We start from the raw sequence: 127,999 nt of genomic DNA, 5'->3' as shown, positions 1-127,999 counted from the left end.
AAAGTATTTTATGCCAAGACATCGGCAGGAAGACCAAGGTGACATTGTTCAAGACTTTGGTACTATCTACACTAATGTTTGGGTGTGAAACTTGGAAGCTGACCAAAGGGCATGAGAAAAACTGGATACTCTGCTGTACAAATGCCTCAGGAGAATCCTTAGGATTCGCTGGCAGCAACATGTCACCAACAAGAGTGTACGGGAACTGGCAGAGACTGGGAGAGTCCGAGATGGTGTGAAGAGGAGAAGATGGACCTGGATTAGTCACGTGCTGAGGAAACATCCAACTAGTGACTGTGCTGTTGCCTTGGGTTGGAGGCCAGAAGGGAGGAGAATAAGAGGGCAGCCAAAAACAACATGGCGTAGAACTGTTGAAAAGGAAAGAGATAGAGGGGGTGGACTTCATGGGAGAGAGCAAGACAAGCAGCAAATAATAGGAAGCAATGGAAATGTCCAGGCCTTATGCACCTTCTGGTGTGAAGAGGATTAAAGTTAAGGTAAGGAAGTAAGAATGGGAAAAGAGTTCCTGAATTTTGAAAGGTGTGGTCACTGAATTCATTTTTGTCTGAAAGCAATAAACTGTACTGACTTCTATTCCGCTGACTGTGTGAAGTGTTTTGAAAATGTGGTTTAAGTATTGAACAATGCTTGTTAGCAACTGATAAAAACTGTAACTTCATATTATAAGTTATAACAAATCTGAGTTGATTTGAGGCAGCATTTGTTTTTACAATGTATGAGAAATCATTATGAGTTTCAAATATTTATATGGTGCTGGTCATTTAATTAGAATATCATCAAAAAGTTAATATATTTCACTAATTCCATTAAAAAAGTGAAACGTGTATATTATTTATTCATTACACACAGACTGATATATTTCAAATGTTTATTTCTTTTAATTTTGATGATTATAACCAGTGGCGTGCCGTGGGGTTTCAGTCAGGGCCTTCAGTAAGCATGTAAACCACATCCATACTCATCTGTTACAGCTAACGCACCCATATGCAAATAATGCGCATATTCGGCCGCACATACAGGCACTCAGCAACATGACAGCTGATCAACAATTAGCCTGAAACAATATGCTAGGTAAGGTTGGGTTGAACTCAGACTAAATTTCACTGCATGTATCATGTAATCCCCCTATGCACACTGTGTGCATAGTGTCACATCCACATGCTACAGGCTACTATCAGTGCAACACGAACCACTCAATAACAGTGTGCATAAGCCCTTAATAATGCTTATTATCAGATACAAAACACAATCTGCATGATACAATACTCGACAAGTAGTAAAGCACTCACCCGTCACTTTTCAGTTATATACCCGAGGACATGAGAGCTGCGCTGTGTTACTGAAGTCAGTCGTCTCATCCACCATAACTGCCACAAAATTTGTTTGTTTAATTTCTTCTTTGATGCGAATCTTCAGCGAATCTTCATCGTGTCCCCTGATAATTCTTGCCGTCCCAAAAAGAGAACACAGTCAAGACGCTTCAGAATGTCCCGGTTCTTTCTGACCCTCTCGTTGTGGACGCTGATCTCCCGTTTTCTATACTTGTTAAGTTGCAAATCCACACGACATTCACCAAAAGTTTTCAAATGAACGACTGACATTATTATGGCGCTCGGAGCGTTGGTGTTTAAGAGCTGCCTTCGTGAAGCTGTTCAGACTGTCAAAGCCAAAATCATTCCATGTCCCTTTACTCGTATTAAAAAGTAAACACGGCCAACAAAATAACTTCTTGTGCTGGGGGCAACAAGATCGGGTGTATCTGCAACAGCGGGTGTCATTTTCTTTAAAAACTGAAATTCGCGCTCACGTTGGAAATTGATGACAGACGTTAGGGGTAGCGCTGGGCACGTCGCTAGACCCGGAGGACGTGCTGTCAATAAACGTCAAAATTTGATTGGTTGATGTTTCTGTCACTAATGATTGTAACAAATCAGATGTGTTGTCCTTCAACACAAGCCTAGCAGTATCTGTAGAGCTGGCCCCAGCTGAATAAGCTGATTTTATGTGAATTTTTGAGGGTACTCCGGTTCAACCTTAACAAAATTAACGAATTTTGCGGACATTACACCAATGAAAAAAAAATAAATAGCATACTAAAGAAAAACATTTAACACTTTTAAAAAAAATAATTTTTTATTTTTTATAGGGCCAGCAGAGAAGGCCCTGCTGGTCCTGACAGCCCACCACTGCTTATAACTGACAACTGAGAAATCCCAATCTCCAAAAATTAGAATATTGTGAAAAGGTTCAATAATGAAGACCCCTGGTGCCACACTCTAATCAGCTAATTAACTAAAATACCCTGCAAAAGCCTTTAAATGGTCTCTCAGTCTAGTTTTGTAGGCTACACAATCATGGGGAAGACTGCTGACTTGACAGTTGTCCAAAAGACGACACCTTGTACAAGGAGGGCAAGACACAAAAGGTCATTGCAAAAGAGGCTGGCTGTTCACAGAGCTCTGTGTCCAAGCACATTATTAGAGAGGTGAAGGAAAAGATGTGGTAGAATAAAGTGTACAAGCAATAGGGATAACCGCAACCTGAAGAGGATTGTCAAACAAAACCCAATTAAAAATGTTGGGGAGATTCACAAAGAATGGACTGCAGCTGGAGTCAGTGCTTCAAGAACCACTACGCACAAGACATGGATTTCAGCTGTCGTATTCCTTGTGTCAAGCCACTCTTAAACAACAGACAGTGTCAGAAGCATCTTATCTGGGCTAAAGACAAAAAAGGACTGGACTGCTGTTGAGTGGTCCAAAGTAATGTTGGTAACAGTTTAAATAATGGTCCACACTTAATAGGTAGTTACACAGGAAGTAATGCAGAAGAAATGGTTAGTGCTGCATTAACACTGTTATCACTACTGGTAACTAATAAAGAAGAGCGATTAACTAATCAGTAGTTAATAGCATACTAATGTTTGGGTTAAGTAACAATTAGTTACTTATTACTTATTTAATAGTCATTATTAACGATTACATGTTAAATAAATACTGGTGAACAATACATTAACTAAGACTTATTTAATAAGACTATAAATTAACTACATATTAACAGTTGCTGTAAATTAATTATGATGTGTGTGCGTGCGTGCGTGCACGCGTTCGCGTGTATGAGCTATATCATCACATTTTGATCCTTTATGTTATCTTTATTGATTCATGATTCAATCAAATCCAGATGATAGAATTAACATAAGAATAGAATATAGTTAATTAATCCATGTTCGATTTGATTATGAACTGAACCCATACGCTGTCACTTTAAGGAGGGGGGAGGTGCGCATGATGTCAAAACTATGAGGAAAGCTGTGTCCCAATTCAGGGGCTGCGACCTTCTAAGCATGCGACCTTAAATATGAGCACTCGTTCTTTCAAGGTGGCAGCCTCAGAAATCCGCGAAGAGAACTGAAATGAGACGGTCTAACCTTCGGACGACCCATAATTGGCGTCACCTGCTGCGCCTGTCAGCAGGACATAGCGGAAACGTTTCTGACTTATTAAAATAAATATGAAATCAGAAAAATATTAATTTAGTTTAGAAAATATGACACGTTGATGTAGATTAAACTATTCAACAGTATATTAAATTAAATTAATCAACCTTAGAAATATATGCATCATAAAAATAATAATATTAACACAAAACATAACTTATAATACTAAAACAGTGACAAACTTTTTTTGATAAATACACACTTTTATTTAATGAAGGTTTTAATTGTTTATTTTAGAATATCCAGCTGCCGTTGCAGACGCGCAATGAATCTTGGGATATCCTCGGCTGTTAAGGATCCATTCGTTCTATCCTTAACAGCGCGGAGAAATGAGGACGCATTTTGAGGCTTCATTCTAAGCATCCTTCGAATTGGGACGGCCTTACCAGCCTGAAGTCGCGCTGCTGTGACGCAATCGGTCTTAAAATACGTCCTTAGAAGGTCGCAGCCCCTGAATTGGGACACAGCTGAAGTCACTCAGACAGCAAGTGCGCTGCGCTGCAAATATTAAAAACAGCTGTTGTGCGATTAACTGAACACATTGATTCAACAAGAAATTGGAGTTATCTTTTCACAAACTGCTAAAGCTACAGAGAAGAGAAGCGAATCTTTTTCCTGCGATGCAAATAAACAACCAAAGCCAGGCACATGGATTTACAGTTGCCATTTTGTGTTAAATAAGTAACGTTAGCCTTTTTGAGTAAAATCATATGTAAAATATGGCACCGATTACTCATAAATTAAATATTTAACATTTAGTAATATGTGTAACTATTAAGTATTTTTAAAGAATTGATAAAAAATATATACATTATGATGAGTCGTATGTTTCTACATGGATGCAGACAAAGGTCCGCTCTACTGTTTGTGTTGTCACTCGCTTCAGGTTGCATAACGTTACTTTATGCCTTTTACAGTACCATTACTTTTATTGGTAATAGTGTTGTTATTTTAACAGTACAGGATTCTGTCTTTACTAGGGGGTTACCATGATTTGTACCTTAGAATACAGTTTCTTATAATTTGTTGTGCTAATTACTAGTACATTACCATGTTTTTCACTTTAAAATAATGGTCAAAATTTTAAGTAATTTCTTAAGATTTATGTCTTAAGTCCTGAGTAATTACTAATAAGTAACCGTGTTTTTGACTTTAAAATAATGGTCAAGATTTTAAGTAATTTCTCAAGACTTATGTCTTAAAGGAATCGTCCATTTTCTTTAAAAATAAATCCAGATAATTTACTCACCACCATGTCATCCAAAATGTTGATGTCTTTCTTTGTTCAGTCGAGAAGAAATTATGTTTTTTGAGGAAAACATTGCAGGATTTTTCTCATTTTAATGGACTTTAATAGAGCCCAACATTTAATACTTAACACTTAACAGTTTTTTTCAACGGAGTTTCAAAGGACTCTAAACGATCCCAAACGAGGCATAAGGGTCTTATCTAGCGAAATGATTGTCATTTTTGACAATAAAAATAAAAATATGCACTTTTAAACCACAACTTCTCGTCTATCTCCGGTCCTGCGTGACCTAACGTAAATGCGTAGTGACGTTGAAAGGTCACGTGTTACATATATGAAACGCACATTTGCGGACCATTGTAAACAATAAACTGACACAAAGACATTAATTAATATCATTTCACATACAACAACGTCGGAACGGTCCTCTTTTTCAACACTTGTAAACACTGGGGCGTAGTTCACGCGTTCGTCCTATGTGACTACTTTACGTCATGACGTATTGCGTGGGGTCACGCTGGCGCATCACGACCGGATCTAGACTAGAAGTTGTGGTTTAAAAGTGAACATTTGAACATGCACGAGGCACTCTAGGAAGAGCAAAAGTATGGCAGAGAGAGAGCATTCAGAACTCACAGTACCTGCATATGCAGTCAGCGAAGGCAAACAAAGCAAACAAAGGAATAAACGAAGCAATCAAACAAGAGTAAATATCGCGTGGCTTTTCCTTGAGTCGACGATGCGGTAGTGGTATTGTCTCCGGAGTGTAGTCCTCATCAGAGTCAACAATGCTTTCATCACGGAAACTCTTCCATGTAAAACACTGGCTTAATAGTGAGTACTAAAAGCCATCCTATTTGTTTATATTCATAGTGATAAAGTTAGGTGTATTATTACATGTGATTGTGACATAATGTTACTACATGCACCGCGCTCCCAGCAGAGCCGGTGTCATGAGCAATTCGGTCCCCCCGAGCAATTCGGTCTCCCCTAGGACCCCCGCGTGATTACATTGGCTGGAAAACTCCTCATGGGTAGTTTTCTTAGCACCTTATTACAATTCCTACAAAATTGGTTATGATTTATCTAGTTAGAACGTTGTTTAAATTACAATTGATGTTTTTTAAATGATGTTTCATGTAGTATATAAATGAGGCTATAGGTGGGAGATCTACACATTGCTTGTGTCATATTATTTACATATTATATTCTGTACCATTTGTACCTGTCTACTTATACAATTGCTTACTCATTAATTACTTATACAAAACATGATTACTACATAGTTGAATCACACATTTAAATTATTATTTATAAGCAGTGATTACTTCACTTTTACTATTAAAAAAATATATAAGGTATGTACATTTTTTATTTGTAAAAATAAAAGCATGGTTCCCTTTCAATACGGTTCACTTCGCATTGCGTCAGTTAGCTGACGCTATGGGGGGAAACTCCTGTTTACTCCGTGACTGAAGCCTATTGGTTAACGTCTGTACAAAGTACAGACCAATGACGTTTGAACCCGCGCGCGGGAGGAACGCGTCCCTATATAAGCGCGGTTCAATCGTCAGCAGCTCATTATTTTCTCCTTCAGCGCGAACCTCTCGCTGCTCCGAAGAAAAGAAGAAGCCTTACCTCGCCGTTGACAAAAGCCCTGCAGCGGAGTCCAGGCCTAGCGTCTTCCCCTGCCGTTTTCCGGCTGAGAACCGAAGAAAGCAGAGTCCAGGCCTAGCGTCTTCCCCTGCCGCTTTCCGGCCGAGAACCGAAGATAGCCTTCGCTTGCCGTGGTACGAGCCCTGTGCAGCGGACACGCCTGACGAGGTCTCCCCTGCGGCCGCCCGGTAAGATCAATATTTTTAATATAAAGCTATAAGCTAAAAGAGCAGGCGCTGTTGTAATAGCGTCCAGCACAGCGGCTCGGTGAGCCTCTCTGCTATGAATTTCCTCCGAGCGCGTTACCGGTCTGGCACCTCCCACGCCGGGACCGCGCTTATGCTTTGGTTGTCTTATCCATGTTTCGTGCTCCCCCTGCTGTTCCTCTCTCGCCGGGATGAACACACGGCGAGCCATGAGACTAGATGGATGCATAGACAAGCACACACGGACTAACCCCCCCTGTGTTCTGTCACACCGCAACCGTTCATGCTTACAGAGTCCCTTCGCTCCTCTCAAATTCAGTGGCGAGATCTCTGGCACATATATTAATCCCCCGAGTGCATCGGGTGATACCGTCACGACGCATGGCTGTTCTGTCTGTGTTGCTGCTCCCCTCTGCCGTTCCTCTCTTGTTGAGATGAACAAGCGGGGAACCGTAGACCTGGATAGATGCATACGACAAGCAAACACGGGCGGTCTGCCCCTGTCTCTGTCATAGCACAGCCACTCGTGCTCCACGCTCGCGGAGTCCCTCGCTCCTTTCCCCACAGTGGTGAGGTCTCTTAACGGCTTAGCTAGCACGCGGTATTACGGCTCGCTGCCTCTAAATGCAGCTGTCCAGTGTTCAACGATTACAGAGCTTCATGCCCCTCCCCTCTGGAGCGGCGCGATCTCATTCGTCTGCTCGATAGGGCCGATTCGCCGCTATTGGAGCACCAAGAACACTCATTATAAGAGAGCTTCATGCCCCTCCCCTCCTGGAGCGGCACGATCTCATTCGTCTGCTCGATAAGGCGGACACGCCTCTATTGGAGCGCTAAAACACTTATTATAGAGCTTTACTGGCCTGAGCCGATCTCACTTCAGATAGCTCATTTTTCGTCTGCCTGGTAATTTCTCTCTGGTTTAGACGGAATCAGAGGCAGAACGAATTTGTTTATAATATACTGAGGCCCGAATACCTCCCTTTATTCAGTCCCGTCCTATATCAGTGCGCTGAATATTGGTACATTCTTATATATATACCCGGTTTTTCTGCCCTTTTAATAAACGGCAAAACCGCGGGCCTCACGGCAGACTTCCTCTCTGCGATGGGTTCAGTCTGACATTAAACCACCTAGACATACTGCTCTGCTCCGTGAGCCGTTCGGTCACCGTCACTACTGAGGCTTGTGCACCTGAACGGCTGAGCTCTGGTCTCCGCAGCACAGCTGCATCAACAGAGAACGAAACTGTCTGGGAGAAAGGGGTTATGTCGCGCCTCGGCTGGACTGCCCTGTAATGTTTTCTGTGTGCTGTTTATCCAAACATACTGTGTAATACTGTCGGCTATGCGACCTCACTATAGTGGCGAACGGTATTTAATTCCTCTAAAAAGAGTAATTTCCGTGCTTACTATACTGTGTATTGACACCCACGGTTGTACGGTGTCTCTAAACACTTTATCGCCTTACTGACAAGCAATCAGTAATACGCACACACGGTCCGCTGTCCATAATTCTATCGACGCTAGCCGAAAAGACCCCGGTTTGGCCATATACTGTGTATTGACACCCCACGACTGTACGGTGTCTCTAACACCTTTCTGCCAAATTCGCTCGCAGCCCACCTCAGTTTCTCCGCTACGATGCTGATGGCGCAAACGAGCACGGTCTTACGGCTGTTATTCTCTCTTCCTAGAGGAAGGACAGCCTCAGACTTTTGCATGGCTCCAAGCGTTTGAATCGCGCCCTCTCCGGACGGCCACTCAAAGGCTTACAGCCAAGCGGTTTATGACGTTTTTCGGCCATATAGCTGATTTATATTAGCGGATCCGAAGACGCTCACACCTCCGCTCCAATACTCGGAGATATTAAGGGTAATATCAACCTCAAGTGAGCTTGCTACCCGCCACAATAAGTTTCAAAGCTTAAAGCGCGCGCACAGTCAGACGCGCGCGGCATCTCGTTTAAGACGGGCACACGTACCCCTCTAACGAGCCTCAGAAAGCTGAATATCGTGGCATTCTGTTCATAAGTCCACTTCAGTTTGACTAAGCAAAGGTCCCGCCCCGAGCTGACGGCCGGGAAGCTTGCTTAAGTTACACACGGCTGCATGAAGTGCTGTCATTACGAGCTAGCCCAGCATTTGCTGTGGGTTGAACACGCTTTACGACGGCAATCAGCCTTCGGCGCGTGGAACGCCGTTTGTCTCATATAAATCACCTTGTACTGTGAATACGGTACATTATGAGGATGATTTAGCACTGCAGCACTCTCGACCGTGTTATTGTGATAATGCGGTCGGGCAATCTACGGTGGTTTCATTATTTACCGAACCAGACTGAGATCTCGCCCCCTGAACAAGCTGACGAGTCATCTCCTTTATAAACTCATTGCATCGCTTTATAAGCTATGTTCAATCAGAGTGATACGCATCTCATGCTTAAACTACCAATATTAACCCATTACGATGGGCGTGCGGAGATGGCATCCGTGGGACACGACCTACATTACGTGCCTTATGACACATTGACACAAGCTGCTAGGACCCCTTTCACGAGGCGTCCTTATGCAAAGTCTGATCCATTCTGTCTAGTGACATTTGAAAGTCAAAACCCCCCGCGAATCGCCGGGGGAACACTTTTCTCCTCACTACAGAGGCACGGCGGCTCTCTCCCCTACCTATATCTATGTGGCCGTGATAACAGCGAACCACGCTTTTACGACCGACCATTCATTTAATTCACAAGCCTGTCATCTCTCAGATGCGGACGGCGGCGGTAACAGCGAACCATGCTTTTACGGCTGGCCATTCACTTTATTCATAAGCCTGTCATTTCTCAGATGCGGACGGTGCCCGAGGCACAGCGCTCTGGAACTGTCCAAGGTCCTGTATGACACATACGTCTGACGTACATCAGACGATCAGCTGTTTATCTGCGTCACAGATCACTCACTAGAGCACCTGTCAATACAGGCTATTTATGGATCGTTGACGTTATCACCTCCCGTGACAATTATGCTCACTTGTCTTAGAGCATGGGCATGGTCTTAGAGGTTTCTCATTTGACAATTGTGACACGGCCGGCTGGTCCCCGCCGTCCACGTTGTCAGTTTACAGCTTCGACATCCCTGCTTCGCGCACTACTGAGGTTTGTTGCATTAAAGGTGCGCCCATTAGCTCACCTGTATGCACGATATGGGTTTTAATTATATGCGTCCACCGTGCGCTTAGAGAAGCTCACATGTACACGCTATAACATTTTGGTATACAATAAGATGCGCTTGGGAAAGCTCACCTGTATACACAGCTGTGTTATGCTTTGTGACACATACATTGTTGTTCATCTGTGTACGTTCACGGTGCGTTGGGTGCCCACCGTTACGTTCATCAATCATATCTGTACACATTCACGGCGCGTTGTGTGCACTGATTTATCTATACGCATTCACGGTGCACTGAAGAGTTCACCCGTGTGCGCACAATTTATTATCAGAACACATGACGGCGCGCTCGAGAATCTTGCCGGCCTGTGCATTATAACACTCTGATTCATCTATATGCATTCACGATGTATTCAAGTGTTCACCTGTGCCCGTGCAATTTATAGTCAATACACATTTACGGCGCGCTTGGAAAGCTCACCGATCTGTGCACTATAATACTACCTATATGCATCCCGATGCGCTCGAGGGTGCACCGGGGTTCACACTATTGTGGTATCTGTATAATCCCACGCTACGAACCGTTCTGCCGCATATTATAGTCAGATCGGCCGTTCGTGAGCTTCGCAGATCACTCACTACGTATGTCTGTTGCTAACAGTGGTTATTTAGATGGATCGTTGAAACCATCGCACTGGCTCACGCCCCTCTATGAGCTATGTCCTATATAGAGCCCACTCTGTGCGAGTTTGGCTTCTTCATGAACTTGGTCTACAGGGGTATCTATATCTATATTTAATATCTGCTACGCGGCCGGCTGGTCTTCGCCGTCTACGTTGTCAGATTGTACAGCTTAGACGTCCCTGCCCTACGAGCGCAGGTTCTCTCGGCTCAATCATGCACGCTCATGCGTTTTATGTGTACACCACGGTGCGCTCAGCGAGCTCACCAACGTGACTCTGAATTTACTTATCTCGCACAGCCGCGGCGCGTACCTCGCCGTCTTGTGCTATGTTATGTGCCCCCGGTGCGTTTAAAACCCCACCGTGTGCGCGTCAACAATTTATATGGTGCTTACACATTTGCTTTTAAAGCTGTGAATATGCCGGGTATAGGGCCACACGCAGTGTCTCTCCGGTAAGGCACTTCAGTACGTTGTGTATGCACGGCGTGATGGGATTACGTTCCCCCATAGCGTCAGCTAACTGACGCAATGCGAAGTGAACCGTATTGAAAGGGAACGCTTAGGTTACTCACGTAACCCCGGTTCCCTGAAATAACGGGAACGAAGCATTGCGTCTCTTGCCGTGCTACAAACGTCTACGCAGCGAGTGTTATTCGGCTGCGCGCTTCAGTCGAATAATAATGAGCTGCTGACGATTGAACCGCGCTTATATAGGGACGCGTTCCTCCCGCGCGCGGGTTCAAACGTCATTGGTCTGTACTTTGTACAGACGTTAACCAATAGGCTTCAGTCACGGAGTAAACAGGAGTTTCCCCCCATAGCGTCAGCTAACTGACGCAATGCTTCGTTCCCGTTATTTCAGGGAACCGGGGTTACGTGAGTAACCTAAGCGTTTTTGTAAAGCAGATGATGACACAAAAGTACTGACGTGTCTGCAACATGAATATTAGTTTATTATATTATTTTTTGGTTAACTTTTATTTTAAACATTTTTTATGCTTCTATTTTGTACAACGTAATTAGCTTGCTAGACCGCTTACGCAGACAAGATATTGCAATCACACATTTTTGAGCAGGCATTAGTGCTAGGTACCAATCGGGGTCCTAGGGGAGACCGAACTGCCCGCGGGGACTGAATTGCTCATGACAACGGACAGCGCCGCGCGTTCATGTGTTTTGGGGGCGTGGCTTTAGAAGAAACCCAGAAGGGAGGGGTTGGAGTGAATGGAAAAATGAGCTGTGTTTAAAACAGTGGTGAGAGGTATACAGACACTCGATTTTTATACTCTCTTTTTCAGAGTACTTACATTTTACTTATGTATTGATATATAAAGACAGTTTAAACAAATTTGTAAAAAAGTTTTTTTTAGATAATTCCTGCCTATCCTGCCTTTAAGCAGACCGTCTACTAATTCTCTAAATATTGGTAGTTGATAAGTAGTTGCAAAGTTACTTATAATTTGTAAAATGTCTAAAGTGTCTATAGCAGAAAAATAAAATAATAATCATTACAAGTTACAGTTTTGTTAAATTGCTATGACAGATTTTTCAATACTTTAACCAATTTTTCAAAACTCTTAACCAGGGTGCGATTTGTGAAAAAAACAGAGGGGGGGATGTTTTCATAGGCGTCGATTTTGGCAACGGTGGGTACCCACCATATTTCGTCACGAGTTATTTTGTACCCACCACTAGTTTTTACTTTTTGACTGTTTTCAGTGGTTACGAAGAGCAATATGAGAGAGAAATTTGGTAATCATTGTCCGACCTAACAAAAATCCATTATAATATTATTATTATTTTTTTATATATTTCTAATTAAAATATTTCTAATATTCAGAAATGTGCTCTCCACTCACGAGCTCTGATTGGAACAAACCCGAACCTCACTGTCTGCTGAACTTGCGCAGAAACATCAAAATATAACCAGCTTTTTAAATGGTTTTAAAACTAAACATTTAGACTATTTTAGCGCAAATTGTGAGCTTATTGACGATTTTTTATAATTCTTGACATAATGCGTCTCTGTCCACAGCACATTTCAAAACATTTTAATTCATAAAAATAAATAATGAGAACATGAACTCATCACTGCATTTGCAGGAATTGTAAAATATTTTTTCTTATTAACTCATGAAGCAGCCTAACGCAATATTTTTATTCTAATAGCTTATCTTTCCCCACACATATGAACTGTGATCATGCACAACGAAAAAACACGCAAGAATTAAATCTTGAATGGCAAAACTATATGGCACAACGTAGTGTCAACTTAAACATAAATATGAACAATGTATTGATTGCAAGTTAAACCATTACAGTAGAAACAGCTTTACTGATGCTTTTAAAGTAATAACATTAACTTTACTCTGCGATGCTGAGCTACAGTGAAATGAGAGAAAAGACAGATGCATTATGTGTTAGTCAATGAGCCTCATTTGCGCAAACGGGACTCGCCCGCACCTCGCTAAATGCCTCATCGGCATTTATCACGTGTAACTTCGGCCATTCTCAGTGGTGTGACTGGGACACTAACTCTGCTTGTCATAAACAGATAATCAGATTGTGATGTTTATTCCCGCTTTATTAATATGTGGCTGAATATGCTGCCTTCCACCGTTTCGACACACAGCTCCATAAACATCTCGCAAGTGTTGATAGGCTATTACTCGTGATGCGTAACCGGGTCTGTAACCAATCAGATAGCGCCGTGGGCGGGACATTGAGCAAGTCTTCAGATTGGTGAATACAGAGAGGCTCCGCGGCAGCTATATCAGAGCCAGCCAAAGCAGCGCATTTTAAAACAAAATTGACTTTAATCAAACCACAGATCCGTGATAAGTTTTGTGATCCGTCTCACCACTAGTGTAGTAGCACTGATCACTTTGAGGGGGGGATAAATTTATCCCCACCGGGGATAAAAATAATTAAGCAGAGGCAGGGATACATTGACCAGAAAGGGGGAAATCCCACGCATCCCCCCCGGCAAATTGCACCCTGCTCTTAACACAGTTAGCACTACATCCACTTGTGCAAGCTGTATTAACACATTTATTGTTTAACAAATGCTTTCACACAGCATGTCAAAACAGATAGCATTGTGTGCTAATCGTGACGTATAGTCAAAGTCAACAGCTGTAGATATTATGTATATACACTCACCAACCACTTTATTAGGTACACCTGTCCAACTGCGTGTTTTATTCAATTGTTTACACGCATTGTGAAAACCAGGTTCCCTTTCAGTCGGTCACTACGACGTCACGTCGTGACCGACGAATTGGGAACTCGCTTAGAGCAGAGGTCCCCAACCACCGGGTCGCGACCCAGTACTGGGTCGTGGACAAGTTGCCACCAAGGCGCAAGAACGTCCCGAAAAAATGTGTATAATAGCAACGTAATAGCTTAATCGGGTATTTTGTACTGTAAGAGCCGACTTCAAATAACATCAATCATTTCCACTTTTGAACAGAGCCGCGCTCTCTCTCTTTTTCTCCGCCTCTCTCTCTCTACCAGCGCATCAGCGATCACATTGCTGTCATTAGAGTTTGAGCATACAGTACTTCTAAAACACAATCGATCAAAGAATTGCGGAGGTATGACTTTATGAATCATTTGCAAATGTACGTCGCAATGATGTACATATGCGGAGACGTTCAAATGTGTGACAGCGCAAATGACTAAAAAGTAATTATTTTATTCTTCTTTAAAACAACTTCAGAATTATCCATCGATCGTAGCACCATGATCAAAATAAACTATTAGGCTAATAATATTTTAACGGCTACACTTTTAATGTAGGTTTGAAAGGAACCTAAACTTGTCAATCATCATTAATCATGGTAAACGTGAGTCTCCGTGCCTCTGCGCCCAGCCGCAATTATTCTGGCATCTCTCCTCCTTCACTGCATTTTTCTTCTGTTACTTGGAATTGGGTCTCGAGCCCGACCAAGATTCGAGCTGCCTTCGAGAACAGCAAGCCAACTTCGTTTAGGTTCCATTAATTATTAAGACTAAATGGGCAGGCAAACTAGTAAAAACTAAGTAAAAATCAATCCGCCAAAATATGGTTTTACACGTCTATAGAAAATATACTATAGCCTAAATAAAGCAATTATTAATTTTCCTAATGCATGGTTGTTATCTTTACTTCCATTTAAAACGTAAATTTCAAAAAGGAGGATTTTCAGCACGTTTGAACAGCAACTCAGCGACCCCAACCCCACCTACCCAATCTCACCCCCCGGTCCGCGAAATTTTTTTAAAGCTGAAACCGGTCCTTGGTGAAAAAAAGGTTGGGGACCCCTGGCTTAGAGAGACCAATCTGCTTCGAATACTACTAAAACGCCAATGAACTTGGCAATAAAGCCCTCCCCCCTCACCTCCCTCACCAGCGGAGCCGCTAAGGGTTATACGGGGATCCCCCCCGTGGAGCGTGCGGTCGCGATGCAACTGTGTGTGTCCGGCCACCGCTCCCTCCTGGAAGGACTGCCCAACCCTCCCCTCTCGTGCTTGCAGACAGTCGTCCGGTTTAACGGGCGCTGCCCACCAGGCATGTGGAGAGGCGGCTTCAGCCCTGCACGCAATGGCATTGCTGCAGGTTCACCAAGCGAAGGCCTTGAGGGATCTGCACGAGGGAGGACACGACTCGCCTGTCCTTTCGGAGCTCCGGGCTGCCACTGATCTGGCTCTTCACGCAACGAAGGTGACAGCGCAGGCGATTGGTCGTCCCATGTCCACGATGGTGGTCCAGGAACCCCACTTATGGCTATGTCTGGCGGACATGTCGGATGCGGAGAAGAACAAGTTCTAGGACGCTCCAGTGTCCCAGGCTGGCCTTTTTGGTGAGTCGGTGGAGTCTTTCGCCCAGCAGTTCTCCGCCGCCCAGAAGCAGACGGAGGCGATCGCTCAGATCATGCCCCGGCGCAAGCGACCTGCATCTCGCCCTCCAGCGCCGGCTTCCCCGTCTGCTCTTCGCCGAGGGCGCCCTGCGGCGTCTGCCTCCACCCCCCCCCCCGCTAGAACATCTTCCAGGCCACGGAGGGGGACCAGCCGTCGGCAGATCGCCCCGCCCGCCCCACCCGCTTCCCGTGGCAAACGGAAATCGAAGCGGCCCGGAGACGGGCGACCTGGATTCGGATGGGATCACTCTTCGGGAGACGGCGATGGCATCGCTCCCTCCACCGGTAGAGGGCCGGGTGGAGAATCTTTGGTTTCGTTTTGTTTCTGTTCCGCCGGCTTCTCAGCCGGCACCCACAAAACCACAAAAAGAGTGCATTCCTATTCCTTCTCCAGGTCTCCAGAGGATCGAGAGAGATGTGAGCGGGCATTCACATGCTCTTCCTCCCTCTCCTCTTTCGCCAGCGGGTGTCCTGAGGAGTCCGAGCTCTTCGCTGAGGAGACGGGACCACCAGCACCCTCATCGGAGTCTGCGCTCTCTGCTGAGGAGACCAGACGACCGTCACCCTCAGCGCGCTCAGGTCAGTGTTACACACACACATACTGTAGATACTTATGCTGTCACAGCAGACGTACCGGCAGTACCACCTGTCTTGCTTCGCCGCCCCACCGCGGGTACACCGGTAGTGCCGTTAATTCCCCTCGTACGGTCCCTGGGGGCTTGGCTTCAGCTTCCCAGCCCGTCTCGTTGGGTTTTAAGCACTGTCCGCCTCGGTTACGAAATACAATTCAACCGGCACACACCCGAATTCTCGGGCATTCGTTTTACCACGGTGAAAGCGTCCAATGCACATGTACTGCGTGCAGAGGTCGAAGTCCTGCTGGCGAAGGACGCGATCGAGCCGGTCCCTCCAACCGAGATGAGGTCGGGTTTCTACAGCCCGTATTTCATAGTACCCAAAAAAGGCGGTGGGTTACGACCGATCTTGGATTTGCGCGTTCTGAACAAATCTCTGCAGAGGAGGTCTTTCAGGATGATAACACCGAAGCAAATATTCAATTCAATTCGCCCCCAAGATTGGTTTGCGGCAATAGACCTGAAAGACGCGTACTTTCATGTGTCCATTCTCCCTCGTCACAGACCGTTTCTCCGGTTTGCATTCGAGGGGCGGGCATACCAGTACAAAGTTTTACCGTTCGGGCTGTCTCTCTCTCTCCCCGTGTGTTCACAAAAGTAGTGGAGGCGGCGTTAAAACCCCTCAGAGAGAGCGGTGTTCGCATTTTGGCTTACCTCGACGATTGGCTTATAATAGCGCATTCTCGGCAAACGCTTTGCGAACACAGAGATTTAACGCTTCGGCATCTCGCCCGTTTGGGTCTTCGGGTCAACTGGGAAAAGAGCAAACTCTGCCCCACGCAGAGGATCTCTTTTCTCGGTATGGAACTCGACTCGATCGATTTATCGGCGCGTTTGACAGAAGAACGCGTCCAGTCAATTCTGACTTGCCTCGTTTCATTTCGAGAGAAGAATGCGGTCCCACTGAAACAATTTCAGAAGCTCCTGGGGCATAGGACATATGAGACCGCTTCAGCGTTGGCTTCACGATCGAGTCCCGAGGAGAGCGTGGCGCGCCGGCATCCATCGTGTAGCTGTTACACCTGCGTGTCGCCTAACATTCCCCCCGTGGTCAGACCCCGCGTTTCTCAGGGCCGGTGTGTCCATGAGACAGGTCTCTCGGCATGCTGTTGTCCACACAGATGCGTCCGACACGGGCTGGGGAGCCACGTACGACGAGCATACAGCTTCAGGGGTGTGGACAGCACCCCAGTTGCACTGGCATATCAATTGCCGCGAGTTGTGGGCAGTATATCTGGGACTCGTACGCTTCGCTACGGAGCTGGGAGGGAAGGATGTACTAGTACGCACCAACAACACTGCGACCGTTGCGTATATCAACCGTCAAGGCGGTTTGTGCTCCCGTCACCTGTCGCATCTCGCTCGTCATCTCCTCCTTTGGAGTCAGAAGCATCTGAGGTCCCTTCGTGCCATTTACATCCCGGGCTTGCTCAATACAGCGGCAGACGCGCTTTCTCGAGCTGCGCGCCCCGGCGAATGGCGACTCCACCCCCAGACGGTCCAGCTGATTTGGAAGAAGTTCGGTCGTGCGCAGATAGACCTGTTTGCGTCGCCAGACGATACCCACTCTCACCTGTTTTATTCACTAACCGAGGGCAGCCTCGGCGTGGATGCGCTGGCACACAGCTGGCCTCGGGGGATGCGCAAATACGCATTCCCCCCAGTGAGCTTAATCACACAGACGCTGTGCAAAGTCAGGCAGGACGAGGAGAGCCTTTTACTGATCGCCCCTTATTGGACGAGCAGGAATTGGTTTCCAGAACTAATGCTCCTCGCGACAGCCCCTTCCTGGCGGATTCCCCTGAGGAAGGACCTTCTTTCTCAAGGAGGGGGCACATTATGGCACCCGCGCCCCGACCTGTGGGATCTCCATGTGTGGTCGTTGAGCGCGCGCAAGGTTTAGGTGATTTACCACAAGCGGTATCTAACACAATCGACGCGGCACGAGCTCCGTCCACAAGACGGGCTTACGCGTTTAAATGGAACCTTTTCTTCACCTGGTGCTCTTCGCAACGCGAGGACCCCAGAGAATGCCCTATTAACATTGTGCTTTTATATCTTCAACATAGGTTAGACGGTAGGCTGTCACCTTCCACCATTAAAGTTGATATCGCCGCTATTTCTGCTCATCACTCACTTATCAACGGCAGATCAGTTGGCCAGCATGATTTGGTTATCAGATTTCTAAGAGGCGCTCGCAGGCAGTAGGGGATGTACGTGCATTCTCTGTTGACGATTCGTGCCTTCAGTTTGGTCCTGCTGTTTGCCTGCAGTTTGGTACATTGAGACCCAGACCAGGCTACGTGCCCAAATTTCCCACCATTCCCTTCAGAGATCAGGTGGTGAGCTTGCAAGCGCTGCCCCCGGAGGAGGCAGACCCAACCATGGCTTTGTTGTGCCCCGTACGCGCACTGCGACTCTACGTGGATCGCACGCAAAGCCTCAGGACCTCAGACCAGCTCTTCGTTTGTTACGGTGGCCAGCAGAAAGGGAAGGCTGTCACAAAGCAGAGGATGTCTCATTGGATAGTTGATACTATCCCCCTGGCTTACAATCTTCAGGGTATTCCTTGCCCCTTTAATTTGAGAGCGCACTCCACACGGAGTGTTGCCTCATCTTGGGCTCTCGCTCGTGGTTCCTCGCTAACAGACATCTGCAGAGCTGCTGGTTGGGCGACACCTAATACGTTCATTAGATTCTACAGTGTTCGTATCGAGCCTGTATCCTCTCGTGTTCTTTCCTGATCAGGGGGAGCACGGAGAGCAATCTCGCAGGTCGGCTTGCAGCCTCCAACTGATGCTTCATAAGTGTGTCAGTATGGAAGGCCTTCAGAACAAAAATGCGTAATGGTTTGAATTGTTCTTCCTCCGCTGCCTTGGCAGCCTTTGTTGCAGAGCATTGGCTGTCAGCCTTTCACTAGCTGTATCCTCGCGAACCTACGTGTCTGGCTCGGGCTCCACATTGTGTCCCACCGGGTTCCTTTGTGAGTATTTTTCCGTGGGGTTAATCCTACCAGCCCACGTTTCCCTTAGCAGAGCACTGCTTTGCTTACACAGCCACGGCTGTCTTTATTTTTTCATTGTCCACCATTAGCCATTAAGAGGGGCGGTGGCTTCTGCTGCGTTCCTATCCCGCTCAGGTAGGGCGCTTCCCAGTCGCTGGCACTTCTGTGGGGTTAAAGGAACATCTAGTGCCCGGCCTTTCTGCCTTATCCTTTCTCCATTCCTCGAGGGGATTTGGAGGGTTTTCCTGCAGACACTGAAAGAGGTCAGCCCCTAGTGGCGTTTTGGTAGGGATTCCCAATTCGTCGGTCACGACGTGACGTCGTAGTGACCGACTGAAAGGGAACGTCTCGGTTACGGATGTAACCCTCGTTCCCTGAAGGAGGGAACGGAGACGTCACGTCCCGTCGCCACAGGTGCTGCCACCTGCTGTTACGGCCGGTCACACTTTCCGGCTTTCTCAGCGAAAAAAAAGCTAATTTCCATATTTGCACCTGCTCCTTATATAAGCACCTGGCGGGGCGGCGCCAGCATTATGCAAATATCTCAATGCCAAGTTCATTGGCGTTTTAGTCGTATTCGAAGCAGATTGGTCTCTCTAAGCGATTTCCCAATTCGTCGGTCACGACGTGACGTCTCCGTTCCCTCCTTCAGGGAACGAGGGTTACATCCGTAACCGAGACGTTCCTTTTTTCAAAATATAATCACAGTTATCTAAACACCACACTCAATTTGCATAATTCCTAGATTGTTTGCAAAATGACACGTTTCACTCAAAACATACACACTTCAGTCAAAACATATACACATATTTGTGAAAATGCTATTAATTTTCATTTAACCAACACAGTCCTCAATGATCAGACACTATTGCAGCCAATTTCACACTGCTGTGATAAATAAAAAACACATTTGTAAAAAAATAATTTTAGGAAATAGCATCTGCTAGATTTTTGTCCAGACATTGTTATGTAAGGGATCATTTAGATAAAAAAATTGTGACAAACCCACAACAATCTTCATGATTAGTTTGAGATAAGGGGAGAATGTACACAAATAGGCCTACTATAAACTTACCAAGCACTGCACAACACTGATGCTGCAGACTGAATATTTGTGACCAGTCACGGAAAGTAGGGACACAAGTCAGATCTGGGGCATTTTGAGTTATTCATAGATTCTGAAAGTGCAGTTTCTAAGCTTTCTAACGATGTGTAACACATGGAAATCTGATAAGATTTGGAGAAGTTGTGGCCATTTGAATGTAACACATTCAAGAAAGAGAATGCTGAGAAATTTGAGAAAGAAAAAAGTTAACACTTTCCCTTTTCCCTGGCTGGAGAGACTTATTTACATTTATTTACATTACTCAACCCCCCTTAACAGAACTTCACAGACGGTCAGTGTTGAGGATAGCCACTACAATCACACAGGACCCAACACATCCACTTAATCAATAATTTCAGCTACTACCATCAGGTCGACGTTATAGGGTCCCACTTGCAAGAAAAAATGTATACAAAAAATCTTTTATTCCTACGGCCATTACTATACTAAATTATTATTTATTGGCCAGCTATCCAGTGCGTTGTGATTGGCCGAATACCTCAGTAACGTAATCGGAAATATGACACTCCTTGCCAAGTTTTGGAAGATGAGCTCCCAAAACAATAATAAAAGCCACGAGATACTATCATATTTACTACTACCTTATCAACATGAGCCTGAATCTGACCCAGAAAACACGGATGGCTAAGCTAATCAATCAACTTTACCAGCGCGATGTGAGCAGGGGCGGCATTTGCGTATGGCAGGGTATGGCAGTTGCCATACCCTAGCATTCAGACAAAACACCAGAAATCAACAGGCTATAATGAAGCTCATAAAAAATAATGTTAAATATTTTCAGTAGAACATATCTGAACATTGGTACATCACTAATATGGATAATTTACGCGTGTGCTCGACTTCATGCTATAATACAGGAACCGACATGTGAGACATCAATGTGCCGCGAGAGCGGTTTGAAAGCAAACTCTTCCGATGATTTCTCGCCTCACCCTCGCGGTACTTTGATGTCATCAGCCTGTCGTTCTTGCAGCGCAGCTTGAATTGTGCAGGAGGTTTCATGATGACCGCTGTTATAATCTTTATTTTCACAAGTAAACTCCTTTTTTTGTTTTAACATTCAAACAGACTCACGGTTCTCCCCCACACTCGCGCAATGCATATTGCATACATTATTCCGTATTTGAGGCTGTATCTTCGCTAAAGTAGTTTTGATGGCAGTCATGACATGAGGGTGCATGCACAGTTTCGTCACAGCGCCACCTAGTGTTCACAAGATTTTAAAAAATTGCTATTTTTGTTATATCTAATGCTAACTTGATTTTAAAATTATGGATTTGAGGCTATATCTTCGCAAAAGTTTTGCACATTAATGTGCGTATTGCCAGTGGTTCAGTGGTTAGTGTAGGTTGTCTACAAATCGGAAGGTTGGTGGTATAGACCAGGGGTTTTCAAACTTTTTGTGTGTGTGGACCACTATATGTAATCAAGAATTTCCGCGGACCACCTCATAATACTTATTATAAAATATGTCTACACAAAGTCCTGAATTAATCTGCACATCTAAATAGTCTTAATAGCACTGAAACTATAACTGGTCATCACATCAGTACAACAGGTTTCTTAACCTTATATCATAATTATTTATATACATATTCTTAGTGTTGGGAAAGTTCACTTTCTACATGAACTAGTTTAGTTCACAGTTCACAAATTTTAAAATGAACTAATTTATAGTTATTTTTTCCCATATTATTTTTTTTAAATGATTGCCATTATAGCCCATATAGAACCACCACAGACAGCAATTATTTGATCAGTTTTAACACTGAAGCTAAATGCGTCAGATTTCATCTTCATGTCCAACTTTAAATCCTTATCCAACCAGGGTTTACATTAGCATTGACTGTCTTTTAATTTTTGTATTTGCTTACACATACCTTGAAAGGCTAGCTGGGTGGGGGTCGCACCCCGGGCGAGAAGCGTTGCGAGGCATTGCGTGTATGACAACGTGCAGGTATTGCACACCACACGTGCACGTTAAATAGCGTGAGCTTATTCAAAGTCTATTTCAAGATCCGGAATATGCGTTGGCAGCCTATGTTAATCGTTATCGATTTAGGACAAATGTGATGTTATTTAATGTTAAACTATTTTAGTTGCGCGGCAGGAATTTCAGCAGCGTCTGTGTTGTTGTGATGACGCATGCAGCGTGACTGGTGAACGCCGAGTGGTGGCCGTGTTGCCAGATTGGGTGTTTTTTCCGCTACACATTAAGGCCTGTTTACAGTGTGTTTTAGTCGGGTTTTCGCCTGGAAGAATATACAAATCTGGCACCCTATTGAACGACGTTTAACTGAGAGAGCGTGCTTGAATTTGGTAGACAAAATCTAGACTCTAGACAAAAAGTCATAAAAAGATTGCACCATCTATTGTTTCGATGCAGTGCCCTCTAGTGGTCAAGTCATTTGAGGCTATATCTCAACATTGCTTAATCATATGTATATCAAATTTGGTGGGTGTTCAATCTATTGTTTCGGTGCAGCGCCATCTAGTGGTCTCAAGATTTAAAAAATTGCTATTTTTGCCTTAATCTACTGAAAACTTAGATCTAAAATCATGACAGTCATTAGCTTTGCAGCTATATTTTTATTTAGTGTTTTAGTCTTAGTTGGTTAGCTGGCTGGGTTAACCAGAGGTGTAAAGTTTAATTTAAATGTTATTTATTTTCCTTGGCCGAGATACAGCGTCCCTTATCCTACCTGAGAGGGCCTTTCCAACGTGCCAACCCTGACGCTCTAACTCTTTACCCGGCTGAGATACAGCGGTCATTCCCCTGATTTTCCCACGACCGTAGCTTGGATGCCTTTGGGTCGCTTATACCCGAGGGGACTTTAGGTGCCCGAGCTGCAGCCGTGGAAAAAATCGGGGAAAGGACCACCGTATCTCGGCCGGGGAAAAGGAAAATGATTGCATGAGAAAGAACGAGCAGTGCCCAGCACGCGCACACTACTAGAGTGGGCGTGTCTGAATGCGAACGCCGCAGCCTCCGGAGGTCGCATTTCCAGGCTGCATACGTCATCAAGACTGTCTTGTTTCAGAATATTAACAATTATAAAGTTAAATATTATTCTTTGTTTATAGTAAATAGTTGTAATATGCGTATGACTTGCGAATGTAATGGTCAGTTAACTAAAATAAACCAGGCTTGATGACGCTGCCTATGCGACCTCCGCATATGGAAACGGACAGTATCTGCTCGTTCTTTCTCTCCCTCTCTCGCGCACGCTCACGCGGATCCAGCAAGAAAATGTTTTCCGTCTCGTGTACAGAAATGTTTCGCGATGTCCAGCTGAGATTAGTTTACAACGCGTCTATTCCCGCTAAATACGCGAACTAATGACTCATCTGAACTGATTACTTTTAATAAACAATTGAAACTATTCATCTGTAGCCTACAACACTGAACTCATGAGACGTCAGTCAATCAGACACTCAAAGCCAGGTAAAAAAATCACAGCTTTTTTGTAAAGAGGGCAAGAAATGACAAGTGAGAGTGTCTAAAAAATTCATATTGTGGTGGAGTTTGTAAAACTCTTTATTAGTATCTTATAATGCCTCTCGTTTTCTGACCTGCACAATGAAGGATAACAGAACATTTTGAGTGTACTGTACTCACATACAACATGTGTTTTTGTCACCACAATTATTTTTAAAATAATCTGTAGAATAGTTGTACTCTATACACTTTTTCATTATTTGCCTGGGCTTCTACTTTCAAAGCTAGGTATTAATTGAGTTATTAACAAAACCAATAGTAAGCAAATGCAGATAAATTATGCAATGTACAGTAATAAAAGAGTTGATACATTCATACAGTCGTTCAAATACAACCGGCCCTTTGAGATTAACCGTAATGTGGCCCGGGATGAAATTGAGTTTGACACCCCTGGGCTAGAGACTCGTGGGTGGCTTGTTGGAAAGGCCCTCTCGGGTAGGATAAGGGACCCGAAGGGCGAACGCCCTGGACTTAAGGTGCCTGAGCTAAGGCCAAGGAAAAATCCGGGAAGGGTTGACCATATCTCGGCCCGAGAAAGGGCTAGAGACTCGCGAGTGGGCTCGTCGGATGAAGATTTTTTCGCTTCTTTGAAACCGACAACACATTAAGCTATTTGCTTAAATGTGTGCTATTTGCAGCCTCTCTATCAAGACTAAGAACTTGTTCATGCTGTCAATCCAAATCTGATTTTTTTGCATGTCTGACTGGACAGACTCACAACTGTTTAGATCCTGTTGACCACACATACTTTATACAAAATAATCATGACTTAGATGAACTGAAATGAACTCGACCAGACTAGTCATCAACCCTGTTCCCCGAGACCCACCCTACTGCATAATTAACCCTGCTTCAACACACCTGACTCTAATTGTGTCATGAAAATTGGCAGGTGTAAGCGTGTGTAACAAGGGTTGGAGCATGATTTCTAGGAACAGGGCTGGTGACTCCTCTGTCTAGTTCATGTTCACTAGAAAACATGCACAACGGGGCAAACGCTGGTGGTTTCACAGGCAGAGCGGAAGTGGTCCACAAGTGAAATTGAAAAGGTAAAAGTGATCTTTAAAAGATATAAGCATTCAAAATGTACAGTCTCACCCTTCAGCCATTATTGATCAATGTTTTAATACCATCATTCGCACTTCAGCAAATCACAAATTTGAATTTACACATAAAAACTTCTAATGTTATTTTTTGTATTCAATGAAAAGATTTACTGAGTTAAAATTTCTGTTTGCATTAAATTTTGTATGTGAAAAGGAGAGAGCTCAGGAACGTTCAGGTAGCTGGCTTAAAACCAGTAGGACTGCTGGGGGCAGAGGAGGTCCAGTCTAGTCAGGTAAAGGTTCTTTGCATTTATTATACATGCTAAATGCTGAAATTAGCTTGAACTAATATGAATAAAAGCTGAAGAATTATTGATCATTGTTAGTTTATTTAACCTAATGCATTAATTAATGGTTAACAAATACAACCTTATTGTAAAGTATTACCAACCCATTTTGCATCATATTTGACCTCAGTCAGAGCACATAATGATTCCGTGCCCTCTCTAATGGCGAATCTTGATCTAAATATTACAGTTTTTCTCAATTGCTAAAACACAATTTCTGAAACCTTGCTCCATTTTCTGAAAACATTAAACACAAAACCTTATCTTCAAGCACTATTTACAAAACCTCTGATTACTCTTGCAAAATGAAACTTTCGCCCCAAAACAGTTGATATACAATACCAAAGAGTGAGTAAATAATACACCAAACACATGGTTCAAAACATATACAGTAGTTCTCAGGGAGAAGTGAATTTTTACAGGTTAATTCTCATTGACTGGACAAATTATAGTGACCATAGTTATCACGGTTATCAATATTATCGTGGTTTTGTTATAATGATATGGAAATGTTCAAATAGAAACTGATACACACACTGAAAATATTGAACAAGTTTTCAAAATCACAATTTAATATTTCATGTCCCTGAAATTATTTCTGTGGTAAAAAAATAAATAAATTTGTCTAATAAGTTTACCGTGAATGAATACAATACATTATCCCTTAAATGCCTTCTTGTGCAAAAAACTATGTTGCATGCGCGCGCCTGCGTCAAACTGATTCTGGCTGTACAGGATTTACCGCAAGTTTTCAAAATCACGATAATCAAACACGGTTGTAATTAAAATTAAATTTTAAACCATACTACTAACCGTCAGGATATTGTTTTTTTTGTGGTTAATCATGAAACCGGTAATCGTCCCATCCCTAGAAGCACATAATTAAAACATTCAGAAAATTTAAAGCTGATCATATTTCACCCATGAAACAAAGTATAACAGATGACAAGATGCATAATTGAAAGTGTAATGTGTAATTTCAGCTGTTGTGTTTTTATATGATTTAACCGAACTGACTTCATGAATTTATCTTTTTAATTATTATTAATTAATTCACTTTGATAAATCATAAACATATTTAACCCTATATATTACCCATTAATGAAAACAATATATTTCGGACAGGGCTTAAGTGTTTGGGTGACTGTTAAAAAAGCTGTAATTATTTCTGTATTCATATTTTTGCTTTAAGAGAGCAGACAGGAACCATTCTCCTGTGACAGATCTGAATGTTGAACATCTGTTTGTTCAGAAACACTTTGAAGGAAATGATCCCAGTCTGGAGCTGTTAATGGTAATTCTGTCTGGAAATGATTCCAAAACCTGATGGTAAAAAAAAACAAATGTGTTCACTAAATCATTTAATTATTTATTAAAAAACAGATGTACATTTTAAAGGCTGTTAAGTGTATTTTCCTAATATTTGCATGATTATGGTTAATTTGATTATTTGCGCTAGGCATTTTCCCCTTGCTGCTGTGATCCAATCAAAAGCACTGACTTGTTCTTAAGTCACAACCTCAGAGTCATTGATGTATGTAACTAAATAAAACATGCTATTACTCTAACAGATCCAAGTTTTATGATGTTACCACTATAAGAAAAAGATAAACAAGATACAAAAGTTGTATACCTATAAGATATCTGTCTAGACCTATACCTATAAGTATTGGCTTCGCGTTGTGTCCTGATCACACTGTCAGGGCTTATATTTCAATAACAACTGGCTGCCTTTACATTATCCCTCTGTGTAATATTAAACTGTACCTGTCAAAATGATTTGCAGCATCCAGGTTACCATTTGTTATTTGTTTCAGGCGGTTGTTCTCTCAGAATAACATACATTGAAATGTAGCGACTGGCCAGTGTAATAAGAGTGAATATTTGTACCTCACAGGTATCTGTGCCTAAACATAAGGACCTTTTTAAAGGGTACCCTCACAGTGACAGATTTTGTACTTTTATTCTAAGTGCATCTGATAGATGTGTTTATGTATTGTGACCACACGTAGTTGTGTGTTTATCTTACTTGTGATGATAAACATCAGGATCTCGACTCATTCTGTTATTGAAGCCGATGTACAGGTCGTCCCAGAGTCGTCCGTTTACAACCACATGTCTCATCACACCCACTCTGTTTTTAATCTTAAACATGAACACATTAAAGTCATGCATGCAGAACAAAACAACATGAAGGTTATTGCTCAAAACACTTCCAGTGAAACTGTCTGTGAGTTACCTCCTCATATGCATGGTCTCTCTCTGGTCTTCTGTCTGGAAAGGAAAGATCCATGCAGTCCACCAGATAATCGTAACCTCCATCCAGTGGCTCAAATTCATCATCCGTCTCAATGACCTACAGTAATGCACAACATACAGTAAACTGACCGCTTTGGTTTATCTGTTTGTTTGCAGTTATATCTGTGAGATCCACTACCAGTTGGGTTATAAAAACTTTGTTTACCCGTATAACCAGATTGTAGCCTTTAAATCCCGCCCAATTATAATAATACTGGATCCATGATTTGTATTTAAAGATATCATTGGAAATGGCAGCATTCAGCTCATCCAAATACAAGTCAAAGTTCCAGTTGTCCTTAAAGATCTTTGTACCATTTGAGGGTTGAGTGATTGCATTCCTGTGATTGTGGTGTTTAAAGCAGAAAAGAAAAGTATGCTTACTAAATCATAAACAGAAATAATAATAATAACAAAACAGATGGACATTTTTGTATTCATCTATAGCCTACTACATAAATATGCATGCTACATACTAATGCACACATACTAATATAAACATGCATGCTACATACTAATGCACACATACTACATAAGTCAAATGTAAAGCTATGAAAACAGACGTGTTAGATGGATCTGCAAGAGCGAGAGCAACATCCAGCACAGAAGAGGGTAAAGGAGTCCAGGTCAGAGTATTTGGGCAGCTCTTCCTTATGGAAGCGTTCAGGTTTTCAGCGCTGTTCTTCGTATTTGTCTCCTTTATGTACCTGTTAGTCACAATCAAATATTAATGTTACATCTTAACCTGGATTATTCTATTGGTTCATATAACAGACCATAATGATTACACTCACATATCAACACATGTTATTTTTTCTATATCATGGTAGAGTTTAATTCATTTCTAATGGTCATCAGGTTATCAGGAGATAATAATATCATTGACCTGTCTGAGGGATGAGCTTCTGTGAAGTAACCAGCAAAAGGACAGTAAATCTTGGGCTGTAAAACCTTCACCAGCTGAGTCTTATAGTTCAGCAGTTTCTTTCTTTCATTCTTGATAAACTCTGCCTTCCAGGTTTCTGTGAAAGTAAATTAACCGTGACATCCTAAGACCAGACAATGTGTCAATAGATAACAAGTAGTCATTGTATTCATTCTCCCGTGCGTGTGCTTATGATCATAATCTCTACGCTATCATGAACAGCTTTTGTTTTCATAATCCACTTATTCAAAGATGGTAATAATGCACTTGTGTAACTCACCGCTGTATTTACCACCATAGAAAGTCATTGGAAAGCCAGAAGCGCCTCCAGCGAAGTCACTCATCATCACATCGACACCGTGTGGGAGACGCCCATTATTTGGCCTGGTACAGTCGACCGTATTCAGAACCATGTGACCTTTAGAACGAGTGCAAATGTTTGGAGGGCTTTTGCTATTCTAGTGCACTTGAATAAAATCTTTTTAGGGAAAAGTTGATGAACTTTTTACATATAAAATCCTATAAAATGCAGTTAGGAACCTCATATGCAAGTCAACAACTTTCACTGTATTATGCTCAGCCATTGGACTGATGTAAAGAAAATGTGCCTAAGCTTAAAATTATCAAAAAAGTTTGAAAGGTACCGACCACTTTGAGTGACAGTAATGAACATCATTAGACTGAAAATTAATGAAACAAACTTGTGCTTAAACCTCTTAAAGCGCTGTAGCGTTTTGAACTCACATATTGTGATGAAAAGGTTTTCTTAAAGTTTATTACAACCATGAAATTTGTAATGTTTTTAAATACAAATTCATATAGCCAATGCCAGTGAACTTTAAAACCAAATGTCACCATTGGCTCTGTGTCAGATTTAATGAGCAAATTATAATTGAAAGTTATTACAATAACGTAAAGCTGTGAAGTCTAAACTGGTTAGACTGGAGGTTTTGAATGGGAATTCCTCAAGGCAAAAACAACAGCTCTTACAGTAACTGACCCTGGACCAGGCTCAAACAGTCAAAAACATTCAAGCTACAGAATGACAGAATAAAATACCTTTATACTCCACTATTATGCAAGTATCCATCTCAGGATGAACGCCGTCCATCAGAATCATAAATCTCAGATGCTCATCAACCTTGTAAATGGCAGAATAAAAAAAGTCAATATCAACTTTTTATATCAATTTAACACGTGATTACATTTACATCACACGTGCACATAAGTAAAGAGTATAGAGCATGTACAGTAAATAACATACATTCTGCCATACACCGAAGGGCACCACATTGATGTTTGTTAAATTCACATCACTTCTCTCCAAGTACCTATAGGACAGAATTAAAACACAGTGAGTTTTTGAAAAATGTCTTGTTAGTTTGTTTTGTCTTTGTGTTTCTCTCACCAGAACACCGGGCGTGAGGTGTCTCCAACATAAATGGGAATATCAGGCCGCTTCTTTGAGAGTAATTTTAAAGTGGGGTAGCTGAAAAGAGAAAATGTAAGAAAAGTTTAAGTAAAAACAGACTGATATTTAATTTTGCCACACTTGTCTTGTCACTTGTCTGCTCACTGGAGCCTTAAAACATTCAGACAGGATTTTCTGTAAACTGCTTTATAAAAAATATTGATTGTGAAAAGTATTTAAATACAAAGTAAAATAACTTTAATCATTTTGAGATTACAACCAGAAAGTTTTTCAGCCTGAAGCATAATGTGAACCTGGTCAGAATTTTTGTAAAATCTAGTGTGTGACAGTTCAGAGAGTAAAAGAAAGTGAAACAGATTTGAAATGCCAATGTTGTAAGAATCCAAATGCGACGTTATGACGTCATGAATATGCTAATTAAATAAAGATATAGTGTACAATTTAGTGATTTTCTAAGCAGGCTTTAGCTACTTTCCACTTAATATATATTGGCAACACTGAGTGCTGCAGAGAGAGAAAAGTGTTTATTCAGCCTAAACACATTTATTGTGTTGTGTACAACTCTCAATAAACAAACAAAAAAATTATAGCCTCCGTGTAAAGCTTACAAGACATAAACTAGCAAAGGCTGTTTTACCCAATTGTAAAAGCTGACCAAATGAAAAGTGTGTGTAACCAAAGCATTTGTTGGTGGGTAAGAAACAAACCTCAGATGGTCGGAGTGCATGTGACTGATGTAAATGAGATCAGCCTGACAGAGTCTCTCCATAGCATCAGATGGAGGTTCGTGTAAGAGCCACCATCCTCTGGCAAACGCCGGTCCTGTCAGCCAGGGATCAAACATCATCTTCTTGCCTCCTGCTTTGAGTTCCATACACGCATGTGTTATGTATGTCAACTAACACAAAAGACATCACATGATTTCAGCTTTAATCTCAAGAATGGGTAAGAAAGCAATGGACAAAATGAATAACTCAACTGTACACAATATGTGACATTGTCGGCTATCATACCAGAAACACAGAGGTAAGTAATACAATTGTAAGAAGTTTATTGAAAACAAAAAAATGCAGCAGTTGTGATGATATCCGGGGTGAGTTTGCAAAAAGTGAAAAGTCCAGGGTTAGCGATAGGGTTTATATCCAATCTGTATGTGTTCCAGGTTATCTGGTGGAGGTGAAGGAGCAAGCAAGGGACAACAACGGTGGAGAACAAAGTGAACATCTATAGTTTTTAACAATAGCTCCACTCTCGCCTCCCTACCTGTCTGTTCGTCTTTTATTTCTGTGTTTTCTCAATGCACATATAGTACTCATACACCTAATGCAATTTTCACTTTGTTAACAGTATAAGTTAAAATCAGATATTTTTGTGCATATTGTTGCAACATTGCCAAGCAGAGCTTTTTACCCAAAGCTGAATATTTTTAAACTCTTGGCACCCAGCTGCTGGCGTTTTTGAAAAGCGCCATGCTTCCACTGGAAACAATTGAAAACATATGCCAGCCGCTGGTGTAAACGCTTGGTGTTGTCATGATTCTGTCTGTGTTTTGCCCTGCTGTTGATTGTTTGCTCCGCCCACTTGTTAGTTACAAAGGACACTCATTAGACTCATTCATTTCCTCTCATGTGTTGTCATTGTTACTCATTGTCTCTGCTTTGTGATTGGTCCCTTTTTTTTATATCTACACTCTTTGTTCACTTACCTGTTGCTAGTCGTTGTTTAATGTTGTTCCTGTTTAGCTTTGTTTTGCCTGCCTGTCTGTTTACCTGTTTCTTGTTTTATATTAAATATACTTTAAACTGCACTTGGATCCTCACTCGCCTCTGCCTCATCACAACAGGTGTATATATGAAATATAATAAAATTTCATTTTTAAACCACACCAGCATTGCATGATACAAGCAGTGCATTGAGGAACAGATTACAGATTTTGTAAGTCATTGTATTTTACCGTGAGCTCTCCAGTTTGTAGCTCTTGTGCCTCTCGAGGGTCCACAGTCCAAGGGTCGGGTGGATTCAACTCAACCAGCTCCAAACTCCCATCAGTTTCTGACAGTACCACCTCTATACAAACACAATAACAAAGAGCACATGTAATCCAAACACAACATGATAAAATCTATGACATACCCTATATACTGCCACCAAAAAATAAAATAATGCAAAACCACGTTAGCTCTGTGGTGACATCATCACTGTAAAAAATATGCAGCATTTTTGTCAAATCAACATTTTTTTTATAAAAAACAATAAGTTAAATAATTTTTAACTTGATTTAATAAGTTATGTCATTTTTTAGGAAGGCAAAACTTAAAAAGGTAGGTTGAATTGACTTTGGTTTTTTACAGTGATAGGTTTGATTAGTCAAAAGACATTTTGTATAAAAAAGCATAATTGTGAATTCATATAACCTAGTAGATAAAATTACGAGGAGCAACCTTCCGATAACTCTAATAAAGCCAACAGGGAAGTAAATCAAAATGAAATTTATCAACAGGGCGCTAGAAGCTGGCTCCAAAAGGGAATCAATTCCCATAGACCCTCATGGTAAAATGCTGAACTTTACAGTAGAAAATAATGTTTACAGCCTAAAGTGTTTTTGGTCTATATAGCTACTTTTGCCCTTCATGACAACTGTGAGGGGGGTGAATATTTTTTGTGTCAACCGTTTAAATTATTATAAGGTTTAAAGTTCTGCATAATTAAGGGCGTGGCCACTTGAGTGACGGGCGAACTGCAACTGCTGTCACTACAGTTGAAAACGCCGGGTGTGGTTTCAGCAACCAGCCACTCAGCTTAACCTACGTCCCGCCTCTTTACCCATTTTCAGTTATCCGCAACTGAAGAGCCAAGATGACGACCCAGCCTCCGCCAACCATTGGCTTCAAAAAAAGATTTTCACAAATATGGGTGACATCACAGACAGTACGTCCATATTTTTTACAGTCTATGTAAATGTATTGCAAATATTTTGTTATGCATTCGAAAATATGTACATGTCTGAAAAGGCATGTTATTCATGTTAATCTACATCTTATTTTGCAGTAATACCATGTTTTCTACATGTTTTATAATTTCCCTGTTTTCTATCATTTCTTTCACACTTAATTCTATACTATTTTTTACTTTGTCTTTCCTAAAATGTATTTTTATTGCCCGTAACAATATTCTTAACATTACTATAGGTACATCATCTTCATAAGGAAATTAATTAGGTCTTTTGCTTAGATCACAAATTGCATAGCCTCATGTAGGTGTGCACAATATTAAAGCAAAGTTTTCATTGTTTTGGACTCACAAACTTGCAAATGCTTTGGTACATTCATGCAGTTAATGATGTACAATTAATAATGTCTGCTGTTTCCTATAATTTCACCTTCATATGTAATTTTCTTTCAAATACATTATACTAGTTTTCTGTCTTACACCTCAGAACATCTACACTCTCAGAAAAAAAAGTACAGAAGTTGTCAATAGGACAGCACATTTTAAAAAGGTCCTAATAACTACTAATTTTGGTACAGCTATGTACCTTTAAAGAAACCAATATTTACTTCTAAGATACCAATATGCACCTTTTAGGTACTGTACAAAGGTTTAATTTTTTAAAAGGTACCACCGCAGTGACAACTAATTTATTGCATAACTCATTAAATGCATAAAATGTTCAATGAAAAAGAGATATGACTGAAGTTAATTTGTATAGCATTGTATAAAATAAAATAAATGAATTAGATTTACTGAAATTGTTCAATTAATTAAATTAAAAACAATAAATAACTAAAACTTTAAAAAAAAAGGTTTTGTCCTCAATTTTTAATTCATAGAAAATAACAAATGAGATTTCGATGATATTTTGACCTTTGAAAAATAATTTTTTATCTTACTGTTCTGTGGTCTTCTGTTCATGTCTCTATTCTAGTGGATTATCTTGTCTTATTTTCAACAAACTACTGCATTTGGGTCCAACCTATCTGCTGCATCATTACAACTAGATGATGTGGAGGTTGAGATGTTTTGAAAATGTCATTACCAAGTTCATCCTGCATAAAACTGTCGGGTGGGTTGACATATGCCATAGTGGACACATCAAGTTTCCAGTTGTGTTTAGTACAACGCACTGTTCTGTCAAACACACAAAAAATACACACACCCACACCCACAATGGCTGACATATAATAAATCTTTATGGTATATTATGTCTGTGAAATATTAACAAATATATAGACAATGTACATATCATTTAAACAGAATAATTGGCAAAAATTAGGAAATGCTGATTATTTTCTGTATTTGCACTTAACATTAATCAACTGTGGGTTTATGCAAAAAAATAACCAAAATTTACATTTACATATATTTACATGAGCTAAAGTTCACCAACCTGCCATCTAAATCCTCTATGTCTTTAATGAAAAGTCCTCCCTGGTGCTTGCATTGGTTTTTGCAGGCTTGTGTTTTATCTTTGTCTTTGAAAATGATGTAACATTTGCCATCTTCTGGATTTTTCTTAAAATTTATGCCGTCCTTCAGCTCCCCAACTTCAGATGCCTCCAGACGCAGGACCGTCCGCGCAACCTGAGATGTCATTGTGCCGTGAAATCCTCTGACAATTACTTTTAATACAAACCAAATTATCAAGTGGGGAAATTTTTATAAAAATATAATGATCATGTTCAGATATAAATATTTAAAACACATGTTTATTTCTTATATTAAAAAAATGCTGCCTTAAATCAACTAATTTTAACAAGTCATTTTAACTTACTAGTATTTTTTCTTGATTAGAGATGAGTTGTTATAACTTATAAAATATAGTTAATTTTATTACAAGTTAAGTTATAACAACTCATCTTTTGTGAAGATAAATAATAATAAGTTGATATGACTTGTATATCTGAGTTGATTAAACAAAAAAATAGGTTTATAGAGAGAGAGAGAGAGAGAGAGAGAGAGAGAGAGAGAGAGAGAGAGAGAGAGAGAGAGATGATTACCTTTGGCAGCAGTTCCTCGGTTGAGTGGACAGGTGCGAGTGCTACACAGAGGTATAACAGGACACACGTGTATGTGGTATCAGAAAGGGGTTGGCAGTTTTTATCAGTCAGGTATTTCTCTCATTGAGTGTAGTTCAAATGTCAAAAAATTGTAGGGGACAGCAGTAGCCTAGTAACAGTAGTGCATTACAAACTCTGCAAAAGGCCAAACTAAAAGATTTTGACTCAGGATAACGTTAGCAACACATAACCACCATAAACAACAGGGACGGTGTGGGACCAAAAAATCTACCAGGAAATTTTGTTTACCACCATGGTAAAAAAATTTTTTTATAATAATAACTCTCTACTAATTTCTCTATAATAATAATAATAAAATAATTTAATCATGGCTAATTTTCAAAAATGTGTAACTATACAAAATGATGTTTGAAAGACGGAGATGCACACCTGCCAATCAGCTTTTACATAACAGAGCGAGGCCAGAGATTAACGTGCTCATAAATGGGAGTAATATGGAATAATGTGTGCATCTTTCAAAATGTAATTTTTTTTCCTTTAAATATAATTTTGTCATATAAAGTTTTGAGAGATAATAATATTTTTTATTAATAATGTTATTGCTTATTTATTTTAACGTGTTTGGCGCATTTACCTCAGAGTTTATTTCAGTAATATTGCTGTTTTTTCATAATAATAATACAATTTACATGCCAATCCTGCTTCCTTGTCTGTTTATTAATTTCATTATGCTGTTATTTTAAGTTATATGGGGATATTTTTTGCCATATGAGACATTCATTGCAGTCATATGCGGAATAATGTGTGCATCTTTGAATAACTGTAAGAATACACTGTAAAAAGATTCTGTAGAAATTACAGTATTACTGGCAGCTGTTTGCCAGTAACTTACTGTAGATTTAAATTTATGTTATTTACTGGCCTGGCAACAGTTTGTTCAAAGTTAAATGAACATTAAACATTAACAAGCCTTTGTCTTTACAGAATAAAACTATAAAATAACAGCCTCATACAAAGCATTCTGGGAACCAAAAATCTGCATCAACCTTTTTCAGCTTTTTTCCTTTAGATTTTGTTTCCCGAAATGCTTTGCTTAATGCTGTTATTTTAGTTTTACTCTTTAAAGATAAAGACCTGCTAATGTTTAATTTTCATTTAACTCTAAACAAACTGTTGCTGGTTATTACAGTGACAGTTCCTTTGAAAAAGTTTTGAGAAATAATAATGTTGTGAGGATATTTTTTGCCATGCAGTTGCATACTCTCAACTATAATATGGAAATCACATAGTAGGAAATATATAATGTGATACTTCAAAGTAACCCGTCTAATTTTTATTTATGATATATGTGGAAATAAATAAACCTTTGGAAATCTGCTGATTTGATCCATTCATGTCCTGACCACCAGGCTAGAAATTTTGACATCCTTAATCCACACGTACTACTAGTCTATCTGCTTGATGGATCAATCCGACCGCATATGTACTGTAATAAACAGTACATTTTTACATCAAAGGCCGTCAGGCTATGCAATTTGGGGAGGGGCAGTTCAATGATCTCCCAATATTTAAAAAAAATCCTAGACATGGTTGGACCTGGCGAACAGGTTGAGCACTTTTATATACTTTTGAGCCAAGAGGCTGCACAGTTTGACCAGCGGGAAGCGGCCGCGCATCAGGCCACCAGACGGGGTTGCTATATAACTCGCAATGTATAACTATTATCAGACCGGCGCTCGCAGCCCTAAAACACTAGCGGCCCACCGGGAAATGTCCTGACTCTCCGGATGGCCACTACGCTACTGATAAACAACCTTTTAATGGTAATTGTTTTTCTTAGTGAAGATTCATCCATTATTGTGTAATTAGAACGTGATGGCATAGTACATATTTATTTATAAAATGTATGGGTGGAGTGTTTATGGCACTGTGATTTTGTTGGTTAAGTAAATTAAATGCAATAAAATAACCCCTTCAGACGATGATGTGAAGCCTTTATTGTCATTGTACTTTACAATACAACGAAATTACATCCATCAACCTGTCCATACATGCAATACATCAAAAAACAAGGGGGTAGACAGAACAGGTCGACAGGGCATTGAGAAAAAAAACAGCATTACATGAGGGAGGGGAGGAGAAAAAAAACAAAGCCCCAGAATATGCTCCAAAGGGAGTACAGTTTGGAAACAGGGATAAAACACCTCAGCAACATAAGCACATAGTACACCTTAAATAATGAACAACATACAACTTGCACACATTAGGGAGGACTGGGGGTTGGAGATAGCCCAGCGCAGGCAAGCAGCCATCCGGTCATGCAGCCATATTCGGCGCTGGTCACAGACCCTGTCAGGCTGGGTGGTACAAAGCGGCGAAGGCGAGGGATGTGGGTACTGGGTGGTGATTGCATATATGTGTGTGTGTGTGTGTGTGTGTGTGTGTGTGTGTGCGTGCGTGCGTGCGTGCGTGCGTGTGTGTGTAAGAGTTTGTGTGTAGGCCTTGAGAGAGTCGCTTCGCCTGGCATCCAAATCTCAGTACCTTAGTCTGCAGGATGTTAAAGCGTTAACACGACAAATGGAGACAACATTGATTAGGTCCAAACAGAGTCAACAATCATCAGGTGTGGGAGAGGGGTTAGGGAATGCAAGAGTGTCTCGCTGCAGTGCTCTTCCAAGGGAGCTGTTGTTCCAATGGCGGCCTTGACCAAGGCCAGTGCTGGATAAGGGGGGCCGAAAGCAGATAAGATTGGAATTATTTGGTCGTCGGGCGAGTAGCCACATTCCTTTACACGACTACTCTCTTTTTTAAATCTGTGAGCATCTCCATGATGTTATCCATAAGGGTCATTTCCAAGTTGTTATCCAAAATGCAGTTAATAGTCCCAGCCACTGCGTCCACTAGAATGGACGTCATATGTTTTGTCATTCAAACCAATAAAAATGCTAATCAACCAATGAAAATAAGGGAACACTGATTAAACACCAGTGGCCGGTTGCATAAACATAGCTGTGACATTAAGACTGCATCTTAAGAATAATTCTAACTAATTAGCAATTAGTTAGGGCTAATCAGTCTTATTATTTGGATTTAAATTAGACCAATCTACCTTTATATGTAACATACTTAAAACGGTTATGATCAGTCTTGAAGAAAAAAATTCATGACTAACTTTTAAGACTAGTCTTAGAGTTTTATGCAACCGGCCACAGTAAAGTCTAAAGGGGTTATTATATGAATACCTTGTATTAATAAAATGCATCTACAAATATGTTCTGGAATTAAAAATAATTTAAGTTATAAAGATGGCATATCTCATCAGATGTTCATATTAACAACAAAAAGAAAACAACGCTAAGCCAGGGGTATTATTATAATTTAACAATAAATTAAATGAAGAAGTGCTATATGAATCTTTTTTTTCTTTGTTTATTTAAAAATCAAACAGGCACAAGATATATACATAGCACATTATTGAATATTAATTACGAAAAATCTAAAATCTTGTTGGACTTCCATTGTCAGAACTCCCTTTTTAAGGGCTCTGAGAACAAAACCCTCTCCATACTTGGCATTCGAAAAGTCCCTCTCTCAGAGGATTCTCGGTTGGGCGATTGGCTCTTTTAATTGGGAAGCAAGACTAGAGCTGCAATTAATTTCTTAATCTAAGTAACTTCCGTCCCATTACATGTACAAGCTAAAATTTCTCCAATAAAACAAAAATACATCTGTTTATACATGTATAAAATTTCAATTGACCTAAAATGTGCAAATTGTGATCATTCAATTAATCTAATGAATGCCCATGTGCAATATTTGAGTGTTATATGCTTTTAAATCTCTTGCACGGTTATTTAATGTCATGAACCGATAGGTCTGCGCAGCACGCATGTAGTCAAACACACCTCTGTTATCTGGAGTCGTTTGGGATGCGATAACACTCGGCTGCATGCAATTGTGTTTTTATAGTTTTATAGCTAAACTGTCACACTTTGGCACAGTTAGCGCGCACACGCTGCCCACCTCTGCATACCAGAGTAAGTTTAAACAAGAAGTATGTTGTTTTTTATGGGTACTTGACCGTATTTCAAAGAACACAGTCATGCAAACCATTCATGTACACAGGCTTTCCATGCTTGCACAGTGCGACAAATTGCATCTCCTGGCCTACATACTACTGTACAAGCCTGTGACACTCGCGTATGCATAAAAACTGAACTATACTTCAGGCTTAAAGGGTACCACACCCATGTACAGTACAGTACGCATAGGGTGAGCAAGCAGTTGCACAAACACACAGATTTGTGATAGAAAAAAAACGTAAATACCAAAGTGGGTGACATTTACATGCAAATTGGGATGGTTGACCTGAAAGATATTTGTACTTTCCTGCTAAAATTGCCAAAAATAAACACATACAACAATGCACAAGAATAGACAGAACTTTATTAAAAATTTTGATGTTTTAATTTAGGTGGTCTTAAAGTCTTAAATTTAGCAGTATTAATTTAAACCTTGAAAAAAGATAAAAACTTAAAAAACAAACTAAATGGTACTTTTCATAGATTAAACACTGCCAACAGGTTTTTTATTTTATTTCATTATCTTTAATAGTTTATATATATATAGGGCCAACCTTCCCATTGGCCTACTAATCATCCCTCATACTAATTGGCTAAATCACTCCATCTCCTCTCCACTAATAAGCTGGTGTGTGGAGGGCATTCTGCCGCAATATGGCTGCCGTCGCATCATCCAGGTGGATGCTGCACATTGGTGGTGGTTGAGGAGATTCCCCCGTTCATATGTAAAGCGCTTTGAGTACTGAGAAAAGCGCTATATAAATGTAATGAATTTTTATTTTTTTTATTATTCCGATCTCTCTGATGAAGCCAATATGGATGTGATTTAAACTGCAATTTATCGATTGGCCGCTTGAGGCTGGCTCCAAAAGGGAGTCGATTTCCATAGACCTCCATGTTAAAATCCCCAATTTTACAGTAGAAAATAATATGTTTGTATGCCTGGTACAAAAAGTGTTTTTGGTCTATAAAGCTAATTTTGCCCTTCATGACAACTGTGAGGGGGGTGAATTTTTTTGTAAAAAGTTTAAATTATATTAAGCAGGGGCGTCAGTTTGTGTTGAAAAGTGGTGGGGACAAAAGATCAGATGAAAAAACATTACAGGACGGGAAAATATTGAATAATGACGCATAAAAAATGGGCAATAAACACACCATAAGCACACAACACAACTTATGTGACCCTGGACCACAAAACCAGACATACACTGCAAAAAATTATTTTCAAGAAAATAAATTCTTTTTTCTTAATGAGCAAAATGACCCAAGAAAATAAGTCTAGTTTTTAGACCAAAAATATAAAATTTAAGTGATTTTGTGCATTAAACAAGCAAAAAAATCTGCCAATGGGATAAGCAAAATAATCTTGAAAATTTTTATTAAACACTAAATTCAGGAAAAATTTGCTTACCCCATTGGCAGATTTTTTTTGCTTGTTTTATGCTAAACATCGCTTACATTTGATATTTTTGGTCTAAAAACTAGACTTAATTTATCTTAATTTAATAATTTTTAGATATTTTTACTGAAAGCAAGACAAAAATACTAAGAATTTTTTTTCTTGAAAATCATTTTTTGCAGTGTGCACTGCAAAAAAATGACTTTCTTACTTAGTTTTTTTTTCTTGTTTTCAGTAGAAATATCTAAAAATTCTTGAATCAAGATGTATTTTCTTGATGAGCAAAATGACGTTAGAAAATAAGTCTAGTTTTTAGACCAAAAATATGAAATTTAAGTGATTTTGTGCATAAACTAAAAATCTGCCAATGGGGTAAGCAAATTTTTGAATTTTTCTTGAATTTAGTGTTTTTTTAGAAAAAGGTTCAAGATTTTAATTTAAGATACTAAGAATACTAAGAATTGTTTTTCTTAAAAATCCTTTTTTGAAGTGTAAAACCAGCCAAATTCTGGCAGATATTTTTGCTTGTTTTAATCACAAATTCACTTAAATTGTATGTTTGGTCTAAAAACTATTTCTTAGGTCATTTTGCACATCAAGGGAAAGCATCTTAATTTAAGAATTTTTAGATATTTCTACTGAAAACAATACAAAAGTAGGAAAGTCATTTTTGCAGTGTATGTCGCACAGGTATTGCTTGATTTTTCAGAACATTTTAACCAAATGCTTTCAAAAAGTGGTGGGGACAAAATCAGCCATTTCAAAAAGTGGTGGGGACATGTCCCCAGCGTCCCCAGTGTAAATGACACCTATGAATTAAGCCTTAAAGTTCTGCACAATTAAGGGCGCCTGCTGCTGTTATTAGAGTCAAGCTAGGTGTGTGGTCAGTGTTCCAATTATGTCAAAGCTTATGGGGGGTCCCCTACCTAAGCCCCACCCCCTGGCCAAGCCCCACCCCCCTCATTATAAGGTCGCTGTGATTTGACAAAGTAAGATGTGATCCAGGATCAACAATCATCTGATCCTGGTTTTAATCAAAGAAACCCCAAATTACCCTTAACTCAAACCCTAAATGTTTTTTACCCCTCAAATTAGTGTGTAACACTGCAAGGCCAGAAATTTTAAACAGAATAGGGGTGTAATAGGGTGGACCTAAATGCCTACTCTCAAATTACATAATTTTCCTATATAGTATTGGTTAAATGGATTACATTGTGTTTTAAAATCATAGATCGAATCATTTTCGGATCAGCAAAACTGGGGATGGGAAAATAAAATAAGAACAAATTAAGAAATGATGAGCATATAAAAATAGAAAAGAACAAAGTTACAAATAAAGCAAGATCTAACAGTAGTATTAAGGTACATAAATAGAATCAAATAAGCATTAACACTGTCTTCTTTATTATATAAATTAAATATAATTAATATTTTTAAAGATACAGAAGTCATTTTCCTTTGTTTTCTGTTGTTTAATTAATATGAATGATACAAACATAAGCAGATAAGAACTGCTACTTTCAGACCAACACAAAGATTTGACTTCTTTCTGAACTGTTTGCACTCACTTTAAGACATAACTGAATGTTTTTATGAGAATAGGTGCCAAGACTGTTGTATGTATTTCAAAATAATTTTGTGTTTGCATGCTTTAGAATCGCGTGTCTCCGTGCGTCCGCTTATTAGTGTGCGTCCATTTGAGTATGTGTGCGCGTCATTGCCTGTGCAAACACACAACAGCTCACTTTAACATCTTGCGCTCAAATTGTTTAAAATTGCTTGTGTTAACATTTGCAAGGTTTAAAACCACAAATGCAAAAAATAAGCTTTCTATAAATAGTTATTTATTTCTGAATGATGCGTATTTGAGTGATTAGTATTAAAGAGAGTATCATTTATTATCATTTATGCGTGATTTCTTCTGCTTTCCCAATAAAATATTTGATGTTTCTTTTGACTTGCTGGACCAGCTGTCAGTTTGAGTGTGTAACCTCGCCACTGTTATGAAATAATAGTTTGAGAAGAAAAAAAACCCTAACCCTAAAGATTACTACACATTCTTACCGTCACTGAGGTGAATATAATCCACATGACACGCAGAAACATAACTCGTCTGTCAATTCCTCCAGAAAACAGCGGGAGGCGCACTTGCGAGTTTATATTTATTTCAGACAGAAATCATTTGAATTAGTTTATAGCGAAATTGGGACAAATAACGGACAGCAGCCTATCGCTTTGTGACAGTGCAACATGAGAATTTTAAATTCATGTAGTATTTTAATTTGAATAAAAACCAGGGGACCCCCCTAATTTATATTTTTGTGGTTTATGGGGGGTCCTTCGAGGCTTATAGCAGGTCCGGGACCCCCCAGACCCCCTTCAATTCGAACACTGTGTGTGGTTTAAGCAACCAGCCACCTCAGCTTCACCCATGTCCTGCCTCTTTACCCATTTTCGGTTATACGCGAGTGATTCACGGTGAAGGGCGGCCAAGATGGCGACGGCAGGCAACGCCTACTTTAAGCTTCAAAAACAATCTTAACAAACCAACAAACCTAAAGTTCTAAAGTTTTTTTTTTCTTCACTTTATTTATAGATTTTTCCACAAATTACAAAATATCAAACACCCCCCACCCCACCCAAGAAAAAAATTTTAGAAAAAAGGGGGACTTTTTGTTGCTTAAACAACAAACAAAACACTTATTACAGAAGCAGTCACACAGGCCTACAGAAAAAGTTAACAATTAGCTATCTGCAGGATGCAGGGATTATATGTTTCCATATATTTGAGGAGAGAACCCCAAATTTTATAAAAGTTTTTGATAGATCCCCTCAGTGAATATCTAATTCTTTCCAGTTTAACAAAGTGAAAACGTTGTTAATCCACAAGAAATGAGTAGGTGGAGCAGATGACTTCCAATGCAATAAAATGCGGCGTCTGGCTAGGAGAGACAAAAGCCACAAAAGGACATAGTCAAGTCAAGTCAAGTCAAGTATGCTTTATTGTCAATTTTCCACATATACAGTACATACATGCAGAGAATCGAAATTGCGTTACTCTCAGACCCTGGTGCTTACAGATAACATTTAAATTAAAGCCTAAAAATCTAGAACAAATGTAAATTGTAGAAACAACTATACAATAAGGGAATATGAAAAAAGAAGAAAACAAAGGCATATAATAAAACAAAAAAATATAGTTAAATAAAGCAGTGCAAGGCAAATGACAAATATAGTGCAAATCAGTGAAGTGAACAACTGTGCAGGTAAGATAAATTTAGTGCAAAACAGATCCGTTAAAAAATATCTTAAGTCTGATTGAAAGTGACAAGGGCTCAGAGCAGTTATTTTATTTAACTGACTGATGAGGTAGTGGAATGACATCTGTTCGATGCTGAAATGAGGTAGTGAGCAGACCAATGCTGCACAAAGTGAACTAGTGCATGCCATCATATAATTTGTTCATAGTTCGTAGTTCAATGGTGCCTGGGGCAGAAGAGGGGAGGGGGTGGCAAGTACGGGAGGGAGTTCAGCTTCCTTACAGCCTGGTGTATGAAGCTGTCCTTCAGTCTGCCGGTCCTGGCCTGGAGACTCCGCAGTCTCCTCCCTGATGGTAGCAGACTGAAGAAGCTGTGTGATCGGTGAGTGGGATCACCTGTGATGCAGAGGTCTTTGCGGGTGAGACGTGTTTCATAAATGTCATGTAGGGAGGGGAGAGAGACACCAATGATCTTCTCAGCTGCTCTCACTATGCGTTGCAGAGTCTTTCGGCAGGACGCGTTGCAGGCGCAATACCACACAGTGATGCAGCTCGTCATGATGCTCTCGATGGTGCCTCTGTAGAAAGTGTACATGATGAGGGCCGGGGCTCTGGCTCTCCTCAGTTTGCGGAGGAAGTAGAGACGCTGTTGTTATTTCTTGGCCAGTGCTGTGGTGTTTTCAGTCCAGGAGAGGTCCTCTGTGATGTGCACACCCAGGAACTTGGTGCTGCTCACTCTCCACAGTCGCACCATTGATGGTCAGAGGAACGTGCTGAGTGTGTGCTCTCCTGAAGTCTACAACAATCTCCTTTGTCTTCTCCACGTTCAGAGAGAGATTGTTGTCACCGCACCACTTGGCCAGGCGACTCACCTCACTCCTGTAGTTTGTCTCATCTTTGTTGCTAATGAGACCCACCACAGTGGTGTCATCTGCAAACTTAATAAAGAGGTTGGAGTTGTGTGATGGTGTGCAGTCATGGGTCAGCAGAGTGAAGAGGAGGGGGCTCAGTACACATCCTTGGGGGGCCCCAGTGTTCAGTGTGATGGTGCTGGATGTGTTGCTGCCGACCCGTACTGCCTGAGGTCTTCCAGTCAGAAAGTCCAACAGCCAGTTGCACAGCGAAGTGTTGATCCCCAGCTGGATCAGTTTGTAAATGAGCTGTTGAGGGATGATTGTGTTGAATGCTGAACTGAAGTCTATGAACAGCATTCTGACATACGAGTCCTTTTTGTCCAGATGTGTGAGTGCTGAGTGGAGGGTAGTGGAGATGGCATCATCGGTCGACCGGTTGGACCGATATGCAAACTGGAACGGGTCCAGGGAGGGGGGGAGGGCAGACTTGATGTGGTGCATGACTAGCCGTTCAAAGCACTTCATGGGGATGGGGGTAAGTGCAACAGGACGGTAGTTATTGAAGCAGGATGGAGATGGCTTCTTCGGCACTGGAATGATGGTGGAAGTTTTGAAACATGTGGGAACAACAGCCTGACTCAGTGAGATGTTGAAAATGTCTGTGAAGACATCAGTGAGTTCTGCTGCACAGTCTTTCAGTACACGCCCAGGGATGTTGTCAGGACCCGGAGCTTTGCCTGCATTGATCCTGCTGAAGGATCTCCTCACGCTGTCTGAGGTTAACGTCATCATCTGGTCGCCGGGAGGAGGTGGAGTCTTCTGTGCAGTGGTGCTGTTTTGTTGCTCAAAGCGACCAAAGAAGGTGTTCAGGTCGTTCAGCATAGAGATGTTGTTGTCACAGGTCTGTGGTGGGGGCTTGTAGTCCGTTATGGTCTGTATCCCCTGCCCTAGTTTCCATAGGACAGCTTCTGGGATAGAATGGCAAGATAAATTATAAATAACATTACATAATCACCTGACATTCAAAAATGAGTGCCTACCCTTAAAGCTCCCGTTCTTTCTGCGTTTTTCAAGCTTTGATTGTGTTTACAGTGCGCAATATAACATGTGTTCATGTTTCACGTGTAAAAAAACGCGGTATTTTTCACACAATTTACTTATCTGTGTTCAGCTGTTTAACCGTCCTCAAAATGTGCTGATGTCTTCCTTGTTCTATGAAGTCCCTCCTTCAGAAATACGTAAGGAGTTCTGATCCTTACGAAAATTAACCATGGTTATATTGTGGTAAAAGTTGAGTAACCATGGTTTTTTGGTGTATTGATTACTATCAGCAAAACCATGGTTTTACTACACTAACTATGGTTTAACTATGGTTTTTGAAAACCATGATTGTCAAAACCATGGTTATTTTGTAGTTACTATGGTTTTACTACAGTAACCATGGTTTTTTGGTTTTAACTGTAGTAAAACCATGGTTAATTTTCGTAAGGGGTAGTTTGTTTAGTGTGTTGTGATTCAATAGCAGCTTAGCTTAGCAGAGCCGTTTGAGCCAAAGCTGGTGACTGACATATTCATGTGGGCGGAGTTTAGTAAAAAAAAAACGTTTTGCTGACGTCATTAAAGCAGGAAATAGAGGGTTGTAGTCTAAACCGGCCGTTCGTTGTAGGCTTTGAAAGAGGAATTCTATTAAAGAAAATATAACGTCTGGCAGTGAACTTTGAGCTTTACCATTTTGCAGGTATTATTTATGCTATTATAGCAACATTACACAATAACTAGGGTAAAAAAAATGGGACCAGGAAGAACTTGACCTTTAATAAACCCTGTCTGGTCTGATTATATTATTGAAGGTAAAACAGATTCCAGTCGCACCGCCAATAATTTTGATAAAAGTTTGAAGTCAACATTAAGTAAACTAATAGGACGATATGAAGGCCAGTCCAAAGGATCTTTATCTCTTTTTAGAATCAAGGAGATCGAGGCTTGATTAAGTGTTTGTGGGAGCTTTGATGACTTATATGATTCATTGTACATATCTATTAATAGGGGGCCCAATTTGTTCAAAAACTTCTTATAAAATTCGACTGGGTACCCATTTGGCCCAGGACATTTGCCACCCTGCATAGAGGAAGCAGCATTGGTAAGTTCCTCCATAGTAATAGGTGATTCCAGATGGTCAACTTAATTAGAATCAACTGTAGGGACACTAAGGGAACAAAAAGAGGTTGGCAGTTTGCTCAGATGCATAAAGAGAAGTATAATAATCTCTAAAATTATTATTAATTTATAATGTTCAATTAAGCCGTAAACCTCTAAGTGCACATATTGCTGTCACGAGCTCTCAAGAATGAGAGGGCAGTACATCATAAATAAACATTATGATGTCCGTCCGTGCTATTCCGGCCGATATTGACCCATTCGTAAACTATATATGGTTACCTGAAGCCGTAGACTTCGTGTTTTTGCGAACAAAGTCCAGTGCGGCAGATGATTCTGTAAACTTGTGTGAAACTCCATCAGGTAGTGTGATCCTCAGCATCAGGGGCGTCATGCACCAATTTTTTTTAAGGGGGCAGAGTGTGCACAGTTCACAGAAAGTTGTGCATACACATACATCAAACGAATTATATTATAGAGCTTTCAGTCTTTTCCATGGCACTTACATTTCTAACAATATGAGCGCCCCTGCCTTCATGCAAAAAACTCCAAAATAAAAGTGTTGACTCACTTTCATATCGAATACTATTCAATCGGAATAATGACATGATATTGGTATCATATTTAAAACAGAAACAACATGTTTTATTTATTTAAGTTTTGTTTAATGACTTGTTTAATGGACTCTATGCACGCTTAACTTCCGCATTTGACTCAAGGCTGCTATTCAGTTTCCGGTACGGGATATTTAAAGCGGATTGACGGCAGAATCGCTAAAATGTACTCGGTTGTTTGCTGAATTTACCCAAATTTACAACCTGTGATTTGTGAAGAATTGTCCAGATGTGCAAACTCGAGAAAGGTTACAAGTTTTGTGTGTCGTCTCTGTAAAATCATTAAGATATGTTCAGCTAGCCTGTACTAGCAGAGCTTACATTGTGCTATTTTTACGATTCGAACAGCAGGCTAATCACGCTGGTAATATATTACGTCTTTGTAATGGTAAAGTATGTTAAAGTAATCTTAAAGTGTCAGATAAAATAACAGATTCATATACACATCGATTGTCAAAAAAAATTTAACTTACTTGGTTATTTTTGAGTTATCCTGACACATTTGAGAATCTAAAGAACAAAGCAAAAAAAGCTTAACTATTGTAAAGTCTGTTGTAGAAATATTTTTCCCATTATTTGTTATCCCATGTATTTAGTTTGTTGTGTGTGTGTGTCACAGGGTGACGATCTTTTGGGCGGAACCAAAAGTTGGGAAAGTTTGGTTCCGCCCGGATGTTTCCGCCCAGACCGGGAAGAGGAAACACCGGACATCCGGTAGCATCGCGAGGGCTGTAATCAGCCAAACAAGGCACAGCTGTGAGTTGTTAAGAGGAGCGCCGGGTGATTGGAAGATTGCTGCACCCAGAAAAGTATTTAAGAGCAGTTTAAACCACAGTTGGGGTTCGTTGTTGGTGTTGTTGGTGTGTATTGAAGTGCTGAGTTGTGCTCGCCTAATACGCTGATCGATCTTTATGCTTGCTCTCTCTCTCATCTTGTGTCATGGATTTATGTTGATGGAGATACCGAAGACCTTATAGGTTAAAGAACAAACGAATATTGACCTCCAGAGGAGAGAAACAAAGGAAGAAGAAACGTACTGTTGTGAGTATACACCTGTAGAAAAGTGTGTGTTGGCGACCGGAAACCGCCCTGCCTGTGCAGCTGGAGTGTTTGTAGTGTGGATTAACGTAGAGAATGTAAGACGAAGGAAGTGCAGCAGCCGTGAGTAACAAAACCCATTTTATGGAAATGAATTGCATGTACTTGACCTGTAGATCTTTTTGAGTGCCTCCAAGAGAGAGCGGTTGGCCCTACCCCTGAGTCAGCGTGGTGGGTGAGCCGAAGGATCCTTGTATGAAGCAGCTACAGTGACGAAAACAAGCACTAGGCCGTGTTATCATCGCCGTATCTCGCCCAGAGCGAAGTGGAGGAAGACGGGCATCTTTTGTGTGCACTAAGCATGGTGGGTGAGTCTTTGGATGTAGAAATTTTCACTTTGAAGTGGTGCTGTGTAATGCCGTGTATTGCAGTGAGATTGCTGTGTCTTGTCAGACGTATCCCCGCCTCCACTCACTCGTCACGGGAAGACGAAGAGGAAAGCGGTCCTAGAGCAAACTTGTACATGATTATGCTGTGAGTGTGTTTCAGTCCTGAATAACGGAGTGGCATCCTGAAGTGTTTTTCGCAGCCGAACGCTTGGCGGACGTGTGTTTGGGAGTGGCGGTGAAGAACTGTGCAGTTGGCGGTGTGTGAGTATTACAAATAACATTGCTACCTTACCTGTGTGATTTCATCGTCGCAGAGCTAGAGGCGAAGGAGATCCGCCGCCCCGAGGTCTCTACAAAAGGGCGCCCCTGTCCAGTGTTCGATCGCCCAACGGGTACCGAGGAAAGGGCAGCGCTCGACCCGGTGTGACGGCGCAACGTTCTCGCCCCTCTGCAGACCAACGAGCTCGCCGAGAGGGTTTGGTCCCCGGCGTCGTATAGAGACCACTGTCCAGCTGACACACTGCGGATGCCAGCTGTCGTAAGTCGGCCGCCCTGTAAAGTGCATACTAACCTGCTAAGTCTGCCGATCAACAGAGACGAGAAGTGTGTTGTGTATATCGAGCTGTGAAGGAAGCCACACTTATCAAGAGCTATAGCCGGCGAAGAGGTGAGAGAACGAATTGAGATCGATTCATTGTATTCTTGTGTCCCAGTTGCTGTCTGTGGAGAAAGAGAGAGAACAAGCGTGAGTGCTAAGGAAACGAGCTGCGAAGGAAAACCATACTTACCAAGAAGCTGTAGCCAGCGAAGAGGTGAGGGAACCATTTGAGATCGATTCACTGTGTCCTTGTGTCCCAGCTGTCGTCTGTGGAGAAAGAGAGAGAACAAGCGTGAGCGCTAAGGAAACGAGCTGTGAAGGAAAACCATACTTACCAAGAAGCTGTAGCCAGCGAAGAGGTGAGGGAACCATTTGAGATCGATTCACTGTGTCCTTGTGTCCCAGCTGTCGTCTGTGGAGAAAGAGAGAGAACCAGCGTGAGCACTAAGGAAACGAGCTGTGAAGGAAAACCATACTTACCAAGGAGCTGTAGCCAGCGAAGAGGTGAGAGAACCGTTTGAGATCGATTCACTGTGTCTTTGTGTCCCAGCTGCTGTCTGTGGAGAGAGAGAGAACAGGAGTGAGCATTGAGAGATCGGGCCGTGAGAGAAACTGCATTTACCAAGGGTCGTAGCCAGCAAAGAGGTGATAGCCATCCCGCCTGATTTAATTGTGTCCTCTGTGTCCCAGTCACTGCCTGTGGAGAGAGAGAGACGGAAAGGAGAGGAGTCAACGACAAAGAGCTGTGCGAGTCAAGCGGTGAAGTGCCGCGAGCGAAATACAGGTACGCAGACAGGAAAAGCCCATACCAACATTCATTGTATTTTATTCTGCCTCCAGGAAGGAAGAGGAGTGCGCCACGGGCAGAAGGAACCAGAGGCGGGAGCCTGTTCCTCGACGTCACCCCCCACCCTCTGTCACTCACTCGGCCGTGGCCCCCTGGAGGGCAGAGCCCGAGTTTAGTTTTAAATCCCCCTTTCCCTAATCCCCAGTACATTTTAAATATTTAATAAATAAAGAATTATTTTATACTTACCTGTCCTTGTTGTTGTCTGGTCATTGGGTTGGCTTTGGGGACCTCCTCGAGGTGGAAGTTGAGAAGGGGCGTGGCTTTAACCATTAGCAGCCAGCCCCTGGGCGTGACATGTGTGTTTTTTTTTTCTTTCTCTGAAGTTATTCTTGTTGTCATTGATATTAATTTTCCATTTGTCTTTTGCAGTTGTTATTAATAAAGAATACATAAATATCGAAAATATGAGTTTCTACTGTTCTAACATTTAGCTTGTATAACCAAAGATGTTATCTTCGCTAGTACTGATAATAACAATCATACCAAATTTGTATATCAACAACAGATGAATAGCACTGTTATCAGTGCAATTTTTATCTAAAAGTATTGGTAATGCAGATACAGGGTAGCAGTGTAGAAGTTGGCATGCTTTCCAGTGAGTCGCTGTAAATGCTATGACACAGCAGTAGTGGCTAGAAGTTCGGTCCTCCCTTGTTATGAGATAGAAAGGACCCAAAAGCAGTGATAGCAGTCAATGTAGTTTTTATAGCTTGCCACAGGAAAGTCAATAAAAAACAAAGGACAATACACAGAGGCGTCTTCAGAACACTGGTGATAACGGGTCTTTCCAACAGCTGCAGATCGCTGTGATAGAACAGCACCCACCCCTACCTCAGACGCATCAACCTCGACGATAAATTGTATAGTGACATCAGGCGTGATAAGAATGGGTGCGGTAGTAAAAAGAGACTTTAAATGATCAAAAGCCCTTTGAGCGGATTCTGACCATTCAAAGCGTGACTTGACAGATGTCAAAGCGGTGAGAGGGGCGGCCACCTGACTAAAGTTTCGGATAAAGCGACGATAAAAATTTGCAAAGCCAAGGAAGCGTTGTAACGAGACATGAGAATTGGGAGCCGGCCAATCTGCCACCGCTTGAACCTTAGAAGGATCCATACTAATCCCCTCTGCCGAGATAACTGAACCCAGAAACGTGACCGAAGATACATGAAACGAACACTTCTCTGCTTTAACAAATAGCCGGTTCTCACGTAAGCGTTGAAGCACACGGCGTACATGCTGGACATGAACCTGGAGAGACGGGGAGAAAATTAGTATGTCGTCAATATAGACAAACACAAAAATGTTAAGCATGTCGCGGAGAACGTCATTGACAAGAGCCTGAAACACGGAGGGGGCGTTGACTAGCCCGAAAGGGAGGACCCGATATTCAAAATGACGAGGCGCGTGTTAAAGGCGGTCTTCCACTCGTCTCCTTCCTTAATACGCACTAAGTGGTATTCGTTACGGAGATCGAGCTTGGTAAAAATCTTAGCTCCCTGCAAGATCTCGAAGGCTGAAGACATCAACGGCAAAGGATAGTGATTCTTAACCGTGATGTCATTCAGCCCTCGATAATCGATGCAGGGACGGAGCGAACCGTCTTTCTTCTTAACGAAGAAAAACCCCGCACCAGCGGGAGATGACGACGGAACAATGGTACCCGCACTAAGTGAATCAGAAAGATAATTCTCTAGCGCCTCCCATTCAGGAGCCGACAGAGAATAGAGTCTACCCCTAGGAGGCGTGGTCCCCGGTAAGAGATCGATAGCGCAGTCATATGAACGATGAGGAGGGAGAGAGGTGGCCCATGAACGACTGAAGACCTCCCGCAGATCGTGATACTCCTCCGGAACTCCAGACAAATCACCAGCCTCTTCCTGAAAAACAGAAACAGAAGAGACAGGATGGACAGCCGATACTTAACACTCAACATGACAAGACAACCCCCACGAAACAATAGAACCCTTAGACCAGTCAATATGTGGACTATGGCGTTTAAGCCAAGGATGACCCAAGACAATAGGGGTAAATGGAGAACAAAAAATAAAAAAAGAAATTGTCTCTCTATGGTTACCAGATACGGTAAGAGTCAATGGAACAGTCTCTTGCTGTACTTTAGGTAGAGAACTGCCATCTAAGGCAAATAAAGGAGTACTGTCATTTAAGAGCGTAAGAGGAATACCTTGTTGTAGAGCCCAATCCTAATCAATAAAATTTCCCTCTGCCCCAGAGTCGATTAAGGCAGAACTGGCAACCGATGAAGCGGACCAATGAAGCATGACCGGAAGTGACGTACAAGCCCTGGAAGGGGTTTTCTGTGTGATGGCGCTCGCCAGTAACCCTCCATCTACCGACGAGCGTTGGCTTTTACAGGACAGGCAGACACAAAGTGATTAGCGGCCGCACAGTACATGCACAGACGATTAGAGATCCTTCTCTCCCGTTCCTTGGGAGAGATACGAAGGCCTCCTAACTGCATGGGTTCTGGCACAGCTTCGGCAGGGACAGGTGTGGCCCTGACAGATGGGGTAGCGAGAACCGCTGTCTCCGTGCGGCGAGCTCTGCGGCAAAGTTCAAACGGCTTCTCAACCCGAATGGCCAGGGCGATGAGGTCGTCGAGAGACTGAGGAACGTCCCGAAAGAAGATGACCCAGAAGGGCACCCTGTTGTTCAACTGCTGCCCGGAAGGGACTGCTACCCGCTGAGTCCATTGTTGGTCAGATTGTTCTGTTATGAGGTAGAAAGGACCCAAAAGCAGTGATAGCAGTCAATGTAGTTTTAATAGCTTGCCACAGGAAAGTCAATAAAAAACAAAGGACAATACACAGAGGCGTCTTCAGAACACTGGTGATAACGGGAACTTAAATATCCTCCGTGGCTTTTACCAAACAAAAAGGGCAGCGGGATTCACTAGGCACCCGGAGAGAGTCAGAGGTGGCCGATGCCAGCCAGCAGCACCACACAGGTACAGTCAAGTTTCTCTCGAGCCACAGTTCTGTGTATGACAAATAAATGCAGGGGATAATTCCAACAACAAACAATTGTTTCTTCACACACGAGACAGGACAGGACAAGACAGGGATATGCTGGTAATAATCCAGAACCGAGGTGAGCACGTCTGCATTGTATAACAATCTGACAAAAGACAAAGACAGGGCACGATAGATAAAGCCTAGGTTAATGAGAGAAGATGAGGAACAGGTGGAGAGAGAGAGAGTGGAAGCAGCTGCGGCTGAGAGTAATGAGAGCGGGCAATGTGTGTGTGTGTATATGAATGTGTGTGTGTGTGTGTTTGTGTGAATGTAGAGAAAGAGAGAGAAAGAAACTAGGTCATGACACCCGTCTTTAAAAATATACTTTCATACGTTTAAATGTCATTATGGTATTAAGTTTGGAGTATAAGTTATTTCTATGTAAAGTAAACTCCTTAACTCTTTCACCGCCAGCGTTTTTAAAAAAAGTTGCCAGCCAGCGCCAGCGTTTTTCATGATTTTCACCAAAGTTTAATGCCTTCCAGAAAATGTTCTTCTTTAAATATATAAACATACAATATACCAAATGAAAGAACAGACCCTCTGCTTTCAAACAAAAAAAACCGTTTCATCCTACCTTTAGTGGTTCTTTTGCAATCAGCTTTTGAATATGGGTAGGTTTTTGCAAAAACACCATATTTTGAGCAAAAAGCAGAGATAATTCCATTTTTATGACGGACTTTTCATAAAGATCCCATTCAGAGCGATCTTTAAAACAGACACGGACATGCAGCAGCTTGCCATAGGGCAATACTTCCGGTTTTAAAAAGTTGCGGAAGGGCGCCACCTGGTGGATAATAGCGGTATTGCGGAAAGACGGAAAATCTCGTCATTGGGGGGGAAGCGTTTTCTCTTAATTGACGAGATATCTCGTCAATGGCGGGGAAAGAGTTAATATCATAGCGCTTCATGACTGGCGGAAGTAGTCCAGCATCCTGAGATATCACCGGAAACACGTCAAGCGCTGCCGTGCATAGAGTCCATTGTGTCATAAATGCATTTTGCACAACAACTGCATGATGAAATTAATGTCATTTTAAATCCATAAAGTATATAAACAACGAAAATGACATAAGCTATAGCAACATGATTGATTTTAATGTTCAATAATGATTTTAAAAAATATGTTTAGATAAAATGATTGGAGGAACGAATGTTTGCATTTAATTTTACCTATGTGTGATCCCGCGCTCACGTGAACTCTGGCGAACTTTGGCGTGGTGCCAAGAAGATGAATCTAGAAATTTCTACTAATATAACGTTGAGACAGTCACATTTTAAACAATAAATTTTCTACACAGAGGAGGTTAACTGCACATTACCATACTGGGGTTTGAAAATGTTGTGAGCGTTTCTTGCACGTTTTAATTCCTCAGATAGCCAAATGCAGCAGCAACATGAAAGCTCGTGAGTGCGCTCACGCTGATGACGTCTGCGGCTGCTCTGACTGCAGCGCCTATCACCAGAAAGTAATGTAACATGTTCAAAACACTATCATAACGGCAAAAATCTCTGAAAAGTGACAAGGATGCAGCACAGAATTAATAATATTGTGCATATTAAAAAGACAGATTGATGGACGCTTGTTTGATTTTCAGGTTGCATGCAAAATCCATTTGGCTCAAAAAACCAAGGGGGCACGTGCCCCCTCAGTTTGAATGGACATGTTGCCTCTGCTCAGCATTGCAGAAAAGAGCAAGCCAAACTTGACTCCAGGACATGAATGGAGAATACATTTTAAAGTTCCAAAGTTTGATCTAAAGTTTGATCTGTGGTATCTAACAATTTTGGACATAGCCATTGCTGAATCCAGGGGCGTCGCTAGACCCCTTTTACTGGGGCACGTGCCCCAGTGTAAATCTTTTGTGCCTCGGTGTAAATCTCAAGTATAAATTTTAGCAATTAACTAGTGCAATCCACTAGCAGCTGCATTGACGCGTGCACGCACGTATCCATGTCCGCACGCGACTTTGCGTTCCCGCATTCAAAAGGTGATGCCACGCGAGTATAAAACATAAAAACGTATAAAAACATAAAAGCATAAAAACGTTTTTGTGATATGTGGAAGTTTTTGCGTAATTAATGTTTTCATTGGCCGTATTTTAAATTTGCAAAGTCAATTTACACAATTTAAAGGGTAATGGAAAAGCAGCTACTGAGAGTAAAACTCACTTCCCCGACCTTAAGAAGTGCTCTATTGACCAATGTTACAGCTCATGACTTTTAATAATGTTATACTTTTTGCGACATTACTTTTGTTAGGCTTCTGATTGGCCAAGGTAGCTTCATGATTTAAGTTATATCACCACCTGCTGGTGTGGCATGCTCTTGACAGTGCGTGATTACGTGTTTTTGCATGTTCATGAAGGCGGAGATTTCTTTTAAACCGAGCATGTGTGGAGGGCATTTCTTTTTAAACCGCAGGAGGAAAAACTCTGGTTATAAAATACCCGTGTCCGTGTGGACTAGGCCTTAGATTAACTGAAATGAACATCAACCATGTTCTTTGAGACCCGCCCTACTGCATAATTAACCCTGCTTCAACACACCTGACTCTAATTGTGTAGGGAGCCATGTAAAGCTTGATTGGCAGCATCAAGTGTGTTTAATTAGGGTTGGTTTCTAGGAACAGGTTTGGCAACCCCTGGTCTAGTTCATTTTCAATAGGAGACATGCATTAAGGGGCAAATGCAGGTCGTTTCACGAGCGGAGCGTAAGCGGAGCGTAAGCGGAGCGTAAGCGGAGCGTAAGCGGTCCATACGTGAAATTAAAAAGGTAAAAGTGACACTTTTGTCAAGTATGGAACGCATACTCGAAATGTGACCTTTGCATTTAATCCATCCAAGTGAGTAGTGAACACGTTCAGCAATTGGGGTTTAGGTGCTTTGCTCAAGGGACTGTTACTGACAAAATTAACATTTAGAAAATATAAGCATTCAAGAATGAGAGGGCAGTACATCATAAATAAACATTATGATGTTACATTATGATGTTTATTCAGACATTATTGATCAATGGTTTTATGACATCATTCTCCACTTTTACATTCCAGGGTGTGGATTTTATTAAGTGTTATCTAAATCACAAATTCACATATATGTGTGTGTGTGTGTGTGTGCGTGAAGGAGTGCGTGCATGTGTAGGGGAGAACAGATAAACACTTTAAATGCTTTTAAGTGTATTTTCCTAATATTAGCATGATTATATGGTAAATTGTATTATTTGCGCTAGGCATTATTTTTCCCTGTGGCTGTGACTCAATCAGAAGCGATCACTGACTTGTTTCTGTTAAGAATCACTTATGTATGTAACAATAAAATGTGCTCTATAAAAATAGTTGAGTAAACCCAACTAACAAGGACCAAAGTCCACCCAACTCAAAACATTTTGTTAACATCACAAGTTGTCACAACATAAATATTTATGTTTATCAAACTAAAAAGAAGGTGATGTAGTTCAGCTAACTCAATTTATAATGTAATGCCAATTTAAACTTATAAGGCAATAAGCAAATTTCTGAGTCGTCTCAACTAAGATTAAAGTACAACTGTACGAACACCATTCCGGCATCTATCCATAAAGTTATCCACACACAAGTTGGGTAAGGGAAATTTAGTATATCTAATTTAGCTAATCACACAGAAAGGTCTCCTAGACAAAGTCTTTGTCTGACTTAGCTCTTGCTTGAAGCAGAGACCGTTTTGTTCTGAGGCAACAATGATGCACGCTAACCCACTGTGCCGCCCTCTACTCTGAGCACACAGTTCTCAATCATAGTAACAATGATGAACAAACATCATTCTTTCAAAATAACTCTAAGTACAACATATATCTAACATTAACAACATAACAACATAAATAAAGCCAGAAAACCTTAAAACAGTCATCTTTTTTAATAAATATTAACCAAAGAAGTGAACATTTCGCCATGCTTGCTGGGAACCATTTAGACCATTGTTTTTTTTATTGTTTGTTCAGATAACTCAGTTTGGCAAGTTGGCTAAACGAGTTGGAAAAAACTTACATAACTAAGTCCAGTCAACAAAATAATATTTGTTAGCTGGATGATTATGCTTATTTCATTCAGTAATAACATAATAATAAATTGAACCCCTTCAACAAAAAATCTTTGTTCAATTTACTTAATTATCTTTGCTGAAAGAACAACTTTGAAGTTGGATTTTTTTAAAGTGTATTACTGTAACAGATCCAAGTACCATGATATAACCACTCTCAGAAGAAGATAAACAAGATATAAACTACAAATTTTACCTATAAGATACTTGTATAGACTATAATAGTATAGTATATCTATAAATATAGGCTTTGTGTTGTGTTTGCGATAACAACAGACTGCCTGTACATTATCCCTCTGTGTAATATTAAACTGTACCTGTCAAAATTATTTGGAGCTCTGTTACTGAACCAAGCTCAATTTGAAAAGTGCATACACTCTGGTCAGAATACGATTTGGTGATGAACGAATGACCCCTACTGGCCACTACAATTATATGGTGATGCCGTATGGCCTAGTCAATGCACCTTCCATCTTCCCAGACTTCATGCATTATGTGTTTCGTGACTTCTTGGGCCAGTTTGTAATTATCGACATCGACAACATTCTTTCTTCTCCAAAAAATTACCTGAGCACATTCAACATGTCACTGCAGTCCTCAAGAACCTCAGTGAACATCAACTTTATCTCAAAGCTGAAAAGTGTAAGTTCCAAACCTCCCAGATTGCTTTCCTTGGCAATAATGTGTTTCATCTACAGGGATCTCAATGGATGAGGGAAAGGTGAAAGCCATTCATGACTGGCCCACTCCACGTTCCATAAAAGATCTTAAATGCTTCCTTGGATTTGCAAACTTCTACCAACGATTCAACTTCACTTTCGTCACTCCTCTCACATCACTCCTCTGAGGCACGCCGAAGTCCCTGTCCTGGTCCCCAGTAGCTACGAAGTCTAATATCTCAAAGAAGCTATCAGAACTGCTCTGGTTCTCATCCATCCTAATCCACGACTCCCCTGTACTGTAGAAGTCAATTCCTCAACCACAAGCATCCAGGTACTCCATCCATGCACCTTTTGCTCCTGTAAATTCACCCTGACGAAGGCAAACTATGACATAGGAAACCGAGAACTCATAGCTGTAAACTTGCCCTGGAAGAATGGAGACATTGTTTAGAAGGGCCCAATTTCCATTTACTGTATTTACAGATCACAAGAACCTCCAATATTGAGATGACAGATGCCAAGAGACCGAACCCTCATCAAGCTGTTGGGCCTTATTCTTCACTCGCTTCAACTTTACCATCACCTATCGCCATGGAGAGAAGAACAAGCTGATGCTCTGTCACATATCCACACCATCGACAAGGAAACTGAAGAGTCTGAAACCATCCTCCCCTCTTCTCTAGTTGTCAGCCCTATCCAGTGGTCTCTTGAAGAGGAAGCTCCGGTTAATCTTCCAGTGAGATGCCTCCCTAACCTCAAGTTCATACCTCAACCACAACACATATCTCTCATCAAACAAATACACACCTCTGTTGGCACTGGTCACCATGGCATTGGTCGTACCCTCTCACTCATTCAGGGGAAGTTCTGGTGGCTCGAGATGGCCCAAGATGTCAGAAGGTTCGTATCTGGATCGTGTCTGTAAGCTGCTAAAAATAATTTATTGTGAAAAGTATTTAAATACAAATTTATATAATGTGGGTTAAATGACAACTAGACATTTTGAGATTATAGGATTGCCCAAACAGGTTGTCAGCTTGAAGCATCTTTGTACCTGGTCACAGTTTTTGTTTTGAAATAATGGTGAAACATTTATTAGAATACTACATATTAGATGTATACAGATATATCTGAATTTGCAGTATTTGCTTTTTTGTTATTTCATTGGCAACTGAAAATAATACCATTCATGGAAAGAAACAAACCTCAGATGGTCAGAGTGCATGCAACTGATGTAAATGAAATCAGCCTGACAGAGTCTCTCCATGGGATCAGATGGAGGTTCGTGTAAGAGCCACCATCCTCTGGCAAATGCCGGTCCTGTCAGCCAGGGATCAAACATCATCCTCTTGACTCCTGTTTTGAGTTCCATACACGCATGTGTAATGTATGTCCACTAACACAAGAGACATACATGACATGATTTGAGCTTTAATCTAAAGAATATGTGAGAAAGCAAAAGACAAAATTATTAACTTAGCTGTAAATGTTATGTGATATCTCATGAAATGTCCTGGGAATAGCAGCAGCAAAAAGTCTGAAAATCCAGCTAAATACTTCCCTTGTGAGGCATTATAAACTATAAAGTTTATTAGGCCTATATTGTTCAATAATGTTAATGGTTTAATATTTGTTCTTTCTGTCTGACAGCTTGGTTATTTAGGTGTGGCAATGTTTGTCTTTATGTACACACCTCTAACTGATGACTGATATATTATATATCTGACTCCTCTACATTTGTTTTCCCATCTGTGCTATATAACACAAGGTCATCTCGCTGTGAATGATCAGGGCAACATCTTTGTAAAATTGTAATAACAACAGATATTTTCTCCTCATATCTTTGAAATCTAAAAATGAAATGAATAAAAGATTTGAATAAAATCTGATTTGAATGACTGACTGTCAACACTATGTATCACAACTGTTCAGGTTTGATTTGTTTTGCAGAATAGCTGTTTGTTTCTATGGCAATGAGTTTGCATGGGTCACCTTGAAATAGGTGTGCTTGAGTTCATGTGACGCTGTGCAGACTGGTCAAAGAGTGAAGAGCTTTCAGATCACACTCACGGTACTTAAATTTCATACGACTCTTTGTCTGCGCAGTGCCGGATGAATTTAAATACTTAATCCCGTCTTACAATATATGACAGTGTGTAATTTGTAGATGTGTATAGGTATTTGTCACCTCCACCTTTGCATCTGTTATACGTGTCAACACATCTCAGTTTACAGTAATACAATCTGAGATGACAAGAGGACAAAAAACTAAGAGGAAAATAAGTCCATAGTAGACATTCCAGACATGTTAATGTGCCACACCCAGATCAGTCAGAAGTTTTCTGGGTTGTTTTTTATACCATAATTTAGGGATGTCCTGATCAGTTTTTTTTGCCCTTGATTCCGAGTCATTTGATTTTCATTGTATCTACTGATACCGAGTCCCGATCCGATACTTCTATAATACATAAAAAAAGATTAAGAATAGCGAAAAAACAGATCCAGGATGTTCCTTATGTTATGCCGTACGTGTTGCTGTTTCTGTGTGGAGTCAAAAGGGTCTAACTCTGTGCCAGCGCATAACTATAGATGCACTGTAAAAAATACTTTGCTGCCTTAAAATTTTTTGTTGAATCAACTCAGATTTATAAGTCATTTCAACTTACTTTTATTTATCTTGACTAGAGATGTGTTGTTATAACTACAGGTGAGTTGTTATAACTTATAAAATTAAGTTGACTTTTCTCAACTATATTTTGTATGTCGAGACAACTCATCTCTGTTGACATGACTTGTAAATCTGAGTTGATTTAACAAAAATTTTTAAGGCAGCCAAGGATTTTTTATAGTGTGTGGTACAGGGGTTAAATTGGGATTTGTTTTGTCTATGAGTCTGACACCCGTATATGCATTTGTTGCACATGTCATTATGCACAATTGATCAAACTTTGAAGAAAGTTATAAGAATCAACCTCCTTGACTAATTCCAGGCATAAGATAGGCTACCCAAAAAGACTCCATTAACAAGAAAAACTAAATACTGATTCAGCAATATGTCTTATAAATTAGCCACAGAAATTCTGGTCAGCAGTTAGTAAAATAATAACTATAGTTAGGTCATAATTCATTTGTATAATCAAAATGCATTATTTTATTAAACTATAAAATAAGTTGTATCCAGTTATCTAGTTAACATATTGTAATGAGATGAGTAACATGGCAATACATACTCTAATACTTTGTTTCTAGACTTCTATTATGTTTTTTTCGACGTGGGCACTATTCTTACCTCTCTGTCACTATCTCTCATCTCTACTATGTGAAATGTCATGATTCTGGCTTCCGACGATCCTTCCTTGACATTGGGAAACAGCCCGAGTCCTGATTGGGAGGTAACGTCTGATTCGGATCATGTCTGCAATCACATGTTTGGATTGGGACATCCCTACCATAATTGTCTGGTACCGGGCTCACTCATATTCAGAATATTTGCTTTGCATGTGTGAAAGATAATGGAAGAAGTCTATGTGCCTGTATTCATATAAAAATTGGATTAAATGCTAATCCTCTACAGATTTTACATTGTGTGCCAGAAGGAAATGAGTTTGTCACTTTGTAATGTTTCCGAGGCATGGGTGCATTTAATATAAAGCACACCAGCATTACATGAACACAAGCAGTGCAAATATTGAAATGAGGAAGAGATTACAGATTGTGTAAACCATTTTATTATACCATGAGCTCTCCAGCTTGTAGTTCCTGTGCCTCTCGAGGGTCCACAGTCCAAGGGTCGGGTGGATTCAACTCAACAAGGTCCAAACTCTCATCAGAATTTGACAGCACTACCTTTATATATACAAACACAATAGCAAAGAGCACATGTTCTCCAAACACTGACATATTGTTTATGTTTCAATTAAAAAAATAAAATAAAGCAAAACATCTTAGTTACTGTATCCTCTGTTCCCTGAGATAAGGAATGAGATGCTATCATGAAATGACACTTTTGGGAAACGGCAGTTACGTTTGAGTATCGGAATAACTTGTTAAACTAGTCCGTCTTTTGGGTGACGAGAGATGATGACAAGGTGGCGATGGATACCGTAGGGCAGTGGTTCTCAGCTCTAGTCCTCGCCCCCCCCCCTCCCGGAACATTTTAGATGTCTCCATATATAAAACACCTGATTCAGTTCATCAGCTTGTTAGTGAGTTAATTAAGGAAACGTTTCAAACATTCTGGCAGGAGCCTGATGAGTGGAATCAGGTGTTTTATATAAGGAGACATCTAAAACATTCTGGGGGGGCCAAGGACTGGAGCTGTCAATCAAAAAGCCAGTCAAAACGACACACTCATGTCTCTCGACATGCGACTACCATTAGCTGTAGTGGCTCACTGGATATCTTACACAAACGAGCTCAAAAATGGCGGCGCCCACATTTACGTCAAAAATAAGGTCGATATAGAAAATAATAAATACTATGGTGTAGAATTTAACAGAGCTGTAAGTTGTAAGGCTGTAAGTCGCTAGGCAGTCATCAATTTGGCAGCATGAGGATGAGGATCACGTCGAACTGGAATCCTCAGTACCTTACATAAGTCTGCAATAGTGCACTGTTTTCTGCAGCCTTGCAATTCATTGTATTTTTCAAATTCATCATTTTCAATACAGTGCAAATACAGTAGCCTAATGATTATGATTTTGACATAATCATGCTGCCCTAAGATATTTTAGACCCTAAGTCTGAGTAAAAACTTAATTTTTTGTCAGATGTATGAACCTTGGAAGACTCACCCACAGCTGAGTCAACACACGCACCATAAACATTTATTTTCCTTATCAAGACATTTAGAAACCATCACACCTACTCATTTACAAAGGTGTTGGGGGAGAGGTAGGAAGGAAACTGTTTCAGAAAGGTGGGGATTAGACACACACAGAACAGGTCAAGCATGACTGACACTATCATAAAAGCATAACAATTTTAATATATTTGATTGACAGCTAAAAGTAATAAAAACAGGGATCATAAATCAATAAGACATTAATTAGATTGATTGACAGTTTAATAAATAAAGGATATGTTACAACTACTGCTTAAATGTTTGATCATCTTCAGTGTTGCCTTATTTGCAAAATCAAGCAGCTTGTTAAGGTTTCATCCAGAGATGATTTTCTCTATTGAAGGAGTGCACATCCGTTCAGTCAAGTCATCAATTTCAAAAATATTTTTAATCAATTTTAATTTTTCTAATAAAAAAATCATCTGTTTGGCACAACTGGTTTTGTCAAAAGTATGTAAATTATGTCTTACAAAAGTCATTTTAAACATTTAGCGCTTCAGATTATAAGATTTTTATGATCATGGGAAACATTTCAATCAAGTGTTTCAAAACGTTTTACCAGTAATGTATGTGCAATTATTATACAGGATGTGTACTCTGAGCGACAGCAGCAGTGACCCACATATATGAAGACGTCCTTCACATCCATAACTAAACCCAAAGACAACAAAGCAGTTCACTACGGTCGCTTTCTAAAGACTTTCAACTTTACAATTTTTTTAATAGGTTTCCTGATAGGGAAATACTCTGGATGTGTTTTTACAATTCTGCCTTTTTGAGATTTTTATGCCACATTGTACTTCCTGGTCTGGTGTATTGAGATTGACACACCACAGTTGCTTAAAGGGACACAAGGCAGCATTTTTATGTTAATAAATCATCTTCGTAAGTCGGTATATGGTTAAATGACTCATTACATGACGAATGAAGACTCTCTCGCCCGCCCCTACCGTCTGTAGGAAGAATACCCCACTTGCAAGTTCGCTGTATCCGACCCGGTGTCCTTCAGTCTCGTATAGTCTTAGATATAGAACGCATTTACTCCCAGACACTAGGGGGAGCTAGTAGAGAAATAATACTCAGACTTGCCTTGTGTGCCTTTAACTTTAATGACCCCAAAACCAAGCATAACAACTCTTTTAAATTTTATGAAAAACTTTTAAAAACGTGGATTAAAAACAGGAACTACTCTGTGGAAGAATGTCCTTTTTAAAAATGTTGCATAATTATTCTTATTGTTTATTATTCTTATTATTATTATGTGTGATAAGTCAAGACGTTAAAGGGGACATATCATGAAAATCTGACTTTTTCATGTTTAAGTGTTAAAATTGGGTCTCCAGTGCTTTTGTCAACCTAGAAAATGTGAAAAAGATGTCAGAAGTAGATAATACCGCCACAAAGTGGCATTTTAACATTTTATAATAAATTATCTATATGATATTTTGAGCTAAAACTTCACATATGTACTCTGGGGACACCAAAGATTTATCCTACATTTTAAAAAAGTCTTGTGAAATGTCTCCTTTAAAGCTTTATAATTCACAGCTATTACTGGTGCAAAAAAAATCCATTGATTTTAAGATGAAGAAACCAGTTGTGCTAAAATGTGAAATTTCTGTATTGACTGCTGCCCTCTACTGGAATAGAATAGCATGGTCTTTGTTTGTGTAAATGTCATTTTTGCTTATTTATGGTTTTATAGTGTTATGCATCGGGTTCATGTATTATAATACATTTTATACAAACCTTTATATTTTGTCCAGGAAACATATTTTTTGCCATATGGTTTGTAAAAATAGAAATGTATTTGTTATATATATATATATATATATATATATATATATATATATATATATATATATATATATATATATATATATATATTCCTCACTGTATATATATATACAGTCTTGTTCAAAATAAGAGCAGTACAATGTGACTAACTAGAATAATCAAGGTTTTTAGTATATTTTTTATTGCTACGTGGCAAACAAGTTACCAGTAGGTTCAGTAGATTCTCAGAAAACAAACAAGACCCAGCATTCATGATATGCACGCTCTTAAGGCTGTGCAATTGGGCAATTAGTTGAAAGGGGTGTGTTCAAAAAAATAGCAGTGTCTACCTTTGACTGTACAAACTCAAAACTATTTTGTACAAACATTTTTTTTCTGGGATTTAGCAATCCTGTGAATCACTAAACTAATATTTAGTTGTATGACCACAGTTTTTTAAAACTGCTTGACATCTGTGTGGCATGGAGTCAACCAACTTGTGGCACCTCTCAGCTGTTATTCCACTCCATGATTCTTTAACAACATTCCACAATTCATTCACATTTCTTGGTTTTGCTTCAGAAACAGCATTTTTGATATCACCCCACAAGTTCTCAATTGGATTAAGGTCTGGAGATTGGGCTGGCCACTCCATAACATTAATTTTGTTGGTTTGGAACCAAGACTTTGCCCGTTTACTAGTGTGTTTTGGGTCATTGTCTTGTTGAAACAACCATTTCAAGGGCATGTCCTCTTCAGCATAGGGCAACATGACCTCTTCAAGTATTTTAACATATGCAAACTGATCCATGATCCCTGGTATGCGATAAATAGGCCCAACACCATAGTAGGAGAAACATGCCCATATCATGCTCCATGCTTCACTGTCTTCACTGTGTACTGTGGCTTGAATTCAGAGTTTGGGGGTCGTCTCACAAACTGCCTGTGGCCCTTGGACCCAAAAAGAACAATTTTACTCTCATCAGTCCACAAAATGTTCCTCCATTTCTCTTTAGGCCAGTTGATGTGTTCTTTGGCAAATTGTAACCTCTTCTGCACATGCCTTTTTTTTAACAGAGGGACCTTGCGGAGGATTCTTGAAAATAGATTAGCTTCACACAGACGTCTTCTAACTGTCACAGTACTTACAGGTAACTCCAGACTGTCTTTGATCATCCATTCTGGTTATTCTTCTATCCATTTTGATGGTTGTCTTCCGTTTTCTTCCACGTCTCTCTGGTTTTGCTCTCCATTTTAAGGCATTGGAGATCATTTTAGCTGAACAGCCTATCATTTTTTGCACCTCTTTATAGGTTTTCCCCTCTCCAATCAACTTTTTAATCAAAGTACACTGTTCTTCTGAACAATGTCTTGAACGACCCATTTTCCTCAGCTTTCAAATGCATGTTCAACAAGTGTTGGCTTCATCCTTAAATAGGGGCCACCTGATTCACACCTGTTTCTTCACAAAATTGATGACTTCAGTGATTGAATGCCACACTGCTATTTTTTTGAACACACCCCTTTCAACTAGTTGCCCAATTGCACAGCCTTAAGAGCGTGCATATCATGAATGCTGGGTCTCATTTGTTTTCTGAGAATCTACTGAACCTACTGGTAACTTGTTTGCCACGTAGCAATAAAAAAAATATTAAAAACCTTGATTATTCTGGTTAGTCACATTGTACTGCTATTATTTTGAACAAGACTGTATATATATATATATATATATATATATATATATATAGTGAGGAAAATAAGTATTTGAACACCCTGCTATTTTGCAATTAAGTTCTCCCACTTATAAATCATGGTGGGGGTCTGACATTGTAATTGTAGGTGCATGTCCACTGTGAGAGACAATCTAAAAAAAATCCAGAAATCACAATGTATGATTTTTTACCTATTTATTTGTATGATACAGTTGCAAATAAGTATTTGAACACCTGAAAAAAATCAATGTTAATATTAGGTACAGAAGCCCTTGTTTGCAATTACAGAGGTCAAACGTTTCCTGTAGTTTTTCACCAGGTTTGCACACACTGCAGGAGGGATTTTGGCCTACTCCTCCACACAGATCTACTCTAGATCAGTCAGGTTTCAGGCCTGTCGCTGAGAAACACAGAGTTTGAGCTCCCTCCAAAGATTCTCTATTGGGTTAAGGCCTGGAGACTTGGCTTGGCCATGCCAGAACCATGATATCCTATAATATATAGGTACATAGTTTGTACACTCATTATTGCGGTGCATTATGGGACTGAATAAGTGCACTCGACAATGTCCACTATAATTTCGGACAACACAACCATTGGCTGTCCCGTCAAATAGTGCACTAGGGTATAGGGAGCTATTTCAGACAAAGAGTGTATTTATAAATCAGCAATAAGGTAAATGTAAAGCCTAAGATTTTCCTATTATTTATCAAATTATAGGGAGAGTTTTTGGATTTTTGCAAAATTCCAGAACATGCCAAACTATCAAGAAATATCACAATACTGTCAACACCAACATTTGATTATTTAGATTTTATTTTAAGGCTTAAAATATTTGTTCTCAAATATTTCTCCGTAGACTATGCAGCAAATCACATACAAGTACAGGAAACAGAGTCCAATCACATTCAATCTCCACATTTAAAATACAGGGTAAAAGCTTTACATGATGTTAAAGACAAAATCTTAATGGATTTTTCTAATAGCATCTTGTGATAAAATAAAGACAAGAAAGCAGTAATTTTCAGTTTAAACAAGTAAAAATGTGTTTTATGAGAACATCAACATAAAAAAAAATTGTGATTAAGGAAAAAACCTATTCTGGCAGAAAACAATGTTTTCAGCTAATATTTAACAAAACTGAAACCTATAATACACTCTAAAAACAAATTTAAGTGCCATATAGCACCGGTGAGGCATCTGTGTAGAACCATAAAGGGGCCATATAGTACCACTATAGCGCCACATATGGTTCTACATAGCACTATGTGGTTCTACACAGGTGATTCACCGGTGCTAAATTGGAACTAAAAACCAGGGGCGTTGAACAAGACCTCGGGCCCTATGCATAGGCAGTTCTGATGGGCCCCAATGCCCCACCCCCATAATATATTTCAGACTTTTCAAGGGCCCTTTCTTCCTTTGGGGCCCTGGTAATCAGTACTGGTTTTACCCACAGTCCGACGCCCCTGCTAAAAATGGTTCTTCTATGATTACGAACCACTTTTGGTGCCATTTAGCACCGTTTGTTTTTAGAGTGTATGATCAAATGTGCATATAAACAATCTTTAAATAAAGCTGATAACAGGCACTGACAGCAAAAATGTTCACTTTACACGTTAACATTTAACAGATATATGCTCATATTACATATAATCATGGTATTTATGCTGAAAATAAAATGTAAAGCTCAAAGCTTTATTGCAGTCATGAGGTTTAGGTCAATATCATATCAACTATTCATCACAATCTGAAGTTTTGGACATGATTGTCATACTAGAAACATGCAGATACTTCAAACTTTCCCACAGGCTTCTGCCAACATGCAAATAAAATAAAAACCACAGTATGCAAAAACTCAGGAGCTGCCTTGTGCATGTTCCTGTTGGCTTCACCTCATTGAAATTACCAGAATTTATGCAGATGCTTAAACCAAACTTACAAGGTGACACGGACATTGATGTGAATATGACCAGATGAAACAAATATTCAACAAGATAAAAATGTAGGACAGGATTTCATCAGAAGTGGGTGTTAAACATTTGAATAAAAGATCCCAATCGTTTTCCTTATAATAACATGCACTACAAGTCCAAAATAAGGCCAGTAATATCAAAAAGTAAACGGATTCCAATTATTAACTCCGAACTACAGACATCAGTTTCCCACACATTGATTTACTTGGGTGGGCCGCCCAGGTATATTAACAACCCCCAAAGTATACCTGGCAAAAAAAAAATGTCTTTTTTGTTCTTCCATGATAATGACTCTTTTATAACGGCATTTTGCGTGTTAGCACATTGTGTCTCTTCCAATGAGTTCCACCCAACTTAGACCGCTAGCGACTAGCAGTAGCAGAGCGACATGAACTAATTCATTTGAATGAAAGTTTGGCGACTTCTGGCAGCATGAGCAAAAGTGACCGCTGGCGACCATATGGACGTGTCCAATGATGCAAGAAACTTTATGCAAATGTGTGGTGGTGTCGCCAAGCGTCCATTGAAATGAATGAGATCACGTTGCTCTGCTACTGCTTGTCGCTGGCGGTCTAAAGGTACATTCACATTATAATCGACTTTGTCGCTGTGTGTCGATCGTCTCTTTAAAAAGAGGCGTTTCTAAATCTGGTTTTCATAAACAATAAGTACCGTCCACTTGATGGTACAAGACACTGACAAGAGACGGATGACATGAAGTCCACTGCTTCGTTCTCATTGGTAGTCGCTCCTGAAAGTTGCTCATAATTTGCATAAAGTTAAACATTTCTCAACTTTGTCTCGTGACTGGACACGGCCAATCCAGTCGCCAACGGTTACTATTAATCTTCAATTAATATCAATGAGATTGCTTTGCTTTGCTACTGCTAGTCAATGCTAGTCTGAATGCAGCTTGAATGGGCCAAAATTAGCTGCATTTCCATTACCCTTTAAATTGTGCAAATTGACATTGTTTTTCCATTGGCCGTATTTGCAATCTCAAAAACTCCCATATATCTGAAAAAGTTTTTACGCTCGCATCAGGTGGTTTTCAAGCAATTTGAAAAAGGTGCATTTCAGTTTATTCGCATTTTCAGGTCTCCGAAGTTACATTATTATTATTTTAAGATGATGCGGTATGTACTTAAACCTCCCAGAAACACCTCAAAACATGTCTGTGCCCAAATAAATTCACAGGTCATTAGGAGGCTTTAAGCTGCAGTCACACTAGACTTTTCATTAGACATTGATTTCCATTCATCGCATAATGCTCAAGACCGAAAACGCAAGTTTGTGCAATGATATTTCGCAGGTCGCTGCGTAGCATAGTTTGGTGAACTCTGTCCTGCAAAATCGTATCAGGTTATGATAAATACAAAACCGGTTTGTCACTGCGTGACCTTATCTATACTGAAAAGCACAAATGGACGAAGCCAAAGGTCATATTGACAAACAATTTTTATAATAGTGTTATTAATGAACCGTCTGAAATAATAAGTGGATTAAGCTCTTTTAATTGGCATAAAAAGAAAGGCACTTTTACTGCTTCGAGAAAGTAAAGAAAGCTAAACCATTATAACACCGGTCACATTTATAATCTCTAGACCTGTTTATAAACCTCCATTGCCTTAGTGTCTTATATTTATTGTATTTAATAGTTTTTCTATACCTTTCACATTGTTAATAAATCCTTTCAAATTTGTCATTTTCACAAGTATTGCTTCCTAATCAGCACAAAAACAATAAAGTGTTTTTGTGGTGCTTTGACAAACAGTTTCATCTTTGTTCATACCAATGAGAGTTTGGGGTGGTTGGATTTATGAACTATAATGTGAACGTTCACACATTACTAGTTGTTTGTCACACGTATAGTAGACCATTATCTGTCTGGATAATAATGACTGCCTTTTTTACCAGCTACCACCACAAGTACATTTCAGATCTGTGGGAAACACTGGACATTGCTGAAAATATGCAGATGGAATATTGTAGACCACAAATAATTGAATAAATAAATAAATAAATTAGATTTAAGTCCAAATCTTGTCAGTTACTCTGGCCTGTTGCGTCTTCGTAATCCACCCGTCTGATCATCTGGATCTTTCTGAACAATGGTGACGGGATCTACACTGAAGTCGCCCGAGTCCTCGAGGGAGGGCAAACTACAGTCACTCTCATTGGCCATATCTTCCTCTACCTCTCGTTCTGCAGGTTCAGGCTCCTCTTCTTCAATCCTCTCTTGGTCAGGTGAGAGCGCAGTCTGATCACATGACTGTGTTTCAGCGTGCGTTTGTGGTTCTACAGACGATTCTGCAGCAGTCAGAGTCTCTATAAGATCATCCAGATTGCGCTGGCATGCCGGTTCTAAAAAGACATAACCATACGATTCAACGCATATATGACCCACAGGATAAAGTCCCAACTACCTACAGACCTGTTCAGCCAAATTGCAAAGATATCACACATTTATCAAAACAAATGCATTATTATCATTACAAGCTCCAATCTTTAAGGAAAGAGGTGATGTGACTGCACCTTTCACGTAAGGTGTGACCTATGTGAAGTTGAATTTAGTGCCACTTTGTTCATCCTCCTAAATCACTTTTGTAAAACTTGTGACCTACATTATGGATTGGGTGAACTCATTATATCACAGACTCGCTGTCTAAGTGGGCTTTAAATGCATGTGTTGATGACATCAGTCTGTGCGGGAACAGATGTGTTTACCATCTATCCTGATGTTTGGACACTCCATGCCTCTCTTCTTCATTAGCTGCCGGATGCATTGCAGCTGCGACATGATCTCGTTTTTCTGCTCCATGGCAACAGACTTCACACTTCGGCAAAACAAGAAACAAAATATGGTGAGCGGGAAAGACAAAGCCACGAGGCAGTGACTGAGACACAAACCGCAGGGTGAATGCATTTGCATACATGAAAAGTGGAAATTAATATCTAGTTACATATAACAAGTGTAAAACGGTCTATAAAATAGACAATTAAAATGATGTAAACATACTTCTGTTTATGACTCTTACCAGTTTGTAAGGGGGTCCAGTTGGGTTAGTATGGAGTTGAGCATCTTCTCAGTTTGAGCCAACCTATGTTCCAGTTCATTCAGCTGACTCTCTACAAAAACACACAATTCGGTTCAAGTTGTGTTGTTTGAGACTAACAGGAGTAGTTTCCCAGGGAGGGCTTATTTTAGTCCCATACTGAAATGCATCTTTGAGCGGTCTTGATTTAAAAACACCTTGAACTTACACATCTTAACATATATCAATGACATAGTTTTGTTTCAAGATGCACATCAGTGTTGTTTTTTTCGTAAGGTTAGTTTGTAAAAAACGACTTAAATGTCATAATATAACTAAGGCCCAGTCCTGGATTAATCTACATTCTGTCTGGGAAACCACCCCAGCGTGTAACACACATCTACACACAAATTAACACTTGTGGATGCCCACACACGCACACACCTGTCTCCTCAGATTTCTTCACACCTCGAGCTGTTTTTGCTTTCTGAGCTTCAGTTTCATTTGCAGACTTTATCTGTATTTAACAAAACACACGCAAGAGAGTCAAATTTTGCATCAAAAACTAAGAATAGGAGACAATAGATGTGTTATAATAAATATCAGCACCTTCAGAAACTTATAAGCAGCAAAAAGCCCAACACTGATGGCGTAGATTGGCATGAGGGTAAAGACGTAGCCCTTGTTGTTATTGGCTTTGTATTTGTCACTCTTCATCTCTTGCTCCATCAGTTTCTTCATCTGATGAACGTTCTCCACACTCTGGGATTTTGGAGACGCTCCGTTCATGTGGAACTGCTGCTGATTCTTAACGGCACCGGGACGGAGACCAGGGCCGGGTCCTACAGAACAGTAGAGACGTCACAAAGAATCAGATATATGGAATCAGTTGAAGCTACATTAAATAAACACATTGCATAAAAAACATTAATTTCACATTTCTTTTTAATTTGGAAATCTTATTTCTAATTGCATCTATTTTGATTATTTTTATGTGACCATGCAATTTAAAACACAATCACTGCTGGATTTGTGTGTCTTTAATAAACTTTACAGTATTACTGCTAAAATAAAGCACTTGCTACAACCCAAGGAAACAAAAACGTTTTCGACATTGGAGCATTACTTCCTAGCACACTGTTACCAGTGGAAATCACATAACAGCAACGATTAAAATATTAAATAACCATACAGCCCAATCGCACTGATCAGACAACTACCAACTCCAACAGACACCCACATTCTAAAGTCTCATTTAACGTTACTTTGATGATCCAACAACTGTGCCAACAGGGGTTTCACACTGGTCAGACAGAATCCTACAGACGCGTCTGTTGAAGTCTGCCTGACCAGTGTGAATTGGCCTTATAAGAGGTCATTTAAGCTAGTAAAAAGACATTAAATCGCACATGATTAAAGTCCCTAGTAAAAGAGTAGAGAACAATGGACTGTGTAAAGTTTGTATCCTCACCTCTTCGGTTCATCCGCGGATCGAAAGACTGACCCTCCCTTCCGCCGCCGCTGCCGGTGAACATACGCGGGAACAGCACAAACATCAGCAGCACCGCTGTGAAGGCCATGACGACTTGCTGCGAAGAGGACAACATCACCATCACTGATGCATTACACACAAACACTTGACAAACACACGAGCTGCGAAACACTGCAGAGAAAACACAACACTCTTCTTCTTCTGTTAGTGCACAGCGAGAACTTGAACTGACGTCTACTGACATCTACAGGATGGGCGCGTCATATCTTCTTCTTCTTCTTCTTTTCGTTTAATGGCTGCTCACTCCTTTGGAGTATTACTGCCACCTACTGTATAACTTGCGCATATGTGTAATGAATCTGAATTGTGAGGAAAAAAACAAAAAAAACAAAAAAAAAAATAAGAAAAGGAAACCCCTTTTGACACCCCAGAGGCATGGGCGCGGGAAAGATTTAAAACTGCAATGAACATAAAATGATCGCTTATAAATATCTCTGATTGTTGTTTGTTACTGTTCCAAGACATTTTGTATGTCATGTTTGGGCTGTGTGATGAAGAGAGAATTATTAATTTAGTAATTTTAAAATTATTTAATTTATTTCAGTGTGTATTAGCCAATCAGATTTGTTTTGACGAAGTGATTGCGATTTTTTTTTCAATCACACAGCCCAAAAGTCCCGAGGACTAGCGTTATTTCTCCAAATAACTCCTTATCCTGCATATCAGAAAAAGGTAATCTTTTCAAAAACTATTTAACGCACATGTTAATGTAACAGAACATTTAAAGTAAACATTTAGGTAAAAAAGATTGAATTAAATGATTACAACGACATGAAAGGAACTAAATTTTAAAGCCTCGATGTACAATAAGGAACCTGCGCATTTAAGAGTGGTGGGCATTTCAAAAATTAATGTAAATTATTCCCATGCATAGATTTTAATGTTAAACATCTATAAATCCAAATTAATACATATGGAATATATTCCGACAATTTAGGATATGATGTTTGAATTTTAAAGTCGAAAAATATCTTATTTTTACACCGCTGCGCAGGAGGCATTGCAAACTGAAACAAAACTTAAGAAAAAAATATTACATTTACGTTTAAAAAATAGAATTAAATGAAACCCGTGAATTGAAAGGTCCACTAATCGCCTTAACTCGAGTGATGTCAATAAAGTTTCCATGTTAGAAATTATAAATATTAAAAACTTAAAAAAGCAAAGGAAAACAAAGCCGGCGTAGGCTACTGGCACGAGTGAGAATGTATAACTGGTTCCATACCTCCGACCAGGGCCGGCCCTGGGCATAGGCGGAATAGGCAAATGCTAAGGGCGCTGCCGACCCCTTGGGGCGTCCGTGCGCCCAAATTATTATTTTTTTAATATATGTATATAAACATTTAACTATAAATATTTAATTTTGCACAAGAAAACAGCAGTTACTGATGAATTATTAGTAGCATATAATCTCGGAAGATCGTGCTTGTTAAATAGCTCTGTGGCTATACTGCACTGAAGCAGCAGTTTAAAATGTAAACCCAGAATTCAGCAAACGTCAAGGACAAGAAAACGGAAACAACAATCAGACAGAGACGCAGAATTTACATAATGTTACACAGACCATGTTTAAATTTCAATGTTTCTAGACAGAAATAGCAACTTGTTCACTTTGTTTGGTATTAATAAGCTGCGCATTGGAGTGCTGGCCGCGGTGCTGAAGACGCGCTCAGACAAAGTACTGGTGGCAGCACAGATATTTACGTGCAACCTATTGGAGACTATTATTCGTTATTATATAATTATTATTCGTTATTTTACTTTATTACTTCCACTTAAGAAGAGTTTTGCACTTTTATTTCAATATTTCTCTTTATATAAATACTATTTTGTACTTAAATCTATAATTTCATTATTTTACTAACCAAACTCATCTGCGCTTTCCGATAGGTTGCACGTAAGGAGAAAAGTAGCTTACTTCCCCTTGAGAAGGGTTGTGTGTTTTAAACTTTTAAAAACATATATCTCTTTACAAAAAACTTTTTTCTTCTATTTAAAAGCTATAATTTCGTTATTTTACTAACCCAACTAATGACTCCTCCGCTTTCCAATAGATTGCACGTAAATATCTGTGCATATGTGCCATCACGCGCCTTCAGCACCGCCACTGTGCAGCTTATTAATACCAGACAAAGTTGGTATTTCTGTGCAGAAACATTGAAATTTAAACATGGTCCGTGTAACGTAATTTAAATCCTGCGTCTCTGTCTGATTGTTGTTTCCGTTTTCTTGTTCTTGACGTTCGCTGAATTCTGGGTTTATATTTTAAACTGCCTTTTCAGTGACAATGTCAAGACCAAATGCCTGAGTGACAGGGTATTGTGTGTATGTGTGCGCGTGCGTGCGTGCATGCGTGTGTTTCCAAAATATTTTCAAAATTAAGAAAAACTAGACAAAGCTGTGCATTTTTTTCCTGTGTAAGTTTATGAACAAAATGATTCTAAAGGGCACCAGGTGAAATCTTGCCTAGGGCAGCAAATTGGCCAGGGCCGGCCCTGCCTCCGACTTTCCTCCAAACTTGCTTATAGTTAATTCTCCTGTTTTTCTTTTTTTCTTTACATCTTCAAACTCCGTGTTGCACTTAAGCTACATCATACAGAACAGCAGACCCGTGCGTGATGGGTGCCAGAGGAGACTCCGCACATGACTCGCGTTGCATTTTGTAACTTTTACAAATCATTTTGTAATTTGTGTAACTTTTTGGACACATTTGTTACTTTGGCCTAAATATAGTCTATATATAATATTTCTGATTATATGGCATAGTTTTCTCCCCACCCAATGAGGATAATAAAGTAATGATTAAAAAATATGCTTAATCAACGGTCCGGCCCGGCCAGAGGATAGTAGCAGAAAATAACGACCCTGGCAGAGAATCTAAACTCTACTATGTTGCAATAGGCTATAGTTTGTATGCACCGTCAGCTCAGCTGTACATTATGGATGGGAGGTGCGAGTGAGTTTTTAAAAGAAAAGTGGTCTGCAGAATAAAAAGCTTGTGAACAACTTTAGAATTCTATAACTCTATACACCCCCCCCCCCCACCGCCGCATCCGCACCCCAGCACCCCCTACCGAAAATATCTTCCCGCGCCTCTGCCCAGAGGATCCGAGCCCAAGCTTCAGCTGACGCTGCGTGTTCAGCTCCTCCAGCTTCCACATTGAGCTCCTCAACCTCCTGGATGTTCAGAGCAACTTGCTCCTCCTTCTAGATCCTGTGATCTAGTCCTGTACGCTCTAAAAATATCATCACCTCCTTAAGCCTCTCTATATCCCTCAAACCCTCTCCCAATAAGTCCATGATACTCACTGGCCTATTCTTTATATTACTAAAGAGACCACTACGCTGTTCTTCATATTTACTACACTTAAAAAGCACATGTTCTACTGTTTCAACACCATCACATTCATCACACATACCATTCTCATGCTTCCCCATTAATGCCAGTGTTGAATTTAACCCTGTATGACCCATCCTTAATCTAGAAATCATTACTTCTTCCTTTCTATATCTTCCATAACACGATTCTTTATTCCTCACTGATTTTACAATATTATAATACCACCTACCTGTACTGCTACTTTCCCATCTTTGTTGCCATATTCTTATCACTTCTCTATTAATTATTGATCTAACTTCATTTCTTCCTAAAGGAATCTTAATATCTACCATATCTTTCCCTAATGCTTCTTTTGCCAATGTATCCGCTATTTCATTTCCTACTATCCCAATATGTGCCGGTACCCAACAAAAATATACAATTATACCCTCTATATTAAGCCTATATAATAATGTATAAATTTCTACCAGCAGATCTTCTCTATCAGTTTTTGTTGACAATATACTTTTAAGTGCTGATGCAGAATCAGAGCAGATTACAGTCGGCGCGTCATATCGTACCCAGTAGGCTAGTTAAAGCAATTTAGCGCTTTATTAAAATGTATTCTTTTTTATTGAATAGCAGACTTAATGGTTTATTTGGTGGCGGGATATAAATTGTGTTTTATTCTGATCTTATCCTGATCATTTAGAATTATCTGTCTTTTCCCATTCAAGTAGAGTGGACATATGGCTATGAGCTTCTTTAAAGGGCGTTTTCTTTTCCTCAACAATTAAATTCTTAAGTTAATTGCTTACGTAAAGTTATACTTTTTAGATCGTGTTATACTGTTTTGATCTGTTTGCAGTGGTTACTGTTCATTATAATAAGGGGGGTTTGAATTTTAAACGGGTTTGAAAGCAATTGGATTTAATCGTTATTTATTATACCAATAGATATATAATTAATAATAAGGAGAACAATATTGGATAACTTTGTGCTCCTTACATTATATTTGATAACCGACAGCCAAGTATAAAACGTAAGTATGTATAAAATATAAAATGATAAGTATAATTTTGCAGTTGAAAATATATTTTATTTTAATCTTTTTAAACCTGTTATGTTTGCAGGTTTGTAACATATTCTTTTTAAATAATGTTTATATTTCAAAATATACACAAATGGCCAAAAAATATATTGGTGAAAAATAAATTTTGTAAACATATTAATAAATTTTTTTTTTACATTACATTATTTATATAGAGAGAGAGAGAGATATACCATTTGCCGTACGTCTAACGCTACCCCTTCACTGTGAGGCGCATGTCAAATGAACTACCGCGTCTTGACACAAGATGGCCTCAGTGTCCGAAATTCCCTCTCGTTTTTATTCACTCATTCAAGTGGACTATATTAGAAATTAATGTAGGGAATGATGGTATAGGGGATTATTTCGGACACAGCCAGCCAGACATGTATGAAAGCAAAAAAACAATGCATTAAAGCCTACGGGAGGTGCAGATGTTACTTCAGAATATAGAAGTAATGCGACCTACCTGACTGTGAAATGATTGTTGGTACCAGCTGGGCTGTTTTGGGTGTGCATCAAAATCTTGTGGGATTTTCAGACACTGAGGATGGTGTGAAAAACAAAAAAACATCCTGCAAACTGTACTGTGAGAGAAAAACATACGTAGTTAAGGAAGAGTTCAGACAGGAAAGTCTCTAAATAAATATATGTACAAAATATTTTTATAATATATAAAAATTTGCATCGTATGCCTACCCTGCTGAAAAAAACAGCATCAAACCAGCATGGACCAGCATGGGAATTATGCTGGTCTATGCTGGTTTAGCTGGTGGTCACAGCATACCCGCACCAAAACACAACATGCTGGTATGACCAGCATGGGATGCTGGTGCTAATGCTGGTTTAGCTGGTGCTAATGCTTGTTTGGTGCTGGTTTAGCTGGTGCTAATGCTGGTGCTGATGCTGGTTTGATGCTAGTATAGCTGGTGTTCACTAGCAAACCAGCACCAAAACACCACATATGCTGGTCTTGCTGGTATGCTGGATTTTTCAGCAGGGTATGCCAATTCAGATTCATACACACACACACACACACGCACACACACGCACACACACACACACGCACGCACGCACGCACGCACGCACGCACGCACGCACGCACGCACGCACGCACGCACGCACGCACGCACGCACGCACACACACACACACACACACACACACACACACTCAAAACTCAATAAAAAAAAGCTTCATATTCAAAATCAAAACATGTAATTGGTTGTGAGGTTTCAGCCCTCGATCCAATCAGAATACATTTTGCTCAAAATTGACTCGAAAATAAGCAACAGATGCAACGTTGTATGAGGGGCCATGCAGCTAGAAAATCATGCTTCACTTATGGATATGTCACAAGGTGACGATCTTTTTAAGGGCGGAACCAAAGTTAGGGAAGTTTTGGTTCCGCCCGGAAGGTTTCCCCACCGGGCCACATACGAGGACGGACCTTCTCACTTCCTGGTTTCCAGGACAACGGAATCAGGGCTTGACGAGCCGCAGGTGAGAGGAATTAAGCCAGCGAAGTATGATTGGAGGCCGTATGAAATAAATAGCTCTGCTGAAACACAAAGAGGGAGTTCGGGCACGAGAGGGGATCGACGCGGGGAAAGCTCCTCTGCCTAGGGCAGAAAAGTAGTTACGCACCTTTTGAAGAGCCCGCAGGCTCTGTTGATCCGGGCTGTGCTTGGAGCGCGCGGAGAGAAGACAGGAGCTGCCTGGGGCAAAAGAAAGGCGATACGTGGATGGAGTAAAGGAGCACCCCGAAGAGAGCAGTGTGTTGTCAAGTTTAGTGTGTGCTGAGGAGCGGAGCTGTGCTCGTTGATGGACATTGGTGGCTGTCTGTATGTTCTCTCTCTCTCGCTTGCAGTCTGCGGTGAAAACGCTGGAGTTAAAGAAGAATCCTATGGGTAGAAGAAACATTGGTCTAAGTGGCACATTTAAAGGAGTAAAGCAGGAAGGAAACCGACTTTGTTTTGCAACGTAAACAAAGGCAAACCGCTGTGAGTATCAACTCTTGTGTTGAGCAACTTGTAAAAGCTAACCTGTGCAATCGTTGGATACCTCCAGGAGAAGGAGGGCGGCCCTACCCCTGAAACAGCGTGGTGGGTGAGCTGCAGAAGCGTCCATCCAAGCAGCCACAGCAACGAACTACTATTCAGGTCGTATTTCCATCGCCCTTATCCAGCCCAAGCGAAGTGGAGGACGCCGGGCGTCCCTTGTTGTGTACACTGATAGTGTGGTGAGTGAGTCTTTGTAATTAGTAAACTTTTCACGTTGAAGTGGTGCTGTGTATTTGCTGTGGGTTGCTGTGTGTCTTGTCAGACGAAACCCCGCATCATCCATTTTTCACTGAGCAGAGGACGGAGAGGCTAACGACCTCAGGAATTACCAGCTGCTATACGCAGTGTGCTGTTTGGAGTGTGAAGTGACGCAGATTAAGAGCTGTCAGCGAGTGTGAGTACGACATTGGATTATTTGTATTGGAAACTTACCTGTGTCTGCCCCTGTCGCAGAGTCAGAGGCGAAAGAGTTCCACCGCCCCGTGGTCTCTACAAAGGGGCACCCCTGTCCAGTATTCGACCGCCCTACGGGTAGTGAGGATAGGGCAGCGCTCGACCCGGTGAGGCGGTGTGTCATCTTCGCCCCTCTGCTTGACCTGTGGAGAAAGCTATACCTACCAAGAGCTGTAAACAGCAGAACCGGTGAGAAGTGTTCGAAGTCCAAGTTAACAGTGCTTTTGTGTCCCAGCGGCCACCTGTGGAGAAAAAGGAAAACGAGAGTGAACATTAGGAGAACAGACTGTGGAAAGCTATACCTACCAAGAGCTGTAAACAGCAGAACCGGTGAGAAGTATTCGAAGTCCGAACTAACAGTGTCTTTGTGTCCAGCGGCTGCCTGTGGAGAAAAGGAGAGCAGGAATGAACGCTAAGAGAATGAACTGTGAAGATCCAGTTGGTGGTGAAGGAGGAGAGCCTAGAGTGGCCGTTATTTTAAGTTCCCCTTTTTCCCTTCCCTATTTATTCTTTTAAGTAAATTAAATAAAGTACATTTTAAATTATGCTTACCTTGTGTGTCTGGTCATTGGGGTGGCTTTGGGAATCTCCTCGAGGTGGAGAAAGGGGCGTGACCTTATTTACATCTGGGTCCACCCCTACCTGTGACAGATACATATATAAAAAGCATGCATACACATAAACACTCACATATACATGTATAGGGTACTATTGAATACCTAAATACGTGTGTATACTAATGTGAAATTCATAGGATACATTCGTTAGTAATGCATACATATACACTTGTGAATAACTTGCATATACAAATAAACACTTGCACATGGTCAGATGAAGCAAAAAAAAGCTTTTTTTAGCAGCAAACACTCAACATTAGTTTGGTGCACACAGGGGTAAAATGTATACCCCATGTGTAAAATGAAAAATACTGCTGTATCTTTAATGTTGTGGGCCTATGCTAGAGGTCCTGGACATCTTGATCAACTAAATGGCATCATGGATTCTATGAAATACCAACAGATAAAAGATCTAAACCTGACTGTTCCTGTTAGAAATCATATAGTGGACCATGGTTTGATCTTCCTACAGGGCAATGATCCAAAACAAACATCAAAAATGAGTCACTGAGCACAAAACGAAGCTTCTGCCATGACAATCCCAGTCCCCTGACCTAAACCCTAAAGAAAATGAATGAGATAAACTGAAGAGAAGAAGCACCAACATGGAGCTGGAATCTGAAGGATCTGGAAAGATTCTGCAAGAAGGAATGGTCTCTGATCTCTTGTCAGGTGTTCTCCAAACTCATCAGGCATTAAAGGTGAAGACTTAGAGCTGTTCTCTTGGGAAAAGAAGGATGCAAAAAGGATTAAATAAAAGGGTATGATTAATTGTGAGCAGTGTGTATTAGAGAAAAATATTTCTCTCATAATGAAATTTTCGCCCATTTTAAAATTATTATGCTCTAATGAAAGGTTGTAAAAAGTATTTAACGAAGCAGATTTATTTTCACAGCCTTCTTTGGTCATATTTACAAAGGGTATGAATAATTTTGAGCTTGACTGTATATGCTAGTGTTTATAGGTGTATGTGTGCATCAAGTTTGCATGTATATGCAAGTTATTCACAAGTGTAAATGTATGCATTACTAACTTAAGATGGTATGAATTTTAGATTAGTATGCACACATATTTCATAGTTATTTGCTTAAACATCCAATAGTGAGTGTTTATATGTGTGTATGCATGCTTTTATATATGTAGTGAAGTATGATTCTCTATGTGTGGCCCCTCATAACGTGCGTGCTGTGTAAAAATATTTATTAATTAAAAGTAGACATCAGCGTGAAAGATCCATAAACATTCAGAAAACAGTTAAGTACGTTTTAAATTCGTGAAACTTATTTCCTGAATAAAAATTTGCTAATCTATTTGTACGTACTGTCTAAATGTTAATTTACATTTACATTTAGCTGACTCTTTTATCCAAAGCGACTTACAATTGCTGTACATGTCAAAGGTCGCACGCCTCTTGAGCAACTAGGGGTTAAGTCTTGCTCAGGGACACAATGGTGTGTCACAGTGGACTTGAACCCAGGTCTTTCACACCAAAGGCGTGTGTCTTAGACAAGAAGTTGTGGTTTAAAAGTGCATTTTTTTTTTTTTAATGACAATCGTTTCGCTAGATAAGACCCTTATGCTTCATTTGGGATCGTTTATAGTCCTTTGAAAAAAACTGTTAGTGTTGAGTTAAGGATTAAGTGTTGGGCTCCATTAAAGTCCATTAAAATGAGTAAATCCTGCAATGTTTTCCTCAAAAAACATAATTTCTTCTCGACTGAACAAAGAAAGACATCAACATTTTGGATGACATGGTGGTGAGTAAATTATCTGAATTTTTTTTTAAGAAAATTGACTAATCCTTTAAGAAATATGTTGAAACTGGGAAATAGTAGTTAAAATGTACAGTTCATGTTTATCTGTCACTACACACATACACCCCCTTCTTTCACAATGAAATGGATTAGTCCGTAACAGTGCGCACGGCACGAAAGATAAACACAGAGTGACAGGAGGACTGGGAAAGCCTTAATAGCTAATAGCCTTAGCCCTACACTGATAAAAATGAATTTGTGGTGAATCAAATAACGTTACTAAAGAAAAAAAATATTTGAACCCTTATTTTATGTTGGGGATGTTTTCATCCACTATGGGGTGCTGTTGAGTCTTTATTTGCATTTTTTTGTTTATTAGGTTGGTTGGGGGCCCCCCTAAGATGACCGCTGTTAGGGGGCCCTAAGCAGTTGCCTATCTATGCCTCTATGTTAAGACCTCCTCTGACAACAGGTATACATACAGGCTAATAAATTTGTCAGTTTAAGTTATTTTTTTCACAGTAAACCCCTAAATACATCATCACATTTAATCCACTATAATGCTAAAAATATGCAATGAACAGAAAGTTCACACTTTTAAGTAAAGTTTATTTGGAATCATTTAAACATGGCATTTATAACTTAAAATTTTCAACTTAATATACAAGTATCTAAACAATAAAGTTAATGTTAAGCTCCTGACAAACTTTACTTTGCATAACTTGACTTGACAGGCAGAGGATACAAACGCAGTTATTTTATTTAACAACACAGAATAGAGAAAAGGTAATCCTGCAGAGACAAAGAATAATCCACAGTACGAAAATAATCACAAGTAAGCAGCAGCGGCAGCACCACATCCAACAACAAATAACAAAAGACAACTGAAACAATGGAGCAATACATGGCCAACAAGATAACAGGACACGCCAGGGAGATAATCAAAGTGGAACCAATAAACAAAAGAACTACAAGCATGAGACAGGAACTCAAAATACAAACTAAAAGTCCACGAAACACAGAACAGGACTGTGACACTTGTATTTTTATGCTTTACTTTATTATAACAAACTTTAATAATTTATAATGGCAAATATTTTTTTTATTAAATTAAGTAATTCAAGTGACAAAACAACAACACAAATCATTTTAAAGACACATGCTGTATATATATATTCATGTAATCAACCTATAACTGGAGCTACAATGCACAGAGCATCACCAAAATCTGAAAATGTTGCTTTTAGAAAATGATTTGCTTTACTTTTCTGGAAAGAACTTGAACAGGCTAGTAGAATATGGATTCCTTTTCACCTGCACACAAAATATTTCAATATCCTTTTCAAAAAGCATCCATATATAAACTAATTTTCAGACAAAGAAACAGATATAGATAGTTTGTGTGTCAGATGCTTCATCTTACGTGCAGTTCTTTGTATGATCAACGGATGGCGCCACAGTTTAAATCATCAACCCATCTACTGTACCACAGGAACACTTTATCCATTAAGTCGCAGTCCCTGAGGGCATTGCAATCTTTATAACCATAATTCATATCACGTGCTGTGTTTTAATAAGAGTCTTTTGAACAACTGGAGCCAGAATAAAGCTTTATTTAAGTGAGTCAGTAACAGTGTCAGTGAGATAACATGTATAAAGATTTTCCCCTCGTGTCTTAATTCCAGTGAGGCTGAATGTACCAGAATAATCTACCTCCATCAATTAGAGTTGCGTTCATCTCATCAGCCTTAATCAAGTGCGTTTACACACCTAATAGGATGTGCTAACCAAATTTGCCCTCATACCTGGGCCTGTCTCTTTCTGGGAATAGACTTTTAATTATTATGAGTGGATGGGGGTGTAATGAGACACAGGACACTTCTTCATTACATGAGCACTTCTGGTTATACGCTATAATGGACACTCGGAATTATGATTCTTCACTTGTTTTGCTTCAGGATTCAGATGTGTTGAACATCAAGTGGTGACCCAACTCAGTACCGATACTTATTGTACAAACGTCAACACACCCTTAAAGGGATAGTTCACCCAAAAATGATAATTCTGTCATCATTTACTCACGCTGTTACAAACCTCTATACATTTCTTTGTTTTGATGAACACAGAGGAAGATATTTTGAGGAAAGTTTGTAACCAAACCGTTCATGAGTCCCATTCACTTCCATAGTATTATTTTTTCCTTCTATGGAAGTCAATGGGGCTCATGAATGGTTTGGTTTCAAATAGTGATGCACCGATACTGGTATCGGGTATCGGCCTCGATACCACATTTTCTAAAGTACTCGTACTCGTTAAAAGTCCCCCGATACCTGGAATCGATACAACGGTCTGAGAAATGTCTATGTTTGAGCGGCGTGTAAGGGGTTAATGCCTCTTGTGTTGTCCAAAGAGGCAGAGTTTACAACAAACCGGAAAACTAGTCCTTTGTTTTTTGTTAAATTATATGACTAAAGCTGTTACCTGTAAATTTAAATCATGTTTTTTTATTAAGTACTCTGTACTCGAATTCCAAAAAAGTGGTATCGGTGCATCCCTAGTTTCAAACATTCCTCCAAATATATTCCTTCGTGTTCATCAGAATAAAGACATTTATACAGGTTTGAGCTTGATCCAGCAAATCCAGTAGAAGATGCGTTACTCATCTAAGGGAGGTTTCCCGGACAGGGATTAGACTAGTCCTAGACTAAAATTAATGTAAGGGCTGTCCAAACTCTAACAACTTGGACTGACATATATCTTAAAATACATCAGTGCCCTTTGTTTTGCCTCAAAATCCACACAAGTAATGTTTTTACTAGGGATGCACCGATAGGATTTTTTGGGGGGGGGGCGATACCGATTTAAACAGACAACTTCTGGCCGATACCGATGCCGATACCAATATTAAACACTCGTATACAATACTATACAGTTGGTCTATTAGCTAGTTTATTTCTGCATCAAATTATTTTTACTGAACATGGACTGGATCTAATTAACATTCAACTGACCAACATAATAAGAGAGGCACAAATTAAGCTAAAACAAATATAATAAGACAGCATGACAACCTTCAAAGGTGGTTTTTGCTATTCAGCATTTATTTTATTAACAACATTAAATCGTTTTTTACATATAATGGATTTCTTTATGCAGTTAATTAATAAACAATCTGTATCGGCCTTTCTCGTGCTTTTGCCAATGGTTTCAAATTCATCAAAAATCGGCCGATAAATATCGGCGGCCGATACATCTGTGCATCACTAGTTTTAACTAATGCATGTTTGTTAAAACTAGTTATATTTCTGAATTAAACTAAGGCCTAGTCTGAGTCAATCCCCAATGCAATGTTTGTCTCTCTGTGGTACAATCATGTTGATTTTTTCTGAGGATAAACCTGTAAGTTGACAGCCCAAATCTGTAACCGCTAGGCTGCACCACCCACTTGCTAGACAATCAGTTTGTGTTTCGGTGGGGAAGACCTCTGGAAACCATGAGGAGTGCAGTGTGAGTCAGCTGTGATGAATCACTCTATTAACTTCAGACTGGTGCTGATGGGATTTCTGCCCTATAATGGAAGCCCTGTTTACCACAGTTTAGAGAACACCATTCACACAGACTCAAAATAGCAATTAAAAAAATACCTGCCTTGATTTTGTGTTCTGTATATCTGTACATTTGACAGACTTTGAACAAACACTTTTAATGAGAATAATTTTTCTGTGTATATATCAAAGGTTTTGTAGGTCACACATTGGATTAAGGTGGGGCGTGCAAAGTCACTTGGTGAGGTGAATGACACAAAAACTGTTTAGTCCAATAATGACTAGGAATGACAAAGATGTTATATAAGAATAACTGACGACAGGCCGTTGAATCATTTAAAGAACAATGATATATTAGATTATACCTATTTAAAGGGGACATTTCACAAGACTTTTTTAAGATGGCAGATAGATCTTTTGTGTCCCCAGAGTACATACGTGAAGTTTTAGCTCTTAATACCATATAGATGATTTATAATAACATGTTAAAATTGCCACTTTGTTGGTGTGAGCAAAAATTTTCTTAAAATGCAAATGAGCTGATCTCTGTACTAAATGGCAGTGCCGTGGTTGGATAATGCAGGTTAACGGGCAGTATTACCCCCTTTTGACATCACAAGGGGAGCCAAATTTCAATTACCTATTTTTTCACATGCTTGCAGAGAATGATTTACCAAAACTAAGTTACTGGGTTGATCTTTTATTTTTATTTTGAGAAATTAAAAGTAAAGAAACCCCTGCTATATTACCAACATATTAATAAAAAATGTATTAATAAAGAGATAGGGTGTGTTGGCATTGAACTAATTTCTGGAGTCAAAAGTTGTTGCTGCCTAAACTTTGACCTCTTGACAAGTTCTCATTGATTTGGTAAAAGTAATGTGAATGGTTGATTCAACAATTAATGGAACTTGTTACAAGAAACCAGTTTTCCCATTTTTGTTTTTTGTTGTTCTTGACTATTGCAAAATGCCTTAAGCCATTAAAGTAAATTGTATTCCTTTTAATAAAAATTCATATAAAATTATATTTCATTAATAATAAATGAAAAATCACTTATTCATTTTACGCAATAAAATTAATAAATCTGTCTTGGAAAGAATTGTAGAAGAAAGTCTTTGTTGTCTGCAACCTGTTAAATATTTCTGTAAATTCAGATTTGAGAGGTAAACTGTTGCTATGACATCATATTTATGTTAATATATTTATATTGTTTGTAGAATCTAGTAAAGAGAAATGACGTGTATGTGCGCGCGCGCGCGCGCGCGCGAGAGAGAGAGAGAGAGAGAGAGAGAGAGAGAGAGAGAGAGAGAGAGAGAGAGAGAGCTTGTTGCTCTCTGATGGCTGGAGCTGCAGGTGATGAGGGATGAGCTGTTGCTTTCGCGCCGCTTCTCTTCACCTGTGCGCGCGTTTACGGCAAACCTCGCACGCGGCGCTTTCGGTTCGATCCTTCACCTCAATGAGTCTCTATGTGAACAGTTTGAGCAAAGTGACATTACTTTCCGCGCGTCATGTCTCACTCTGAGCGATGGGCAAGTTCGACGACCACGAGAGGATAATCCTCAATGTCGGGGGCACGAGGCACGAAACGTATCGGACCACGCTGAAGACCCTGCCCGGCACGCGCCTGGCCCTGCTCGCCTCCGAGTCGGACCTCGAGTCCGTCCTGGACCAGCTGCAACAAGTCCCGGGCTTCATCGAGTACAGCGCGCGCAACAACGAGTACTTCTTCGACCGACACCCGGGCGTTTTCGCCTACGTGCTCAACTATTACCGGACCGGTAAGCTGCACTGCCCGGCGGACGTGTGCGGTCCGCTGTTCGAGGAGGAGCTCTCCTTCTGGGGCATCGATGAGACGGACGTGGAGCCGTGCTGCTGGATGACCTACCGACAGCACCGCGATGCCGAGGAGGCGCTGGACGTGTTCGAGATGAACGTGGACAACGACGACGACGACGAGATCGGGAAGAGACTGGGCATCGAGGACGCGCTCTGCGCCGACGGTACCGTCAGCCGCTGGAGAAGGTGGCAGCCGGTGATCTGGAACCTGTTCGAGGACCCCTACTCATCCAGAGCAGCGCGGGTAAGAGCGCGCAGCGCGGAGTCTCCAATCGGTTACGCGCGGCTACTTTGCCATTTTGCGTGTCGCTTTTGGTGCCAAAATAACTGGACATGAAAACCAAAACTCATGCGTGTGTAAATACGAGTCTGTTTTGTTTAAAGTGCTCGTGAGCACGTCTAAACATGTGCGTATGTAGATTTCTTTTGGAGACAACTACTATCTGAAAATATATGAAAGGTGGGTAAATTAGCCTTAATTAAGCAGGATTTTGTATTATAGTTTCTATTAAAAAATAATTTTAAAGCATCAAAATGATTTAAAGCCATTGTGTGTCCTATTCATAAAGTTTGGCACAATTGATTTTTGTCAGGAGTTTATAAAACTACATTGTTGTTATAAAAACATCCGGCTCCGCTTTAAATGATCTTCACCTTTTTAGATTTAACTAGACCCCATCTTTCCATGGATAGCAAAATAACTGGCAGCTGAGCTGCATTGGAAGAACCTTTTGGAGTTCAGAGGATTTTGAGTTCACAGACAGTGAAATGGGTTAATTGCTCCAGTGTTAAAATAGGACCTGATTGATTTTTACCTGCAGAGATTCTGCTTATCAGGGTTGTTGATCTGATCAATATTGTTGCTCTAGACTTTCAGTTTCTTTCTCTGTTATCTCTATTTTTAACAAAGAGCTGTGGGTGTGACCTTAATATGATAGGACATCACTTAAAATTCTGTAAACTCATTACATATGCCTAAAACAGTCTAGATTTTACAGGTTGGATATATTGGGGTTGGATTTAATTTTATTACAGATACCCGATTCAATTTCCCAGAATTCTGCAAGCATATTCTAGCCAGTCTCTGTGTGTTTCCACGGTGTCTTCAGCTTCTTTTATTCCATCTGTCAGTGTAGCAGAGCTGTCTGTTGATGTGTGCGTGCCTGTGTGTTTGATGCTGAGCGTGCCGTTGCCACTTAAGAGGTTAACGCTGGCACACGTCTGAAGATGCTGCGCCGAGAGCGTTTCCATGGTGACCTTATCGCTCATCGGCCGCCCGTGTTCATTTAGAGCAGCGATTGATTTCAGGAACTCGCTCAAAAACACAAACCTCCCGTTTGAAATATGTGTGCGACTTATTGTTTGAGTTTGTTTGCGGATGAGTCACGCTCTGGGAAACATAACATGGTATCTAGAGAATATGTGTTTATTTATGTGGGCACAGTTGAGCCAATTGGTGATGCTGGTTGCCGATGTCTTAAACTTTACTGTCAGTCATTTTTATCCTGCTCGTGAGTGGTTCAAAAAAACACCTTTTATGCTTTAGGTACCCATGAAAAGCCTGATCTACAGGTTCAGGGGTGTTTGATTGGGGTTGGAACTGAAATCTGCAGGACTGTAGATCTTTAGGAACAGAGTCGGTGACCACCGGTTTAGAGCATTGTTGAGTCAGTGGGTGTTATGTAGGATGTACAGTAAGGAACCTTGTTGTATGATACAGTACTTGAGCAAGGACATTCATGTGGTCTTTTGAGAAGGAGATATAAGATGATCAGGATTAGGTTATGATAACTCTTTATGTCTGATGTTGACTGTATTATAAGAAACATTTCCACAGGAAACTCAATATTCAAGGTGGAATAAATGTGGCAAGATTGTATTTGGGTCAAATTCGCCTTTAAAAGCATCATATCCTAGTTTTATTGCTGCATATTGCCAAATACTTAAATGACTGCATTAAACGGACATGATGCATTCACTCATCTTTGACTGTATCACCACAAACGGCAGCATGAAACTGTCTGAATATTTTTTTGGGGGAGTTGGTTAACATTATCTGATAATAAATGTGGCCTAACGAGCAAGTTATTATTTAGACCAGCAACATGTGTTTAGAAAATGGCAGTCATTTAGATTTGATGTTGACAAACATACAAGTAAAAGCACACATGTCAACACTAACATCTTCCCCCATGTACTGTATATAGGCACTGTGTGTCATTTACGTGTGAGACGGTGATTACAGATCTGTCTTTCACGCTCCTGACAGGACACTGTGAACCGCTGGAGGTGTAAGACGTGTTTGCTCGAACGAAAATTCCTTCCATCTGCTCAGGAAATAAACAGAACACAGGGTGCCATCATGTTAAACAGGCGACTGCCGAAGTTGTGGTATTATACATATGGGTGGACAAGGAAGCGTCTTGCTTTTATGTGAAGCTTGTTTGAATCTGTGCCTTCAGAAACACACATGTGCATGTGCATGTGTGTACTTATTTTGTTGGTGTGTAATGTGGGACTGTTTTTTGTGCTGTGATAATTGCATGCCTGGGTTTTCTTGTATGTGAACAACGCGCTTTCAACTCCTCCACTGAACCGCGGTCCAGGACTTCAGACGGTCCACTGGAAACCCTAACACATCAGAGTTAATGAAGCCGTTCAGACCACTGTGGCCAGTAACACACACGCACACGATTTCTGACTAATCACTTATCAAATCAAACTGAGTTTTTAGTGGCTTCAACATGATGTTTGTATGATAAATTTTCGAACACCAGGTTTGAACTCTGACATGCCAGCAAGTGTCAACAGAGGTACAAACAAACACGATGTTTGTCTTGAGATGTTAATAAAACTGTTTTGCTAATCTTTTTATAGTTATGCGAGGGACATTTTAAATGGCTCTTTGTTAAAGGGGACATTTCACAAGACTTTTTTAAGATGTCAAATAAATCTTTGGTGTCCCAAGAGTACATATCTGAAGTTTTAGCTCAAAATACCATATAGATAATTTATTATAACATATTAAAATTGCCATTTTGTAGGTGTGAGCAAAAATATGCCGTTTTTTATATGCAAGTGAGCTGATCTCTGCACTAAATGGCAGTGCCGTGGTTGGATAGTGAAGATTAAGTGGTGGTATTATCCCCTTCTGACATCACAAGGGGAGCCAAATTTCAATGCCCTTTTTTCACATGCTTGCAGAGAATGGTTTACCGAAACTAAGCTACTGGGTTGTACTTTTTCACATTTTCTAGGTTGATAGAAATGGCTTAATATTAGTCCTCCACTTAATGTTACTCAAGGAGATTTACTGCTAAGTAATAAGATAACAACATAATAAATGTTGTCACTACCTCATGCAGACTTTCTTTGGTGAAATACAAATGAGAAATTAAATATTAATGTTCTTTCCAATGAGAAGACCAAACAAAGGCAGCACAATGCAAATTTTAATAAACTTTTTTTGCAAAAAAATCTCTTCAGAAAACAAGAGTTGTTGTTGTTATCAGTGCTCAAATTAAATCAAGTTTTATGAGGGGATGATTCATGATGATTTAAAACTGGATGATTTATGTAATACTTATGCTTTTTTCTATTTTTGTTTAATGGCTTTAATGGCTGGAAACTAATTTAATAGTCATTTCAAAATATAAAGTTTGGCTAGATATGACGTTAATTTGGTAGACCTATAAGTGGTGTATTCGTGGTGTCGAAGATTATTTAATTAGTTGAGTGCAGGTTAGCCTACATTATTATAGTTGGGGCAAGTTGCTTTCTCGTTAGCCACTTAGTAGACTTAGTAGAAAAAGCTGTTCAAATTATTTGAACTGACACAAGTTTATGAGTAAGTGATAAGAAAAACATCACTGAGGTAAAACTAAGGCTTCGCTTCATGTATAGAGATCACTATTTTCAAAGTTTTATGGTCACAATATAATTAGTTTTGTTGCCATGGCTCAGTTTTGATGACTTTGCAATAATCAGGGGGCGATGGGTTTTCAATATTAGGGAGACATTTTATTTATATTGAATACTATAATGCTCCCCCATCACATTGTGTAAACTGTTTTTTATATTAAAAAGCTACACAGATGCAGATATCATCAGTTAATGTACACTACACTTTCACTTTGCTCTGTGTCTGCTAGATCAGAATAAACTTGAAAAATGTGCTGAATGACAAGGCAGAGCCGAAGACCGCTGCCATTTTCATATGAGATTTAAAGAGGACTTGAAAGCAACAATAAATCTGTCACTGTAAGAAAAATGCAGCATGTAGTTAAAACAATTTGGTTTTGCAATTAAATTCAACCTACTGTTTTAGGTTTGGACTTGAAATAAGTTAACATAACTTATAAAAACAAGTTTATATGGTTTGACTTAATTTTAGTTAAAGTAACATAAAATATATATTGATTTGAAATTGTTTTTACAGTGACAGATTTAGGGAGGCTGGGTAGAATTTAAAAAGGACTTTTTTAAATAAACAATAATTGTGAAATGATTAATATGAATTGATTGATTACCGTAATGAAGAAGATGTAACTCTAAATGTGTCCAATTTATGTTAGTTAGGAATGCAAGCCCAGACAATAAGTTGATAAGTACAGTACAAAGACTTAGAGAGACTATTACCTCTCAAAAAAGTCATTAAAATGTGTTTTCTTTCCCACACTGAGCAAAAAATTATTATTCGTAACTTATCTCTAAGTTAAAGAGACACGACATAGCCTAAAAATAGACTTAACATTTCTTACTGTAAATAATTCATTCACAAAATTTACTGCATCCTAACAGGATTTGTCAGCATCATCTTTACTAAAATAAAAATATCATAGGGACCCCCCCATAGTATAATTTTTACTTCTTATAGTGGGTCCCTAATGCCTTGAAGGGGTCCCAGATACCGTGAATTTAACCACTGGTCAATGGGGTTATTTGTGCTTGAAAGTTTCTTTTTATTTAATCGTTATTTAACCAGGTTAGAGTCCCAATGAGATTATAAACCTCTTTTACAAGGGAGACCTGGCCAAGACAGGCAGCAGCCAGAATAAAAACACATAGTTTAACCGCATCCAAACATAAAACACAAACCCATTATCATATCAGAGACAAGTTGAGTTGAAAGTATCTACATCTTATGTCATTCAGTCTTGAAAGCATTCAGGAAAATAAAAGTACAGTAAGCATGCAGCAGATTCCAAGCAAAGTGTGCAGCATAAACAAAAGCCCTTTTTCCTATTTCCGTACGGAAATTAGGGACATCCAGCAAGACAAGATCCTGTGAGTGCAGAGAGTATTGTCTAACACTTTTAAGCCTGATAAGATCACACAAGTAAAGTGGGGCCAGCCCAATAATTACCTTATATATAAATTATGGTCACTGTTTAATGAAAAAGAGAAGAGAACAATTTTGCAAACGTCTTTAAATGTTTCTTTGAAGAGTCATATCACAAATGTCATAAAAAAACACAAACCCTTATTTTGTTTATTAAACATCAAATATTTCTAAATGGATGTAGTCTGTACTGTGAAACAATCATAGTTGCGTTTCCATTACCCTTAAAATTGCACAAGTTGAAATTTTGAATCGGAAATGGGCCAATGGAAAGACGTCAGTAATAGCAACAAAGGTTTTACACTGCAATGTAAACTTTTTTCACATATACATACTATAAAAGTCACATGATCATTTAAAGATGCAAAAGCGTGTAGTATAATCTCCCAGAAAAACCTCATACATGACCGCTCCCAAGCTCTAAAAAACAAACGGTGCTATATAGCACCAAAACAGTTGCTTTGGATCGTAACGATAGAAGAACCATTTTTAGTGCCATATAGCACCGGTGAAGAACCAGTGAAGCACCAGTGAAGCACCAGTGAAGCACCTGTGTAGAACCATATAGTGCTATGTAGAACCATATGTGGTGCTATATGGCCCCTATATGGTTCTACACTGGTGCTTCACTGGTTCTTCACTGGTTCTTCACCGGTGCTATATGGCACTAAAATGGTTCTTCTATCGTTACGATCCAAAGCAATTGTTTTGGTGCTATATAGCACCGTTTGTTTTTTTAGAGTGTAGACATTAATCCCTCTAAAGGCTAGTGCCGTTTTGAAATGACTTATTTTGAAAGGAAAATGAGGTTTTAGTCACGTAAAAGCGGTTGATGAAAATGCTGTCATTTTATTAATCAACATTTAGAAAATATTGCAAAAGTTTTGTGCATATCTTGTCAAGGAAACTTGTGTACACATCAACCCCCTTTAGTCAGATTCTGTCCAACACTTCTATCATTGCATCCTGTCAGATCATCAGTCGCTTTCAGTTTTAATTGCTGTCTTTGTATCCTTCTGCCTTTTCCAGAACTTTGCGTTCCCATCTGTTCATTTAAGAGACTATTCTTACACATTTAAGCAACCCAGTAAATAAAGCTGTACCTTTATTCTGTGCAAAAGGAGTAAAAATAGAGCATTAGATCTCTTTTATCACATTAAGCCTCGTGGGGGGTTACGGAGAGGTCAGTGTTGTACCTTTTCACCAAAAACAAGTACAAGAATGACTTTGAGAAGCTGTGAGACTTCACTAAAACTCTGTTCAGGTGTACAACTGAACAATTTGAAGTTAAAATTGGATGCAGTCTTCATGAAGTGCTCCATCAGAGCTCAAGGGCAGTATGAGCCCAACTCAAACTCACAGGGGACGTGAAACTCACACTCTCAATGTCTCTGTGTACTTCCCGCTCTCTCTACTTTTAGTCCAGTCTTTTCTATTTTGGTCTGCTGTTTGCCCTGTCATGGAGACATTTGCACTCTTACATCAGGATTATTTTCTGGTAGCTTTGGGCAGGTCATTGCAGTGATCGATTGTCATTTTGTCTTGGGAAGTTTAATGAATGATGTAGTCAAGTTTTAACAAGTTTTGTAAATATCATATATTATGTGATATATTATATCTGCTTTTTCTCAGCTTTGTGAGTTTAATCTGGGACACATTGGGACGGTTTCCCGGACAGGGATTAGCTTAATCCAGGACTAGGCCTTAGTTTAATTAGGAAATATAACTAGTTTTAACAAACATGCCTTACTAAAAACATTACCCGTGTGCATTGTGAGGCAAAACAAAAGGCACTCATGTATTTTAAGATATGTAACTTCAAGTTGTTTTCAGTTTGGACAGCTCTTAAAAATGTTTTAGTCTAGGACTAGTCTAATCCCTGTCTGGGAAACCGCCCCTTTTGTTTAAGTCACCGGTAGTCTTTGTCTTATTTGCATGACCCGTGTGTCCTTTTCCATCAGGTAGACCATATCAAATAGAAGACATACACAAACATAAAAAGTAAGAGATAAAATTGCTATTGAGCGGTTAAAACATGTATCTTGTTTCACAGTTTCAAAGTACTAATACACCTTCTGCAGTATTGTCTCTGTTATGAATTGTCAAAATCTTATTTTTATTTTCACTCCATGACTGCCTTTATAAAATAGCACTTTCCTAGTGACATTTTAAACTAGATTGTATGGCCCCAACCCATAATTACATTGTAATAACATATTTGTTACATAGTAATAAATGAAAATAGTCATCATCCGGTGTGATTTGCGTGGCGAGTGAGTCATAAAGTGGCTGTGTTGAATGGTGACACATTAAGCCCCTCTCGTTTACTGGTGATGTGTAAATCTACTCTATTAAGTGAAGACCTCTTCAGCGGTGCCGTACGCTGGCTGTGCCGCTGGTAATTATCCTGTTGAGTTGAGTTGAGCTGCTAGTCCTGGTTTAACTGCAGGTCTATTAGGAGTCACTTGTGGGAACGTTCTCCTCATCTGAATGACACTCAAATGCAATGAGACGTCTCGTCTGGCTGTCTCGACTACGCAAACTGTCCGGTTTTTTTTTACACATGCTTTCACTGTATGACCATCTGCATGTTGACTCTTCTTTCATTTATAGTTTTATTCTTATCTTGTAGACTGAATATGTATTATACAAAATATTGTACGGTAAAACATTGTAATTGTGTTTCAAAGGGCCATAATTTTATTTTTATTTTTAAATTTTTAATGTTAGTTGCACATGTTGTTTATTAGAAAGGGTCAAGTTGTTCAATGCTGGATGTAAACGTGAATGGCAATAGATGATTTATCATCGTAATTGTGACATTAAGTTTGAATAAATGGTCTACAGGTAGGTAGAGCACAGAAGTTGTGAAGGTTATGATATGACTCTACGCAGTACAGTATCAAATTGACCTTTTTAAATCCCAAATAATTTAATTATGATGAAACTTTTCTGTTATGCCAGCATCTTGTTGTTTTTATTGAGTAATAAGGCATTATTATAACCAATTTGCATGCAAGAAAAGGGCAATGCATGTCAGATGATATTTATTTACTTGATGCTGTTGAGTAATACTGATTATACATTAAATAAAGAAAGTTAATATATTGTAGACCTTGAAATGTAACTGTAGTTTTGTGAAAATGAGTCTATTTTTGTTCCCAGTTTGTAGGGCTAAAATGGTTATTATTGAAACATTCATACGTGTAAAATGCCAGGCGGAGGCTTTGAGTGAAGACAAAGAAATTTTTTGATCAGTGCATTGAAATCGAGTGTTCCTCTAATTCCTTTTGTGTTATTGGGGTTTCAGTTTATAATCAAAACAATTTTATCGTGAATCGCTAACCCCAGTGTTGTTCTATACCACCAAGTGCTCATATTGTCTTCAGAACACTTTTTTGATATTTTTGAGGAAAACTGGTTTACCTTAAATAAAAATTAAGAGATAAAATGGGTAAGATTACAAACTAAAATATACATAAAATAACTATTGTTGAGTGGTTAAAACATGTATCAAAATTTCTTCTTCATCATTTATCACAATACTTCCTTAAAGGCGCAAGAGAGGATGTTTCCGCCGACTGAGAATCCAAAGACCGTTACTGAGTTTTTTAAATAAGCGCATGCGTAAGAACAGCCTCCCTCCTTCACAGCTCATTTCTAGGGAACGCCTTCCAAAACTCGTGCACGAGTATTTGAACACGAGTGTTTGTTTACCACTGGCATATGCTGTGTCGCGTCAGTGGATTAATTATGTGAAATGATACGATAATAAACACATAAGACGTAAAGTTAGATCATTCGACGCTACTCCTATTTCAACTAGCATTTAGCAGACTAGACATTGCCTTACAACTATAGTACAAGAACAACGTCGATATACCTGAATAACAGTACAACAGTGCGTCCTCCTTCGGGTTTCTTCTCTTCCGTGGTGCAAATTCGAGGAGGAAAGCAGGAGCGACAATGAAACAAACCGAAACTAAAGACGTAGTTTCATGCGCTATGCGCATGCGTCACTCGTGTACAGTTACAGGAGCGTGCACGTCTCTCACAAGGAACGTAATGGCAGTGATTGACAAGCCAGAGGGCCAATCGCTCATGCGATGATTACGTCAACGATTAGGTGATGTTTTTAAGGCCCTACCCTATGCACAGATGACATATATTAAATAGTCTTTTATCATTTAGTAAAGACAGTTTCAAGTAATATTGCAAAAATGTATTAAACAAACATCCTATTTTCCACCTTTAATATTTGCTTTCCTACTATGGAAGTCAATGGTTACAATCAGCTGTGTGCTTACCATCATTTATCAAAACATTTTGTGTTAATCAGAAAAAAGAAATTCAAACAGGTTTAAAACAACATGAATGAGAAAATGATGACAGAATTTTCATTTTTGGGTGAACTATCCCTTTAAGTAGCGCAGGTATATTTCTCTGATATGCTCACACAAAAATTGCTGCAAAAGATGCTTTCTAACAGGTGTTTAAGCATTCGTTGTAAACTTGTGGACCTATTTTTCCAAACGCCTCACACCCGTATATTCTTTTGCTGAGATCTTGAATAATAGACACTCCAGGCCAGTTGGTGGTGATAATCCGCCTTTCCCTATTGAAAGAATACAAACAACGTTCCCGGCATGGAGTATCCCGTACCTCACAGCACATCTAATACAAGTCAATGGAGTTGGACAAAAACTGGGATAAAACCTGTTGGAAAGCATCTTTTGCAGCGATTTTTGTGTGAGCATACCCCCCCCGACCACTCGGTGAGTTTCACGTCTTTGTAAACGAAAGTTTAATGCATTTTAGGAAGGATTGTTCCAGTGCACATAGAGACCCATTGTAGAGGTGGAAGGTGAAACATCAAACACCCGAAAATTCTTCATCATATGTCCAAATTTCAGTCAAAACCGTTCTATTTCACCATGAACAATCTGAAAACAGGGCTTTAAGTGTAAAATACCAAACTTGTCCTTTAAAGGCATTTTTTTCAATATTTACATTTTTGTTTGCACCTTCAGATTCTAGATTTTTAAATAGTTGTATCTCGGCCAAATAGTGTCATATCCTAACAAACCATACATCAATGAAAAGCGTATTTATTCCACTTTCAGAGGATGTTTTAAAAACTTGACCCTTATGACTGGTTTTGTTGTCCGGGACCAGAAGTAGTCTGACACTTTCTTTAGGAAATGTAATGGCCATGTGAAATGCTATATGTTTCATCCATCATTGTGGTGAGCGTGGAGGTCATTGAGATGTTCTGCAGTGATTTTTACCAAGGGAAACTTTCACACTTCTCATTACCCCTTTTATAAACCCTTTAACCTTCTAACCATTACTGTGTCTCACCTCTAAACTAATACCACTAATAATAGACTGAGTATAAATATGATTGAACTAAGACTTCAGAGCTTCTAACCAATCGATGACACAGACTTTTTCACAACGTACATTAGGATTTAACTGGAAACAAAGTCAAACTTAGAATATTGAGATGATTAATTTCACTATGAAATCATCAACAGAGGTTTAAAGTTTACTAGCAGGAACTATAGATCCCTTGAAAGTTTGTAAACATTGCAAACGTCTCCGGGTGGGCGGGGCTTAGCTGGTGGCAAAAAGAGCCGCAGAGGCAATGTTGACAAGCGTAAGCTAGCAAGTTTTAGGAGGGATTTATTAAACATGGATGCAGAAAAAGGTTCGGAACTAAATATCACTGATTCTGCGGGACCGTGACAGCTATTTCTGTAAATTAACTCTCGCGATTTTAATCAGGTTTCGGATATTTCCTAGACAACATATGAATTACTTTCAGGTGGTTTGGGGAATTTTGTCAAGGCTTATTGTTTATTATGTAAGTTAACCTATCGCTGTGCTAGCTATGATTAGCAATGTGGACTATTTTAAGAGACCATTCAAAGGATGGCACACATATCGTTGTATGTTTGTTTAACATTTAAGCTAAACAATAGCGCTGAAGGTTGGCAACTTTTCACATATAAAACAGAAATTTGCTGATTTGTACTAGATAAAACCAACACACCAGTACATATGCATAGATTTTTGTTATCTGATATGAAGTGTGCACTGAAAACACAAGCATTATTTATGATCGTCTCTGTCTAGTCTGTACGCCGTATTGCATTCAACCACAATTGTTTTCTTGATTTCTGTGAAGGAATGTCTGCTAGGATCCGGTAAAACTTTAGTTTTGAATCAAAAGTGCTGCATGTTCCTTCTATTCTGGCAACCAAAAACACAACAAGATGACATTTTAAAGTCAAAACCTCAAACTTTTAGTGTGCCTGCTATGAGTTCCTACTTATTTTTTGCCTCCAGCTAGAGTGGTGACGTCACAGTGATGTAGGTGATTAAGGGGTCCCCTAAGCCCCATCGCCGTCTCTCTCTCTCTCTCTCTCTCTCGTTTCCTGGCAGTGAGCCTGCTGGCACACATTCTTCCTCCTCATGTACACAAACACGCTCCACCATATAAAAATGACACACTATCTCACACACACAAAATGTGAAAAGAAACTCCATTGATATAAACCTTCCACAACCTAGAGATGATTTTTCATACTTTTCGATCATATGATCTGTAAATCCAATGATGTTGACAATTGGATGTCATCTGTCAGGAGGAGCAGGGCTGGGTTGCATCAGACTAATGGATCAGTTTGGATTCAGGATTATCTTTCATGTTGTCTTGTGCCGGTTGATGGGAATGGCGATCGAGTCGATCTGTGGCTTCAGTCAGATCACACACACTAAGTCTCAGTGTGCTGTGCGGTGTTCCAATTATCTCAAAGATTATGGGAGGTCCCCTAGCTAAGGCCCACCCCCGGCCAGGCCCCCCTTCATTACAGACTCGCCTTGAATTCAAAAGGTAAGATGTGATCCTAGATCAAGATTTTTTGTTGGTCCTGGATCAACGTCTTAATCAAAGAAACCTCAAAGTACCCTTAACTGAAACCGTGACCATTTTTACTCATCAAATTAGTGTGAAATAATAGTTTGAGGAGAATTGTTTAAAAGCCCCTAACCCTAAAGATTACTAAAGATAATAACTTTTTTTATATTCAACTATAGGTGAAAATAATCCACATGCAGAGACATTGACTCGTCTGTCAACTGCTCCAGAAAACAGCGTGAGGCGCACTTGAGAGTTTTTATTTATTCCAGACAGAAATCTTTTGGATTAGTTTATTGCAAAATTGGGAAAAAATAATGGACATTATCGCTTTGTGACAGCGCAGCATGAGAATTTTAAATTGATGTAGCATTTTCAATTGAATAGAAACCAGCCGCATCTGCTATGGATAAGTGCATACTGTTTCTGTGAGATTATAAGAAAAGATGAAGCTGTTTATGTTTTCGAGAAGTCATGGTGTAACTGCGATGTAATCATGTTGTGAATACTGTAAAACGTTGTTTTTCCAACTTAAAAAGGGCATATGGATAATCACTTCCGATTGGGATTAACAGACTGATTCATGAGCTAGGAAACTTATTGAGACACACGGAAAGTGTTTAATCACGATGCTTGTGATTGTGTTAGAGGCGGGTCCATGCGAGATGGCTCAAGTGCGTAATTGTGTCACTATTTTAGGGCCGTCTAAAAATCCTGAACTCAGAAATGGTGAAAAACTGTTTAACGATCTTACTCTGCAATTTAGAACTACATAGTTTTTCAGTCTTTGTTGTGTGTTTCAGCAATACATTTCTAACATTTATAATGAGTTTAGAAACAATTTTCAAGACAAAGCATGTAAACATTTATGAGGATTTATTGGTAACACTTTACTTGAAGGGGTGTTCATAATCATGACATGACACACGTGCCATGAACATAAAGGAGATTTTATGCATGTTTATGACAACTGTCCTTAAGTGTTATTCATTAAGTTATGTCATTTTATATGCAAAGATGACATTGTTTGAGATGTCTTTGTTATGACAACTTGACATTAACCAATTTCGTCATAACCTATCATGACAACTTTACATTACTAAGACAACATAACTGAGCACTTTTTACCAGTGATACAAATTGAATTTGTCATTAAAATGTCATTAAGTGTTTATATTCTGTCATATAGTTATGACAGCATCATGAATATTTTTCTTGACCTCAACTACAGTGATACAAATCGAATTTGTCATTAAAATGACATTAAGGGCCCTATCTTGCACCCAGCGCAATTGACTTTGTCAGTGACGCATGTATCATTCGTATTTTGCGCCGGCGCACAGCGGGGTTTTTCCCTCCACAGATGCACGTCAGCAAACTAGGGAATGAACTTGCGCTCCCTGGGCGGTTCAGCGCAAAAAGGAGGCGTGTTGCAGCGCAAACCATCTCTTATGCTATTTTGCAGTTTCAAAAAACAATTGCGCTACTAACCAAAAAAAACTAGTCTAAAGTCAGTGGCGCGTTGCGCGTGGTTCATTATGCTATTTAAAGGGCGCATGCTTGACCATAATGTATAGCGTGCACAACGCGCATACACTTTGCTTATCTTATCTACACAGATGCAACAGTTATTTTTGCAAATCATAAATTGTTACACGTAAAAATATTAATACACGAGATAAGGGGAATCATAGTGGTGAGCATTGTGGTGATAGTTTTTATTTATTCTCATGCAAATAACGATTAAAATATTTTCATAACTTTGTTGTGTGGCTGTATTACGTTTATTTTATGTAAATAATAGTTAAAATGTTTTCATAAGAAACCTTAATGTATATGAACTTGATTTGTAAGAGTACTTTGGGGTTGGACCTTGCTTGCGTTTCTTGGGTCCGATTTCAAAGCCCCCAAACCCTTTCAGCGGTGAGGGTGGACGCAGCGATGTCCTCTGCTGGCGTCAAGTCCTGAGGCAGATCCACCTCCCGTTACACGGCGTGCCCGATTTATGCTGGCAAGCGTGGGATTCCCCCGTACAAGGACGTCGGTCTCCTCAGCTGTGAACCGCTCCTGGCGTGCGCCTGGTAAATCCGTCATAATAATAGCAACCCGCCATGGAACTTGCGCCCTTGCATTTAAAGGGAATGTTGGCTAGCGTTCTGATTGGTTTATTTGACGTTACGCCCAAACCACACCTATGAATAATGAACCTACTTCAGACCAACCTCTTATTGATTTGCGCCCGGCGCAAGAGTTATTTCTCACGCCGGGAAAATAGCAACAGCGCCCAAGATCCGCCCACAAACTCACTTGCGCGTTGCGCTTCGCACTTGCGTTTCAGATCGTTAAAATAGAGCCCTAAGTGTTAATTCTCTGTCATATAGTTTTATAACAGTGTCATGAATATTCTTCAGTTCATACTGTTTTTTTAAGTTTCCTCCATGTGTTTAACACATAAAATCAATAATTCAATAATAATAATAATAATTCAAATTGATACAATTATATTTTATTGCATTTGGAGACAGATTCACCTCAAATTAAATGAAAACAGTACAATAATGGGTTTAGCCATGCAGCGTTGGGTCCATATCGCTGAAAAACTGTTATTTACATTAAATTAATTAATTAAATGTTTTGTTAGTTTTTTCTTCTCTGTCAGAAAATTTCAGAACCCTCTGTGTGAGGAATAAGAAGTTCTGTTAGTTGTCAGTTTTTTATGTATTGTGCACAGAAATAAAGTCAAGTATAATCTTTTGACGTGTCTGTTGCATTTTGTTAAGGTATTTGAAATTATTTAAGATAGTATTAACACTTAATGACATTTAAATGACAGTTTTAATGTACTGTTAACCCATACAGCTAGGTAGTTTCCTAAGTTTGATAATTATTCTGCAATGTCATGTTTATGACATATTTATGACAAGTTATGATGTATTTGTTTATGTCAAGTTGTCATAACAAAGACACCTCAATCAATGTCATCTTTGCATTAAAAACGACATAATTGAACGAATGACACTTAATGACAATTGTCATAAAATCTCCTTCATGTTCAAGACACATAATTATGAAGATGTCATGTCAGTCTTATGAACACCCCTTCAAGTAAAGTGTTACCAAATCGAGCCACAAGAAACACACAACTGGCAAAATTAAACTTTTTAACATAGTTTTTCACAAAAAAACATTGTTGTTAAAATCATTGCATTGTTTAATTTCACAGTAGTATTGTGATGTTATATTTACAGTACATGTTGAAACAGGGCACTCGTGATGTAAAGTTTGTTTTTGTTATTGTTATGTTGTTGATCATTTCTGAATGAAAAATCCAATGCTTTGTTGTACAGTGTTAGAAATCTAAGACACTCTTGGTTTATAAAAGAACAAAACAACCAAAAAGGGAAACTTCTGTCATATATTTCAAATTATATGGAGTTTGTTTCATGCAACACAAAGAAATTGTTTAAAAGAGTGTTAATGTTGCTTCCATACCCTTTATATTTTTGTCTTGTCATGTATGTATGGCATATTATAATATTGGTGTTTGGTTGTAGTGTTGTTTTAATTCATGTGATGTGAATGAATAGAGTTGTGATTCAGAACAGACAGATAATATTTCGCTTCACGCCGCTTTCTCAGCTTCAGTTTTTGACCTTGAGTGGGTTTGGAAAAATGAAAGGGTTTGTCTGAGATCTCGGGGTGGATTCGTTTCTTCTCTGTTATTCTGAGAGTCTCTTCTGAACTCATGAGGGATTTGAGGGGATGTGAGAGACGCGTGCGGTTTGATTACGGGCTGAAATTCAGAAGACCAGGGCAAGGGCATCAGTGATTCAAACTTCAGCAAGTGAGCCCCTCGGGATCCTGAATATCTTTGTATCTCTCTATCTCTCTCTTTCTCTAGCTCTCTCCCTCTCTTTCTCTCTCTCTCTCTCGTTCTGACTTGCTGCTGTTTTCACAGGATCCTCATTCTGTCAGACCTGCCTGCTTCTAAAGCTCGTGTGTGTCTGCGTGTGTCTGGCTGCCTCTTTCTCATCCTTGACATTATTTAATGGCTTCACAAAGAATTTGTATAATGAGATTTTTTCATAACAGTACGTTAATCTATTGTGACAATTCATAATTCATGAACTTGTTTATCTGTATATCTATCATGCTAACATACATGATGCAATAGGCAAGTGTACATGCACATCACAAATACATAAACAAAAATTGTAAATAGGTTTAAGTATTTAACTTACTAAAAAAGTTTGAAATGTATATAGTTTGTTTTTTATTGTATGTGTATCGTTTGTGCTCTGACAAAAGAGGTTCAGTATTCGCCCTGTGTTTTTTCAAGCACATTTCCTTCACACCCACTGTTCTCATGACACACACACACACACACACACACACACACACTCATTCATTAGGAAATCTGTCTGGAGCGGATGGAAAGAAATGACGGTAGATTTTCGCTCCGGCGGTCTCGCCCATCCGACCATCCGTCTCTCTGAACTCTCTTAATAATAGAGTGAGGAGAGACCCGGCTCACAATCTATATCCATTTAGCCAAATTACCCCAATCTCACAGTAAAAAAGCACTATTCATGATTCATCAGCCAGCCAGCGGCTAACACAAGGAACCGGCGTGATGATGGGGACCCGGCACAACAATCTCAAACAATGAGCGGTCCAGAAGGAAACAAACAAGCTTTTAATAATTATAAACCGGAGAGACACACACATGTAGAAGAATTACAATGAATTATTTCTCCTTCTGTTTTTAAATGGATTTATTTTTCACATATATATGCTGTTTGTAACTTTCAATGTTTCATAGTTTCAAAGCAATATAGTTCACCAAAACTAAATTTTACCACGCTGTGGTATTACTTACTCATGCTCATGTTTGTCCACATCTATTATATTATTGAAATTATACAGTTTGGGACAAACATACAGTATTTTCATCCTTAAATAAACCTGTTTAGATTTTAGAATATGAGGGCCATATATGAGTAACGTCTTCATATTGCTGAAAATTTGGCCCGTGAGGTTCTTGAGGTTTGTGTGATGTGAAATTTCCTTCACACTCGCTGTGTAACGGCCAAAACACTGAGCACATTTCAGACACACAACATCAGAGCGTGTGTACTGCGTGCATGTGTGCATGTCGTCCTAGTTGTTTTTGGGTATGACGGCACCACGCTGCCACACCTGTCCATGACTACCCAGCTATCTCTATGACAACTTACGTAACACGGTCGCCATAGCAACAGCTTAATACCCAGCCTTGGTTCCTTGTGGGTACTAAAGGCAAACAAAGAGAAAGATGATGATGATGATGCGCCCATATAAGAAGTGCCATCTGAAAAGAACTGAGAAATGAATAAGACAAAGTGCCATAAAGATGAAGTCACGTTGTGCTGGCAACAAAGTCAAAATCCTTTTGAAAGTGCGATCGCACCTTTTGTTTCGAAAAGTATTTATAGCCAAGCAGAGGCGACTGCTGCTATTTCAGGAAGAGGTTTATTTAAGTGTGTGTGTATGTGTATTTGTTGTGTGTTCCTGTTTAGGAAGGAAATGAGGGAAGAGAGGGATCTCATATCGAAGACGTGACGTTTTCACTTTTCATAATTTCATCAGGCAGAAATGGGAATTCATTCATCTGGCATATGCCCGGTCTAATTATCTTTAAACACTCGGCTGTCTGTTGTTTTCCAGCGGGTACGGACATCACCTATCAGCTCCTAGCGTGTGTGTTACACTTTCATAGCAAAGAGTCTGCGAGTCTTTACAAAACAGCCAGGAATAAATGAGGACAGAGATTTTTACCTTTTCAACTCCAAAGCTTCTGAACTCGAATAATTTATTCATAAATGTTGAATAGTAAAAATAGAAATGTCATCCTCGAGTAAACGCTTTTATCTAAAGGTTGAAAATGTTGTCATTGAATTATTTCGTTTCACACCCATAGGAGCTTCACGCTTCTTTCTGACAACCTCAAGAAGCAACGAAATTCACTGCACGTTACTTTGGATAAAAGCATCTGCCAAATACTTACAGCAAATATTTAAATAAATGCTAATGAGATTTGAGAACTGTGGAACAGAGATGCTCACAGGTGAAGTCTGGTTTGTATGCGAGTGTGATGTCTGTGAATGTAAAGTTCAGTTTCTTTTCACAGCTCCTAGTGCTTGCACGGAATTATGAGACGAGAAGAGAAGGCTTGCAAATGTTTGAGATTTTCTATTTTTACATCAGCTGTCGGAGTTAAACCGGCTTCACCGAGCGAGCCGGACAGCCTGTCAGTGAAGAGGATCATTAAAGAGAGACACTGCCCTTTTTTGTAGTAACTGTTTTTTTCGAATTTTGCACAACAATGGTTTTACTGTAGTAACCATGGTTTTATACTGGTTTTTGTTGCAAAAACCCTTTCATTGTTTAGATGTGTGTCTATGACAGCTATGTGTGTATTTGTAGTAGGGTTTTGAAGGGAAATCCCTGTGTTTGCTGCCAAACACACACACTTGTTTTCTCTCATTGCGCTTGTGTCTTCGATGGTGATACAGAAACAGAGATGGAGAGCGTGAGATGGGGTGAGGTTACCATGGTACCCCGAAATGAGCTGGAAACACAATGAGAGTCTTTGTGAAGACACGGATTTGATGTGCAATGTTTTAATAACGTACAGAGATACAGCCAGAGAGAAATACGGAAAGAGCGCATGCCTTCAAAGTTAATATTAAATGAAAGTCAGAGCTGTTTACTGCCAACATGCAGTCCTGGTGTTGTTGTGAACAAAAATCTTGGTTGTCTCTGTTCATCCTATTATAAGAGAGCATAAATCTTTAAAGGATTAGTCAATTTTCTTAAAAGAAAAATCCAGATAGTTTACTCACCACCATGTCATCCAAAATGTTGATGTCTTCCTTTGTTCAGTCCAGAAGAAATTATGTTTTTTGAGGAAAACATTGCAGGATTTTTCTAATTTTAATGGACTTTAATAGAGCCCAACATTTAATACTTAACTCAACACTTAGCTCTGAACCTTCAGAGAGAGCAAGCCTGAGCCACGGTATATCGGTATATCTTTCACAGAGAAAGAAAGAGAGCAGTGAATGAGGAGATGGGGAGGAGGAGGGATGCTGGAAAAATTGCAGCTAGACCCGGAGACCTGAAGGCTGCCTTATATACGCCAGTAATGATGATTGACAGGCCTGAATGTTTAGGCTCCTCTTGAACCTGCATTTAGAAGTACAATACAAAAGTAATATGCGTTGCCATCCGATATTGTTTTTGTGTCCATCCTTAAATAAAGCACCATTTAAAAACAGAAACTTTTGATGAGATTTTCCAGAGCTCTTCTTCGTGTATCTTCACATGCTGAAATCACAATAATAAACAGCAGTGACCACAATAACTATACATTCATATGCATTAAAATCTTCTCTGAACTTCTCTTATTCTGCACTAGAGACTTTCATGTAATGTAATGAAAGTGGTAATTTTCCAATTAATAATGATGTTGTTTATATAAAGACAATGGGCCCTATCTTGCACCCAGCGCAATTGACTTTGTCAGTGACGCATGTATCATTCGTATTTTGCACTGGCGCACAGCGGGTTTTTCCTTCCACAGACGCACGTTGGCAAACTAGGGAATGAACTTGCGCTCCCTGGGCGGTTCAGCGCAAAAAAGGAGGCGTGTTGCGACCATCCCTGATGCTATTTTGCAGTTTCAAAAAACAATTGCGCCACTGACAAAAAAAAACTAGTCTAAAGTCAGTGGCGCTATGCGCTTGGTTCATTATGCTATTTTAAGGGCGCATGCTTGACCATAATGTATAGCGTGCACAACGCGCACACACTTTGCTTTTCTAATCTACACAGATGCAACAGTTATTTTTGCAAATCATAAATTGTTACAATAAAAAATATTAACACATGAGATAAGGGGAATCATAGTGGTGAGCATTGTGGTGATATCTTTTATTTATTGTGTGGCTGCGTTAAAAAAATTATCATGCAAATAACGATTAAAATATTTTCATAAGAAACCTTAATGTATATGAACTTGATTTGTGAGTGTACTTTGGGGTTGGACCTTGCTAGCATTTCTTGGGTCCGATTTCAAAGCCCCCAAACCCTTTCAGTGGTGAGGTGACGCAGCGATGTCCTCTGCTGGCGTCAGGTCCTGTGTAGAGGCAGATCCACCTACCGTTACACGGCGTGCCCGATTTATGCTGGCAAGCTTGGGATTCTCCCGTCTCCTGACATCATTGTAGCGCTTGGCGCAACGATGGGGATGCCAGCTGATGAGACAATTGTGGCTTTTTCCTCTCACGCCTGTTTAACCTACGCTGATTTGGGTGGGTTTCTCCTATCCCCATACAAAACAACTTCTCTGTCTTTGACTGCTCTTACAAGAACGTGGGTCTCCTCGGCTGTGAACCGCTCCTGGCGTGCGCCTGGTTAATCCGTCATAATAATAGCAACCCGCCATGGAACTTGCGCCCTTGCGTTTAAAGGGAATGTTGTATAGGGTTCTGATTGTTTTATTTGACGTTACGCCCAAACCACACCTATGAATAATGAACCTACTTCAGACCAACCCCTTATTGATTTGCGCCTGGCGCAAGAGTTATTTCTCCTGCCGGGAAAATAGCAACAGCGCCCAAGATGCGCCCACAAAGTCACTTGCGTATTGCGCTTCGCACTTGCGTTTCAGATCGTTAAAATAGCCCACCGTCTTCTAAGTAGCAGAAGAGATCAAGCAAACAAATGTTTATTATTGCTCATAGACAGACCCTGTAAAATGTAGCTTTAAAATGTAAGTAATCTTAAGTTAACAAAGCTATTTAATATATAATTAGGCTATCTTGGCCTATAAAATTGAAATCTGTTGGCTTTTTAATTCATGTCTGTTAGCTTTGTAGTCATTTATATTTTAGTTCACAGCTGGCACAATAAATTGCATTGTGAAATCATTTTCTGGGGTCTTAAACACATTAACATGCAAGAAATGAAGTAATGTGTAAGTTTTGAATTTTATAATATTCTGTGGATTTCTGGAAAGGGGGATTGGATGTACTTTAGACCTTCTGTGTCTGGCTGTTGGTTTGTGTGTTTATGTTGTGTGATATTGGCACAGCTCATCATGGCATGCGTGTCTGTCATTAGAGCGGGAATCCTGCAGTGACATCACACACATGATCAAAGCATCTGCCATTACCTGCGGGGACACCAGCAGGAGTGAGTGTGTGTGTATATGTGTGCGTGTTTGTTTGTTTTTTATTTTAAAACACATTACTTTTGCTAAGGTAACACTAGGGGTGGGCATTTTGACCAAAAATCAATTTCACAAAATGTGTAATTTTATTTCACAGCAACGGTATATTTCACATTATATATGTTTATATATTTTTGGAATATAAACATTTGTTGCAATTTGCCACTCACTTGGTTTTTAACTAAATGCAAATCACAGTTTTACAAACATAAGAAGTTAAAGTTAGTGTTAAAGTGAAAATGCACTAAAGATAACAAAAGATAAGTCTTGATGGACAGAATCTTGTTTTTAAATCAGTAATTTATTTTGTAGGCTGTTGATGATATAGTATGTATTGTAATTTGTACATATACAGTACATTAAAAAGTATTCAAACATTAATGCAAGGAAAACCCCTTAACAGCGGCAGCGTATAGAAGCGGTGTTTCTTTGGGGTAATAGTATATTATTTTAAATCAAAAGAGACGTAGGAGTGTTTATCCAAACATTATTGGCAAAGAAAGCCTCATACTTGGGAGCAGACACATATTGAGGTGTTTCTGGGAGGTTTTAGTACATACTGCTTCATATTAAGATAATAATTATGTGACGTACTTGCTGCAGGTGACCTGAAAATGCGATTGTAGTTTTGCGAAATATACTTTTTCCGAATTGCCCGAAAAACCACCTCATGCAATCATAAAACTTTTTGCGATATATGGAAGTTTTTGCGAATTTGATGTGTTTCCATTGGTCCTATTTTTTTAATTTCCAATGTCAATTTGCGCAATTTAAAGGGTAATGGAAATAAATGCAAGTTTTTACATGAAGTTCAGAAATATTTACAATAATTAACAGCGTTATGTGCGAGAAGTGTTTTCTTTATTTGGCAGCACAGCTTCGTCCGCACGCCTCAAAAAGACACATCTGCACGAGCACAGAACGAGCAAGCGAAAGACCTGCGGTGGATTCACTGGCGCTGAAATTACAGAAATTGCTTGTTTATTTGTTTTGAGAGGATTTCCCATTTCTCTGTCACACTCAGTCTAAGATACAGGAGTGCCGAGTTGGCCACGCCCACGTATTTACATTACGCGCAATACACGTAAAAAAATCTGTTACGTCCGACATTTTACTTCACGGTAATGGAATATACCGCCCAGCCCTAGGTTACCCCTGTATCCACACTAATCCGCACACACTTTTGTAAACGCTGCAGACCCTGTTTTAGTTCGAAAAAGCCGCAGTGTAGATGGACAAACCAGAGTGTCATGCAAACGAAGGCGTGGGGGCTATAGCGTTATAGCAGCTTGCCATTTAGATCATGCACTATGCATTTGTTCGCATGGTAAACTCAAGCATCTACATTTTCTATTTCTCTGTCACGTTTGCCCATCGGCTCAATCACACAATCAGGATCTCAGCGTGATGGTGATGATGTCCTCTGTGTGCTAGAAACAGAAAGAGAGAGAGAGAGAGAGAGAGGACTACACTTTCAAGATAGAGTTGAAATTTTAAGATGACGTGATGTAGTTTAGATGGCCGTTGGCTGATTTCTCTGATGTGGGACGACAGAAAAAGCATAAAATGAATTAAACAACAACTCTTCTCGAGAGAGGAGAAGTGCATTTATAATGCACTAAACAGAAAAACTCCATTCACTTTCACACACACACACATACAGGCTGTCATCCAAAACTCCAGTCAGCTGCTTAAAATAATGCACGGTTGCTTCAACCCGTAATTGGGTATAATATGGACAAAACCAACCGTGGGTTTAAATTAACATGGAAAATGTCTATATTTTACAACCATGACTTTTAAAAAAATGGCTTTTTTAAAGGGGCCATGTCACAGGACTTTTTTAAGATGTCAAATAAATCTTTGGTGTCCCCAGAGCACATATGTGAAGTTTTAACTCAAAATACCATATAAATAATTAATTATAGCATGTTAAAATTTCCACTTTGTAGGTGTGTGCAAAAATGTGCCGTTTTGGGTGTGTCCTTTAAAATGCACATGAGCGGATGAAATTCAAACACTGATCACAATGATGGTGGTTTGTTGAAATTGAAACTCAATTGTTCTGTGAATTATTTTCTCTCTGCACTAAATGGCAGTGCTGTGGTTGGATTAAGGGGTGGTTTTATTATAATAAGAGCTCCTTATGACATCATAAGGAGAGCCAATTTTCAACGACCTATTTTTTCAAGTGCTTGTAGAGAATGGTTTACCAAAACTAAGTTACTGGGTTGATCTTTTTCATATTTTCTAGGTTGATAGCAGCACTAGGGACCCAATAATAGCACTTAAACATGGAAAAAGTCAGATTTTCATGCCATGGCCCCTTTAAGGTGTAGGAATGAAGCTCCTAAGTTTCGGCATCATTCATGCTAAATAGGTGTTAAAATCTGAAAATTGGACGAAATTAGTTTTATACAGATTCATACAGATTAGAGACCTAAAACATGTACGAATTGCTTTCAGATTGTGTTGGGTCATGCAGTACGTGTACAAAGTTGGCTATTTTTCATGACACACAGGCAGGTGGCTTGCTTCGGCTCCGAGCCACAGACACTTTCTTTGTGTGAGTGACCTACATAAGATCATCCGTGGTAAGTGTGGAGCTTTCTTCTGTTCCTGTCAAATGACTTCATGCACCTGCCGAAGACTCACACACACCTGTAGACGTGATTCATTAACAAAACATACACACACACTTTCACTGGCAGACACACATCTCTGAAACTTAACCTCAGAGCAGATTTATTCTGAAACCCATTAGTGGCTCCAATATTCTTGTATAACCTTTATGTGACATTCATCGTTTTCTCACCGTAGGGCTCAGAGTCCCCAGACCTCTTATAAGTCAGGTTAAAACAAACTCAGTTACGCTGGTGCTGTCAGTCAACGTCTGTGTTTATGTGTGTGTCTGTCAGCGATGATATCGAACTAAAAGTGAATCACAGCGTTGTGACACAAACAAAATCGTAATGGAATCCAATAAAACCATGACAACACTTCTAATATCAAATTAAAGATGAGATTAACTGATTACTGAATGACAGATCTGTATTTATGACTCTGTGGATGATGTTTTGATGTAGTTTTTTTTTGGCTTTGGTCTTTATAGTACAAAAACACAGTACTAATGAGGCGTGTGGCATGTGTGTGTTTATGTTGCATGAGGCATATGTGTGTGTTTATAGTGTGTATGGTGTGCGTGCGGTATGTGGTGTGTTTGTGGTCCATATGGTGTGTGTTTGGTTTGCTTGTGTGTGTTTGTTTGTGATGCATGTGTTTGTGATGCATATGTTAGTGATGTATGTGTTGAGCCGTGTGTGTGTGTGTGTGTGCGTGTGGTTGGGTGGGGTGTATTCTTCGCATCATGCTTAGAGGAATCTGACACACCAGGGTCTTGTTGCCGTGGAGCTTGCCTGACACTGTTGCCTGGGAGACAGTGCTGTATCTGCCATATGTTAAGATCTGGGGGTCCTGAGAGAATCATCCACCGGTGACCTTCATTTATAACCAAACACATGCGACTGAATAGAGAACTATAGGCACATGCACAGCTTCACATATTTCACAAATATATTTCCATTTTAAGCTTTGGAACATGAAAGTAGAAAAGTGCTAACAGGTGCACTACACACACTTTGATCAGAATGAGAGGGTCCACGTTTCATTCATTCATCACAGATTTAAATAAGGTGTACATGTCTTACCCCTCAATGTCAATATTGAGTTCATCCCTTCTTCAAGCACGCAGACAGGTCTGATTCTGTTAAGATGGAGCTCAACACCTTCAAATAGATTTTTCTATCACTCAGGACAAAGACAGAATAACATTAGGATTTTCCAGGCGCTCCAATCTGTCCAAAACAACTTTCTGATCGCCATATTTTGAACATTATAGGAGAGTATTAATTCATTAAAGGTCCCAATTTTCCTACATTTTTGAAGCTATGATTGTGATTATGGTGTGCAATATAACATGGGTTTATGTTTTGTGTGTAAAAAAACTTGTACTTATCTGTATAGTTCTGTTTTCATGTCCTAATGTGAGTTCTGATTGTGTTTAGTGTGTTGTGATTTGACAGCAGCTTAAAGCCGTTTGAGCTTAGCTGGGACTGACATATTCCTGTGGGTGGAGTTTAATCTAACACTCTTGCTTTGACATCATTCAACCGGGAAGTAGAGGGCTGTAGTCCAAACTGGCCACTTGCTGTAGGCTTTTAAAGGGGAAATCTTTTAAAGAAAATATATTGCTTGGAATTGAACTTGAGCTTTATCATTTTGCAGGTATTGTTTATGGTCTAACAGCAACATTAAACACTAGCTAAAGTTTGAAAAATGGGATCAGGAAAAACGGGACCTTTAAACTGCTTTTTTTCTTACTGAACTCTGTTTGGGTAGTTTCCTTTATAGATCTCTTAAAATTTACAGGGATTTACTGTGGTCTAAAAAGCTACATCCTAAAGTTTACTTTATACTTCTGCGCCGATTGTACGGCATAGCCTACGCAAAGACGCGAACCCTACGCAGTAGCCTATGGCGTAGCCTGACGTGCACCTCATAATGTAACAACACGATCGCAAGCTCTGTGATTGGTCTGCTTAAATTAAGTTAAGGAGCTATATTTAAAGGATTTCTCCACTTTCTTAAAAGAAAACTCTAGATCATTTACTAACCACCATGTCATCCAAAATGTTGATGTCTTCCTTTGTTCAGTCAAGAAGAAATTAAGTTTTTGACAACGAGGAATGCAACAAGACGAACGCGCACAGAACATCAAACACAAGGACAATAAATAGGGAAAACTAATGAGGGACACAGCTGAAATCAATGAAAAGTAAGGGTAAAAAGTGACGAGACCCGGGAAATGCGTGGTCAGAATAATTCAATACTAAAACCACGCATTTCCCACATAAAACATGGTACTGCCAGGACCCTGAACACAAAGACTAGATGTAATTTAACACATGATTTTAGACGGGTCCTGACAGTTATGACCCTTATGCCTCGTTTAAAGCCCTTTGAAGCTGCGTTGAAACAGCCATTTTAAACTGCATTTGAACTGTAAATTGTTGGGGTCTAATAAAGTCTATTAAATTGAGAAAAATCCTGGAATGTTTTTCTTAAAAAAACTTAATTTCTTGTTGACTGAATAAAGAAAGACATCAACATTTTAAAAGACATGGGGGTGAGTAAATTATTGGGATTTTTTTAAGAAAGTGGAGTAATCCTTTAACATCTCAGGTTGCAACAAAGCAAGTTTACTTCCATAAGATGCTTCTCCAAAAATGAACACAATCCTCTTCTTTGGCTTTTTGCCTCAGTACTGTAAGATGCCCGTGGACACTGCCTACTAGCGATCTGCATGTGTAATGCACATTGAGGCGAACAATGATGCAAAAAGTATAAATCGTATTCAAACTAAATTCATCCATTTGGAAATATGGATGAAAAGCATTCTGTGATAGCCTTACTAAAACCTTACAAGTGCTTGGTTTTTTTGGCTTAAATTAGGGAACATCTTGAAAAACTATCATGACTATTGCTAATATATTGTGCACACGCGCCTGGCTTCAGTAAACAATAACTCTGTTGTCTTTGATTTAATTGGCCATCTCATCATTTTGACATTGATGAGTGCAGACCAGATAGAGATTGTACCATTAAACCTGGGATACATTGCCATCCTATCAGATCAATGCCTTATCACACTGTGCGACATGGAGCGTTTAAACTTGGGTACGACAAGCATGTCGACTGTACAATGATGACAACTATTGAATTGTAGGTTGTGTTAGCGCAAAGTCACCAGCATGTGCTAGTGGTAAACAAATACCGGTACACAGGTTGTAGCAGGAAACAAACTGTGCGTTGATCATGCTGAATTTCTGATGCTGTCAGAAAACTATCGCAGGCTATCTTTGGTCACAAGACTGGGAAAAGGGCCATCTTTGAACCTCTCTGATTGTATAACATAAAACCACTGATAAAGAGCCACAATCACAGAAATTGCCACAATTGTTTCACGATTGCAGTCTTTCGTCTGGGACAGCCAAAAATCGTGTAGTATTTCATGACTTTTTTTAAACACTCAGTGGTGGACACGGCCCTGTGTGAGAAATCAGATGTATAAAAGCGTGAGAAAGGAGTCAATTGCGTGAGTCATAGATAGATTGATAGACAGATAGATAAATAGATAGATAGATGGATGGATGGACGGACAGACAGACAGATAGATAGATATATGAATTAAAGCTTTGTGTCGCTAACACGATCAACAGAGCTACAGGAAGCAGAACCTCAGCTTTAGGCTGCTTGCTTGGTTAATTGTTATAATTTACCGTAGTAAGATTCAAGACCCCGTGGAGAACACAGGCAGCTGTGTTTACTGTTAAACCCTACATTAACAGTGATGCTGAGAAACCTTTGAAGCCTTCACTGGATGACAAGATAACGCTTACACGTGTACCGCACGCTCTGTAGACTAAACAAAGACCCTATTATCCAACGTTTAGATGTTGCTTTCATTGTCTGATCCCATAATGCTTTGGACCTGATCATTTCTGCTGGATCCGTGGTGATTATAGTCCTCCAGACGAGTTAAGACCTCATTAGGACGCTTAAACAAAGAGAAAGACAAACCCCTTTGAGACGTTATCTGGAGGGGACAGGCTCTGTCCTGTGTTGATGTCTTTTTACATAGCACTGGCTATATTCTGAGTCTTTTGGGTATATGCATCGAGTTGTATCTACCGGCTAAATGTCACTGCTTATCAAGCTTTTATGGTTTGTTGTAATGATAAGGTTGAGGCAAGAACAATAATGATATTAATTTACTGTATGCTATAATAGCGAGTGTGTTATGTTTTGATGTGTGCATTCTTAAACGCCTGTCGACATTTAAGGTGATATGTTGACAGACAGGGTTCGAGTGCTGTTGTGTGGGCCGAACGCGGCTGCTATAAAGTCTGACTCACTCATTTTTATTGACATTAAATATCACACAGTGATGAGCGGCCAAGATTACGTTGGCTTATTTGATGTACCTCACATTATCTTGCCGACAGTGCTGCTCTAAAAGTAGCAATGCTTCTAACTTTAGGACATTTTTCACTAGCATCGCAGTATTTTACACAGCCTGTTGAAATGGTGTGACATAATTTTTCTCATGTTGTGTGGCAAATCTGCCGATTCATTTTTGTGAGTTTGTTCATTTGGTTGATTCATTTAAATGATCAGTTAAAAAACAAATTTACACTGTGTTGTAGCAATATACAATAAGTTGCTATATGTTTAATTAATTTTACATAAAATATGTGTTTAGTGTTTTAATAAAAAGTTGATAGCCAGTGCCAGCATTTTTATGATTTTGTAAATACTCGTCGTCATTGGCAGGGAAAGAGTTGATGTGTATTAAGCTGAGTTACAGTACATACTGTAAATGATTGTGTTATCTAGTTTTATGTCTTCGCACATTTTGGGTATTGCCACAAAACATAACTTTTCAATTGTAATACACTTGCTCACTGAAACCCTTGACCAAAATTATTTACTTAAAAGTACCCCCTAAGATTTCAAATGATGTCTAACACGTAAGTGTATGATTATAAATGATGGAGTTGGAGTATTTTAAGTTGATTCCGCTTTGATGACAAAAAAACACGTCAAACTGTGCCCTCGCTTTTTTCGACCCCAGGGAGTTAAAGGGGACATACAATGAAAATGTGACTTTTTCCATATTTACGTGCTAAAATTGTGTCCCCTGTGCTTCTATCAACCTAGAAAATGTGAAAAAAAACTGTAACTTAGTTTCGGTAAACTATGTGAAAGCATGTGAAAAATAGGTCATTGAAATGTAGCTCCCCTTGTGATGTCAGAAGGGGATCTTATTATAATAATAATACTGCTCCGGCACTGTAATTTAGTGCAGAGATCAGATCATTTGCATTTGAAAGGACACACAAAAAATTGCATTTTTAATGGCCAATGCTGAAATTGAGAAAGCAGTGTGGCTGATTGGCTGATATGTGGCCCTTATAATATAAACGTAATTACAGTAAATGTTTGTGAAATTAAATAAACATGTGTTATTATGCATAGTATTTATAAACATACCCATTGTAAGTACTTAAAAATATCTACAATACACATGTACTGTGGATCTGACACCTGATGGTACTGTTTGAATAAGATTTTGTGTGTAACACAACATAACTTTACATTAAAAGTGAATAATGATTGGTCATTTTACTGTCTGTCAAACTTTGGCTTTACATCTGATTGTCTCTTTATCACAAACAACACATTTAAGGAATAGCTGATTGAAAAGATTTATTGGCTGATGGCGATGCCAATAATTTTAATATTTCAAATACTGCGCTAATATATCAGCCACTGCAATATGCCAGTATATCACTCATCGTTCTATTAAGTTTTATTTAGTATTTTACATAGTTAATGTTGTTTTACCTGTTATTGGGTGATTTTCTTTTATTGGTACATTAAACATTTCTGTCCATTTAGCATGACTCAGTTTTCTGATATATTGTATTGTTGTGTCAAATTAGAAGTATACACGAAGTATTACGTGTCGGTTGCACAAACGCGTACAGGAGATTGTTGTATGTAGTCCAGGATATGCATTGCATTTTATCGCAATACATATGCGTTGATTGTCTGTCTACATGTACGTGTCAAATAAATGAATGAACGCAAGGCTGTGCATTTGACCTTGCGCATACATTCAAATACATGTAAAAAACGAATTATTCCCCAGGGCTTAGAGGCAGGGTGTATGTTGTATGAAAGCCAGTGTTGACATTTGAAATCACCTAAACAAACACGCCACTACCCCAATAGAATCTGGACCACACATGCACAACCCAGGCAACAATGTCATTTAGTAGACACACCATACTGGTGTTTTTCACACAAGGGTTTTTCAGAAATGGTGCACTCCGCCTTTAATGGTCACATGACATGCAGATTAAACCAATAAAATATATCTTTTGTTAGTGTGTTTTTACTTATATTTTCATTTTTAAATATATTTATTTACATTTTATGATTTAATAGAAAATTATCTAACTCACAAACTCCCTGCACTTCCCCTGCGAACCCCAGTTTAGCACACCCTGCCCTAAGTAATATAATCTGATTTTATTACTGTATATAATCTGGTTACTGTTGCTCCTTATTAAGTCAGTGTAGTAAACAAAGTTATTTATTTAGCTAAATTATGTTTTCCTAAGGGTAGCTTGACTACAGTTGAATAACTTTAAATTATGAGTATTGACTATGATATTCTTCTACAATTTTAAGTAACATTACAGAAATGGATATTTGATGCCTTCCCTTTACTGTGTCCCTGAAACAGTGCCGTTTCAGGCATGGCCAAATAAAAACAATGACAAATGGCTGGACTGAGAGCTTACGGGCTACAAATAGATGTTAATGGATGTCAGCACCGTTCAAGCTACAGGGAGAGTGACTCTCTTAAATATAGTCACTGTGCTGAAATTGCTCCAACACTTTGTCGCTCACTTTCACTGTTTCTCTCTTTCTCTCCACAGTTTATAGCATTCGCTTCTTTGTTCTTCATCCTGGTTTCCATCACAACCTTCTGTTTGGAGACCCACGAGGCCTTCAACACCATCGTCAACCATACAGACAGCCTTCGAAACGACAGTTTCACAGATCTCAGCCAGCACTATGAGATCGAAACGGACCCGGCCCTCACCTACGTCGAGGGAGTTTGCGTTCTCTGGTTCACCTTTGAGTTTCTGGTGCGCGTAACGTTCAGTCCGGATAAGCTGGAGTTTGTCAAGAGCGTACTGAACATCATAGACTTTGTGGCCATTCTGCCGTTTTATCTAGAGGTCGGACTGAGCGGACTCTCCTCCAAAGCGGCAAAAGATGTTTTGGGGTTCTTGCGCGTTGTACGATTCGTACGGATTTTGCGAATCTTTAAGCTGACGCGTCATTTCGTGGGCCTGCGCGTCCTTGGACACACCCTTCGTGCCAGCATCAACGAGTTTCTCCTGCTCATCATCTTCCTGGCGTTAGGAGTCCTCATTTTTGCCACCATGATCTATTACGCCGAGCGGATCGGGGCCAGCCCCAATGACCCGACGGCCAGCCACCACACCATGTTTAAGAACATCCCCATTGGCTTTTGGTGGGCTGTGGTCACAATGACCACCCTGGGATACGGAGACATGTACCCGCAGACGTGGTCTGGCATGGTGGTCGGCGCTCTCTGCGCTCTTGCGGGCGTGCTGACGATAGCCATGCCGGTGCCCGTCATTGTGAATAACTTTGGCATGTATTACTCCTTAGCCATGGCCAAACAGAAGCTTCCCAAAAAAAGAAAGAAACACATCCCGCAGGTTGTGCAGACCGGCTCACCCTCTTACTGCAAAACTGATCTTAGTACAGCCTGTAACAGCACGCAGGGAGATCTCTGTCTGGGTCAAAGCGGAGGACTGGAGCGCCATCGCTCAGGTTAGAATTGAAAAGTCTACATATACTTGTTATCTGTGCCCATTTAAAGTGTGTATTGTTCAAATTCAGCAGTGTCAACTATATAGTAAGCTATCTGAATACTGATTGGCTGACTCAGGCCCAGACACTGGGTTTATCCGGTTAAGGGATGTGTGGTTAGGTGGGTTTTTTCCTGCAGGGTAAGAGCTGACGGCATTGGAGATATTGCTTGGAGAGATGAGCATAGGGGAGATGCAGATCTAGCATGGCATCACTGCTCGCCTGTTGCCACGGAGATAAGGGTACGATGTATTCAGGAGCATCGCAAGCTTTAAGACTGGGCGGATCTGAAACATACGTGTACTGTTAACAAAAAGACCGCTTACAGCTGGATTTGGTTAAGAAAAGTGCGAAGTTTAAATTAAAAGCATTTTTGTGATAATACAGTATGTGTACGCATGTTGATAAATGCCTGGAAGAGGATAGTTGACAAACATTCTTGCAAACAAGGTTTTAAAGAAAATGTGAAAGTAAATAAATATTAGAAAAAAAATCCTTAGAGAAATACATCATTGTTATAGATTAAATAAACTATAACCACTCGTTCTCCCCTCGCTCTCTCTCTCTTGGTCATGGGTGCACACAAAGTGTGGATTACTCATTGTTTTAACCTAATTTCAGTCTCTATTTCAGTCCTTTGATTGACCTCTCACCTCTCTCTCTCTCTCTAGCTGGGCTGTGTCCTAAATAACCAGATGTTGTTCTCCAGCACTCACTCATCACTCGCTCTCTTCATTTCCCATCAGTGTTGTCTGCAGACTGCAGTGCAGGAAGTGACATCACCACGTCTCCAGAAGAGAGGATACCCATGCGGCACTCCAGCGTACGCGAGCAGGACCGTCATACTGAAGGAACGTGTTTTCTGTTAGCTGCCAGCGATTATACTTGCACAGCAGACGTAGCCATTCGTAAAACAGGTAGATTCAACTCGGCCAATCACAGCCCTCCATTCTGCATATCTTCCAGTCCCCAAACTACATACAATACACATCGAATGTACACTAATAACTCAAGTGTCTAAAAAACACTCATCTCATACTATACATTCATACACAGTAATTTAAATAGTGACCATTAACAAAATAACTAATGGTTCAGAAATATCTTTTAATCATCATCCATTGACATAAACATTTCCTTTCGGATGGAATTGATGACAACTTTAACTGTTCAGAAGAGACTCTTTCATTTATTATTATGAAAGTTTTTTTATCTGTTATCATTTAATCATTTGTCAGCTACCACCTCTAGGAGTTTCCTATTCAGACGCAACGTTTTTGGGAGGAATTATTTAAATGATTCACGCAATGCAATTTACTAATGTTTGCGTGTGTATTATAACTGGTATTTGCGCCATTATTTAATGCCGAAAAAAGCATGCCTTATATTACTTTACGCTTGAAATGGCTGCAATAATTGCTAAAAAAAGAGGAATCACAGAGAGCGTGTGGCACAATGCAGAGGATTGTTTTAACGTGTAACAGTTTATTTGGAATGCCAGAGGAATATATCATTCATTTTTTGTTTTGTTTGCCAAGCCATGTTATTTATTATTTGCTGAAGTAAATAAAATAGAAGTCACTAGGAGAAGTCACACAATACCAGATGTTTCAAAAGTTCTTGTAAACCTTAATTTTTTGTCCTTTTCAATGTAGCCTACTATGGCCTGGTTAGCTGGGATTACACACCCCGATTTTTCCGCTGCGATGTCCATGGTGCTAAACTTAAGATCAGCTTTGCTTATTTGTGACCCTGAACCAATTTGCGCTGCTCTTAGTAGATTGCGTTGGTCATTATGAAAAATCAACGGTTGCGCCTGTGCTATTTAATTTGCGATTTTTAGTAAATAACACACAGATATTACCACTCCCATCTGCGCTTTTTGGGAATTGCGCTCCCGCACTAATTTGCCCCGTTTAGTAAATCTGGCCCTTCGACAACTGTATAATTTACAACAATAAAATAAGTAGAAATTGTCCACATGCTGTACTGTTTAACAGACACGACTGCTTGGCTAACAACCCTACACCTGTCTCTGCTCAAGGGCAATAAGAACAAGTAGACACCAGGTGGAGTCATGTTTGTAAAGGCAAGCTCAGTCATATCCTGGCATCTCCTCCTCACAATCAGCAATAAAGGGCATCGGAAGGGTACCACATACGAAAATGTCCTCTGTACCCAAGAGTCTAACTGTGCAAATGCTAATACATGAATGTCCAATGAAATTATAGGAAAACACCACCGTTGTTCAATATTTTACTTTGTTTTTACCTCAATTTAGATACAAATTTTCCCTAAACTATGTTAAAATGACTTGAATTTGACTTTGATTGTTGGTAATATAAGCAAAGATGTTCATAGTAAAAACACATTTTCTATTTTTCTTGTGCATTTGAATGAAACTTTTGTGCAGTTATAGTTGTCGTTTCCATCCAGTATGGCCTGTGTTTAGTCATGTGATACAGTTATTTTTATCTCATCATCATGACTCGAGCTGTTTTGGTTTAGACTCCTGAGAGAGTTGTTTCTTAATATAGAGCATTATTATATCTCTCTGTACAGTTTATTGATCTGAGAGGAATTTCATTTAAGCAAATCAATCACACTTGTGCACAAAATCCTGTTCAGTGATCAAAATGTAAAGAAAACCACACACTTGTGTTTATTTAAAGTGTTAAATGAAACACAAAGACAACACAACGCAACACGTTATCTTGTGTATTAATTATTAAAGCATTGTCGTCCTATGAATCTTTTGCATTCTGATCGCTGGACACTGTTTGTAGTTGTGATATGTTTCTGATCAGTTATGTAGCATCTCAGCTTACGCCCCTGTGTCCCACGAGACCTTGTTGTATTTGTTATGTGTGTCTCTGTGCTCTTAATGTTGCGTTCCCTTACGTCTAAAGGTCTTGAGACATCCCGAAGCTTAAACAACTTAAAATGCCTGGCCGGTAACGCTCGGTTACAGCCCCATACAGCGCTCTCATTCCCATTATTAGAGGCCACGCCCACTCACACATGTAAACTTTGTGTGAGTGGAGCTATGCTTAACCTATTGCCCTGTGAATATACTGTAGAGATTAAAACATAATTGTATATAAAATGATATTAGAAACTAATATTAATGAGCAATATTATTGTGACACATTTATGTGTGCATTTGTCTCCTTATTGTCACCTTCTGGGACCCAGCGAACTTATATCAACTAATGAGCACAAACACATTTTTGTGTATACATTATAAATTGTAATTTTTTTAACAAACATGCATGGACCAAACTTGAAACATACTTTCCAATTTGTTTGTAAAATATATATTTCATTATTTTTGGGGGGACATCCTCTCATTCTTATACATTTATCTCTTGTTTATTTGTATTTTTTTGGGCACCTTGTGAAAGTTTCAAGGGAATATATATACAGTAGGAATATTCATAGGACTTTATACTTGAACCCTATTTGTCTCCAGAAGGAGCAAGCAGATGCTAGTGTCCTTTACAGAGGACAAAAATCAATTGCTGGGTCCCAGGAGAACACTAGATAGAGCACATGTATTCTGAGGGACTGAGTACAGTAGACGTAGCTACTGTAACTTTTAAATGTACAGTATTTGACATCTTTCAAAAACAATGACAAAATTAAGAAAACTGTGACCCTATGTGTCTATAAACTGTCTGTTTTTGTGTTATATAAATGTTTTCGGGGGCGACTTGCTGTGTGTTGCAACCCCACGATCGCTCGCTGCTGAACTGTTGATGTGTGCATGGGCCGTCTGTCTCCAGCTGCGATGACACGTCAGAGAGCGGTGAACGTTTGTGCATTGTGGCTCTGAACAAAGCGGATAAAGTTCTCGTAACGCTCACTGTTTGCACTCGATGCATGACGTCCGTCTGTCCCCGCCTGCTTTCACCGTCTGTTGACACGTACTGAAAAGGCCTCTTGACGCTGGTTGTATACACACAGATAACTGCTCAGAGGTTGTGTTCACGAGATTCAACCGAGCAGAGGGGAACGTTGTGTCTTAAAGGGGAGGGGACGGCCCTGACGAAACTCACAGGTAACCTCTTTGTGCTGTGTGATGTCATTGGGTGAGAGAATGACTCTTATCAACACTCATTGGACAGAATTGGTGTAATTTGCAATTAGAGGTAGTTGTTTCTTTTTGTTTGTAACCAACATTTAAAGTCAACATGAAATGATATTTGCACCCTTTGCATAGGAAATACGTTTCAAAACCCAGAAGTTTTTCTGAACTACAACAATACTGATCCTTTCTTGTGTCATAAACACTTTAATAAAATATCACGTATACTATATTTGGGTGATTATATAATTGCAGATATATTTGGGGCCAGATTTACTAACAGTTTGCTTCAGCGCAAACCATCATTTTGGCATTAAAGAGCACCTATTTCATTGCTAAAAACAATTTTACTTTGTGTATTTGGTATAATACAATGTGTTCACATGCTTTACGGTTAAAAAACACATTATTTTCCACATACCGTATATTTTTGTTGCTCCAGATACAGAGATTGGGACCCAGTTTTGAGACTCGGACTCGAGTGCGACTTAAGTCGCACACACAGTGACTTCAGACTCGACTTGAGACTCGTCCTCAAAGACTTCAGACTCGACTCGGACTCCAGCCGCGGGACTCGTGAACAATGTTTATTTTTAGGAAACGTCTGATGAGCTCGCTGTTTTCCCCTCCCTCCGTTACCTACGATCTGCCCACAACGTAACGTGACGTATCTGCTCTCGCGCACGCGGCCACATATTAGCGAACATACATGTCGACTGCACCGGCCGCTGCTGTGCCAATTCATCAGAAGGTTTGGGTAGTGCTATGACGGACCCGCGGTTCGGCTCGCATGCAATTTGCGGATTAATATGCAATTTAAACAGGGAAAGTTTATCATTAACGTGTTTTTAAGGCTTGAAAATGTTTAAATGGTTAAAAAATTTAACTTTTTTCTAATAAAACATTTGTTTATGTCTTAAGAAATCAGTCTGTGCTTATTTGTTCTTAAAGAGACAGTAACCTCAATTTACCTACTTAGGTCTGTGTCATTAATGCTAATCAAACAACCCAAGGCAAACAGAAAATCACTTCTGTTGCTCTAAAAATAATATTAATAATAATATTTAATTTGTACAATAAAGGCCATGTTATTATTCATTTAATTTGATTTCTGTACCTTATGCTAATTTTAGACCTTACTTAATGTGCAACTTTGTTATTTTTTTTATAAATGTTTGTCATTTGTTTTTTGTTATTAGAGTTTTATTTGTTAAAACGAGACGACTCGACTTGATCTCTAGCCCGGAGACTTGACTTGGACTCGAGCTCAGAGACTTGTGAGCATCTCTGTCCAGATATCCCTGCCTTCCTCAAACGCTCTGATTTTGTACAAAGCTCATTGATCTGAAAAGCGCTTTGCCTTTAATTAGCCAGCTAATCTGTACGTTGTGATTGGCTTGAATACCTCTATCGTCAGCCGGAAATGTGACGCTCCTTACCATGTTTTGAAGATGATCTCCTAAGGCAATACTGACCGGAGTTAATATCGTGTTTACTACCTTATCAATACAAGCCAATGTACCTGCAATTATATGACCACCCATTTGGAATAAGAAAACAAAGTGAATTTGATTTCATGTTGACTTTACGTGAACAGTAAGTGACTTGGAGTAGCGTTGCATCAATAATCATACGCTTTTTTCATGGTTACAGACATGTTCATAGTCATGAGTAGTTTTAATACATGCAAAAAAAATCATCATTCATTATAAACTACAGTACTGGCAAACAACTCGTCTCACCCGAGTCATTCATCTGCATCCTGTAAACTCTGTAATGTTGTACAGTGTTATAAACTGTGTGTTGTTCCTCTTATAGTAAACAGGGTGGATTCTCATACAGATTTAACTCAGTCGTTTGTCCTTAGCATCATGTGAGTGAATCTAGAAACTGCGAGGTTGCTAAGCAACTGGTGTAGGGAGATTTTTGTCACGCATAAACTTCATTTAGCACTTTACGTCCACACCCTGCACAGCATGCTACCTGAGATGCTTTCACCATCAGTAAACAGCACTGTATGTTTATCATTCATCACGCAAGATATCTTCACTGTGCACATAATAACAATGATTTAGGAAATGATTTATGTATAGAAAATAGAAATGTCTATATTGAATTATTGAGAAATGTACAGTATATTAAGGTACTCTATTTGATGTTAGGGGGAATCTCGCAAAGATTTCATATTTCACCCTGTAGTCAAAACCTGATTGTGTGTATAAATGAAACGAAGATATTATTATTATTATTAAGCACAAGTATCATAAATGTAATGCAAAAAAAACAATCTCTTTGTGAGATTCACCTGTTTAGAGATGCAGTATATTTCATTCTAATATGTTTCTTAAAAAAACATTTGAAGCATTGAACATGAATAATTTGTGTGTTATTTATAATCTTTTTCAATACTGATGCACAAGATGTGATTACGTTTACAGCTACTGTATCACCTCTGGCTGATGTAAAGTTTATATCGGCCAGAGACGGGGAAGGCGGGGCCAGCAGAGACTCAGATGGATTTGATGAATTGGATTGGACAGTCTGGAATAGAATAAGCCTGTGATTGGACAGCTCTGAAAGCGGACACTATGAACAGAGGATATCCCATCTGAACGGACGGCTCACGCTTTTGGATTTTCCCGTTTAATTCGATGCAGAAAGAAACGAAACCTGTCGGCTAAAAAAATTCTCACATGGATAGTGAGGCGCTTTCCGCTTGAAACATATTTGAAGTCAGCTGTCCATTTAAATGTTGCATCTGTATAAAATCACATGTACCACCTGTGGCTTCACCTCTGTGTCAGGTAGCAAATCATACACACTTGAACCCCTTCCATAGCCTCTTTCATTGCAATAAGTGTATTAAGGTGTGTAGAGGCACAAGTGTTTTAAAATGAAGTATTAGTGTATGAAGTATACTAAAGAGTAGAGAGAAAGTAAACATGCTAAGTTTAATAAATGTCACTTTCAGTCATATATGCTTTAATTTCCTTTAGTACCTCTGGAGGATTTGTTGTGGTCTCTCTGTGCCTGTGTGTGTCTGTGTTAAAGATGTTGATTAGAAATGGTTCACTTTAAGACCCCATGAAATGTTTTAGCAAGCACACCTTCCTATTGAAACAGGACATTGAGACGGGGCATTTTTGGGGGGCTGGGGAATAGGGTCTTGTTCTAGAGGAAATATTATTGGTTTAAAGTTGTATATCAGATATACAGTATTGTGGACAGGGTGATGTCATCAATATTGATGAATTGATTTTCTGGATGAGATTAATTGTACGTTTTAAAGGTGAAGTGTGATATCTCCTGAACGCTCCCTGTCTTCCATTGGTTGGACAAACTGATTGGTCCCTGAGTCCATTATGTTGCATTGGGTTAACCGGGATCCTTAAAAAAACAGTGTTATTTATGTTTCAGATGGCTCAGTTAGTTGTCTTTACATTTTAAGCTGGGAAAAGAAAAAAACACACGCTTCATCTTTAAATGTACAAAAGCACAAGCGTATAGACAACCTCGAAGCTTCAAATAAAAAGCCACAAAACTTCCATTTCATTTTCATGGGGTCTTTAAAAGTGCCTTGATTTATCTCTTTCTCACCCCTTGTTTCCTGGAGAAAAAACCCAGTGCAACAATCAGATGTGATGTGCAATAATACTGATTTGAATCAAAGTCGCACCGATTCACACTGTGATTTGAATCTGAGTCTGTGACGGACGGACCAGCAGAGCTTCTTCAAAAACACATGCTGCAGCTCTCACTTTACTTCAATGAAAACCTTTTCTTCTCCAGCCATGTAGAGATTACAGCTGTCACATCCAAGTCTGAGTAATGGATAACTGAGAGTCAACACCAATCCTGTCAAGAACATGTTCAGTAATAAATTAAATGTGTTTTTAGTTTTTGCCTAAAGAAAATTACAGTAAATGCTGTAAAAAATGCTGGTTTATTTTCAACCCAGCATTGGGATAAAAATGATGAACCCAACCCATTGGGTTGTAGTTTAACCTACTGTATGCTGGGTTGTTTCAACCTAAAATGCTGGGTTGTTTTAACACATTTTTTGGAAAAATATGAACCTTTTCTAGGTTAATTTAACCCAATGAATACACTGTAAAAAACACGGGTTCCAGACGAATTCCGTCAAATTACGGAAAAATAAAATTTTTCAAAATTACGTGCAATAGACTGTAAAAATACAGAGTTGATTTTACAGTCAAAATTAATTAAAGTACAGAATATTACCATTGATAAACATCTCTTAAACCCTAAAAAACAAATAACATCTTTGAATGGTAAATCCCTGTAAATTTATGGCTTTTATCAGTTAGTTTGTGAAGCTGTTCTGTAGTTTTTACAGAAATGTACTTTAAAATTAATGCTTTTATATATAATTTTATAATAATTTTTACAGGTTTGAGTACAGTTCCCTCATTTTAAAAGAGTTTGTCATTTGTTGCCGTCTTTTTACACAAAATAATTGTAAAAAGAAAAACAGTTAAATACTACAAATTCTCTGTTAAAAAAAAACGTAAAATTTATGTA

General features: G+C 39.5%; 3 protein-coding genes across 5 annotated transcripts; 1 reads left to right on the top strand and 2 right to left on the bottom strand.

The window, feature by feature from the left end:
* Positions 1-24,913: 24,913 nt before the first annotated feature.
* On the bottom strand, positions 24,914-34,722 carry LOC135758750 (cytidine monophosphate-N-acetylneuraminic acid hydroxylase-like). Its single transcript, XM_065273387.2, has 15 exons — positions 34,689-34,722; positions 34,079-34,310; positions 33,728-33,819; positions 31,646-31,758; positions 30,399-30,589; positions 29,668-29,748; positions 29,524-29,590; positions 29,319-29,400; positions 28,540-28,677; positions 28,221-28,356; positions 27,898-28,041; positions 27,501-27,675; positions 27,276-27,392; positions 27,066-27,181; positions 24,914-26,359 (listed from the first exon to the last, which is right to left on the bottom strand). The coding sequence occupies exons 2-15, from the start codon at positions 34,282-34,284 to the stop codon at positions 26,224-26,226; spliced, it is 1,794 nt and encodes a 597-aa protein (XP_065129459.1). The 5' UTR covers positions 34,285-34,310; positions 34,689-34,722; the 3' UTR covers positions 24,914-26,223.
* Positions 34,723-69,779: 35,057 nt separating this feature from the next.
* Positions 69,780-72,779, bottom strand: LOC135745889 (uncharacterized). The gene is made up of 6 exons (XM_073813812.1): positions 72,536-72,779; positions 71,674-71,906; positions 71,509-71,581; positions 71,068-71,158; positions 70,757-70,866; positions 69,780-70,393 (listed from the first exon to the last, which is right to left on the bottom strand). Exons 1-6 carry the CDS (start codon positions 72,675-72,677, stop codon positions 70,080-70,082), a joined length of 963 nt encoding a protein of 320 aa, XP_073669913.1. The 5' UTR covers positions 72,678-72,779; the 3' UTR covers positions 69,780-70,079.
* A 14,008-nt stretch (positions 72,780-86,787) lies between these two features.
* Positions 86,788-127,382, top strand: kcnc2 (potassium voltage-gated channel, Shaw-related subfamily, member 2). Of its 3 annotated transcripts, XM_065273394.1 has the most exons (6): positions 86,788-87,538; positions 118,401-119,331; positions 120,117-120,287; positions 122,280-122,358; positions 123,335-123,430; positions 125,896-126,032. In XM_065273394.1, exons 1-5 carry the CDS (start codon positions 86,984-86,986, stop codon positions 123,396-123,398), a joined length of 1,800 nt encoding a protein of 599 aa, XP_065129466.1. In that variant the 5' UTR covers positions 86,788-86,983; the 3' UTR covers positions 123,399-123,430; positions 125,896-126,032. The 3 variants fall into 3 exon arrangements, with proteins under 3 accessions (XP_065129466.1, XP_065129464.1, XP_065129463.1); XM_065273392.1 differs by lacking the exon at positions 122,280-122,358 and having other exon boundaries at positions 123,337-123,430; XM_065273391.2 differs by lacking the exons at positions 122,280-122,358; positions 123,335-123,430 and having other exon boundaries at positions 125,896-127,382.
* The last annotated feature ends 617 nt before the right edge of the window (positions 127,383-127,999 follow it).

Source organism: Paramisgurnus dabryanus, chromosome 1, assembly GCF_030506205.2.
Source record: "Paramisgurnus dabryanus chromosome 1, PD_genome_1.1, whole genome shotgun sequence".
Lineage (NCBI taxonomy): Eukaryota > Metazoa > Chordata > Actinopteri > Cypriniformes > Cobitidae > Paramisgurnus > Paramisgurnus dabryanus.
Note: the sequence above shows the minus strand (reverse complement) of the source record. Positions and strands in the feature narration are given on the sequence as shown.

Bases quoted from the DNA above. Each gene is read 5' to 3' on its own strand.
- LOC135758750 (XM_065273387.2), bottom strand. From the start codon at position 34,284: ATGACATCTCAGGTTGCGCGGACGGTCCTGCGTCTGGAGGCATCTGAA. The intron at 29,749-30,398 runs GTTTGTTTCTTA...TTCTCTTTTCAG, and splicing joins ATGCACTCCGACCATCTGAG to CTACCCCACTTTAAAATTAC. The intron at 29,401-29,523 runs GTATGTTATTTA...GCCATTTACAAG, and splicing joins CCTTCGGTGTATGGCAGAAT to GTTGATGAGCATCTGAGATT.
- LOC135745889 (XM_073813812.1), bottom strand. From the start codon at position 72,677: ATGGTGATGTTGTCCTCTTCGCAGCAAGTCGTCATGGCCTTCACAGCG. The intron at 71,907-72,535 runs GTGAGGATACAA...ACTGTTCTGTAG, and splicing joins TCCGCGGATGAACCGAAGAG to GACCCGGCCCTGGTCTCCGT. The intron at 70,394-70,756 runs GTAAACACATCT...ATGTCTTTTTAG, and splicing joins TCCAAACATCAGGATAGATG to AACCGGCATGCCAGCGCAAT.
- kcnc2 (XM_065273394.1), top strand. From the start codon at position 86,984: ATGGGCAAGTTCGACGACCACGAGAGGATAATCCTCAATGTCGGGGGC. The intron at 119,332-120,116 runs GTTAGAATTGAA...ATTTCCCATCAG, and splicing joins ACTGGAGCGCCATCGCTCAG to TGTTGTCTGCAGACTGCAGT. The intron at 122,359-123,334 runs ATTCCCATTATT...TTGTATACACAC, and splicing joins CAGCCCCATACAGCGCTCTC to AGATAACTGCTCAGAGGTTG.